Consider the following 144,179-nt stretch of genomic DNA (forward strand, 5'->3'; position numbering starts at 1 on the left):
TGAAGAGAATATTGCAGACTGTAATTGATACTTCACAAGATGTCCCTTCCGATATCTTTGATTTGAACAAAGATGTCTTGATTTGTGCCAACCTTATCAACCTTAAAGACCAACCTTATAAGCCAATAAAGTTCAGTTTGCATTTCACGTATTAAAATGAGAATATCCCTAGATGGATTAGTCGACTGGATGTTAACATGACATTGCATATGGATTCTACTGTGCAACCAATATATTCTGTACATGGATTATATAATGCGCAAAATACATAGGACTAGATTACAAATGAAGCGCTAATTTACCTTGCACCCGTAAAGATGCAAATCTGTCAGTTTATGGGCTCACGTTGAATAACCAGCCATTAAAAGTGACTGGTCAATGCTCCCACGAGCTTGCGGTAGCGAACTTAACCAGAAGTCAGATCTCTGGTTAATTTAATAAATGTCCCCCAATTGCCCAGCAAATAAAGTGTACAGTTCATAAAATAAAAAATAGTATCATCTTTATTTTTTTAATAAAATAACTGCACAAAGCAGTTATAAGCGGTTAAAGTGAGGGGATGTGTGTTGTTAGAAAAAAAAAGGCATTGAAAAGTGCCTTTACATTGCGCTCTGTGAGGACTGTGTTTATACTGTTAATATATATATATATATATATATATATATGTATATGCTTATATCCAGTACATATATATTTATGTGTTATATATATTTTAAATTTGCTACCCAACGCTGCGTGACTTAGCCCAATGGGCTGCGCTACGTTCTTTGCCATGTCTCATGAGTGCAATGCTTCCAAACAATTTGAACGTGAGGTTGTGCTCGCATTTTGCTTAACGTGTGATACCAGCATACATTTGTGTGCGCTGGTACTACTGAGTGGAGCCCAAAAATGCCACTAGCGAAAACGCAATTTTGCGCTCCACTCATAATCTAGCCCATAACTGGTTCATCACCATTTAAACTCAAAGTCATGTTTGCAAATAATCAACTAAATTTAATTTAAATATTAAAATGTATTTAAAAACATAAATCATCAAAAATTGGAGGAGATGGTTTTAACTTTATGTTAATGCTGTTATGTTAATTTTGTGTGTGGAGCTGGGCTAATCAAAACATTTCAATACTTTGTAGCTGTAGCGGATCATGTCCGCTGCACATCGATAAATGCAGACAGTGTTACTCCTATTATCAATTTTTCTTCAGTCTCTTGGTATCTTTATTTGAAAAATCAGGAATATAAACTTAGAAACAGACCCATTTTGGTTCAGCCCCTGGGTAGTGTTTGCTAATTGGTAACTACATTTGGCCACCAATCAGCAAGCCGCTATACAGGTGCTGAACCAAAAATGTGCTGGCTCCTAAGTTTACATTCCTACTTTTTCAAATAAAGATAACAAGAGAACAAAGAAAATTTGATCATAGGAGTAAATTAGAAAGTTGCTTAAAATTGCATACTCTATCCGAATCATGAAAGACAAAATGTGGGTTTCATATCCCTTTAAGGTCTAATGGTTTCTGTATTCATTCATTTCCATTAGTTAAAATGCTTGCCTTCAGAGTGTCGGAGAGCCTAGTTAACCCACTCCTCTTCTTCACAGAGCCCGGCTGCACTAATATGAGGATTTGCACGGAAACTCCCCGGACCTGTACTAAAGAAGAAAGGTTTTCTTTTTGCAGCCCCTGGGATCCAGCATGCTGAAGGTAAGTATAAAGCTACAGGTGAACTGTTTCACCTGTAGCTTTGAAACATTTACATTTGTTTAACGAAAACAAATGTAAATGTTCCAATAATGGTCAGTATTCATTTCATTTTAAAATAGACAAAAAACAAATACGAATATTCAAAGTACAAAGTTTTTTAAATATGCACATGTCTAGTATTAACCCTAACAGTGACCTCCTTTATACTGCAAACAAAACTGTATTTTTATGTCCCTAATACAACCTGTACTGTGACATACCACTTTGTACATATCCTCAACTGATCTGACCAAATCTTTCCTCCGACTGCAAACAAACTAACCGCTCCCAGCTTTACAAAAATAGAAAATGCCTTACTGAAAAGAACAAACTCATTTATCTTGTATTTTATGTAGTTGAAGAGCTATCAGTATTTTTAGATGTGCTAAAAACATGATCTTTTGTGCATCAGAATATTCACAATAGTCTAGATTACAAGTGTAATACAAAATGTGCTAGTGTGTGCTAGTACCACTCAAGTTAAATTAATAGCACTTTTATTTTTGCACTCATTTTGTAATTTAAACGTTATATATAAGTGCGCAAGCAAAAGTCCATGGCTCGCTAACATATGGATGTCAGATAGTGTAAGTGTGCTGAATCCCTCAAGTAATAGACGTCTATAGGGCGGCTCTTAGAAATTCATGTTGGCTATTGCTCAAGCACTAACGCAAAGATGCTCTAAAACAAAGGTGGTCAAATAGTGTATAGCTCTTCACTAACCTTTCTACTAGGATTTTCTATTGAGATATGAGTTTAAATCACAGCACACATACATACTTACACATACATATGTACACACACATATATATATATATATATATATATATATATATATATATATATATATATATATATATATATATATATATATATATATATATAAACAACGTGTGTATGCACTCCCACTAACTCGGCTGTCAGGGTGCTCTCGTAGAGTAATAATCAAAAATTAGAAGTAAGCACTCACTGGTCTTCAGACAACAAAGTCACAAAAAAAATAATTCTTTATTGGGTGCTGTGACGTTTCGAGACTAAGCACAGTCCCTTCCTCTGACAGTGTTACAGTGAAAAAAGCAGCCTTATATAGGCCCCAAACACACTGCCTAAAACCTCAAAACCAATCAAAAGTCCTGTTACATACACACTTACATTGATGTACAAAAATTTGGACGAAATCTGCACCTCAAAGAGTTTTTTAAATCCAATGAAGATACAATGAATGACTTTAGGATTCAGGGGACTTTTGATCCTACATCTACGAATCATACCATCAACACCGTGATTAATTACCACTCTCATCAAATCACAAAGAGACCTAAGGGAAGACGCAGAGACAATCTCACTAAGGAAGAACGGATAGCTTTAGAAGCATTAAAGGAGGATACTTCAATAAAGATCCGTCCTGCGGATAAGGGGGGAGCTGTGGTCATATTGGATGTGGGATACTACAAAATGGAAATCATGAGCCAATTATCCGATCAGTGTACCTACCTCCCCCTCGGTGGTGATCCCACCCTCAAGGTGAAAAAGAGAATAGATATGCATCTTTCCAATTGGACGGAGAAGGGTCTGATGACTCAACAAGATTTTAAGTTCTTGACAATAGAGCATCCGGTGGTACCACTCCTTTACACATTCCCAAAAATTCATAAGAATCTACAGGCACCACCTGGGAGACCCATAGTCTCGGCAAGAGGCTCTTTATTACAACCCCTTGCCCAATTTGTAGACTTTTACCTAAAGCCATTAGTAAAGTCGATGGGTTCCTATATTCAGGACTCAAATGACTTCCTTAAGCGGATTACTAAATTGGAGAACATCGGTACCTCTGATCTGGTAGTGACACTCGACGTATAGAGCCTCTATACAGTTATTCCCCAAGCAACTGTCATCACAGCAGTAATGAACACCCTACAGAGAGCAGCCTATATAGGACCATCAGAAGAAGTCCTGATCACACTTCTCACTATTTGCTTGACTGAAAATTTCTTCCTTATTGACAGCACATTTTATCAACAGATCTCTGGAACGGCAATGGGGTCTAATGTGGCCCCATCGCTAGCCAATTTATACATGGCGGAATATGAAAACACACAGATGGAGGTTTATTACAACGAGAATATGAAATTCTTCTCTCGTTACATTGATGATCTGTTTCTGATCTGGGTTGATGAAGAAGCAACCCTGAACAAGTGGATAGAAGATCTCAATAAATTGGAGAGCACCATTCAGTTTACCCACACGACAGATGCCAATACAGTTGACTATTTGTACGTCAGGGTTTTCAAAACTGATGGAGGCCTAGGGACAACTGTGTTTCGTAAAAACACGAATCGGAATTCACTTCTACATGCTCAAAGTTGTCATCAACCCTCTTAGATCAATAACATTCCAAAAGCACAATATCAAAGAGTCATATGCAGCAACAGGAATGGTGAATTGTGTTCAAAACAACTAGATGAAATGACAGGACGCTTCCTTGACAGAGGGTATAAGAAGAAACTTCTAACGGACATGAGGAACAAAGCCACTATATCCTCAGTTACTGAGGGATCACCTATGCCAAAGATGGACAAGCAACTCACTTTTGTCACCACTTTCTCCCCCAAGAGCTATCATATATCTCAAGCAGTGAAGAATGAATGGAAACTACTAGAGATGGATGCAGCTTAAAGGATGAACTGATGAAAACTGAAATTTGTTCCAACTCAGCTCAACACTCTTGGCTGAAATCTAACAAGAAGGGATGTTATCGCTGTCCTAGCTGCGTAACTTGTAATGGGATGCTGATTGCATTGATCATGTTCCACGCCTGAGAAGAGGAGGTGATAGAGCAAAACTCTTGCTGCAGAAGGAATCCAGGTGGATTTATGAACTGGGGACACTGAGTCCTAGAGGCCTGAATGTACACACTGGCTGGCAGTGTTATCTATAATTATCTATAATTTTATGAGGATCTATTTTCCATCCGTATATATTTGGCACAATGGGGGGGTGTCCCCCCATGGCATATCCACTTTTAAAAATAAAAAATTGATTAAATTGATTATCTGATCAGATAGTTTTGATCAGTCTCTTTGAGAGTCCATGATCTATTGATGTGTGATTGTTTACTCTAACGGTCTCCTAGACGGTATCTGACCCATAAAATATGATCAATTGTTATGTGTTTCCTCTTTCTATGGCTCTGTCTAACATATTGTGTTGTGATTTGTTTTTATCCCTTTTTTAATGTTTTTATGTCACTTTATTCTTGTCTTCAGGGTTCAGGGTCCAGAGTTACACCTAAAGATGGTTCCAATATTATGTATAGAATTTAGGGTGTTTGTTTTTTGTATGAGGTATTTGGTTTTTAAACCCTGTAGGGTTGTTGGTTTGTCAGTGGATTGACATATTCCATCTACTAGAGGGTGTCTGGCATATGGGTATGCAATCCCAATAAAGATTTGGTCTTAATGAATGCAGACCTCATTCGTGTGGTCCAGGGACACTCCAGTAGAGTGGCGTGTGGTACACAGGGGATGCTTGCAGGTCTCAGGTCGGTTCCACCTGGACATTATGTAAAATTATACTGTCCACGAACCCAGGGGGGTTTCACCTATTTAGTTATTCAATTTTGGGTTATATTATTTTTATTTTTTTGATTATCTGTATTTATTTTTCGGAACATAGTTCTGTTGGTTAATGATCTATTGAAGGTTATAATTCGCCTTTCGTAGAGTAGTGATAAATTGGTATCTCACATATCTATATTGTTGGAATATATATATGCTCCAATATGTGGTGTGCTGTTTAGGAAATCCCGGAGCATCTACTGTGATGTCTAATAATCTGCGAGATAGTTGTTAACATATGACAAGTGATGATGGTTTGGTTTCTCTTTGATTGATCTTAGGTAATCGTGATGACCTTTTGTTTTATGCGTGCCTGTGGGCTTAGTAATTTGCGGTGTATGGTGGGATTGAGAAAAGGGTTGAGCATGTAGTGGAGTTTGTCCCATTGTGGTACATAGTGGGTGGCTCTCCCCTGTACTTGCTAGTGTAGCGTGTTCTTTGTTTATTTATTTTTCATTGACAGGTGTGGGTGTTAAGGTACCGCCCCGCAGTGGGTGTGATTTGGTAAAAATAAACAGATGCGATTATGAGTATGTGCGAATATAACACCCGGATAGCGGTAGGTCTAGTCTTCACATATGGGGCTGTTTACTCAACTGGATTTATAACCGGGTATGTGAGAGATTCAAACAGAATGTTTTATTTTCCTGATGTTGTTACTTAGCGATTCACTGTTGACAACTAGCGACTAATGGGCGGAATATGTCTACATCATACCTTGGAGTGATTGCTATTGGACAATCATGTGGCTATTGTGTTTGGACCACAGAAATTGTTTTTAGTGTGTTGGTTTACTTTGTTATTTTGGTTTCACTTTATGTTGCATTTGGAACATTGTTTGGTTTTCCAGCTGGGATTGGGGACCCTGTCAATAAGAAGAATATATTTTATACTTTATCATGAAGCTTTCATGAAACACGTTATTTTCACTTAACCATGTGTTGGCTATCTACCTATCAGATTTTGGTATTTGGGGGTGTGTATGTAACAGGACCTTTGATTGGTTTTGAGGTTTTTGGGAATGTGTTTGGGGCCTATATAAGGCTGCTTTTTTTCACTGTTACACTGTCAGAGGAAAGGAATGTGCTTGGTCCCGAAACATCACAGCACGCAATAAAGAACATTTCTTTTTTGTGACTTTGTTGTCTGAAGACCAGTGAGTGCTTACTTCTAATTTTTTATTTTATATATATATATATATATATATATATATATATATATATATATATATATATATATATATATATATATATATATATATATATACATTTATATCTACACACATACAAATGCGCGCAAATACATCTTTTAGCCCTTCCCAGATCAACACCTTGTCATAAAACAGTGTACTGGTTAGGTCTGGAATAACTGTTCACATGTGATTTCTGTTACTTTAAAGCTGCCTAGATTAGCTATACACTAGTACAAGCTAAAATTAGAATTTAAACAGTGGGGCATTGTGAAATAAATTTGCATATCCTTACCAAGGATCAATTGCTTCAGTGCAAACACTGTTAGTGAAACCTCTCTGTGGAGAAATGTGCATTTATGCTATTGAATGATGTATTATTGCTATACTTGCTTTGGGGTATCTTGTTATTCATCATAATTTTTATTTTATTTTATCTAGTAGTTCCTGATATGTACTAATAGGATTTAAGGTTAATGTTGTAGATAGAAGTCTCTACATCACTCAAGTTGATTTAATGCTTCTTTTAGGTAATATTCTGTATGTATAAAGACTAAAGATCCACCTTTGGCAAAATCAGCAATCACTATAGTCAAAGTCAGCAATCACTGTTGTCAAAATCAGTAATCAGTGTATTTGAATACTTCTGAAGTGCAAATCTTCTCACATAATGTATTTAAATGCACATAGAGCCCTAAAGGATACCATTTGAGAACATTTCTTTTTGATTAAATCTCTAATACTCAATGTAGCAAGGCATTTTGTAAGACATGGTGATGATTGGGAATATATTTTTTCTTTTCAGGGTATAGAATATGTCCTTTATTCCATAAACGAAAGGGATAGGTCAGCACAATAAGACAAAAGATAGATCTGTTGTATTACTTATTTTAGAACATGATGTCCATTGGTTATTAGTTAAATAAATTATAAAAAGAGTTATACTGATTAAAAATATTATGTGTATATTTAATAATGCCATCTCAATTACTTTAAATATATTAGCCAGGTTAAATATATATAATTGGATTTATCTATAGTTAATTTGATTGATTAGCAGCCTTGACTAAATGCCTGTAGCAGCATTAAATGCATTAGTTGATGTGCTGTAACACTTTGTTTCTGCTTGTTAGTTCTAAATAAATTATTGTACTTTTTAAATGTAAAGCCCATCATTTTCATAAAGGGCTTACTACTCAGGTTTTTGGATTACATATCAGGATGGAGTGAGGTACCTGGGAGTAGTATAGTAGCTGCTTGTAGGTCAGTAAATGGCTGGGATCCAATTGTATCCCTGCAGCAGAGGAAGGTCGGTATTATGTTTAAAATGTATATACTGAGTTTTATACGTATGGTATTACATGGTTATATAGATGGTATTATATAGTTATATATTATGTTTGTATATGTGTTATTACATGGTTATATGTTATATATTACTTGGTTATATACCTGGTATTACATGTTTATATATTACATGGTTATATATGTGGTATTACATTTTTATATATTACATGGTTTTATAAATGGTATTACATGGTTATATGTTACATATTACATGGTTATATACGTGGTATTACATTTTTATATATTACATGGTTATGTACATGGTATTACATGGTTATATATTACATGGTTATATACAGTGCCCTCCACTAATATTGGCACCCTTGGTAAATATGAGCAAAGAAGGCTGTGAAAAATTGTCTTTATGTTTAATCTTTTGATCTTTTGTTCAGAAAATACACAAACATACTCTGCTTTTATGGATATCAAACAATTGCAAACACAACACAGGTTTTTCCCCAAAAACATCTTTCTTAAATATACGTGTGGCACAATTGTTGGCACCCTTTTAGTCAATACTTGCTACCTCCTTTTGCTAAGATAACAGCTACATGGCAAGGAATCTTAAACCATTCCTCCATAAAGAATCTCTCCAGATTCTACAAATTTTAAGGTAGATGGTGGTAGACTCCTCAGTTCACCCCACAGGTTTTCTATAGGGTTCAAGTCAAGGGACTGGGATGTCCATGGCAGAACCTTGATTCTTTGGTGAGTAAACACTTTTTGTGTTGATTTTGATGTATGTTTTGGATCAATGGCCTGCTGGAAGATCCAACCACGGCCCATTTTAAACTTTTTTGCAGTCAGGTGTTCATTTAATATCTGTTGATATTTAATAGAGTCCATGATGCCATGTATTCTAACAAAATGCTCAGGTCCTCTGACTGAAAAACAGCCCAAATCATTAAAGAGCCACCACCATATTTAACGGTGGGCATGAGGTACTTTTTCATATGGCTACCTCTCTGTGTGCATAAGGAGATTTGTATAGGCTATTTAAGGTTGTTCATTGTGAATTTTTATGTACATGATTAAGAATCGTTTGATCTGAAATGTATACTCTTTCACAGACTGCAATAAATTGCATATGACTACAGTGCTGCTGTACTCTATTTCTTTGCTACCTCTCTTTGTGCACCAAACCCATCTCTGGTGTTTATTGCCAAAAAGCTATATTTTGGTTTCATTTGACCATAGAACCCGATCCAGTTTGAAGTTCCAGTAGTGTCTGGCAAACTGAAAACGCTTTAGTTTGTTTTTGGATGAGAGTAGAGGCTTTTTTCTTGAAACCCTTGCAAGCAACTTGTGGTGATGTAGGTGACATCAGATTGTAGTTTTGGAGACTTTCTGACCCCAAGACACAACTAACTTCTACAATTCTCCAGCTTTGATCCTTGAAGATTTGGAGATATTTTGGCCACTCACTCAAAGCATTGTCTTCACAGTGCGTTGAGACAATATAGACATATTTCCTCTTCCAAGATGAATCATAAAAATTCCAGTTGTCTGGAACATCTTAATTATTGCCATAATGGTGGAAATGGGCATTTTCAATGCTTTTGATATTTTCTTATAGCCACTTCCCATTTTGTGAAGCTCAACAACCTTTTGCCAAAATTTCACATTTTTTGAAAGGGCTTTATATGTAAGCTCTGTACTTTTGCCAATAACTCAACTAGTCAATAAATCAACTATGTCCTGAAATTCTATTTGGAGTTATTTGCTGATTTTTAAAATCACCAATGATCCAGAAAGCCACTGATTTGTTGTGATGGACAGTCTAAAAGTGTTGCATTCTATGCAATTTTTATTTAAAATTCCCAAAATACAGAAAATAAAAACTTCAAAACCAGCATCTGCTTTTTAGCTTGGCGTTTAATTAAAAGTTTAGCTAATTGCTGTGTAGGGTCTGCCATATGATAATTAAAAGAAGAAGAGTAATATGTAAAGCTACATTACTCATAATCTATGTAGCATTATTCCATTTCATAATGATCACCCACATAAAATAGACATTTGGGGCTCCATGCACAAAACAGCATAAGCTGCTCCGGAGTCCTTGCAGGGCAGGTTCGTACATGTAATCCTGCTTCCTGAAATGTAAGAAGCAGCAGTCATTAGACCATTGCTTCTCACACTCTTTGCCACCTCTGAGGTGGGGAAGAGAAATCACAGAGAGGTCGATCACTCAGAGTGATTGATAGTCCCTTCTCTGACGGGATTTGTCAAAGAAGGGACAGGATTTACACTCTCACTTGAGCATGTAATGATACATACGGACATTGGATCCTGTTCATCTGCGGCCTGTATGCAGTAAAGGTGAGCAGACAACTTCTCAAGTTGAGAAGCTTGTCTGCTTGCCTTTTAGTACATGGAGCCCTTAGTCCATACTATACACATGTGAAATGTGTTCACAAACAAGATCTATATTCAGCTGATCTTCCCTTTATACCGTGCGCAATAAATAAGAGATGTTTTATTAGAATTAAATTATACCCTAGATTCTACCTTTAGCTGCAGTACTGCTGGTTTACTTAGAAAAAAAGTTATAAAAAGTCAATCATTTTAAATGTTAAATGTTAAAGTAATCATATACGTTAAATATAATTTACTATCTTAGATCACCATGGTTCCAAAATTATCAAATGAGTAAAATCAAGTTTGCTATCCCACATAAGTCTAACCTCTAAAGTCATCAAAATGTTAGATACATTTTGTAATCTAAGAAAAATAAAACTCCGAAGGGATAAGTAAAATGTATTTTTTTTTCCCTAAAGGGATACTGAACCCAAAATTTTTCATTCGTGATTCAGATAGAGCATGCAATTTTAAGCAACTTTCTAATTTACTCCTAATAGCAAATTGTCTTTATTCTCTTGGTATCTTTATTTGAAATGCAAGAATGTAAGTTTAGATGCTGGCCCATTTTTGGTGAACAACCTGGGTTGTTCTTGCTGATTGGTGGATAAATTCATCCACCAATAAAAAAGTGCTAAATGACATGACAGTTCTGCTGCATTTACACTGTGGGGCATATTTATAACCTTCAGACTCACCAGAAACACAAGTTATGAAGCAGCGGTCTAAAGATCGCTGCTCCATAACCTGTCCGCCTGCTCTGAGGCGGCGGACAGACATTGCCGCGTTGCACCAGTAGTTCACAATGATAATGCGGCGGACATGACCTGCAATATCAGATCATGTCCACTCGCCACTTGCACATTATTAAATAGGCCCCTGTGTGTTTTCTATTTTATATCACTTTACACTTCTGATTAAAAAGTATTACTTTTAAACTTTGCACTTACTACAGGGTAAGTTACTGGTCATTAAAGGGTTAAAATGATTAGAAAATTTCACAAGACTTGTGAGAGAGCTTCAGGCACCCTGTGAACTCCCCTGTTCATCCCAGGGAGCTGTCTTCTCCCTCCAACATTCGGAAAGTGTCAGTTTTATTTTACAATGCAGCAAATTTAAAGTGCAATGTAATTTGTATATATAAAGAGAAATAACATAATTTATGTAAGAACTTACCTGATAAATTCATTTCTTTCATATTAGCAAGAGTCCATGAGCTAGTGACGTATGGGATATACATTCCTACCAGGAGGGGCAAAGTTTCCCAAACCTTAAAATGCCTATAAATACACCCCTCACCACACCCACAATTCAGTTTAACGAATAGCCAAGAAGTGGGGTGATAAGAAAAAAGTGCGAAAGCATATAAAATAAGGAATTGGAATAATTGTGCTTTATACAAAAAAATCAAAACCACCACAAAAAAGGGCGGGCCTCATGGACTCTTGCTAATATGAAAGAAATGAATTTATCAGGTAAGTTCTTACATAAATTAGGTTTTCTTTCATGTAATTAGCAAGAGTCCATGAGCTAGTGACGTATGGGATAATGATTACCCAAGATGTGGATCTTTCCACACAAGAGTCACTAGAGAGGGAGGGATAAAATAAAGACAGCCAATTCCTGCTGAAAATAATCCACACCCAGAATAAAATTTTAATGAAAAAACATAAGCAGAAGATTCAAACTGAAACCACTGCCTGAAGTACGTTTCTACCAAAAACTGCTTCAGAAGAAGAAAACACATCAAAATGGTAGAATTTAGTAAAAGTATGCAAAGAGGACCAAGTTGCTGTTTTGCAAATCTGATCAACCGAAGCTTCATTCTTAAACGCCCAGGAAGTAGAAACTAACCTAGTAGAATGAGCTGTAATCTTTTGAGGCGGAGTGTTACCCGACTCAACATAGGCATGATGAAATAAAGATTTCAACCAAGATGCCAAAGAAATGGCAGAAGCTTTCTAGTCATTTCTAGAACCGGAAAAGATGACAAATAGACTAGAAGTCTTTCGGAAAGACTTAATAGCTTCAACATAATATTACAAAGCTCTAACAGCATCCAAAGAATGCAATGATTTCTCCTTAGAATTCATAGGATTAGGACATAATGAAGGAACCACAATTTCTCTACTAATGTTGTTAGAATTCACAACCTTAGGTAAAAAATTCAAAAGAAGTTCGCAGCACCGCCTTATCCTGATGCAAAAATCAGAAAAGGAGACTCACAAGAAAGAGCAGATAATTCAGAGACTCTTCTGGCAGAAGAGATGGCCAAAAGAAACAAAACTTTCCAAGAAAGTAATATAACGACTAAAGAATGCATGGGTTCAAAAGGAGGAGCTTGAAGAGCCCCCAGAACCAAATTCAAACTCCAAGGAGGAGAAATTGACTTAATGACAGGTTTTATACGAACCAAAGCTTGTACAAAACAATGAATATCAGGAAGATTAGCAATCCTTCTGTGAAAAAGAACAGAAAGAGCAGAGATTTGTCTTTCAAGAAACTTGCGGACAAACCTTTATCTAAACCATCCTGAAGAAATATAAGTCTTCCAGACTCTATAATATATCTCTCTAGATACAGATTTACGAGCCTGTCACATAGTATCAATCACAGAGTCAGAGAAACCTCTTTGACCAAGAATCAAGAGTTCAAACTCCACACCTTAAAATTAAGGTTTTGAGATCCTGATGGAAAAAAGAACCTTGAGACAGAAAGACTGGTCTTAACGGAAGAGTCCACAGCTGGCAAGAGACCATCCGGACAAGATCTGCATACCAAAACCTGTGAGGCCATGCTGGAGCTACCAGCAGGACAAACGAGCATTCCTTTAGAATATTGGAGAATACCCTTGGAAGAAGAACTAGAGGCGGAAAGATATAGGCAGGATGACACTTGTAAGAAGAGATAATGCATCCACTGCCTCCGCCCGAGGATCCCTGGATCCGGACAGATACCAGGGAAGTTTCTTGTTTAGATGAGAAGCCATCAGATCTATTTCTGGGAGTTCCCACATTTGAACAATCTGAGGAAATACCTCTGGGTGAAGACCATTCGCCCAGGTGCAACGTTTGGCGACTGAGATAATCCGCTTTCCAATTGTCCATACCTGGGATATGAACCGCAGAGATTAGACAGGAGCTGGATTCCGCCCAAACCAAAATTCGAGATACTTCTTTCATAGCCAGAGGACTGTGAGTCCCTCCTTGATGATTGATGTATGCCACAGTTGTGACATTGTCTATCTGAAAACAAATTAACAACTCTCTCTTCAGAAGAGGCCAAGACTGAAAAGCTCTGAAAATTGCACGGAGTTTCAAAATATTGATCGGAAATCTCACCTCCTGAGATTCCCAAACCCCTTGTGCCGTCAGATACCCCCACACAGCTCCCCAACCTGTAAGACTTGCATCTGTTGAGATTATAGTCCAGGTCGGAAGAACAAAGAAGCCCCCTGAACTAAACGATGGTGATCTGTCCACCATGTCAGAGAGTGTCATATAATCGGTTTAAAGATATTAATTGAGATATCTTTGAGTAATCCCTGCACCATTGGTTCAGCATACAGAGCTGAAGAGGTCGCATGTGAAAACGAGCAAAGGAGATCGCATCTGATGCGGCAGTCCTAAGACCTAAAATTTCCATGCATAAAGCTACCAAAGGGAATGATTGTGACTGAAGGTTTTGACAAGCTGAAATCAATGTTAAACTTCTCTTGTCTGACAAGGACAGAGTCATAGACACTGAATCTATTCTAGAAACCTAAAAAGGTTACCCTTGTCTGAGGAATCAATGAACTGATTGGTAAATTGATCCTCCAACCATGAACTTGAAGAAACAACACAAGTCGATTCGTATGAGATTCTTCGAAAATGAGAAGACTGAGCAAGTACCCAGATATCGTCCAATAAGGAAATACCAAAACCCTGTTCTCTGATTACAGAAAGAAGGGCACCGAGAACCTTTGAAAAAAATTCTTGGAACTGAGGCTAGGCCAAACGGTAGAGCCACAAAACTGGTAATGCTTGTCTAAAAAGAGAATCTCAGACACTAAAAGTGATCTGGATGAATCGGAATATGCAGATACACATCCTGTAAATCTATTGTAGACATATAATGCCCTTGCTAAACAAAAGGCAGGACAGTCCTACAGTAACCATCTTGAATGTTGGTATCCTTACATAACGATTCAATATTGATAGATCCGGAACTGGTCTGAAGGAATTGACCTTCTTTGGTACAATGAAGAGATAAAATAAAACCCCAGCCCCTGTTCCAGAACTGGAACTGGCATAATTACTCCAGCCAACTCTAGATCTGAAACACATTTCAGAAATGCTGAGCCTTTGCTGTGTTAACTGGGACACGGGAAAGAAAAAAATCTCTTAGCAGGAGGCCTTAACTGAAGCCAATTCTGTACCTTTCTGAAACAATGTTCTGAAACCAGAAATTGAGAACGGAATTGATCAAAATTTCTTTGAAGAAAACGTAATCTGCCCCATACCAGCTGAGCTGGAATAAGGTCCGCACCTTCATGGGTACTTAGGAGCTGGCTATAGGTTTTCTATAAGGCTTGGATATATTCCAAACTGGAAATAGTTTCCAAACTGATACCGCTCCTGAGGATGAAGGATCAGGCTTTTGTTCCTTATTGTGAGGAAAGGAACGAAAATGATTATTAGACCTAAATTTACCTTAGATTTTTTATCCTTTGGCAAAAAAGTTCCCTTCCTTCCAGAAACAGTTGAAATAATAATTTATTACCCTGGAAAGAAAAGGAAAGCAAAGTTGACTTAGAAGACATATCAGCATTCCAAGTTTAATCCATAAAGCTTTTCTAGCTAAAATAGCTAGAGACATATACCTGACATCAACTCTAATGATATCAAAAGATGGTATCACCAATAAAATTATTAGCATGTTATAGAATAATAATAATGCTATAAAATTATGATCTGTTACTTGTTGCGCTAAAGCTTCTAACCAAAAAGTTGAAGCTGCGGCAACATCCGCTAAAAATATAGCAGGTCTAAGAAGATTACCTGAACATAAGTAAGCTTTTCTTAGAAAGGATTCAATTTTCCTATCTAAAGGATCCTTAAATGAATTACTATCTGCCGTAGGAATAGTAGCACATTTAGCAGGAATAGAGACAGCCCCATAATCTTAGGGATTTTGTCCCAAAAAAACTCTAATCTGTCAGATGGCACAGGATATAATTGCTTAAACGTTTAGAAGGAGTAAAAGAATTACCCAAATTATTCCATTCCCTGGAAATTACTTCAGAAATAGCATCAGGGAGATTAAACACTTCTGGAATAACTACAGGAGATTTAAAAACCTTATTTAAACGTTTAGATTTAGTATCAAGAGGACCAGAATCCTCTATTTCTAATGCAATTAATACTTCTTTAAATAAAGAACGAATAAATTCCATCTTGAACAAATACAAAGATTTATCAGCATCAACCTCTGCGACAGAAACCTCTGAACCGGAAGAACCATTATCAGTATCAGAATGATGATGTTCATTTAAAAATTCATCTGAAAAAAGAGAGGTTTTAAAAGACTTTTATGTAAACTAGAAGGAGAAATAACAGACATAGCCTTCTTAATGGATTTAAAAAATAAATCTCATATGTTTATCAGGAACACTCTGAAAATTAGATGTTGACGGAACAGCAACAGGTAATGTAACAGTACTAAAGGAAATTTTATCTGCATTAATAAGTTTGTCATGACATGCAATACAAACAACAGGTGGAGAAACAGATATCAAAAATTATAGCAGATACACTTAGCTTGGTAGCTCCAGCACTAGACAGCGATTTTCCTGTAGTATCTTCTGACTCAGATGCAACGTGAGACATCTTGCAATATGTAAGAGAAAAAACAACATATAAAGCAAAATTGATCAAATTCCTTAAATGACAGTTTCAGGAATGGGAAAAAAATGCCAAAGAACAAGCTTCTAGCAACCAGAAGCAATGAAAAAATAAGACTTAAATAATGTGGAGACAAAAGCGACGCCCTTATTTTTTAGCGCCAAATAAGACGCCCACATTATATGGCGCCTAAATGCTTTTGGCGCCAAAAATGACGCCACATCCGGAACGCCGACATTTTTGGCGCAAAATAACGTCAAAAAAATGACGCAACTTCCGGCGACACATATGACGCCGGAAACGGAAAAGAATTTTTGCGCCAAAAAAGTCCGCGCCAAGAATGACGCAATAAAATGAAGCATTTTCAGCCCCCGCGAGCCTAACAGCCCACAGGAAAAAAAGAATAAAATTTTTGAAGGTAAGAAAAAATGATTAATTCAAATGCATTATCCCAAATATGAAACTGACTGTCTGAAAAATAAGGAAAGTTGAACATTCTGAGTCAAGGCAAATAAATGTTTGAATACATATATTTAGAACTTTATAAACAAAGTGCCCAACCATAGCTTAGAGTGTCACAGAAAATAAGATTTACTTACCCCAGGACACTCATCTACATGTTTGTAGAAAGCCAAACCAGTACTGAAACGAGAATCAGCAGAGGTAATGGTATATATAAGAGTATATCGTCGATCTGAAAAGGGAGGTAAGAGATGAATCTCTACGACCGATAACAGAGAACCTATGAAATAGACCCCGTAGAAGGAGATCACTGCATTCAAATAGGCAATACTCTCCTCACATCCCTCTGACATTCACTGCACGCTGAGAGGAAAACCGGGCTCCAACTTGCTGCGGAGCGCATATCAACGTAGAATCTAGCACAAACTTACTTCACCACCTCCATCGGAGGCAAAGTTTGTAAAACTGAATTGTGGGTGTGGTGAGGGGTGTATTTATAGGCATTTTAAGGTTTGGGAAACTTTGCCCCTCCTGGTAGGAATGTATATCCCATACGTCACTAGCTCATGGACTCTTGCTAATTACATGAAAGAAATACAAAATTAGAAAGAGAAAGGGGCGCCCCTTTCTCTTTAGGATTTAAATCCTCAAGGTGAATTGAGATCGTTCTCCACAAGTGGAGCTGCCTTATACCTTTCCAAAATTGGTTTTCACCTTTGAATCACATCTTCATAATTGAACTTTGATCACAAATATATGGACTTTATTCACAAATAATTTTTACATTGTAATAAAAATGATGTGTATTGAAACCACATTTGTCTTTTTTTGTTCATTTTTTAACACTGACCCATTTTTTATTAACTTTTTTCATTAATTTCTTTCAATATTTTATTATCTGCAATACATTTCACCAGTGCGCCACCTTCCTAGGTTAGTTTTTAGAAATATACAAAGTATGATCCTAATTTGTTAAAGTAACACAGAAGTGTAACAACATTCTCATATCACACAGTGCTGCATTGCACTGGGTTTGTCTCTCCTTCATGGATAGAAATGAGAGATCTCGCAATGCTGGAGTTCCGCTCTTTTTCTTTTGAAAATTCAGCGAGTTCAGCCTTTGAATATCAGGGCCTAAGTACTATTGCATTGTCTTTTTTCATGCATTTGTTGATTGTGCAAATCTGCTGGTCCTTTAAAACAATCATGGAACTCCTATTGAACGCCTATATATTTGCTAGGTGTTTGATCTCCATTGTTAATTAAATAAAAAAAACAAAAAAAAAACTTAATAACAAACCTATATGAGCTGGGGGATTGTGGGTATATTGTACATGTAGGGATAGATTTCAAGTGGCACAAAACTTTTTTTTTTGTGCAGGGCTAGATTCCAAGTGGCACAAAACTTTTTTTTTTTTTGCAGTTAAGCTTTTAACACTAGTCAGGTTGCGTTCGTATTACAAGTTCCAAAAAAATTTATTTTGTGCTAGCGGTAACCCGAATAGTGCGAAAATCCTAACTTAAGTTTACACGTTCAATGGAGAAAAAAAAGTAGAAAAGAAAACTAACACTCAAGATCGCGCAAACACAATCACATTTTTGCATTCCCCATGGAAGTCAATAAAGACATATATATACATATATATTAATGTTTTTATATGTGTATATATGACTGTAAATACATATATACACATATAAATACATTGATATATATATGTACACATATATAAACATATATATATATATATATATATATATATATATATACTGTATATATATATATATATATATATATATATATATATATATATATATATATATATATATATATATAAGTTTATTAAGGTAATAATTACCTTAATAAAGTCATTGAAACAGAAAGTGCCTTCTTTGCAACTTGGAGTATTATTTTTATTAGAAGTGCACCCCGGGGGATGTTATATATGGAGTGCAGGTTCCCCTTTTATATATATATATATATATATATATATATATACAAATACATATATAGGAATGTATTTGTATGTGTCTAAATGTTAAAACCATTTGTCTGCAATTTTTTTAACACCGAGATCTCATATTTTTGAGCCCTTATAACTTTTTTGTGCAATTTTAAAAAAAAAATTGTTTTATTAGACAGTGTTAATATGAGTGTAAGTGTACTTTGTAATGTATTTTTTTATTGTTTTGTGCAACTTTTTTATTTTGGAAAACAGTTAACCCCAGCTCTGAGATCACAATAATGATTGAAACGCAAAAGTCGATTTCACTCAACTTGTTATATCAGCGCGATGAAAACGGCTTGTGAAAAGACGATATCGCTTGCTCAAAACCATTTGCGCCTCACTTGTAAACTAGCCCGTAGTGTCTTATTTGTCTTTATTTTACTGTATAATATTATATTATGTATTTACAGTAAGTTTGTTTATAAATAAACGTGTTTCTAGCTTTTGCCGTGTTCTTTTTTTCTTGTACGGGAAATTAATATCCCACAGAAGTCAATAGCCACAGCCTTTTCATTTTATCAAAGAGTGCTTTTTTTAGCTTTGCACTGTGTGAAAAGTTTTTTGGAATTAATGGCTTTTTTCAATTTTTATTTGTATAGCCACTGTCCTGCACACATTTTAGCACTGTAACAAAATATTCTAGATTAATAATAGATTTGTCACAGTGTGGCCGCATTAGAAGTAAACCCGTTAAAGGGATACTTTCTTTCATGATTCAGATAGAGCATGCAATTTTAAGCAACTTTCTAATTTACTCCTATTGTCAATGTTTCTTTGTTCTCTTGCTATCTTTATTTTAAAAGCAGGAATTTAAATCTTAGCAGCCAGCCCATTTTAGGTTCAGTACCATGGATAGCACTTGCTTATTGGAGGCTTACATTTACACACCAATAAGCAAGCATAACCCAGGTTCTCAACCAAAAATGGTCCGGTTCCTATGCATCGCATTCCTGCTTTTTAAATAAAGATAACAAGAGAACAAAGAAAAATTGATAATAGGAGTAAATTAGAAAGTTGCTTAAAATTGCATGCTCTATCTGAATCATGAACAAAAAATATTTGGGTTTAGTGTCCCTTTAACTACTGTGTAAACTTACTTTGATACTTGTCTATTACAACCACACTATACCAAATGTGATTTTAAAATAGAACGTTTGGTAAAGTGCAATTGTAATAGAAAAGTATCAAAGTAACTGAACCTTCAGAGCAATTCAGAGTACATTAGGTAACAAGCATTAAAGTTTTAAACATATACACACATACAATGTTTACCTGCATAAATGACAATAAAATAATGCTTTAATGTCAATTATTAGTGTAAAAATTTAGTGTGCACATTTATTTACAATTAGACAATAACTACAAAATCATTTTCTTCATTTCATAATCCCTATTTATCAAAACTTTCAAGAAAACTTGATAGAAATTGAATAATGCAGTTCATTCAAATAATGCCAGATAGCCGTAATAGACGTTTGTGCCAAGTTTTAAATAGCAGGCAGAATAATGTTGTGTAATGTGCATCAGCTTATGAATTAAACTATGTCAATAGAGATATTGCACAATTTATATGCATATAACTAAGTCTACTTCTTTGTGCAGCATTAGTATTAGTAGGAAAAAATGTACCAAAGTATAGAAAGCTGCAGAGAACAATTAATAACTTAACACCCCCTTTTGCTTCTTAATATTTAGTCATTTTTACCTACTTACCTGCAGAAATATACTAAATCTTGTCTGTGACGTCTACTTTTCATCAACAAAGTATTTACATGCAGGTGCAAATAGATTCTCCTGACATATACTAAATGGCCAAAAGTAAGTGAACATTCCCACTAATTAATCAGAGCTCAGGTGTTTAGTTTACCCCCATTGCTACCAGGTGGATAAAATCCAGCACATAGCAATGAAATCGCCATAGACAAACATTTTCAGTACAATAAGTCATACTGAAGTATTCAGTGACTTCAAACATGGCACTCTCGAGCGTAAACTTTGTTGAAAGTAAGCTTTTTGCGAGCATTGGCTAGTGCACATATTACAAGTTAAAAGTAAAAAGTTTGTGCACAAGTGAAACCCGACACGCGTTATTTTATTTCACCATAGACTTCAAAGGAGAGAGCAGAAGCAAAAAACTAACACTATTGCTTGCGCGCTAACCCGACAGGAGTAAATTAGAAAGTTGAATGTCAGTTTTGCATTGCCTGAGGAAACGACCAGTCTATCCAGTCGAAAAACACGTTGCAGTAATACAGACAATAAAAGCTTCTTTTAATTAAAAATTTTGGAAGTTGTCGTTACATATACATTTTTAGAGCTGGGACCGAGCTCAAGAGATTTGGAGATCCAGCTGACTAACGAGTCTGACCTGTATACTGGTCACTGCTGAGCACTAGTCTGCCCGCTGGCATCTGTCAAGAGTACAGTGCAATACATCCTGAGCCGGGACTGAGCTAAAGGGATTGGAGATCCAGCCGACTAACGAATTCGACCAGTATACTAGCCACTGTTGAGTGCTAGCCTGCCCGCTGGCACCGGTCATTAGTGCGGTGCAATACATTCTGGTAAGCCTTTTCACTTCTCCTCTCAAGCGGTTTTATCCAGACTTATTCACACTATGAGGCGCCCTCTTTTTTGTCTTTGATTAAATCGGATAGGTACCTTGAACACAGGCTTAGAGAGAGGATTATGGTCCACTCCATCCCAACTCTCCAGAAAATGGATGGAACCCAGACTTCTAATCCTCAAGATATAGCGGACATCTTTGCTACATTTTATGATAGACTTTATGACAGTAAAAAAGTTATGGAGACAGACCAGACTACACAACTGCTGACCCAATTCTTACAGAGAGCCAAACTTAACCGTATTAGTGCAGCAGATAAAGCAACATTTAATGCTGAAGTCTCCACACATGAGATTCTTAATGTCATAAAAGATCTAAATGTAGTCAAGGAGGCGGGGCTGGATGGTCTGACAGGAGAGTATTATAAACTATTTAAGGTAGAACTGATACCACATATAAAGAAATTCTGTGACAACATTATGCAGGGGACTGAGATACCAACAGATATATTGAGAGCGAAAACAGAGGTAATTCCAAAACCTGGTAAGAATCCAAAACTCTGCCAGAGTTACAGACCAATCTCCCTGATCAATTAGGATATTCAAATCCTAACAAAAATACTGGCGAATAGACTCAAAAAAATAATATCAAAATTAGTTCACTCTGATCAGGTGGGATTTGTCACAGATAGGGAAGCCCCTGACAATGTAAGGAGGACAGTGGTACTGACGGACTATCTGGTGGAGACCGGGACGCCTTCTCTGCTTCTCTCATTGGACGTGGAGAAGGCGTTTGACAGAGTGGACTGGACATACATGTTTAGAGTATTGACTGAAATGGGTTTTGAGGGGACGTTTATGAGAGCGATCAGGGGAATATATTCGACACCGACAGCTACAATTGGGGCGGCGGGCTTTCAATCTAGACCTATAGACATCCTAAACGGCACCTGACAAGGATGCCCGCTACCCCCATTGTTATTTGCCCTATGTATAGGACCTTTAGCCTCCTGTATTAGAGCATCACCAGACATTGCAGGAGTTAAAATAAAAGAATCACAGTACAAATTATCATTATTTGTGGACAATGTAATTCTGACACTTACCAAGCCCCTGATCTCCCTTCCTAACATATAAGATTTGACAAGAGTTTTCAGATATATCGGGATACAAGATCAATCATGATAAATGTGAAGCCTTACCCCTGGCCATTCCTCCACATACTAAAAATCTTATAGAAGCTAATTTTGATTTCACTTGGGCGAAACAGTCCCTAACATATTTAGGAGTTAAACTGGCAGACTCTTTTACAAAGCTCTCCCAGTTAAAGTGCCTCTTTCAGACTTACAAAAATTACAATCAGGCTTACACTCTTTTTTAAGCAAGGATAGCTTTCCACATATTAACCCAACACAGACAAATAGGAGGAGTAGGAGTTCCCAATCTCACAGGTTACTACCAGGCAGCTAGACTAGCCCAGGCAACATTTCTAACTAAACCAACACAATACGTGGTTTGGGTGAAAATAGAGGCTGACTTTTTGCAATGTGACATCCCAGAAGACATTCTTTGGATGCAGAAACCCAGGAGGGATGACACTCCCTATAGCTCTCCTGTCACCTTTACCCTTATTTTCGTGGCGGGTGAAATGCCAGGTAGAGCGTCTTCGCTCCTTTACGGAGTAACTTGTGTGATGGATAATGCGTGATCGGCAGCGTCTGATGTCACAGCTCCGTTTCAATGTAGCATCCAGGTGCTATTTGCTCCATACAATTAAGTGCAGATGAACACTATCCGCTATATTGGGCATTATTAATTGTATGGAGCAAATAGCACCTGGATGCTACATTGAAACGGAGCTGTGACGTCAGACGCTGCTGATCACGCATTATCCATCACACAAGCTACTCCATGAAGGAGCGAAGACGCTCTACCTGGCATTTCACCCGCCACGAAAATAAGGGTAAAGAATTCCCCCACAGAGTAACGAACGCCACAGACAACCAGGTACCAACTCTGACTTTGTCCCTTTGAGTGATATATATCTGCTGAAATTTCACATCTGTTTAACATTACTTTATAGACTGTGGAACAAAGGAAAATTTTACTTTTATCATTGTTTTTTACCGGAACTACAACAGTAACCCATTTTACTTGTGACATATGTTTGCTGCTACTAACATCGGACATTTATTTACTGCTTAAACATTCGCTATTCTTTTTAGTTCAATCAGTTCTCTTTTATAACATTAACATTGCTACCACTTACTAATTTGCTACATCCATATGGTTTGAAGTGTAGATCTAATATTATGTTCCTTCTGAAGCTGGAAACTATATGCTAAGAGCAGGCTTTATTTTTTATTTGCTTTTAACACTTCATTTGTTTGGGGAGACGTCCCTTATACATAAATTCATTCTTTTATGAGAATTTTATATTGTAATAATCAGTTTGAATTTTATATTTTAATAAATATTTGTAAAATTGTTTAATACTGAAAGTTTTGATATTTTGTAGCTGTAGGCGCCCTCTCTATACCCCACTCTTCTTCCATATGCTATTTGTTTAGACAATTGTTAGGGATATTGTCTCTTAGAGAGGAGTTTAATATCATAATACCTTAGCGCATACACTCCTCCACTATTCGAATGTACCCCGAGTCTAACACCCCTAATCTGCCACCCCCGACACCACCTCCACCTACATTATACTTATTAACCCCTAATCTGCCACCCCCGACACCGCCGACACCTACATTATACTTATTAACCCCTAATCTGCCACCCACGACACCGCCACCACCTACATTATACTAATTAACCCCTAATCTGCCGCCTGACAAAGCCGCCACCTACATAAAGTTATTAACCCCTATCCCGCCACTCCCGGGGCCCACCACAACTAAATAAATGTATTAACCCCTAAACCCCTGGCCTCCCACATCACTAGCACTTACTAAACCTATTAACCCCTAAACTGCCAGCCCCCCACATCGCCATAAACTAAATTAAACTATTAACCTCTAAACCTAACAACCCGCTAACTTTATATTAAATATTAACTCATCCCTATCTTATAATAAATTTAAACTTACCTTTAGATTTAAATTAAACTATATTAAACTATTAATTAATCTACCCTAACTGTTATACTAAAATTATATTAAATTAGCTGGGTCAATGTTTGGATTATTGTATACTCTAATATATATTAAGGGGCCCATACGAACAGTATGCTAAGGAATTATTTGGGGATGTGAATTTAACTCTTTAAGTGACATGCCCCGTACGTAGATTTTATTACTTTTAGCTAACCTTACAGCCAACTATTATGTGAAACTAGCCATCTGCTAGATTGAATGCCCCTAGAGTCCATAATTGAGTGCCTTTTGAAGCTCCCGGCTACACACAAGGTTAAATGAGAATGTCCCCTGGACATTATTGTAGTCCCCCCCATAAAATACATATTCGCTAGGCATATAAGAGAGCGCATTTATGGAATGAGTATCTTAACTGTACAATCTATCTGATGACGGGAAAATCATTATCAGGCCTGGATCCGCCCCCCACACATTAGTGTGGCAAGGGATAAATAATTTGTCCCTCATACTCCCTTTTAGCAGAGTGAAGTAGTCTCTGCTCTGTCCGTATAGTCTGGGTCTTAGTTTGTATTTAAAGTAGTGTGAAGATGGCTCACCGGATCTTATTACTGATAGTTCCAGTATAACCATTTTTACGTGTCTTAACACCAGAAGTTAGCCTATCCCTTCAACTTTCAACATAACTTGTACCCTATATATTTATACACTAAAGTTTGTGAATTGAGACAGTGATGGTCAAGATTTGAGTGTATTCAGATGCGACAAATGCAGGTGTTCTCAATGTGAAAACTCTTTACTTGTGTTACTCTGTGCCTGTCACTGTAACAGTAAAGTGAACAACTCTATTGTCATTTATTTTAGCGCTTAGACCAATCCACGACCACTCATATAGGATCAACTTGTATCAGTATATTACTTATAGATCACACATGTCACTATGTTATATAATGTAATGTCTAAATTATTATTGTAGAAGTTTAGTTGGGATCAGTTTGAGTCTGCAGTTATTCCTGACTTTTTATACGGTGTTATTGTATTAATAATGTGCCTTCAACTATATTCTAGAATTCAGATCCCTTGAGTGGATCTCTGTTCCATTGAGGACGCTACGCAGATTTATCAATAAAATGAGGTGAAATGTTGTAGGGTAACATTTGGAACCGATTAGGCGAGATGTAACCTCCTAGTTAATAGTGATATTTGATTTTGTACTCAGTGTCTCTTGCATAACTGTACTTGTGTTGCTGCCCTTCAACTTGTAACTGTTCTGTGTATGTTTTCATCGCCTCAATAAAAATATAAAATAAAATAAAAAATAAATTATATTAAACAATGTTAAACTAATTAATTTAATCTACCCTAACTATTATAATAAAATTACATTAAACTATATTAAACTACTAATTAACCTACCCTAACTTTTATAATAAAATTACATTAAACTATATTAAACTAATAATTAACCTACCCTAACTATTATACTAAAATTACAATAAACTACAAATTAAATTAACTATATTATATATTTAAACACCTAACCCTACTCAAATAATTTTAATCTACACTAAAAAAATTTAAAGTTACAAAAAACTAACAACCAAGTTACAAAAAATAACAAACAGTAAGTTACACAAAAAAATAAACAAAAAATAAAAAAGAAATTATCAAAGATTTAAACTAATTACACCTAATCTAAGGGCCCTATGAAAATACAAAAAGCCCCCCCAAAATAAAAAAAACCTAACCTACAATAAACTACAAATAGCCCTTAAAAGGGCCTTTTGTGGGGCATTGCCCCAAAGAAATCAGCTCTTTTACCTGTAAATAAAAAATACAAACAACCCCCCAACAGTAAAACCCACCACCCACACAACCAACCCCCCAAATAAAATCCTAATCTAAAAAAACCTAAGGTCCCCATTGCCCTGAAAAGGGCATTTGAATGGGCATTGCCCTTAAAAGGGCATTTAGCTCTATTGCAGCCAAAACCCTAATCTAAAACTAAAACCCACCCAATAAAACCTTAAAAAATCCTAACACTAACCTCAGAAGATTCACTTACAGTTTTGAAGATCCTACATCCATCCTCCAAGAAGCCGGCAGAAGTCTTCATCCAAGCGGCCAAAGTCTTCATCCAAGCCCTCAGAAGTCTTCACCCAGACAGCATCTTCTATCTTCATCCATCCGGCGCGGAGCAGCTGCATCTTCAAGACATCCGACACGGAGCAGATTACAAGTGGAGTGCTAATGATAGTGCACAACGTGATATTACAAGTCGATGGTAAATCCCAATTACCAGAGAAGTGTTAGTGAGGCCTACAGTACATTTCTTTAATGCAACCTATACTTTCAACGGATATTGCAAACGCGCTAAATAGTGCTCATATTACAAGTTAAAAGTTATAGGTTGTGCTCAAGATAAAATATTTATCTCAACTTGATACCTGGGGGTAAATTTATCATGGTGAGGACAGACATGATCCGCTATAGCGCATCATGTCCGCCGCACATCGATAAATGCCGACAGGCCGCTAGCAGGGACAATCAACCCGATTGTATTTAATCTGGCTGACTGCTGTTCGTCACCTCAGAGCCGGTGGCAGATGAGTTAAGGAGCAGCAGTCTTAGGACCGCTGCTTCTTAACTTCCGCTTCAGGCGGAACTGAAGCGGAGTGGGTCAGAGGCAGCATCCACTGCTTCATAAATCGACCCCTTAAAGTAAAGTGTAATATTGATAAAAGAGGATTTAAAAAGGGATGTGTGTATGTCTCTCTCTCTCTATATATATATCCAAAGGAAAAAAAGTAGATGGCTCCAGCACTGTTTCATAATGAAACAGTGCTGGAGCCATCTACTTTTTTTCCTTTGGATTTATATATTGGAGGTGAGCAGGACCCTCTGGCTACCTTGCACTCTGTTACCTATTCCTGAACTGTTGACTGGTGCTGGACCTATTGCTTTTTCTTGTATATATATATATATATATATATATATATATATATATATATATATATATATATATATATATATATATATATACATATATATATATATATATATATATATATATATATATATATATACATACTGTATGTGTGTGTGTGTGCATACATGTGTATTTATGTGTTTATAAGTGGAAATATTTATGTACACACATATATACATATATACTGTATATACACACACACACACACACAAACTTTTGAGTTCTTACCACTCAAATACCTTGCAACATGCAACAACATTTTTAATATGTTTTAAGGCGTTTTGAACAGAAATACTTTAAATTCCTATGTTCTTCACTTAGAAAAAGTCTTCTGTCATATAGTCAAGCCAGACTTAAAATAGTGGACAAGCTGCATTTCTGGATCTTCAATTTTATGAAAGTATCCTTGTCTTTTTGTATTTTATTATAAATTATCACAGTTTTTACATATTATGGGCTAGATTACGAGTGGAGCTCTGTTGTTAGCGTGAGGAGCATAAAATTAATCACAAGATTTTATGCTCAAATCCATAATACAAGTGGCGCAGTGTTTAAATTACTGCAAAATCATCTATGCAAACTTGCAGTAAATTATGCTCCCAATATTTTCAATGGGCATCAAGTGGCAATGTCCGCTTGTATTGCAAGTTGAAAGTATATGTGATTGCTCAAACACAGTCGCATTTAAAGCTCAAACTTTTCACGAAACTTAAAGGGACACTGTACCCAAATTTTTTCTTGTGTAATTCAGAAAGAGCATGCAATTTTAAGCAACTTTCTAATTTACTCCTATTATCAATTTTTCTTCGTTCTCTTGCTATCATTATTTGAAAAAGAAGGCATCCAAGCTTTTTTTTGGTTTCAGTACTCTGGACAGCACTTTTTTATTGGTGGATGAATTTATCAACCAATCAGCAAGGACAACCCAGGTTGTTCACCAAAAATGGGCCGGCATCTAAACTTACATTCTTGCATTTCAAATAAAGATACCAAGAGAATGAAGAAAATATGATAATTGGAGTAAATTAGAAAGTTGCTTAAAATTTCATGCTCAATCTGAATCACGAAATAATTTTTTTGGGTACAGTGTCCCTTTAAGTGTTTGTATAAAGAGTTTTGCTGGAGGAAACAGTTGCACTAAACTACACTATTATCCCCTACCACATAGGGCACTGCAAAGTATCCCACTACACTATTATCCCCTAAAACCACAACATAGCTCACCTTAAAGTACCCCACTAAACAATTAACCCCTAAACCACCACAGAGTACACCACTACACTATTATCCCCTAAAACCACAACATAGCTCACCTTAAAGTACCCCACTAAACAATTAACCCCTAAACCACCACAGAGTACACCACTACACTATTAACCCCTAGACTGCCACATAGCCCACCGCAAAGTACCCTACTACACTATTAATCCCTTAACTGCCACAACCTCCCAAAACACCCACTAACATCTAAACCCCCTTACAAGCTAACAACCCTAACCTAACACCCCCTAACTTACCCCCCAAAAAAAACTAACATTACATGGGAAAAATACTACCATTACAGAAAATAAAAAACCTACCATTACAGAAAAAAAATAACAAAAAAGGGCTTTTTGTAGAGCATTGCCCTAAAGTGATTAAGCTTTTTTCACAAAACAAAAAATACTACCACATTCTACAATACAAGTAACCCCCACCCCCAAAATACTACTGAAAATGGCATTTTGTTGGGCATTGCTCTTAGGGCATTTAGCTTTTTTGCTGCCCAAAAAGAAAAGAAAAGAAAAAGAAAACGCTAGTCTAAAAACAAAAAGCATAAAAAACTACCCAATAAAAAAGGCGATCACAATTGTTTGTCATGGTAGATTTTTTTCATGTAAGGTTAGGTTTTTTTTTTAATGTCATTTTTTTTCAGGGGTTTTATGGGGGGGTTAGCTGGATAGGGGGTTTATATTTTAGTGGGTATTTTGCAATGAGGTTGTAGCATTTTAGGAGTTAATAGTGTAGAGGGGTATTTTGCTATGGGGCTTGTGCAATGGTTTAGAGGTTAATAGTGAAAAGGGGTATGCTGTGGTGGGCTATGTGGTGGTTTAGGGGTTATTAGTGTAGTGGGGCACATCACAGTGGGCTTTAGGGTGGTTTAGGGGTTATTAAACTAGGGGGCTTATGGTTATTTGGGTTAGCGTGCGAGTATGGATGTTAGATTTTTTCTGCTTTTCTCGCTCCATTGAAGTTAACACGGTCGATTTTCTAACTTTAGCTCTTTGCACGAGTCAGGTTGCAGAGTGAAAAAACTTTACTTTTAAGTTGTAACACACGTGCTACCTGATGTGCGCAAACAGCTAAAGTCAAGTAGATTTAGCATGCAAGCGGGAGCGATTTATAGTGCTCCACTCGTGATCTAGTCCTATATGTTTCAATAAATATATTCTGTTTCTTAACAATAGTGTTTGAGTGCTATTATTTCTAATGAGTAATACAAGATTAAAAAAAAATATATAAAAAAATTATGTCTATCATAATTTTTTTTTTTTTTGCTATTACCTTGGCAACATATATTAATTTGTGGAAACTCTATCTGCCCTGTGTCATAAACTCCAAGTAGATATGTTAATCATACAAAAGGTGACATCTCTGCACATTCGTTTTGAGCTATTTATATAACATAAAGAAAATGCTCCAGGTAATTTAAAAACCACAGAAATCATTTATATTAAACTAATCTAGAATACATAATGTGGTAAGACATGATTTAGATATAGAATATCACAGTCAACATTCTTATTAGATATTAACGTCCTCTTTGGACAAGTAATAAATAACCATGTAGCAAGACGCTCATTTTGATTCAAGCTTTCATTTTTCAATTTGACAAAAGCTGTATAGCATTGGTGTTGATTACAATTCATTGGCCAATTTTTTTCCAGTCACCAAAGGGTACTTTCAGAGGCGTAACTAGAAACCACAGGGCCTAGGTGCAAGAATCTAAGAAGGACCCCCCTACCCCCCCCCCCAAAAAAAAAAGTGAATTTGATACATATATTTTTAATTTTTTTACATTTAACACTGGGGGAAAAATGAGAATCAGATAACATGTCTGCAAAAGGAGGTACCCTGTGCCCACAGGCTGTTAGATGGTCTGACCCCCTATTACTGTATATAGTGACACTGTTTAACCCACCAGTACTGTATATAGTGAGTTAGTGACACAGTCTGTAAGATGGTTGGCCTGACCCTACCAGCTCCAGTACTTTATAAAGTGACCACAGTAGTCTGTGACATGGTCCAGCCCCCCCCGTACTGTATATAGTGGTACTGTATAGTGACACTGTTTATTCCCCGCACCCCATGCTGTAGTAACAAGGTCTGTAATTTGCTGGTTCCACAAACATACACACACACATACATACATGCATAAATACACACACAGTTACATACATACATACACACATACACATACATAAACACCAATGGGTAAAACAGAAACACTAACCCCTGTAGTCAGAGATACTAGTGAAGCATCATGTCACACTCACATTATATCAGTGCAGGTAGTGGAAGGTCAATGTTTATTATTGGAAAAAAAAGAAAAAAAATATATATATATTTTTTTTTAAGATGGGCCCCCACCCTCAGGGACCCAGTTGCAATTGCGACCTCTGCACCCCCTGTAGTTCCGTTCCTGCGTTCTTTTAAAATAAATAACTAAAAATAAAATATTGCAAATGTTTTATCGTCTTACTGAATGAAAAAAGCCCTATTTTTTACATGAAGCTAAAAAATTCTTTGGGATTATAATCCATTTTCTTGATACTTTTCAAGAGGTTTTCAAGACCAATTTACACTTACTAAATTCAAATTCAAAAAAACACTTGATAAAGTCACAAACTTTACATATTTAGAAGTATTCCAAGAACATTTGGAATAATTATATCATGTTGCACAAGTGCAAGACATTATGGAATGCCCACCCACAGATGGCATTTTAGAGGTGTTTTTGAATATATAGTTTAGATTCACTAAAGCTAAATGTATCACTACTAAATAGTCTGTCTGCAGTGGACAGGACACACATTTACATATAAACAATGCAAAAGAGTCTCTTTATATTACTCAAGGTAATCCTGTCGCTCGTAGTTGATACCTAAAGGTGCTTATATAGTAGTCACTGTGTTGCAATGTAGACTACTATTAGGTGTAAATAACACAATGGGCATATACAAATGCAACATCACCCATTACACTTAATTCCCCACTTGTACCTTCTGTGTCAAATGTTGGGATAACATTTCTCATGCCGATCTCTCACCCCTTGGAGCTGTCCGATCTGACTCGGGCTCCAGGTTTTCATTTTGTCTCAGTGTCCCACGTGATCCTCTGTGTACTTGTTTTACTCACGGGGCATGTTCTATTTTTTAAAAGTGCACCAAATGCCCTCAAAATAGAGGGAATTATAGTTTGTTTTTTTAAATTCTTTTTATTAGGGATCACATGGTTACACAATATCAAAACAATTACCCCTTGAACAATAGGCATATATAAAGTCAGACATGATACATATGGAAAGTAGTCCATATTATTTTTATTTTTTTTGACAGTCAGGTCGCACATAACCAGTTTTAAAGGAGATATACAGTTGTAGACATAATACAGTAGGAATGTTGAACAATAAGCACATATAGAATCATTCATGATGCATAAAGAAAATTGGATTCTTATGATAGTCCATGAATGAGTAACCAGTTCCAAAACTGATTTTTTTTTTTATTTTTTTTTTTTGATACACTGTAGTTGGATCTTGAACTGTAAGCTCATATACAATCAATCGTAAAACATAAAGATAAGATGTGAACAATTTATGCCAATTCTATGAATATTGGACCAATTACCAAGTTGGGATAAAGTGCACTAGAGGTTTCATGTATATTGGGTCCATGCGATCACCTAAACCAACCCTTTCTTTTTCTCATTTTCTAATTTAACATCAAATAACAAATAACCAATAACAACATAACCTAACACAAAAGAACTAACAAAATAAATTATGTAGATGTGAACCATGTCTCAGTGTTTTGCTTATTTATGTTTCCTATCTGACATATTTGTAATCTTCAGTAGTAGAGCCCAGGTTTGTGACATTGGGATGTTCTGTCTCCATAAAGGAAGGGGATCTCTCTCCGCTCCTCCTTAAGCCTCAATGTATGAAGGATTAGCCTTCATTCAGAATCTCCTTCCAGCCAGTGAATTGTGAAGTATTATTATGCTCAAGTTCAGGGACACTCCAATCCCCCCTAAGAGAGGTCTGTAGCATTACCTCATGGTGCAAGAAAGGTTTCAGTCCATGTTGTTGTAGAGTGGGGGAGAGTGTGATGATAAAATACCACCATTTATTAAGAAATATTCTTAAAGGGCCACTGAACCCACATTTTTTCTTTCGTGATTTACATAGAGCATGCAACTTTCTAATTTACTCCTATTATCAATTTTTCTTCATTCTCTTGCTATCTTTATTTGAAAAAGAAGGCATCTAAGCTATGTTTTTTTGTTTAGTACCCTGGACAGCACATGTTTATTGGTGGGGGACTTTATCCACCAATCAGCAAGAACAACCCAGTTTGTTAACCAAAAATGGTCCGGCAGCTAAACTTACATTTTTGCTTTTCAAATAAAGATACCAAGAGAATGAAGAAAATTTGATAATAGGAGTAAATTGCTTTATCTGAATCATGAAAGAAAAAATTTGGGTTCAGTGTCCCTTTAATCTACGATTTACATCCAGTTTTGTATCTAGCTGTTCCTCAAAGAGTTGCTTAAGTAGTCTCTGTTTAAACTGAGCTAAGGAGGGCGATCTGCTAGAGATCCAGAGGGCCAAAATATATTGATGGGCTATTAAAGTACAGAGGGTGAGCATAGGGTGGATGGCAGTGCTCTGTCCATCCCACATAAACAGGTATATTGTCTGTAAGTCAAAAGTGATGTCAACCTTGAATGTAATTTTGATCAAATACTGTAATTGGCACCAGAAACGTTTAACATAAGGACACTCAAAGAAGCAGTGGGTGATAGAGGGTTTGGGCAGGCAACAGTTAATGCATTTGTTAGGACATGTGTGATTCCAGTGTGCTAGTCGCGCAGGGGTAATATAGTCACCAGTATTCTAGTCTACATCTCTATGGGAGTTCGCTAAGCTAGCCCTCTTGGTTTAAACTAAACTATTTTTAATATCTTTGATAGTGATTTTATCCATGCCCTCACCACGTAACCTAGTTAGAAGGTTGCCCAAAGTGTCATCTGAGTAAAGTAGTCTTTGGTAGATTGGGGATATAGAGAAACAACCCAATCTGAAGGCCATATGTGCAATAGCAAAGGGAGATAGTTCCCAGAAGTGTGGATTTTGAGAGATTAGTGTGTTTATGTAGTGCCTGCTTTGTAGATACGCATAAAAGTGTGTGTTGGGCAGGCCAAATCTGTTTTATAAATCTTGAAATGTCCGGACTGTGTGTGACAGTGGATCTAGGAGCACCCCCCACAGAGTCAATACCTGCAGAATTCCAAACTTGAAAAGGAGCTGTTTCATTCCCAGCAGGGAAGTCTTTATTCCCTACTAGTGGTATAAACTTTGGGAGGGAGATTCTCTTCCCAAATATTTGAGGGTCAACCACTACGCCTTCAATACATCTCTGTACAATAAATTGTCTGTAATTTCTGGTTGTAGTTTCCGAAGTGGGATATAGGGAAGGTAGTCCAAAGAATGAGGCACTATCAGTGCCTCCTCCAGCAGAGGGATTGTGAAGTGTGCAGTGCGAAGTTGTCAGTCCAGAGCTACGCGAGTTAAGTCTGCCCAATTATACAATTTTAGGTGTGGAAGTGCTAGACCTCCTTTGAGACAAGGTTGTTGTAATTTTAAAATAGCTATACGGGTTTTCCTCTCTCTCCAGATGAAGAACTGAATGGCCTTGTTTATAAGTGATAGATCTATTCTGGAAAAAAGAAAGGGTAGCATTAATAGTGGATACAATAATTTGGGCAGAATTGACATTTTCACAAGATTAATGCGTCCGGACAGACCGAGGTGGAGTTTTGTTCAGGCTTTTAACTGTGTTTGTAACTGAATGCACTGTTTTGTGATATTGAGCTCATATAATTTGTAAGGGTTTCAGTGTAATTCAATTTCCAGATATGTCAAGGTGTTGGGTTGGACAACAAAGGGGTAGTGAGATTTATCATGCTTGTGATCTGTTAACCATAGTATTTCGGATTTGTTCATGTTTATTTTGTATCCCGAGAAATCCCCAAAAATATTTAGTACATCAATAATCTTTGGAATGTATAATGAGGGATTAGTTATAAAAAGGAGCATGTCATTGGCATACAAAGCCATGTGTATTGTGTAGTCATTAAGGGGCATCCCTTGGTAAGTTTGTTTCAATTTGAGGACAAGTGGCTCTAAGGCCAAGTCAAACAGAAGGGTAGACAGTGGGCATCTCTGCCGAGTGCCTCTTTGAAGTGTAAAGGTAGGGGAGAGAAGGTCATTAACCAAGATATTTGCAGTTGGAGAGGAGTATATTTTGCCTAGAACATTAAAGAATGGGCATTCGAATTGAAATTGCCTAAGGGTATGAAATAGGTGTAGCCATTCTACTCTATTGAAGGTCTTTTCTGCATCAAGAGATTGCAGGAAGGCCTCCTGAACCCCTCCAAGCTGTAGGTTTCCAATTTTTTTGACCAGTAGTGATTGATGACATGAAGGGCCTTACGTAGATTAGCCATGGAAGTTCTACCAAACACAAACCCAGTTTGATCCAGTTTGTAGCAGGGAGGGAATGATTTTTTTAAGTCTGTTGACTAGGATTTTCATGAGAATCTTGTAGTCATTGTTTAAAAGGAATATGGGGCGGTAGGAATCTGGGAGGGTGTGATCTTTCCCAGGCTTAGGAATTAGGGTAATATGAGCTGATACAAATGATTTAGAGGGGGTCTTATTGGAGAAGTGCGTTATATACTCTGGAGAGGATAGGAGATATTTGAGGGGAAAGGAGCCTAAAGAATTTTGTTGGCAGTCCATCCAGACCTGGGGTTTTACCCACTGACAGGGATTTAATGGTGAATTGGATCTCCTCATTGTATATTGGGGCATTTAAAGCATCTCTTTGATCTGTGGTAAGATGTGATATTGCGAGGTAGTGCCAGAAATTAAGATGGGAGTCTGGTAAAATTGGTTATTGTTTAGAATATAAGTGTGTATAATAGCTTGTTAAACTATTTGCTAACTTCGAGGAAGTTTTGTAAGTTTTTCCATCTTATCTAAGTGTTGCTATGTCTTTTTTGGTAGACTGAACTTTCACTAGAGTGGCCAGGGGGCAGGGCTTACCTGATTTACTGCCAAAATGGTAGAATTTACTTGCAGACTTGAGCAGGCCGGCCGCCATTTTTTGTCTAACAAAGGCATCTAATTCAGTTTTAGCCAGGATATAAGTATCATATGAGGACCATGATTTGTGGGTTCAATAATCTAAATAAGCTTTGCATAGTGAAGTTTGTAAGGCATTATGTTTGTGTTGGGTTTTACATTTGAGGTAAGCTAGGTATGAGATTATATGACCTGTGAGGACCGCTTTGGCAGCTTCCCAAAACAGCTGTGGGTTGGTTATATGTGCAGCATTATTAGTTTAATAGTCGTTCCAGACATGTATATGAAAGATATATCACCCTCCCCACCCAGTCACCCCAAAGTTTTTTGTGTTCCTCATCCCCCAGATGCGTCTCCTGGAGAAAATCCACATCAGTATGCAATTTACATAAGTGTTTTAGGATTGATTTGCGTTTTATAGGGGAATTGATACCCCCAACGTTCCATGTAAGAAATTTAAGTGACATGGTCAACTATCAGTTGGGCCAGGCTGGATAGATCCAATGTTATCAGATCATTGGAGGAGAGGAGAGAGAGGGTAGGGGAGGATGGAAAGAAGAAAAACAAATATCTACCCTTTTCAACAAATAGGGTGAGTTTATGCTTAACCTTTTAATGCCGTTATGCCGTTCTATTCCGTCATAATTACACTGGGCTTTAGAGCCGTTATGACGGAATAGAACATCATAGCCAACGGCTGTCCTGAAGCCTTCTGTGCTTCTAGGATTTGATCGCGGTCTGGAGGGCATTCATAGGTTTGTTGGGACGCCCCCCAGACGCTATCCAATAATTGAAATTTCACGATCGTGCGCACAGTTGTTCCGATGTAGACACTTTAACCCAGTCACGAAAGGGTTAAACTATTAAAGGGCCACAGAGATATCAGAAATAATTTTGATGATCATCTAGGGTTTGGGAGATCAAATGGTGGGTAGGGTTGCAGTATGTCAATATAAAGGCATTTAGTCATGATGAAACCTTGGGGCTCCACAGAAGAACTAAGTTGCATTTTATGGTAAAACATCTCATATAATAACAGTAAAAATAAAAGCTAATTTGAAAAAAAACTTCCATTAGTTGAAAGCATAATGCCACTGGTACATAAATACCCCAGAATAGTAAATGTGCCTGTTGCTAAAAGATTGAGGAATTCCAGGTATAATATCAATAATGCAAAGTTGAGAGGCGGATTGATATGAGGACATTCAGTGGTCAATGTGTACCTGATTAGCAACTGTTCTTGAAAAAACAAAGACATGTGAAGCATATAATATGTAGACATAATTAAACTAAGAAAAGTAAAAAACAAAATAAGAACTATAACTAGAAACGTTCTGGAGTGAAGGCCTGTAGGCCTTAACCATTTTTTGGGTTGAGGTTCTTTATTAAAAAACCTTCACCTAGATTACGAGTTTTGCGTTAGGCTTAAAAAGCAGTGTTGCCCGGGCCCAACACTGCTTTTTAATGCTCGCTGGTATTACGAGTCTTGCAGGTACAGGTGTACTGCTCACTTTTCTGGCCAGACTTGGAAATACCGCAAATCCACTTACGTAAATTGCGAATCCTCTTTTTTCAATGGGACTTGCATAGCGCCGGTATTACGAGTCTGCCAAAAAGTGAGCGGTACACCCTCTCCTGTCAAGACTGGTACCGCATTTTAAAGTCAGTAGTTAAGAGTTTTACACTACAACGCCGTAGCATAAAACTCTTAACTAAAGTGCTAAAAAGTACACTAACACCCATAAACTACCTATTAACCCCTAAACCGAGACCCTACCACATCGCAAACACTAAAAGAAAATTTTTAACCCCTAATCTGCCGAACCAGACATCTATATTAAATATATTAACCCCTAAACCGCCGCACTCCCGCCTCGCAAACATTAGTTAAATATTATTAACCCCTAATCTGCTGTCCCTAACATCGCCGACACCTACCTACATTTATTAACCCCTAACCCTAACCCTAGCCTCCCCTAACTTAAATATAATTTAAATAAATCTAAATAAAATTACTATAAATAACTAAATTATTCCTATTTAAAACTAAATACTTACCTGTAAAATAAACCCTAAACTAGCTACAATATAACTAATAGTTACATTGTACCTAGCTTAGGGTTTATTTTAATTTTACAGGCAAGTTTATATTTATTTTAACTAGTTAGAATAGTTATTAAATAGTTATTAACTATTTAATAACTACCTAGCTAAAATAAATACAAATTTACCTGTAAAATAAAACCTAACCTAAGTTACACTAACACCTAACACTACACTATAATTAAATTAATTCCCTAAACTAAATACAATAAATACAATTAAATAAAATTAGCTAAAGTACAAAAAAAAACAACTAAATTACAGAAAATAATAAACAAATTACAAGATTTTTAAAATAATTACACCTAATCTAATCTCCCTAACAAAATAAAAAGCCCCCCAAAATAAAAAAAAGCCATTCCCTACACTAAATTACAAATAGCCCTTAAAAGGGCCTTTTGTGGGGCATTGCCCCAAAGTAATCAGCTCTTTGACCTGTAAAATAATTACAAATCAACCCCAACATTAAAACCCACCACCCACACAACCAACCCTACTCTAAAACCCACCCAATACCCCCTTAAGAAACCTAACACTAACCCCTTGAAGATCACCTTACCGGGAGAAGTCTTCATCCAACCGGGCCGAAGTCCTCAACGAATCCATCAGAAGTGGTCCTCTAGAAGGGCAGAAGTGGTCCTCCAGACGGGCAGAAGTCTTCATCCAGGTGGCATCTTCTATCTTCATCCATCCGGCGTGGAGCGGGTTCATCTTCAAGACATCCGACGTGGAGCATCCTCTTCTTTCCACGGCGACTGAAGAATAAAAGTTCCTTTAAGTGACGTCATCCAAAAAGGCGTCCCTTAGATTCTGATTGGCTGATAGAATTCTATCAGCCAATCGGAATTAAGGTAGGAAAAATCCTATTGGCTGATGCAATCATCTAATAGGATTGAACTTCAATCCTATTGGCTGATCCAATCAGCCAATAGGATTGAGCTGGCATTCTATTGGCTGTTCCAATCAGCCTATAGAATGCCAGCTCAATCCTATTGGCTGATTCTATCAGCCAATCGGAATTGAAGGGACGCCATCTTGGATGACGTCACTTAAAGGAACCTTCATTCTTCAGTCGCCGTGGAAAGAAGAGGATGCTCAGTGTCGGATGTCTTGAAGATAGACCCGCTCCGCGCCGGATGGATGAAGATAGAAAATGCCGTCTGGATGAAGACTTCTGCCCATCTGGAGGACCACTTCTGCCCGTCTGGAGGACCACTTCTGCCAGATTCGTTGAGGACTTTGGCCCGGTTGGATGAAGACTTCTCCCGGTAAGGTGATCTTAAAGGGGTTAGTGTTAGGTTTTTTAAGGGGGTATTGGGTGGGTTTTAGAGTAGGGTTGGTTGTGTGGGTGGTGGGTTTTAATGTTGGGGGGGATTAAATTGTAATTATTTTACAGGTAAAAGAGCTGATTACTTTGGGGCAATGCCCCGCAAAAGGCCCTTTTAAGGGCTATTTGTAATTTAGTGTAGGGTAGGGCTTTTTTTATTTTGGGGGGGGCTTTTTTATTTTGTTAGGGAGATTAGATTAGGTGTAATTAGTTTAAAAATCTTGTAATTTGTTTATTATTTTCTGTAATTTAGTTTTTTTTTGTACTTTAGCTAATTTTATTTAATTGTATTTAATTGTATTTAGTTTAGGGAATTAATTTAATTATAGTGCAGTGTTATGTGTTAACTTAGGTTAGGTTTTATTTTACAGGTAAATTTGTATTTATTTTAGCTAGGTAGTTTATTAAATAGTTAATAACTATTTAGTAACTATTCTACCTAGTTAAAATAAATACAAACTTGCCTGTAAAATAAAAATAAACCATAAGCTAAATACAATGTAGCTATTAGTTATATTGTAGCTAGCTTAGGGTTTATTTTATAGGTAAGTATTTAGTTTTAAATAGGAATAATTTAGTTAATTATAGTACTTTTGTTTAGATTTATTTAAATTATATTTAATTTAGGGGGGGTTAGGGTTAGGGTTAGACTTAGGATTAGGGGTTAATATGTTTATTATAGTGTCATCGATGTTGGGGGCAGCAGATTAGAGGTTAATAATATAATGCAGGTGTCAACGATGTCGGGGGCGGCAGATTAGGGGTTAATAAGTGTAAGATTAGGGGTGTTTAGACTCAGGGTTCATGTTAGGGTGTTAGGTGTAGACATAAATTTATTTCCCCATAGGAATCAATGGGGCTGCGTTAGGAGCTAAACGCTGCTTTTTTGCAGGTGTTAGATTTTTTTTCAGCCGGCTCTCCCCATTGATTCCTATGGGGAAATAGTGCACAAGCACGTTACACCAGCTCACCGCTGACTTAAGCAGCGCTGGTATTGGAGTGTGGTAATGAGCAAAATTTTGCTTGACGCTCACTTCTTGTCTTTTAACGACGGGTTTGTAAAAACCGTAATACCAGCGCTGTCTGTAAGTGAGCGGTGAGCATAAACTGCCGCGTTAGCACCGCATAGCCTCTAATGCAAAACTCGTAATCTAGCCGCTTGTTTCTAAACCAGTTATAATGGATCTTGAAAATGAAAAAGTATCATACAGTAAGGTTCATTTCCTCATTAATGGTAGATAAGTGTTTGTTTGTTGTAGGGTCTCAAAACCAACTAGAATTTGCAGAATGGTATTAATAATTTTTTGAGTAAACCATGGTATATGGGCACTCACCAATTCTGTAAGATAAGTGTTAGTGGATAACAGGTGTCTATTTGATAGGGTAAAGTGATAGGGATGTGGCAGGTGTATAATATGTAAGCAGGAATAATTCTACAAAGACTCTCAATATAACAAGTGTCACGGCTATTACATTTGGAGGAAATCTATACTGCCCAAATTGAGGCCAGTTGTCCAGATCAAACTAGAATAACAAAAATAGATTCAACATCTGCATATTCCAGATTATAATAAAAAACTTAGCCATTAGTACTAATCATCAAAGACATATTTACGTGATAGGCAGTATGAAAGTCCTTTAACCACTTTAACCAGGTCCATGCTGTCTTTCTGTTGCTAGGAAGCTTTCCACAGCCTGAGGGGAATGGAAGAATTTGGGACCATGGACAGTTTGTAAGTGAAGCTTTGCAGGGAATATTAATGCCACCTGTTGCCCCTGTTCATACAAGCATGAGCATATTGGGGTGAAATCTTTGCGCTTTCTAGAAACTTCAGAAGAAAAGTCCTGAAATAACAAGCGTTTACTGCCTTCATATAGCACTTCTTTCTGCAACCTGTAAGCTCTAAGAATCTTCAGCATCTCCTGAAAATTAAGGCACTTGAAAATGACTTGTCTCGGCTTTTCTTTGTTGGTCTCCATGTTGCATTTAGTGCCTACTCTGTCGGCCCTCTCTACATCTATAGGCAGGATGTCTTGGGGGATACCCAAAAGCTTTGGGAAAACTAGGGCAGCGAATGCCAGAAGATCTCTTCTGGTAGACCCACTATGCGCAGTTTGTTTTGATGACTGCCATTCTCAAGATCCTCCATACATTCTTGTAAGATTGTATTATGTCGCAACAACTGCTGCAGTGAGTTATTAGCTTCCGTCTGCCTGACCTCCACTTCTGAAATTCTGTTTTATGCGGTAGAAATGCGGGTCAAATATTGCCTAACCTCACTTGTTAGAGTATATAGGCCAGACTGTAAGGTCTCCATTTTAGGCAAGAAAAAGGATTTAAAGTCTTTCATAAGTTGATTTTGATCTACATTTTGATTGACAGTTTCCTCAGGGTGTGGAGATATTTTTGCAAGTACTTCAATCTGATGCTTTGATTTTTTGTCATGTGCTTTGTTTCTTTAGCTCATGTTGTCCTTCTGTGGAAGTGAGAGTTTCTGAAAATATTTATCCACTTTCATGAGTTGAAGGTATCAGATAGTTACTAATAATAACATACAATATTGTACTGCAGATTTCTCAGGTATATGAGGTATTGAGTCCACACACTCAATTGATCCTTGAAGTATGAAAGATAATTTTTTTTTAGCTATACAAACTGTAAGGGCTTCAATTGAGGCCAGTGCAAGGCTTCAAGTGGATGTAGGAAATTCGCTCTTCCGTAGGTAGAAAACACAAGTGAAAATTGAAGTTTGTACACTTAATTGCTATTCTAGCTATTAGAGTTTAATATTTCAAAGGGTTGGTGTGTATGGTCAGAGCCCTTTCCCAGAGTATCAGGCATTGCTTGTAAGAATGTCTTCCGTAGTGGGCGTAAGGTTCAACAATCTTTTATAAGTGATTCCTCAACCACAGTCCAAAGATGGCCCATTCACCCTCTTCAAGGTTAAATAAAGTTGAGTGTGGAAACCCTCTCTCCCTCCATCTCTATCTCACCACCTCAGGCCCCAAATTGCTGCCAGTGTTATTGCGAGCTGGAGAAAGCTAGGGTTTCACAAGGCCTTGTCGCAATGTCTGTGCGAGTATGCCCCCTTCACATGGGCTCTGTTAGGGAGAGGGATGCGGGAGCAGGAGCGACAGGCAAAGAGCCCACACAAAAAACAATGGCAGGGAAGACGAGGATGTAGCGTAATACTGCTAGAGTGTAGAGGTAAGTATCTTGATTGCCCTCAGACAGGGTCGATATAATATATACAAAGAACTAAGATGGCGCTCTATTGCACTTCGTTGCGGTCGTCACCCAGGTAATGCCCGGCCGCTTGGGTCACTCACACAGAGGGGTGTTTTGATATACAGGATATTTCCACTGTGCCTTACGCATGGTCCCAGGGTGGGTTATTTAGATGCAGCAATGTGTCTTTATTGCTGTCCATCTTTATACATTAGGTCTTATTGTTCCAGCAAGATGGCTCCGACGGAGTGGAGCAGTTAGCTTTATATTCGGCTTCCAGAGGCAAAGACCGATGGTAATGCCCTTCACAGTAAGATGAGCAGTTAGCTCGTTGTAAGAATTACAGTGCCCAACAAGCTCGGATTGTGGGGAAGAGATGGGGTAGTTTTTTAAGGCTTTATTCCTCCTTAGTGGTGTGGAGCTCTTCACAGCACCTCCATCTTCTACTCCCGCCTCTATAGTTTTTTTTTAAATTACATTTTTAAATTGGAGAATATGGAAGAGCACTCTCATGAGTGCAATGCTTCCGTGCAATGCGAGCACGAGTTTGTGGTTTGCATTGCACCTAACTTGTAATACCAGCTCACTTTAGCATGCGCTGGTATTACAGCTTCAGCGAAAGTGATATATTGCACCCCACTTATAATCTGGCCCTTAATATGTTATATACTGTACAGCTAAGGGGATATTCTAGAAAAGTGAGAAAATGAAAATCAGAACCCCAAATTCCAGAAATTGTGTGCATCAATCACTTTCTTTAAATGTTTGTTTATAATTTATATAATCAATGGGACTTCTGCACCTTCATGACCAAGCTTTCAAAAACTATTGCTTATTTCACGGGTAAGTTTTTAGTTATTTGAAGGTATTTATATTGTAAGTTTAATTTAAAGTTAGGGGGGTGTTAGGTTTAGGGGTTAATAGCTTAATTTAGGTAGTCACGATGTGGGTGTTTGGCGGTTTAGGGGTTAATAGGTTTAGTTAAGTATTTATGATGTGGGTTTTTGGTTGGTTTAGGGGTTATTAGGTTTAGGTTAGTATTTGCTATACGGATGGGGGAGTGGCAGACTAGGGGTTTATAGGTTTATTATAGTATTTGTGATGCGGGGGATGGTGGTTTAGGGGTTAATAGGTAGTTTATGGGTGTTAGTTTACTTTGTAACATTTTTGTTATGAGTTTTGTGAAACATTTTTGTTTCACAAAATCCATAACTACTGGCCTTTGATAGCCGAATGGATTGTGGTGGTATAAGCTACAACGCTAGCGGAATAGCCGAACCGCAGAACCTGTAATACGGGTGAGCTGAATATTCCACAATAAAAATAATTTTTTTGAATGCGGAATGGATTATTGCGGTATAGGCTAAAACGCTAGCGGTATAGCCATACTGCCGTGACTTGTAATATGAGTGAGCTGACTATTCCACTCACAAAGGCCAATTTTTCAGCGGTATAGCCGTACTGCACAACTTGTAATCTAGGTGGTAATAGTAATGCAATATTTATTTAATTAAAAAAATGTCATAAATCCAAATATTTTTTCAGCAGCCCAGTTTATGAATGTAAGGGGAAAAATGTTACATCTGCTTAGATTTACATTACAAATATTAATTGACAATATATTAGAAAACCACTATGCTTCTGGTGATTTTTTTTTTTTTTGAGAAATCGTGCTGATTTTGTATTTATTACAGGACAAGACATTCTAAGTATAATATTTCTTTTACGCTTATTCATGTGGTTTCTATTTTAAAAACACAATAGCACACATTAATAAATAGCATTGTAAGCACACATTGCTTTTTTTGTCTGGTCAAGCAGAAAATATTAAGTTAATACAAGGAATATTAGCAGGTGATGCAGAATATGTTTGTAGTGTATTTTCTCTAATCACTAATAAAGCAATTTTCAGTTATTATTTACATTTAATAAAATAACAAAGTGTATGCATATGATTTGATGTACAGTACATGGTGCTATCTATTAAAGGCAAAATTAAAAAATAACAACATTTAAACAAAGACTCACATTTTCATTGCCTAAATAAATGTGAAGCAAATTCAGTTGAAATTTAAGACTGAGGATGGATGGACCATTTATCCAGATACAGAAGAGGGCAGCTAATGTAATTTGTTTATAGATTATTTACTCAATGGATATGGACACACTTAGAACAAAAAAATGGCTTCTGGCCCAGTTTGGGGCAAATGCTATTTACATTTAGGACTGAGGGATATGTGGACCATTCATCCATATATGTAACAGGGTGAGGTCTGTGAATCGTGTTATGTATATTTTGAATTCTTGAAACTGAAAAACTTGATATTCAGAATTAAAGGGCCATTATAGTTGAAAAATGACACACTCTAATCCTTTAGAGCATGTAATTATACAACTATCAACCCTGCTCTACTGTGTGTTTAACCTCACAAAGGGGAGGGACACTGCAAGTCCCAAGTAGAGGCTACTGCTGATCCAAACATCAGCCCTTGTGCAAATCTGAGTATAATCTGTGCTGCACTAGTAGTATACCCTGGATCCTGAGCAGCACTTCAACAATGTGTTTAAGTTAGAAAAGTAGTTTTGCGACTATCAACCCTGCTCTACTTTGAGTTTGGCCCCACAAATGGGTTAAACAGTTTAACCCATTTGTGGGGCCAAACTCAAAGTAGAGCAGGGTTGATAGTCGCAAAACTACTTTTCTAACAACTATAATGGCCCTTAAAATAACAAAAAACTGCACACAAAAAATTATAATCATATTCCGCTATGTGAAGAACATTGGAATGTGAATTATTTCCAGTACATACATAGTTAAACACTTAACTATAGTCTACTGCATACTGCAGCAAAGTGGCAAGCAAATGGATTTATACAAGTAGACAACAATTTAATTAAGTTATCAATCTCTAATGTAGGTAAGGACATATCTTCTGTAAACAGTAAATAATCCCATTTATAAGTAATTCATAGGATATACCTGACACTAATGCATAAAAATAAATGGAGTGAGTCTTCAATGCTATGGTGTCATAATGTACCAGTATATATATATATATATATATATATATATATATATATATATATATATATATATATATATATATATATATATATATATATATATATATCTTCAGGATTATTAAAATATATTAAAATATTTTTTTTTTCAGGACTATTCTTTTTTGGACTATATTTTTAAACCATTTCATTAAGTGCAGCACTTTAATCCAAATTTGTTTTGTGCTGTTTTGTTTTATTTAAATTGTTTTTCATTCTTATTTCTATTGTATTATGATATCCGTTTTTGTTATTATTACACATTTGTATAATCATTCCAATACCTATTGTTAAAATAAATGCATTAATTACTATAGACTTGTTTTTTTTATTTTTAAATAAAAATTTTATTGAGGCAAATATTAAGATAACAAAACAACACCATCATAATTTACATGGTATATTCGTTAGTAGGTGGAGACATAATGCATGTTATTATACGAAGAGTATATAACAAGTTGATACAAGTGCAGAATGATATGTACAAAGAAAGGCAACATATATATATAATGATGGTGGAGATGAGGTCTCATTTTCGGGTGTGGTATAGAATGTGAATATATCGGATAGTTATATCTATTGTGGGTATAAGTATGAGTAGTTTTATCAAAGGACCTGAACTGTGAAGAAGAAGGGATAACCCATGGAATAAAAGAGAGAAGAAAAAAAAAAAAAGGAGGGGGGTTTCTAAGAAGGAAGTTTGGGATTGGGAGTTAAATCCCAGCTTGGCAATTCAGAAAGCCAGGGAGACCAGATCTCATGGAAGGAATCAACCCTGTCCAGAACTTTGTAAGAGTACTGTTCCATTTGTCCTATGTAGTGTACTATGGAAATTACCTGTGAGAGGAGTGGCGATTTCTCCTCTTTCCAAGATCTAGCTAGAGCTAGTTTTGTGGCCATGAAGATATAGATTGTAAGGGCTTCATTGGGAGGGTTGAGATTGAGCATCTGCCTGTGGAGAAGGACTACTTCTGGGGTGTATTGTGGAGTGATTCCAAATGAGTGTAGAAGTGTATATATTTTCCTCCACAGTGGCTGAATAACCGGGCAGGACCACCAAATGTGTAGTGACATACCGCTAGCTCTACAATTCCTCCAGCATTCAGGGGATTGTGTGTGGAAAATCTTGTGTAGTACAATTGGTACAAGATGCCATCGAACTAGAACTTTATAGTGAAGTTCCCATAAGGTGGCGCAGTGTAGTAGTTTTTTAGTTATCATAATCCTGGTATGCCAAATATCTGGGTCAGCGGTAAAACCAATATCTCTCTCCCATGCATGGTGTTGTGGTATTTTGTAAGAGGAGTGTGAGTTAATGAGAAGGCTATAGTGAAAGGAAAGAAGATATTTGATATTGTGAGCTCTTTGCCATGCCGTCTTCCAGGTTGTCAAAGGTCTTATTGACTGTTTAGGATAACCCCATGTGCGCAGACGTGTGCTTAAGCGATATGCTTCAAAGGTAAGTCTAGAGGGGAGCTGGAATTTTGTGCATAGAGCAGGATGGGAAAGCCATATGTGATTTTCATAGAAATCTATCACCCGCAATATTTGTTGTTGGGACCATAAGTCGGGGTGGGAGTCAGGAAGACAAAAGAGCATGCCAGAAATAGTGAGTGCAGGAGATGGATAAGGAGATATGGCTGGATAATGTCTTATCTGGTCCCAAAACTGGAGGGCGTGTTTGAATATCGGGTGTATACTATCTAGGTCCTGTCTATGATGATCTAGGTCGTGTCTATGATGATTTGGGATCCAAAGAAGGTCAGAGAGGTTAATACCAGGAAGTAATAGTGACGATTCTACGAGGAACCATCCTAGCTGTTGTTCCGAATCATTCCATCTTAATATATGTGAAAGCCTAGCAGCATTATAATATGAGATTAGATTTGGCAGGGCAAGGCCTCCTTGTGCAACAGGTTTTTCTAGGGTATGACCGGAGGTTCTGGGTCTCTTATCCCTCCACACATAAGTGGTGATCATACTCTGTAATCTGTTTAGAACAGTTCTGGGAACGTTGTATGAGATAGCTCTAAGCAGATATGTGATCTTGGGGAGAAAGGACATCTTGATAGCAGAAATACGTCTTGTCCAAGAATTCTCTTGAAACTCCCATGACTCAAGCAGTTTCTTGAATCCTGAGAATCTGTCTACATAATTCTGAGCTACTGTGATGGAGGGTTCTGGACTAAGACAAACTCCCAAGATCTTAAGAGAGGTTATTTTCCACTGGAAGTTGTATGTTTTCTGCAGTAGATTGAGGTCATTGGGGGAAATATTTATAGGGAGGGCCTCTGTTTTAGAGATATTAAGTTTGCAAAAACTCAAATCACCAAAATGCTTTAATATCATGAAAATTGTGGGAAGGGACTCTCTGGGAGACGTCTGGAAAAGTGGGATATCATCTGCATATAGGGAAATTTTGTGGGTGTAGGTTCCAATAGAGAGGCCTTTGGTTTGTGGGTCTTGTCTAATACATTGAGCAAAGGGTTCTATGACCAAAGCGAACAAGAGGGTTGATAGTGGGCATCCCTGCCTGGTGCCATTTGTTATATTGAACTTAGAGGACTGAAAACCAACACCTCGGACTTTGGCCGAAGGATATTCATAGAGGGCTCTCACAGCAAGAATAAAAGCGCTGGGAAACCCGAAAGTTCTCATGGTCTTCCATAGATAATCCCACTGGACCCTGTCAAATGCTTTTTCGGCATCTAGAGACAGGGCCAGGAAGGGAGCATTTCTACTAGATGCGAGATGAAGAATATCGAGTATTCGCCTGGTCGCATCAGAACCCTTCCTATATGGGATAAAACCTACCTAGTCATTCACTATGAGGGATGAAATAATTCTTGAGGTTCTATTAGCTAGAAGTTTGGCGTAAATCTTGGTGTCGAGGTTAATTAATGAAATGGGGCGATAGCTGATGCAAAGGTCAGGGGGTTTGCCTCGTTTTAGAATTGTGACTATCTCAGCTTCCAAAAATTCTGCCTTAAAAGATCCTCCCGAGATTATCTCCTGAAAGAATCTGCAGAGGATGGGGGTTATAAGGTGATGGAAAGTTTTATAGAACCTAGCTGTGAAACCATCAGGGCCAGGTGACTTCCCTAGTTTCATGGCTTGAATAATTTTCAATATTTCTTCTGTTGTTATCAGGGCTGTTAGGAAGGAGGCGTTTTCTATGGTCAGTGAGGGGAGAGAGAGTTAAGAAAAGAGGAAATTCCCTCCAAGGTATAAGGAGGAGATTCCAACCCTGCTTCAATGTTGTATAGGGTATGGTAATATTGCATAAAGGTGTTCCCAATCTCTGCAGGGGCGGAAACATTTGTTCCTGCTGGATTTTGTATGGACATTATTCGAGATTGGGCAGTTTGATGTTTAAGTTTTGATGCTAAAAGGGAGGAAGCTTTATTGCCTTGGTGATAGTAAATCCTTTTGAATTTTTCTAACATATTATGTACCTTTTTGATTTCTAAAGCTTGAATTTGCTTCGATATTTCAGCTATTTCATCATTTACTGTGGAAGAGTATGAACGGGAAAGTTCAGTTCTTAATTTTCGTAATTGGATAACTAGAGAAGATAAAGTGGTTTCGCTTTTTGAGCGGACTTCTGCTTCAATCTGCATAAGGTGTTCCATCATTAGTGCTTTCAAGGTGGCCCACAGATTTTGTGTCGTGGTCTGGCTATCATCGTTTAGGTTGAGAAAGTCAGTAATCTTAGTTTGGAGAGCTACCTTAAGGAGAGGGTCTGTTATAGTCCAATCTTGCATGCGCCATAAAGGAGGGGAGAAGGGTGTTAAATGTGGACCTAATCGTAAGTGTAGGGAGTCATGGTCAGACCAGGAGACAGGGATGATTATGACGGAAGAAACGTTATCTAAGCATTTAGCACTGGTAAAGAAATAGTCAATGCGGGTATGTGACTTGTGTGGTGAGGATTAAAATGTATAATCCCTCTCTTGTGGATGTAGGGCCCGCCACACATCATATAGTTCATATTCATGTTGGGCAATCAATAATTGGAATGAGTGAGTGAGTGGCTCTGTCACCGTGAGAGAGTGGGGGTCCTGTTCTGTTGAGTTTTGTGTCCCATATTAGGTTACAGTCTCCTCCCAGAATTAGTTCCCCCTGTTTCACTACCAAAACCGACGTGAGAAATGTCCTGAGGATTTTAATCTGTTTGGTATTAGGTGCATAGATATTGAGCAGTGTGACTAGATGTTTATTTAGTTTACAAACAACAATGAGAAACCTGGCTTGGGGGTCAGATTCAACATAGATCGGGTCATAAGAGATATTTTTGCCTATATATGGCTACGTCTCTGGACTTGGAGGGAAACGTGGCTTCTATAAGTGTGGGGAACTGTCTAGAAGTGCGTGTAGTCCTAGGGGCTGGTGTCCAGTGGGTCTCCTGGACAAACGCTATGTCAGTTTGGTTTTTGCGTAAGTAAGGGAAGAGTAGACTACGTTTGGTAGGGGAGTTAAGTCCCTGGACATTTAGTGTGAGTAGGCGAAGTCCCTCCATGATTATATATGGTTAGGTAATTATAGGGGCGAGATTTAAAAAAAAAAAAAAAAAAAAAAAGGATTAAAGGAGGAGAAGAGAGGAAACCAAAGAGAGAGTTGTGCAGAGGGGTGTTTTCCTAGGTTGATACCTTAAAAGGAATTGTGGTCCAGCGAGGTTTTATGAAGTGGGGTTTACAAGAATAGTTAGATATAGCTAAGTCATAGTTATTTTTTCAGGGGGATTTGGGGATTCAGCAGTCCAGAGCCGCTTTGGTTAAAAAAGAAAGGGGAGGGGGAGATGAGATGAGGGGGCAGATTTGGATGTGTCTAACCTGTATTAGGTTAGTTATTGAAGTAGATGTGTGAGCTGTCTAGTATAAAGAAGTTTGGGAAGGTTAGTTTATAGAGTAAAATTATGCGAATATGTAAGGAAGAGCTGGGAAATGAAGATATTAGGCGTGTGGAAAAGGGGAGAGGTGCCTAGACATGAAGCCCCCCCCCCCCAGTTTGTGAGTGATGGGGTAAACAGACAAGGAAGATTGGTTTTAGACCTGTATATGTTCGTTCAGTTGGGAGTGAGAGATAGTCTAAGAGAAATTCAGTCAAGAGACTTGTTGACCTATGGACTGTGTAGAAAACATAGTGAGGGGGAGTATATAAAAAATGTGTATAAAAACCAGTCAACATCATAACAACTGAATAATATATATTAAATATTTCTCTAACTAAAACGTAACACTCTAAAATATATAAATGTAGTCCTGACTACATAATCAAGTCGAGAAATGTTGCCAATCTAGATCTTAGTCAAGTTCGTTAAATGTCTTTCATAATGTTCATACATCTTGTAACATATCTCAGCCTAATGTCACTATCCCTTTAAGACTGCCTTCCCTGATTCTGACACTCATGCTGGTTTTGGGCAGTATTTGCATTAAGCTTGCCTGCCTGATTAATCATTCATGCACCTGATTCCCTCAGCCTCTTTTTAAGCCTCCTCAGGTCTAATGTGCTTTGCATTAACTTTGAAGTTGTGCTCCTGAAAACAACTGAGGTCTGTGGCTGATCCTGCATGAATTCTACCAACATATTGAAGCTTCAGTTTTCCCAATTTCCTCTGCTTAAAATCATCAAATCGCAAGTATTCAAATAATTCCATTTTGTTACCTGGACACTGCTACTTAACAAACTCTGAACTTTATTATAAATCAAGCATACTTTTGGTTATCATCACTCTCTAATTATTACAACAGCATCTTACTCAGAACTTTATAACTATTCTCTGCAACAAGTTGTCATAGCTGAAATATCCTTCTACAAATATGTTAACATATTCAGAACTCTGCATCTATGTGTTCAGTTAAAAGCTTTCATGTGGTTCTCCTATATATGCCCAAACAGTAATTTATGCCTTAAACTTGCAACTGGACTATCACCTGTGCTCCTCTGCTTATTACTGACATACAGCTCTATATAATATTATGTACTGTGAACCTTTAACAAACCTTAGTTTGCATATATATGTACAAACAGTAATTAATGCCTAAAACTTGCAACTTGTCTTTCACCTGTGCTGCTCTGCTTAATTCTGACATACAGCTTTATATAATATTATGTACTGTGAACCTGCAAAAAACCTTAGTTTGCATCTAAATGTCAATCTTCTACCAGTTTACTCTGAAGCCTGAACATTCCACATTGCTATACATTTCTCTCATTGAATCCTGCAGCTACTCCTATTAACTAACTATAAGTCACAGTGAAGCCAGATTATATATTATACAAATTTTGCACTCTCCATTAATTCTTCAATAACTTCTAGGAACTATGAATCACAGAATATCATCTATCCATGTCCAGGATACTCTTCCCCGGGTCAGGGGTCGGTGTCTTCAAATCCCTACCACTGTCCTGAGGGTCTGTGTCCTGAGCGAATGTACACCGGAACATGACACATCTCCTCTAATTAGGGAGACAGGAACATTTCTCTGGAATAGTGTAATGGACAAAAGTAGAAAGTAGGAAAAATATATAAGGTATGGGAAAGAGGGTAATAGAAAAGAAAGGAGAGCCATGAGCTAAAGAGGGTAAGGCAGGTACCCATATGTGAGCTCTAGGCTTACCTGAATGAGGGGCTTCCAATGGAGGATTCTTCGTTAAAGGGACCAATAGTTAGGGAGTGATAAGTGAGTAAGGTATGTACCCGTTTGTACACTCCATTTTTTTTTCTTTCAAAGTTTCAGTCATAAGGATGAGTAGATCAGGTAATGGTAGATTCTATAAACATCTGGATCCTGATCTCTATTATTCTTTCTCTTGGCGGGAGGATGTAGGGTTCAGTGGTCGCCACTCCGGGGCTGACATGTTAAGTCCCTTCGCTTTTCCTTGCCTCTTGGTAGAAGAATCGGAGGGGTCAGTGAGTCCCAGAGTGCTGAGTAGTTTCAGACCCTGATCTATAGATGAGATTACATAGGAATGGTCCTGGTGTTATACAAAGAGCTTCACAGGGAATCCCCATCTATATTTTATCTTGTGATGCCTCAATGCCAATGTAAATTGATGAAAAGTTCTCCTTTTGGGTAGAGTGTGTGGAGACAGATCTGGGAAGACTTGTAAATTTTGGTAGGATTCCTTGAGTGGTTTGTTGTTAAAAGAGGCTCTCAGAACTCTCTCTTTGGTGATGTAGTAATGTAGAAGGAGGATGACATCTCTTGGAGTGTCAGCGGTGGAATTGCGGGGGCGTGAAACCCTATATACCCTGTCGATCAGTAGGTCTTGTTCTGTCGTTGTACCAAGGAGTTCCTTGAAGTGGGTAGTCAGATAATTATGAAGTTCAGTTGAGGAGATATCTTCAGAGATGCCTCTAATCCGGAGATTATTTCAGTGGGATCTGTCCTCTAGATCCGCCAGCTTGGTCTCCAAGTCCGAAATTTGTTCCGCAAGGTTTTGTGAGTAGGAGAGGAGATTGGAGTGATCAGTTACTAAGTCTCCATGTTTTATTTCCAGTATCTTTGTCCTTTCCCCCAGTGAGGAAATGTCTCGTTTGAGTTCGCTAACAGATTGGCGGAGATCTTGTCTCAGAGATGCATAGTGGATGTCCATCTTATCAGTTAATAGTTTGATGGATTCTAGAAAGGTGGATTGTGAGAGTGTAGTTTTGTTCTTATGGGGGTTGTCTGTCTTAGTGTTCTCAGAACTGAAAGCTGTAGAGTCTCTAGAGTCCTCTTCTGAAAGTTCTGGATCAGATAGATTCTTACTATGGAAGTGGTCAGTCAGGGTCCTTTTAGGATTATCCTGATGTTTTGGTTTTCTCTTTACTGATTGTGCCATGGCTAGGAGGATTAACTTTGAGATCTCTAAGGTTTATCAGAATATGTTGCTTCCTTGTTAGGATTGAATACTGGGGGAGGGGTGTCAGGCCGGCACCTCTATACCATGGGGCTTTAGCCCTCCATCACTCCCCTAAGCTCTTATGAGAAATTATTCAGGGTTTTCAGGACCCAGTTGATGATGCGGGAGTGGCTTATCTGAACTGTCAGAAGTTTAGGGATGGTCCCTCTCCTGGGAAAGTGCCACCACTGGGCGAGTCTGGAAAAAGGAATGTGGATATGACCCGCAGAGTCAAATGGCTCTGGGAAAGGGGGGAGAGGGATCTCTGTGCAATGGGTATGGGAATCCATATGTGAATTTCTCAATATCCTGGTTGGGGGACTAGAACAGTAGTTGACCCCCTGTAACAAAGTGGGTGGTGCCTATTGTATGAAGTTGTTTATCTCTGATAGGATGATTGATAGGGTGATGTAATATAGCCTGTTTTTATGGGATAAGGAGAGTGATGATGACTCTTGATGTTTTTGTAGAGCCTTATCCGTTTGTACCTTTTAAGGCCATACACTACAATTTATTGCAGTCTATAGCATTGAGAAGCACAGAGATTGCCGTTGTGAGATGGCTTTGTGGGAAGCCCAAAAAAGAAGAAAAAGGCTAGTCCGGACTAGTGCCCTGTTTGAGTTTATAGTGGGCTCCCTGACTACCCCTGAGTCCCTGGGATTAGTGCTCTGCCTCATGGGGGTTGGTTGTGGTGCTGGAGGGGGCCCGTGGGAATCTGTCTTCTCTCTCAGTATACAGGGGCTGAATATGTCAGCAAGTGTTAAATCCTGTCAGATTAGTTGGCGGACTTAAAATTGGATTACTGAGGCTTCTTAATTCTGACTGTCTGGGAGTGATGCAGGGTAGGGGTTGTGCGGGATGATACTGCGTGTCTTGCTAAAACCCCAGACCCTAGAAGTAATAAATGTACTCACTCAGACCGGCTTTTGAGACACTACCCGCCGTCCACCTTAAATCTTAGGAGTGGGTACTTTCAGTTCAGGGATCTCAGTAGGTGGAATGCTAAGCGGCTAAGCCGATCTCTACAGCCACAATGTATAACTTCCGGAGAGGAGATGTCCTGAATTGGTCTGGAAGGTGTCCGGACTGTATTGCAGTGAAGACTCGTGCTGAAGAGAGATCCAGGGCCTTGAGAGACTGTCCAGAGTTTGCGCTATGTTCCGTGTTCAACGCGGCAGTGAAGACCAAAATGGCGGCTCTTCACTGGCTTTTCCACCATACTGCTGTGACCACTCGGCTCTAGGAGAAAGAGAGCGTACAGGCCTGTGTTAGCCACTCACTGGTTCTCAGTGCATCCAGAGAGGTAGATGCTGTCGGTAGGGAGCGTAAAGGATGCCGAACCCACCGCCCAGCAGCCTGAGACAGTTCCTCCAGCAGGGTAGTGCGTTATATGGGTCTATTAATTTGGCTTGCAGTCAGGAATGGGTAGAAAAATATATTAGGGTAGGGAAGATATAGGGGATATTTGGTCTAATTTGGGTGTTTTTTCTGGTCTTTAGGGGATTATTTGGAGAATAGTTGGCTAATTTGGGATGAGAGCTCCAGTACTCTGAGACCTGTCAGCTCTGTAGTTGGCTCCACCCCCCCCCCCCCCCACTATAGACTTGTTTTAAGAAACCCATTTCAGCTTTTAATTTCCTGGCTGTATTTGCAACTCACTGCAGTGACAAGGGCGTGTTCAAATCTTTAAGAATTGCACTTTCAGTAGTGATGTCTTGGTGAGTTTGTTTTCTGAGAGAATTGTTTCAGGTACATGTTTTATTTATTATAGACTATTTTGTGCTAGATTACAAGTGGAGTGCAAACATTTGCGCCCGAGAAATAAGGGGTTTGCACTCATCAGGCTTACCCATCGTATTTTGAGTTGAAAGTAAATTCTATCGCATGAGTGCAATCGCGATTTACGGTAAAATGATTACTGCGACTTCAGAGCTCTGGTTAGCTGTTTCATGAAACATAAAAGTTGCACAAAACACATCAGAAAAATATAACAAAGCACACTTACACTCACAATAACACCATCTAATAAAAAAAATATATTTTTTTAAATATTGCATAATAAAGTTATAAGGGCTCAAAGATATAAGATCTCAGGTGTTAGAAAAAAGAGGTAGGCAAAGGGCTTTAATAATGAGACACATACATATACAAGTATACATTTTAATATGTATATATATATATATATATATATATATATATATATATATATATATATATACAGTATCTCACACAAGTGAGTACACCCCTCACTTTTTTGTAAATATTTTATTATATCTTTTCTTGTGACAACACTGAAGAAATGACACTTTGCTACAATGTAAAGTAGTGAGTGTACAGCCTGTATAACAGTGTACATTTGCAGTCCCCTCAAAATAACTCAACACACAGCCATTAATGTCTAAACCGTTGGCAACAAAAGTGAGTACACCCCTAAGTGGAGATGTCCAAATTAGGTCCAAAGTGTCAATATTTTGTGTGGCCACCATTATTTTCCAGCACTGCCTTAACCCTCTTGGGCATGGAGTTCACCATAGCTTCACAGGTTTTCACTGAAGTCCTCTTCCACTCCTCCATGACGACATCACAGAGCTGGTGGATATTAGTAACCTTGCACTCCCCCACCTTTCGTTTGAGGATGCCCCACAGGTGCCCAATAGGGTTTAGGTCTGGAGACATGCTTGGCGAGTCCATCACCTTTACCCTCAGCTTTTTTAGTAAGGCAGTGGTCATCTTGGAGGTGTGTTTGGGGTCATTATCATGTTGGAATACTGCTCAGCGGCTCAGTCTCCAAAGTGAGGGTGTCATGATCTGCTTCAGTATGTCACAGTACATACCTCTTGAAAAAGTCTGGGTGTCACCAGATGAAATGCGTTGAGGAAACATGTAACCATCACAATGCCAGCCGGACTGTACATCTGAACTAGCCCTGTGACAGACCTCCTCACCGGACCGGTGATCATATTAGGAGAAAAGCAGGAGCATTTCAAGGTTCAACAAGAATACTAACCAGCTGAGGAGTATATACGGTGATATTATCACTAACTGCAATTGTGATTTCTAATCTTCACACAGAGAGTGGAGGTGATAAAGTCACCTCCACGAAAGAATGCGGTTCTAGCACTCACTGTCTTAACCTCTTATGCGGCGTTAACTTCCAGAGTGTAAAACTTAACTTTTATTTATTTAACTAAAATAATTGGAGAAGGGGGGAAGACAGGGGGGAAAAAAACATAAACAGTTAAAAACCTAGGATAGAGTAGTCCTGTATAGATTTTGTTATATGCAATAATGTGTCTGAATAGGCCTTTGGGGTATGATAGCCCAGATAATAATATTACAGTATAATCTATACAGAAATCAATGTGGCACACCGGCTCAATTAAATAAAGCTGTGTTGATGTAGTGTAGATTGTTATAACGATACCCAGTGTGGGATTATTTCAGATCAACTAAGTTAAAGATTCTAAATTTTAAGCCGTAGCCACTTTTTGGAACACCACAACTCCAGACAAGAAGATTTGGTTTGCTGGGGCATAGAAAAAGTGAGCCTAGGGATAAGAGGAGGAGATCTTGAAACTGCTCTATTAAGAGCAGAGAGCAGATGGATATACTTACTCAACTCAGTATATCCAACAGGCCTTAATGAACAAAATAATTATTTCACATTTTTATAGATATGAAGAGATGAATCAATTTTTTATTGCCAAAAACTATCTTAGGCAAATATCTTCTAAAAACTCCAATCTAATCAACAATGGTGGAATATCCATAAAACAAATCACACCAAAATGATAAAAAGTTATCATTTTCCTAAAACAAACCACAACCATGTCGAGATTACAAGATACATTAATATAAATAAACAAACTATCTGGAAGGAAACTAAAATGAGAGTTATCACGCTAGAAGGATTCAATAAAAATTTATACAAGACATTCTATGAGAATAAAAACCTTTTCACTACAATGACAAGAAACTGAGTATTGTCACATTGTGCACTAAACCACCACTAACACCTAACCGTTAATTTCCTTATAAGTAACCACCAATAAGGGAACATTGTGTATATTAATTCATTATCACTTTTACTTATGCTACACAAGTATAGGATTTTCACCTTCTCTCTTCTCAAAACAAGAACTGGAGAATAATATAAAAATCTTTTTAGCACTTTATATCACTATATCATTCACTTACCACAGGATATATACATGTATCACAACACGTCGAAACACGCTACACTTCACAAGTATAAATCAAAAAAACATATTTTTTTGAATAATAAAAGAAAATAACTCTCAATAGAATATTTTCACTTACCTCACTTTTCACTTAGCAAGTGCTTTTTGTTATTTTGAGGGTTTTCTTTGTTGGCACATGGGACCTAAGTTTTCTTTTTGTGACTTTTTATTGTTTAAGACACATTACACTGTTCACAATTTACACCTAACCACATAACATCATGTTATTAATAGCACGCATAGTTACTACACCCCCTACAATGTATTATGTTTCATTAAATCAGCAGTTAAATGTCCTCATAGAATAATGGAAATAAATAAAAAATAAAAAACAAAAAAATACAACAATAAAACAACATAAAACATCATTGATTCTCCTACTCTAACATAGTTTCTCTTGTCACTTGCTTTTACTCCATTTTATTAATTAGTTTCCTGATATAAATCTTTCAGAATACCGGAGGCAAGTATGAGAATACCACAAGTTCGAACAGTTGACTTTAAAGTTAAAATCATCATTTGACTAGCCACTCAAGATCTCTATACCTATATACTTAGTTTTAGGAGAATCCTGTGGACTCACAAATAGGTAAACAATCAATACAGATACGATCATTTTAGGACATGATTCATGATGGTATATCACTAAAAGAGTCATCTTTTGAACTGGTACCCTCATCAAGATACTATAAACATGGGAAATGATATACGATCCGAAGACCTTATCTCAAACTTAGTACATATAGCTCAACAAAGAGAGATATATATATATATTATTACATTGCAATAATATAAGTAATTAAAATCATCCAAAATATAACTAAATAAATTTACCATGGATGGCACTATACTGGAATGTAATGTTAAATCTATGTATACACATAATAATAAATAGACACTTAATAGACTCTATTTACATACATTCCACCTTAAGTGAATAAGTTAAAATCCTCCTTAACAACATCCGGGACCCACAACATGAAAACATGGGAACCTAGATTGACATATAGATTTGCCCAACCAGAAAATTTCTAAGGCGGAACTTCCGGTTCATACCGGGTTTAAATTTCTCAGAGACGGGCGGCCCGCCGCCTTTGATAAAGCCCTATACGGGCGAAACGCGTTAGGTGTAGAGATAGAGCATTGTTAAGCTCTTTTTTAAAAATTAGGAGAAAGTAGTCGGTTACGTTAAACTATGGCTCACCGGCATCAATAGGGTGTCAGCGTGGTACACTATTTAGGAAACTCCTTAGAGGGACACCCACTGACTAATATCGCCCATACCAGAAACCTATATTTATAACTCCTGTATGGCATAATCAGTAATAAGTTTATGATTAACCATTACAACAAGGCTATAACGGGTATGGGATATTTACATGGGTAACTAAGCTAACTTAGAGTATAAGCTAAACCAGTTACAGCGCAAATTACTGCCAATCCAGACAAACAATCAAGAGTTAGATTCACAACAGCATAGTAATATAACAAACTGCATACTGGCAGCTTGATATTTTTTTGTGTATAAGAAAATAGTATTCACAATAAGAATCTTACTATACTACACAAGCGTGCCAAAGGGCAAACACTAAGAGGTTATCGAGTTACATGTAGCGATCTCCCTGCAGGCACACTATTGTTGTTCAAAAAATCAAAAAGAACTATATTACGGTTTACTTGTGGAACACAATTTTACATTTGAAATAGTAACCGAGATTGCATTAAAGTGATACTACCCTTGCTCAGTGAAATCGAACTCAACAATCATAACTCACTATAATACTCATTATAGGTGCTGCATAACTGGTGCACAAACTAGTACCCAAATACTTAATACTGTGAAGTGGCACTACTGCACCAGAATACTCTGATTTAATCAGACTAATAATCAGTAATATTATTTAACATTTTACCGGGACTCACATAAGAACAATACAGTAATAAAACCACTGCTGCACTAAAATAAAGTTACCTTTGTATATTTAATACCACACTACTATTACTACATGGGAATGCAGAATATCTAGGGTTTTTCCAATGCATACTAAGCTATTATGAAACACAATTAGAATACAGATTGAACAAGTTACACTTAAACTTGAAATAATAATAGCTTGACTACATTATACCCTAGCTGATTCTTAACATAAAACCATCCCAGACCAGAGGATCAAACGCAATTATATAAGTGGTATTGGGATAGTATAATGCATACAAACCAATTTACTTAACATTAACCCTACGATAAGTGAATATAATAGTGAGTGAATGGAAAGACAACAGCAGTAACAATACTATCACTATCAAGTTATTTATATTGATACAACAGTGAATAACTGAAAGACAAAATTGGCAGCTGTCTTATCTCATATACCTTAGAGAATAGAATTAGCCCAGCACTTTAATATAAGTTCAGTTTTCCCCACTGGACAACCAATACAATTCCAGCATCTTTTGTGTAGATTATCCTATATGTAAAAGATCACTGTAAAGGAATAACAGCCTTAGAGTATGGATGACAGCAATATGTATACATAAACATATTATATCAGCATTAAACTGACTACTTATTGCATAAGACATCCTGGCTACGGCTTAAAATTTAGAATCATTAACTTAGTTGATCTGAAATAATCCCACAATGGGTATCGTTATAACAATCTACACTACATCAACACAGCTTTATTTAATTGAGCCGGTGTGCCACATTGATTTCTGTATAGATTATACTGTAATATTATTATCTGGGCTATCATACCCCAAAGGCCTATTCAGACACATTATTGCATATAACAAAATCTATACAGGACTACTCTATCCTAGGTTTTTAACTGCTTATGTTTTTTTCCCCCCTGTCTTCCCCCCTTCTCCAATTATTTTAGTTAAATAAATAAAAGTTAAGTTTTACACTCTGGAAGTTAACGCCGCATAAGAGGTTAAGACAGTGAGTGCTAGAACCGCATTCTTTCGTGGAGGTGACTTTATCACCTCCACTCTCTGTGTGAATGCTATTGTTGTGCGGTAGCACCCCTCCCTTTAACAGCATAGATTGATTACACAATAACCAACTAACATTGACCACTATAGAGATATTGGGGAGCGTGTCTAAGTGTAGTGCCATTCGTTTCTAGTGATTTCTAATCTTGTACGTGCATTTTTAATTTTGCGCTATTTTACTTGTTAATTAAAACTTTTACCCTTAGAGGTCCATTTGAGCGCTTGTGTTTTTTCTTCTATTTTTCCAGTATCGCTTTGGGAGACGTACTACAGGAAACCTCAACCTACACAAAGCTTCAGCCCTACACATAAAGGAATGAGCGTTTTGTGGAATTTGAGAAATTCATTGTGAGGACCAAGCAGTCATATTATCATTTGACACATATTTTGTCAACAGACAGTTGTGCTTTCATCTTAATGTCAGTCTTCCACTATAAGGTCTGTGTTATAGGATTATATCCCCTTGTACTGGACATCAAGTCTCAGATATAAGACTATGGACAATATATATAGTGGTTTTAGACACATAGATCATTATATATTGAGAGTCCTTAATACATTCCTTATGACATTGTTCTCAATATCTGTATTTCGATCACATACTACTAATGTTATGGTGATATGCATACATCTATGTGATACATATGGTAATCATATAACATTGGAAAAGGATAGTGCAACAGTTTATATCATTTCTATGTCACAGTACATGTTAGCATTCATGGTTCACTCAATGAACTGTAGCTCCCCAGTGCCGGCAGCACTCATGCAGGCCCAGACCATGACACTCCCACCACCATGCTTGACTGTAGGCAAGACACACTTGTCTTTGTACTCCTTACCTGGTTGCCGCGACACACGCTTGACACCATCTGAACCAAATAAGTTCATCTTGGTCTAATTGGACCACAGGACATTATTCCAGTAATCCATGTCCTTAGTCTGCTTGTCTTCAGCAAACTGTTTGCGGGCTTTTATGTGCATCATCTTTAGAAGAGGCTTCCTTCTGGGACGACAGCCATACAGACCAATTTGATGCAGTGGGCGGTGTATGGTCTGAGCACTGATAGGCTGACCCCCCACCCCTTAATCCTCTGCAGCAATGCGGGCAGCACTCATACATCTATTTCCCAAAGAAAACCTCTGGATATGACGCTGAGCATGTGCACTCAACTTCTTTGTTCAACCATGGCGAGGCCTGTTCTGAGTATAACCTGTCCTATTAAACCTCTGTATGGTCTTGCCCACTGTGCTGCAGCTCAGTTCCAGGGTCTTGGCAATCTTCTAATAGTCTAGGCCATCTTTATGTAGAGCAACAATTCTTTTTTTCAGATCCTCAGAGAGTTCTTTGCCATGAGGTGCCATGTTGAACTTCCAGTGACCAGTATGAGAGAATTTGAGAGGGATAACACCAAATTTAACACACCTGCTACCCATTCACACCTGAGACCTTGTAACACTAACGGGTCACATGACACCAGGGAATGAAAATGGCTAATTGGGCCCAATTTGGACATTTCCACTTAGGGGTGTACTCACTTTGTTGCCAACGGTTTAGACATTAATGGCTGTGTGTTGAGTTATTTTGAAGGGACAGCAAATTGACACTGTTATACAGGCTGTACACTCACTAGTTTAAATTGTAGCAAAGTGTAATTTCTTTAGTGTTGTCACATGAAAAGGTATAATAAAATATTTACAAAAATGTGAGTGGTGTACTCACTTTTGTGAGATACTGTATATATATATGTATATATGTATTAATATATATGTATATGTGCATGTATTTACAGACATATATATATATATATATATATATATATATACACATATAAATACATATATACACATAAATAGAAATGAATTGGAACCCTTTGCCATTAAGTAGATGAAAACATGTAAAAGCATATTAATGCAATATTCATATTTAATAAAGTGTTGCACTGTGTATTTAAGTTAGGGGTTAATAATTGTAGGTAGGTGGAGGCGACGTTGGGGGCAGCAGATTAGGGGTTAATAAATATAATATAGGGGTCGGAGGTGTTAGGGGCAGCAGATTAGGGGTACATAGGGATAACGTAGGTGGTGGCAGTGTATGGAGCGGCAGATTAGTGGTTAAAAAAAATATGCAGGTGTCAGCGATAGCGGGGGCGGCAGATTAGAGGTTAATAAGTGTAAGGTTAGGGGTGTTTAGACTCGGGGTTCATGTTAGGGTGTTAGGTGCAGACTTAGAAACTGTTTTCCCATAGGAAACAATGGGGCTGCGTTAGGAGCTGAACGCTGCTTTTTTGCAGGTGTTAGGTTTTTTTTCAGCTCAAACTGCCCCATTGTTTCCTATGGGGGAATCGTACACGAGCACGTTTTTGAAGCTGGCCGCGTCCGTAAGCACCACTGGTATTGAGAGTTGCAGTGGCGGTAAATTATGCTCTACGCTCCTTTTTTGGAGCCTAACGCAGCCATTCTGTGATCTCTCAATACCAGCGGAATTTAAAAGGTGCGGGGGAAAAAAAGCCAGCGTTAGCTACGCGGGTCGTTACCGACAAAAACTCTAAATCTAGTCGTTTGACTTTTAAATTAAGGCCACCTCTTATCTAAATGTATTTTGACAGTTTTTCACCACTAGAGGGCGTTAGTTCATGTGTGTCATATTGATAACATTGAGCTCACGCATGTGGAGTTACCTAGGAGTCAGCACTGAATGACTAAAATACAAGTCTGTCAAAAGAACTGAAATAAGGGGGCAGCTTGCAGAGGCTTAAAGGGACAGTCTACACCAGAATTTTTATTGTTTTAAAAGATAGATAAACCCTTTATTACCCATTTCCCAGTTTTGCATAACCAACACAGTTATAATAATATACTTTTAACCTCTGTGATTATCTTGTATCTAAGCCTCTGCAAACTGCCCCTTTTTTCAGTTCTTTTGACAGACTTGCAGTCTAGCCAATCAGTGTCTGCTCCCAGATAACTTCTCGTGAACAAGCACAGTGTTATCTATATGAAATACGTGAACTAACACCCTCTAGTGGTGAAAAACTGTTAAAATGCAATCTGAAAGAGGTGGGCTTCAAGGTCTAAGAAATTAGCATATGAACCTCCTAGGTTAAGCTTTCAACTAAGAATACCAAGAGAACAAAAAAATTGGTGATGAAAGTAAATTGGAAAATTGTTTAAAATGACATGCTCTATCTGAATCATGAAAGTTTTTTTTGGCCTAGACTGTCCCTTTAAATACAAGGGAATCAAAAAGGTAAAAAATGTATTAATATAACAGTGTTGTATATGCAAAACTGGAGAATGGGTAATACAGAGGTAATCTATCTTTTTAAACAACAAAAATTCTGGTGTTGACTGTCGCTTTAATAGTTAATTTGTGAATCCTATTTCCATAACTTTAAACAGAATTCCTTGCTGCCATTAATACACCACGTGCTGAGGAAATTTGTGAAACACTTGCCCATGGACGTTTCTGGGTACATAAATGTCTTCTGGAATCTATAACTTTATGCTTCCATTATAAGCATAGGTTGTACTATTTAAGCTTTGCAGTAATAGAAATAACGTTCACATAAAAACTCTAAGATATAAACACCATGAATATTTTTCATGCTTTCTTTGCTATTATTATTTTATTCCATATACAAACAACTTAAAGGGATAGTCTACTATAAAATTGTTATTGTTTACAAAGAAAGATAATCCCTTTATTATCCATTCCTCAGATTTGCATAACCAATACTGTTGCATCAATATATTTATTTATTTTACCTCTATGATTACCTGCACTTAAGGCTCTGCAGACTGCCCCTTATCTCAGTGTGCTTTTTTTAAGCTTTCTACAATCTTGCATTTTAGCCAAGTAATGCTGGTACTGGTAAACCCATTATCCTTCTCCACTGGAGTGAGCACAGTTATCTATATGGCACACATGAACTAGCACTATCTGGATCTAGTGCAAGATTGTAAAACACTAAAAAAAATGCTTTGAGATAAGGGGCGGTCTGCAGGGGATTATAAATAAGCAGTCTTGGATGTGCGAAGCTGGGGAATGGGTAGTAAAGTTGTTATCTTGTCTTTTTAAACAGTAAAAAAAAAATCAAGTAGACTGTCCCTTTAAATATTTAACCTTCATTTTAGGTATAATAATCAGTCCCATTATTAACAGCTGAGTTCTTCTTCATTCATAATGTAAGTAAATGAACTAATTTGTGACTAAAAACTGACAAAGGATATGAATAGTAACTAAAAGCACAGTAGCGGATCATCTCTTTAAATCTTTATAACTTGTGTTGTAGAAAACCTTCAGTTAGAAGCTTATGTCTGGGCAGATTAACATCTCAAACTCTCTTCCATACCGTTGAAAAATACAAACCCTGGAGAGTAACTTTAGCTGCTCCATAAAAGCATTGCAGATAATGTGCGAGCTACACGTCTCCGTATTGATCTGTGAGATAAAAGGAGTATTGAGGTTTTGTGATTGATACGCTGGCCTCCTTTCCTGTCTTTAGGCTTCTGAAACGATTACAAAAGTACTGGAAACAAAACTGACTTTTATAAAAGTAGCAAATCAATATCTTCTCCTTCAGCATAACCTGAACAATCAATTCATTGAAACGTGAATGTTCTCTTGACTAATTTCTCTGTAATGGAAACATCAGTATATATTTAGGGTGTAACTTCCATATCCCTAGCCTTTGGGTACTTAACTCATTTTTTTCCACATTAAAGAAATATAAAAACCCAATTTTTTTCTTTAATGATTCAGATAGAGCATGCAATTTTAAGCAACTTTCTAATTTACTTCTATTATATATTTTCCTTTGTTTTTTTTGCTATCTTTATTTAAAAAGCAGGAATGTAAAGCTTAGGAGCTGGACCATTTTAGGTTCAGCACCCTGGATAGTGCTTGCTGATTGGTGGCTACATTTAGCCACCAAAAAGCAAGAATAACCCAGGTTCTTAATAAAAAATGGGCCGCCTCCTAAACTTTACATTACTGCTTTTTAAATAAAGATAGTAAGAGAACGAAGAAAAATTGATAATAGGAGTAAATTAGAAAGTTGCTTAAAATTGCATGCTCTATCTGAATCATTAAAGAAAAAAATGTGTGTTTATTATCCCTTTAAGTACATTTATATACTAGAAGAACTTCTTTCAAGCCTGTTGTAATTTTCAGATTATCTAAAGATGGCTGATGCAGAGTGGGTGTCATCTGCGTAAAAGCTGATCTTTAGGATGATGCTAGAGAGTAATATTTCATGCTAAAATGTACTTCTGACAGTAAGTACCTTCTAAACACCGCAATAGATGGTGTGACATGTTAACATCCAGACGAAAAATGCAATAAAATGTGATGTCAGCCAAAAGTTTAATCTTAAAGGGACATGGAACCCAATTTTTTTTCTTTCAGGATTCAGATAAAACATAGAATTTTAAACAACTTTTAAATTTACTTTTATTATCAAATGTGTCCATTGATATCCGTTGCAGAAGGAGCAGCGATTCACTAGTGAGAGCTAGCTGAAAACATCTAGTCAGTCAATGACAAGAGACAAATGTGCACAGGCACAAATCATCAGCTAGCTCCCACTGTTGTACTCTAGGTACATTTTCTTTTAAAACAATGGATACTGAGAGCACAGAGTACGTTTGAAAATAGAAGTGATTTTATCCCCTTAAGGACAGGGAGTTTCAGAGGAAAACTTGCTCAAAGGACACAGAGAATGTTTAAAAAATTTTAATGTTTAAAATTTTTTTTTTTTATATTTTTATATCACTCTATATTTAAACAGAAATGGAGCCTTGTTTTTTTATTTACCTATCAAAACTATATATATATATTTTAGTAGACAACCAAAGATATTGATCTAAGCCCTTTTTGGTATATGTTATGCCACCATTTTGCCTCCAAATGCGATCATATTAAAAAAATTGTTCACTTTTTCACAAACTTTGGGTTTCTCAAAGAAATTATTTACACACAACTACTGCAGTCATAAGACAAATGGTTATAAAATCTTCTCTGGGATCCCATTTGTTCAGAAATAGCAGACATACATGGCTTTACCATTCCTTTTTGGTAATTAGAAGCCTCTAATTGCAACACACTTCTGAAATTTCTGGCGGTGAATGGTGTTAATAAAGATGCTTGTAAGGTTAATTTTATCTGTAATGTATAGATTATCCTCCCACCTGACATCTCCCACCCACTGATCCCTACCTGAATTCTCCTAAACAGCTCTCTACTCTCTCACCCCCCAGATAATATAATATGCCAGTATATTTTTTTTTACTTTATTATTTTTTTACATATATAATAATTTCTGGATTGTAGGAAACCCTCCTCACACACCCACCTCCCTAATCCCCTTGCAAACAGTTCTATCACAACCTATGATATTTTTCAAAATGTTAAAGGGATCTGAAACCCAAAAATATTATTTTGTGATTCAGACAGAGCATATAATTTAAAAAAAAAAATGATTTGTTCTTATGTTATTCTTTGTTGAAGAGATATCTAGATATGTGTCTTGAGCACTGCATGTGCTGCCATCTAGTGCTCTTGGAAATGGATAACATTCTGCCATATACTGCTCAAGACATGTGCACACTCATGAGCTTATATCCCTGCTTTTCAAAAAAGATACCAAGAGAAGCAAGAAAAAAATATAAAAGAAGTAAATTATAAAGTTGCTTAAAATTGCATGCTCTATCTGATTCATGAAAGAAAAGAATCTGGGTTTTATGTCCCTTTAATGAATGTCGATTAGACATTTTTTATGTTGATGCATCCATGGTTTATGGCACACCTTTTTCATTATCATTTATGTTAAAAAAAACATAATTTTTGCTTACCAGATAAATGAATTTCTTTCATGGGGGTGACAGGCCACAATCCATTACTCCTGGGGATTGCTCTTCCCTGCCACTAGGAGGAGGCAAAGATTCCCAAATCCCAAGAGCTCTTTAAAACCACCTCACAGGTACCTCAGTTTAACGTATAGACAAGCAAAATGAGGTAGGAAGAATTAATAAGAGCCATAAAAGGATCAGAAAAAAGATGTATTAAAAAAAAAAAAAATTAGCGAGCCAATCCCGACTTGCACTAGACAGTGGACATATGTGCACAATCCAAGAAGACGAAGCATGAAAAATGTCTACGATATTAGGGGGAAGGATTACCAAAAGGTCCCTAGCCATACTAATATGGGCCCTTATTTTACTCATCCACATAACAGAAGGAAATATATCAACACAAATACTGTATGACCTGCACTACTACTTACGTGGTATACTTGTTCCACTGTACTTGCGGATTATTCTACATGGGCAAGACCACGGACGACCTCCGTACGAGGATGGCTAATCATAGGTCATCTATAAGAACGGCCATTGAAAAGGCAACCACAGATCAACTGATGGCACAAAATTTTGTCCAAGCTGGCCATACGGTTAAAGACTTGAAATATACCCTTATTGACCATGTCCCCATGATGCCCAGAGGCAGAGATCGGGGTAAACATCTTCTACAATTGGAAGAAAGATGGACATTTGAATTAGGAACACTTATGCCAAAGGGACTTAACCCCCACTTGGACTGGCATAGTTACCTATGACTTTCATGTGATACCAGATCCTCAGTCTAAACCCCTGTTGCACCAATATTATATAGTATAACCAATATAATAGTATATATACCTCCTAAGTATATGATATATATTTTACATTCCATCATATATAAAATACTATACAGGGAGTGCAGAATTATTAGGCAAGTTGTATTTTTGAGGATTAATTTTATTATTGAACAACAACCATGTTCTCAATGAACCCAAAAAACTCATTAATATCAAAGCTGAATATTTTTGGAAGTAGTTTTTAGTTTGTTTTTAGTTTTAGCTATTTTAGGGGGATATCTGTGTGTGCAGGTGACTATTACTGTGCATAATTATTAGGCAACTTAACAAAAAACAAATATATACCCATTTCAATTATTTATTTTTACCAGTGAAACCAATATAGCATCTCAACATTCACAAATATACATTTCTGACATTCAAAAACAAAACAAAAACAAATCAGTGACCAATATAGCCACCTTTCTTTGCAAGGACACTCAAAAGCCTGCCATCCATGGATTATGTCAGTGTTTTGATCTGTTCACCATCAACATTGCGTGCAGCAGCAACCACAGCCTCCCAGACACTGTTCAGAGAGGTGTACTGTTTTCCCTCCTTGTAAATCTCACATTTGATGATGGACCACAGGTTCTCAATGGGGTTCAGATCAGGTGAACAAGGAGGCCATGTCATTAGATTTTCTTCTTTTATACCCTTTCTTGCCAGCCACGCTGTGGAGTACTTGGACGCGTGTGATGGAGCATTGTCCTGCATGAAAATCATGTTTTTCTTGAAGGATGCAGACTTCTTCCTGTACCACTGCTTGAAGAAGGTGTCTTCCAGAAACTGGCAGTAGGACTGGGAGTTGAGCTTGACTCCATCCTCAACCCGAAAAGGCCCCACAAGCTCATCTTTGATGATACCAGCCCAAACCAGTACTCCACCTCCACCTTGCTGGCGTCTGAGTCGGACGGGAGCTCTCTGCCCTTTACCAATCCAGCCATGGGCCCATCCATCTGGCCCATCAAGATTCACTCTCATTTCATCAGTCTATAAAACCTTAGAAAAATCAGTCTTGAGATATTTCTTGGCCCAGTCTTGACGTTTCAGCTTGTGTGTCTTGTTCAGTGGTGGTCTTTCAGCCTTTCTTACCTTGGCCATGTCTCTGAGTATTGCACACCTTGTGCTTTTGGGCACTCCAGTGATGTTGCAGCTCTGAAATATGGCCAAACTGGTGGCAAGTGGCATCTTGGCAGCTGCACGCTTGACTTTTCTCAGTTCATGGGCAGTTTTTTGCGCCTTGGTTTTTCCACACGCTTTTTGCGACCCTGTTGACTATTTTGAATGAAACGCTTAATTGTTCGATGATCACGCTTCAGAAGTTTTGCAATTTTAAGAGTGCTGCATCCCTCTGCAAGATATCTCACTATTTTTGACTTTTCTGAGCCTGTCAAGTCCTTCTTTTGACCCATTTTGCCAAAGGAAAGGAAGTTGCCTAATAATTATGCACACCTGATATAGGGTGTTGATGTCATTAGACCACACCCCTTCTCATTACAGAGATGCACATCACCTAATATGCTTAATTGGTAGTAGGCTTTTGAGCCTATACAGCTTGGAGTAAGACAACATGCATAAAGAGGATGATGTGGTCAAAATACTCATTTGCCTAATAATTCTGCACTCCCTGTAGTCTCCTACAGTAAATAGAGGTGACTTACCTGCCTACAAAAGGATATGGTCCCTAGCTATACTAATATGGGACCACTATCCCTAACCTCTATATTGGCCCAATATTAATCTTTTATGTATATATGGCCGTTTGTTATATAGACATCATATTATTGTTCATATTATTGTTCATATTGTTGATCATATTATTGTTCAAATTTGCCCACCTCCATATAATGTCCTACTATTTGAGTACTATTCTTCTTTTTGGTAATCCTTCCCCCTAATATTGTAGACATTATTGTTTTTAATCACACTTTATTTTGTTAAGTAACACTCACAGTATCATGCGCTGTCACTTTGCACTTGCACTTATTAATCTTTTATGTATATATGGCCGTTTGTTATATAGACATCATATTATTGCTCATATTATTGTTCACATTATTGTTCATATTGTTGATCATATTATTGTTCAAATTTGCCCACCTCCATATAATGTCCTACTATTTGAGTACTATTCTTCTTTTTGGTAATCCTTCCCCCTAATATTGTAGACATTATTGTTTTTAATCACACTTTATTTTGTTAAGTAACACTCACAGTATCATGCGCTGTCACTTTGCACTTGCTATCACACACATCCCACTATACACTTTGACATGCTACAACTATTGGCAAGCACTGGCCAACACTTTCTATAATAAGTCTGATTTTGGCACATATAGCTATTAAGGTACACAATTAGTAGCATGAAGTAGTTGCACTTATGATTTATCCAAACTGATACTGCACTTGCGCACTTAGCTCTAACATTTTTTTTGACACACAAAGGTGGTTCTTACGCCGCCGCCGGTTGCAGAGTGACGTCACGAGTCCAACTTCCGGTTCCGGCTCCGGCGCTGCATCGTGCAAACCGACGGAGTCTTCACATCTTGACACAAACTTATAAGCACTTGCACGGGTAAGTCACTTTTCACTTATTTGCTCTCACAGGGGTCTGAGGACGGGGGTTACACCCCGAAAACGTTCACCTTTATAACAATAAACATCACTTTTTGAAAAAATGGCGAGTGCTTCTTTTGGCTAACTATTTTATGCAATATTGGATGGTACCCCGCAGTTGAGGATTGAGAACAGAGAGTGCTATAACTTTGAAACTTATATATATAAACTATAACTGCCCGTATTAAAACTATAGAGTGTCTAAATTAAAAAATAGTGATACTTACCAAGACACTCATCTACCAGCAAACAACCAGTAGAAAGCCAAACCAGTATTGAAACATATCAGCAGAAGTTTATGGAATAGGAGTTTATTGTAGATTCATAGAAGAAGATAAAAGTCCCTGCGACTAATTATGGAGGGTCTGTGACAGATCTCCCATCAGGCAAACAAAGAGTCACAAACCATACCCCATATACATCCCTCTGACAAGCACTGTACTATGAGGGGAAACCGGCCTCAATATAGACTGAGAACCCCTCTCTCTGAAGAATCAAATGCATATCTTCATTTTTCGACCACCTCCAGTGGAAGCAAAGTTAAGACTGAGGTACCCATGAGGTGGGAGGGGTTTTATAGAGCTCTTGGAGTTTGTGAAACGTTGCCTCTTCCTAGTGGCAGGCAAGAGTAATTGCCAGGAGTAATGGATCCTGGACTCTCACCACCTGTATGAAAGAAATAGTCCTATACTTAACATGTGCCAGATCTGTTTTTCTGATCAAAAACAGAATTCTTTAAACTTAATGACACATTTACAGAGCCATTTTCCACATATCAAAAAACAGAAAGGACTTTTTTAAACCCCAGACAGCACTTATTGACTTATTACCAAGACTTTAATATTAGTTTTGTGCATGGCAAAACAAACTGAAATTACTCACCACCATCATGAATAACATTAGGGAGTAGCATCACCAAACAGATACAAACCCTATCTGCTCAATCAATTAACAATAAAAATGAATAATAAGCACATTTAAAAAGACAGTCTACACCAGAATTTGTATTGTTTTAAAATATAGATAATCCCTTTATTAACCATTCCCTAGTTTTGCATAACAACACGGTTATATTAATATACGTTTTACCTCTGTGATTACCTTGTATTTAAGCCTCTGCAAACTGCCCCCTTATTTCAGTTCTTTTGACAGACTTGCATTTTAGCAAATCAATGCTGACTCCTAGTTAACTCCACGTGCGTGAGCACAATTTTATCTATTTGACACACATGAACTAACACCCTTTAGTGGTGAAAACTGTCAAAATGCATTCAAATAAGGTGGCCTTCAAGATCTAAGAAATAAGCATATGAACCTACTAGGTTTAGCGTTCAACTAAGTATACCAAGATTACAAAGCAAAATTGGTGATAAAAGTAAATTGGAAAGTTGTTTAAAATGACATGCCCTATCTGAATCATGAAAATTTATTTTGGACTAGACTGTCCCTTTACCAAGCACTAAGAAAGTTTAGGTATGAATCATTATCTATCAAAAGCAAGAAAAACTAGTATCATCCCTGTAGTTAGAAGCAGCACACAAAAAGCTACCCTCCAATGCATATTTTTGGCACTCTACTTCTTAACTAATATTCGCCTAGATTTAGAGTTCTGCATTAGCCGTCCAAACCAGCGTTAGGGGGTCCTAACACTGGTTTTGGCCGCCCGCTGGTATTTAGAGTCAGTCAGGAAAGGGTCTAACGCTCACTTTCCAGCCGCGACTTTTCCATACCGCAGATCCCCTTACGACAATTGTGTATCCTATCTTTTCAATGGGATCTTTTTAACGCTGGTATTTAGAGTCTTGGCTGAAGTGAGCGTTAGAACTCTAACGACAAAACTCCAGCCGCAGAAAAAAGTCAGGAGTTAAGAGCTTTATGGGCTAACGCCGGTTTATAAAGCTCCTAACTACTGTGCTCTAAAGTACACTAACGCCCATAAACTACCTATGTACCCCTAAACCGAGGTCCCCCCACATCGCCGCCACTCTAATAAAACTTTTTAACCCCTAATCTGCCTACCGCACACCGCCGCAACCTACATTATCCCTATGTACCCCTAATCTGCTGCCCCTAACATGGCCAACCCCTATATTATATTTATTACCCCCTAATCTGCCCCACCCCAATGTCGTCGCTACCTACCTACAGTTATTAAAACCTAATCTGCCGACCGGACCTCGTTGCCACTATAATAAATGTAATAACCCCTAAACCGCCTCACTCTCGCCTCAAAAACCCTGTAATAAATAGTATTAACCCCTAATCTGCCCTCCCTAACATCGCCGACACCTAACTTCAAGTATTAACCCCTAATCTGCTGACCGGACCTCGCCGCTACTCTAATAAATGTATTAACCCCTAAAGCTAAGTCTAACCCTAACACTAACACCCCCCTAAGTTAAATATATTTTAAATCTAACGAAATAAAATAAATCTTATTAAATAAATTAATCCTATTTAAAGCTAAATACTTACCTGTAAAATAAACCCTAATACAGCTATTTTGCATTTAAATAAACATACAATACCCCCCCAACATTGCAACCCACCACCCACATACCCCTAATCTAACCCAAACACCCCTTAAAAAACCTAACACTAAGCCCCTGAAGATCTCCCTACCTTATCTTCACCACATAACCGATCCGTCCAGAAGAGGGTCTGAAGTCTTCATCCTATCCGGCAAGAAGAGGTCCAGAAGAGGGTCCGAAGTCTTCATCCTATCCGGCAAGAAGAGGTCCTTAAGAGGGTCCGAAGTCTTCATCCTATCCGGCAAGAAGAGGACATCCGGACCGGTAGACATGTTCATCCAGGTGGCGTCTTCTATCTTCATCCATCCAGGGCGGAGCGGGACCATCTTGAAGCAGCCAACGCGGATCCATCCTCTTCTTCCGGCGACTCCCGATGAATGAAGGTTCCTTTAAGTGACATCATCCAAGATGGCATCCCTCGAATACCGATTGGTTGATAGGATGCTATCAGCCAATCGGAATTAAGGTAGGAAAAATCTGATTGGCTGATTGAATCAGCCAATCAGATTCAAGTTCAATCCAATTGGCTGATCCAATCAGCCAATCAGATTGAGCTTGCATTCTATTGGCTGATCGGAACAGCCAATAGAATGCGAGCTCAATCTGATTGGCTGATTGGATCAGCCAAACGGATTGAACTTGAATCTGAGGGACGCCATCTTGGATGACGTCACTTAAAGGAACCTTCATTTGTCGGGAGTCGCCAGAAGAAGAGGATGGATCCGCGTCGGCTGCTTCAAGATGGTCCCGCTCCGCGCCGGATGGATGAAGATAGAAGACGTCGCCTGGATGAACATGTCTACCGGTCCAGATGTCCTCTTCTTGCCGGATAGGATGAAGACTTCGGACCCTCTTCTGGACCTCTTCTTGCCGTATAAGATGAAGACTTCGGACCCTCTTCTGGACAGATCGGTGATACCCGGCGTGGTGAACATAAGGTAGGGAGATCTTCAGGGGCTTAGTGTTAGGTTTTTTAAGGGGTGTTTGGGTTAGATTAGGGGTATGTGGGTGGTGGATTGTAATGTTTGGGGGGGTATTGTATGTTTATTTAAATGCAAAAGAGCTGTTTTCTTTGGGGCATGCCCCGCAAAAGGCCCTTTTAAGGGCTGGTAAGGTAAAAGAGCTGTTAAATTTTTATTTTAGAATAGGGTAGGGCATTTTTTTATTTTGGGGGGCTTTGTTATTTTTTAGGAGGCTTAGAGTAGGTGTAATTAGTTTAAAATTCTTGTAATCTTTTTTTATTTTTTGTAATTTAGTGTTTGTTTGTTTTTTTAATTTAGTTTAGTTGATTTGATTGTAGATAATTGTAGATAGTTTAGTTAATTAATTTATTGATAGTGTAGTGTTTAATTGTAACTTAGGTTAGGATTTATTTTACAGGTAATTCTGTAATTATTTTAACTAGGTAGCTATTAAATAGTTATTAACTATTTAATAGCTATTGTACCTAGTTAAAATAAATACAAAGTTGCCTGTAAAATAAATATAAATCCTAAAATAGCTACAATATAATTATTTGTTATATTGTAGCTATATTAGGGCTTATTTTACAGGTAAGTATTTAGCTTTAAATAGGATTAATTTATTTAATAAGATTTATTTTATTTCGATAGATTTAAATTATATTTAACTTAGGGGGTGTTAGGGTTAGGGTTAGACTTAGCTTTAGGGGTTAATACATTTATTAGAGTAGCGGCGAGGTCGGATCGGCAGATTAGGGGTTAATACTTGAAGTTAGGTGTCGGCGATGTTAGGGAGGGCAGATTAGGGGTTAATACTATTTATTATAGGGTTTTTGAGGCGGGAGTGAGGCGGTTTAGGGGTTAATACATTTATTATAGTGGCGGCGAGGTCCGGTCGGCAGATTAGGGGTTAATAAGTGTATGTAGGTAGCAGTGACGTTGGGGGGGGGCAGATTAGGGGGTAATAAATATAAAAAGGGGTTGGCGATGTTAGGGGCAGCAGATTAGGGGTACATAGGGATAATGTAGGTTGCGGCAGTGTACGGAGCGGCAGATTAGGGGTTAATAGAAAATGCAGGGGTCAGCGATAGCGGGGGCAGCAGATTAGGGGTTAATAAGTGTAAGGTTAGGGGTGTTTAGACTCGGGGTTCATGTTAGGGTGTTAGGTGCAGACTTAGGAAGTGTTTCCCCATTGGAAACAATGGGGCTGTGTTAGGAGCTGAACGCTGCTTTTTTTTTTTTTTTTTCAGCTCAAACTGCCCCACTGTTTCCTATGGGGATATCGTGCACAAGCACGTTTTTGAAGCTGGCCGCATCCGTAAGCAACGCTGGTATTGAGAGTTGAAGTGGCGGTAAATATGCCTGTACGCCCCCTTTTTGGAGCCTTACGCAGCCCTTCAGAGAACTCTACATACCAGCGTTGTTTAAAAGGTGCGGGGGGAAAAACACGCGTAGCTAACGCACCCCTTCTAATGCAAAACTCGAAATCTAGGTGATTGTGTTTGTCTGAAGTTTTGTATTTCTCTGTTTTTATAAAAGAATATTTCCTCTTTAAACAGTGAACTGATGAAGGACTGATATAATAAATAACATATTGGAAATTATCCTGTAAGTGTGTGTCTGTCTTGATCTTTAGTAGAACACAAACTGCATCATGTTGTCAGGCAGAAATTAGTTCACAATAAAACGCAACGTAAAAAAGAATGGCAGATATTAAGCATGCTCATTTGAAGCTTAGCTATGTATAGGTATGAAATACATTTTTCATAAATGGCATTTAGAAAATGTAATTGCTTGTGCGCATATGTGTGCATGTGTGAGTGCATGTGCATATGTGTGTAAGCGTTTGAGTGCATATGGGTTTGTGTGTACATGCATATAGGGCTAAATTACGAGTAGCGCACTATTTTTTGCCTGTGAGTTATATTAGATTTTTTTCAGCTGTGTTACAAGTTAAAAGTAAATGCAAACACTTGTGCGCTTTTGTGATTTACACTAAAATGATTACCACAACCTAAGAGCTCCGGGTAACTGTTACACTCGACAAAAAAGTGTCACAAAACCCATTAAAATACATTTAAAAGTACAGTTACACTCATAGTAACACTATCTAATAAAAAAAATATTGCAATTAAAAGTTATAAGGGCTCAAAGATATGACGTGCAAGGTGTCATGAGATGCAGGACGCAGCAGAGGGTTCAACACTATTTTATTGCAGAGCATGGAAATATACATCTGGTACCATTCATCTCGTACCATTCATCTCACTTAGTAACTGTGACATAGACAATAACGAACCTAAGCCCCGCACCCATCCGGTGACGTCACTTCCCACTCTCATCACATCTTCCCCCTTTTCAAAGGACAAAGCATACTTTTTTTTTCATTTGAATACAACAAATAACAAGGTATACAAGAAGCATACAACAACATTTTGGTAAAGTATACAACAAATAACAGGTTAAAGAAAATATTGGTATAAACAACATGAATTGCATCCTGACTTGAACATCGGGGTAGACTACCCTAGTCCACAGTGACCATGGGATTATTCTGCCCATACTTCCGGTCACTGCTCTAATTAGTGCTAATCCCGATAACGGGCCGAAAGTTTCACCACTCTTCCACTTGATGTAACTCTACTTGAACTGTCCTCTGATACAGAAGAAGGTGATTGAGAGTCTGCTGGAGGCAAAGACATATCCCCACTGTGATCTTGCTGAGGGGAAGGCACCCCTCTTAAAACAGGGGATCCCACGGGCGGTGGTACTGAGGCATCCAGTTCCAAACTCTCAGGTACAGGCTGAAGATGTTTTCGGTTACAGCATGTAACTGTCCCTCCATCAGTAAGGACTACATAAGACCTTGGTTCTGGAGAGCATCCAATTACCGTAGCAGACGTCTTCCGTTTCATCTCATCATCCAGTTTAATTCTGACACTTTGCCCCTTTCAGCTCCAGCAAGGGCTTCACAGAGTGTCTCCTGTCGTAGAAGAATCGATAGCTCCTTTTTGCCTCTACATCCCTCCTAAGGACCTCGTCCTAAAGGAATAGAGCTAGCTGGCTGGAAGACTCCTACAGAGGGTAAGGTGGTGTGAATCTGATGTCCTAGCATCAGCTGTGCCGGGGTAAAACCCGTGGCTTGAATGGGAGTCGCCCTATGGGACAAGAGGGCCAGGTACAGCTCAGATTGCTTCAAAATGAACTTTGTTGTTTGAACTGCCCTTTCAGCCATTCTATTGGCCTGTGGGTAATGTGGACTTGACGTGGAATGTACAAATCATATTCTCTGCTGAAAGAGCTGAACTCCGGCGTTCCCGGCAAAAGGCACATTTTAACACATGACTTGCAATGTCGGAACTGATCCCAGGCCACCATACTGCCGTAGCTGCCCTTTCCCTGCACTTTGTAATGCCTAAGTTGCCATCATGAATCCTGTTTAACATCTCCTGCCACATGCTAACAGGAATAACAATGCAGTCCTGGAACAGCACCAACCCATCCAGCTCCGTGAGCTGCAACCTTTCTGACTGATAAGAACTTAAAGGCATCCAGGCTGCCCGACTCTCGGGCCAACCTTCTTTTATGTACTTTATAACTTCTTGAAGGTCTGTATCTAAATATGTCTCTTTTCTTATTTGTTCTAGTTTCCCTGAAGAAATGGATTTGGAGGCCAAAACTGAATCTACATACCCCTTCACATCTGATTCCGTTGAAGATTCTTCAGCAGCAGCCAGCGGGAGCCTGGAAAGTGTATCTGCCACAACCAGTTGCTTCCCCGGCACATGCACTGCCTGAACGTTAAACCTAAGCAGCCTCATTAGAAGTCTCTGACATCTTAGGGATGTTTTGACAATATCATAGGAGTTGATTAGAGGGACTAGTGGTTTATGGTTAGTCTCCAGACTAAATTTCTCTAAACCCACTAGGTAACGCTGAAAGCGCTCACAGGCCCAAACTGCAGCCAGACACTCTTTCTCAATTTGGGCGTAATTCGACTCAGCAGCCGTCAGTGTACGGGAACAATAGGCGATGGGCTGTAGTTTGTTCTCATTCGACTGCAGGAGGGCGGCCCCTAACCCATAACTGCTCGCATCAGCACTAACCACAGTCTTTTTGGAAGGGTCGTAGAACCCCAACATTGGGGCAGACCCCAGCAGGGACTTGACCTGCATAAAAGATTCTTCATGTGAAGGTTCCCAGACCCAGGCAACATCTTTCTTTAGCAACTCTGTGATAGTATATTGGATAAATCTTGAAGGAACCTGCCCACATAATTTACAAGGCCCAATATTTGTCTCAGCTCCTGTACATCAGAAGGATTTTTGATCTGTTCAATAGCACAAATTTTCTCGGGGTTTGGCTTGATGCCAATCCCATTGATGATATGCCCAAAGTAACATAACTCAGCTATCCTAAAATGGCATTTCTCTTTATTTAACTTCAGCCCGGACTCTCTAATAGTCTGCAGCACACCGCTCAGTCGCTGATCATGTTCCTCCAATGTAGACCCATACACCAAGATGTCGTCCATGACGACAGCCGTGTCCACGGCAGTGACGTCACTTCCCACTCTCATCACACAAGGTACTAGGAAAAAAAAGGACTGCAAAGGGCTTTAACATTGAGATACATACATATGCATGTTTTAATATGTATATATACTGTATATATGTATATACCGTGTATATATATATATATATATATATATATATATATATATATACAGTATATATATATATATATATATGTGCATATGTATTTATGTATTTATTTGTATATATATGTATTTACAGACATATATACAGATATAAACACATATATACATATGCATACATTTATAGACCTATCTATACTATAATTGCGTTTGTAACGTCCATCGCCGTTGGCAGTTGCGCACGCATCCTCAAAGGAATGTTGGCAGCGCGAGGCCATGGATTCTTTCACCACCCTGCCATTTTCGGAATCCACCGGGATGCAGCGAAGGCAAACGGAGCATTAAAAAAAAAAAACTGCCCGCAATAAGTATGAAAAAATCACCTAACCACACGCAATAAGTATTAAAAAAAAAATTACCATCCGCAATAAGTATTAAAAAAAAACCTAAGCGCCCGCAATAAGTATTTAAAAAAAAAACCTAACCGTCCGTACAAAGTATTAAGAAAAAAAAACAACTACCTAATAAAATTATTAACCCCTAAATCCGCAAACCCCATCATTGCAAACTACCTAATACATCTATTAACCACTAAACCAACCCCCCACAATGCATTAAACCTAAGTTACCAATAAACTCCTACACCACAAATGCCCACAACGCAAAAAACTAATTTAATGATTAAGTCCCCTAACCTAACCTAACACCCCCTAAATTAACTCCTAATTACAATAAAAATAAACTACATTACAATAAAAAATACAAAAAAAGTACTTTACATTAATCTAATTACAAAAAATAAAAAAGGCTAACATTACAAAAAAAATAAACACATTATCCAAAATAAAAAAATTAAACCTAATCCCTATAAAAATAAAAAAGCCCCCCCAAAATAAAAACACCCCCTAATCTAATGCTAAACTACCGATAGCCCTTAAAAGGGTTTTTTTGTAAGGCATTGCCTTAAGTTAAACAGCTCTTTTACATTAAAAATAAACAAAGTCCCCCCTAACAGTAAAACCCTCGACCCACCAAACCCCCCAAAATAAAAAAAAACTAGCACTAAAAAAAGGGCATTTGTATGGGCATTGCACTTAAAAGGGCATTTAGCTCTTTTTCACTGCCCTTAAACGGGCATTTAGTTCTTTTTAGAAGTGCCCAAAAAAAACCTAAGTTAAAAAATAAAAAAAAAATTAAATAAAAAATAACTAACACTAAAGCCCCAAATCACGGTTTCAGAAGTCAGGCGGAGAAGGTCTTCTTCCAGGCGGGTCCATCATTTTCATCCACAGCAAAGGCGGCACGGAGTTTTGGTCCAGAGCGGTCTTCCCAGATGTGGCGATCCTCAGCGGCAGTCATTGGCGGCGGCGGTCCTCAGCGAAGGCGTGGAGGTTCCTCTTCATGCAATCGTCCGCCACACACTGAAGAAAGAATTCAAGGTACCCCATATTTATTGGGGTACCTTGATTTCCTATTGGCTGAAATTTTCAAAATCAGCCAATAGGATGAGCGCTACTTAAATCTTATTGGCTGATTTGAACAACCAATAGGATTTTAGTAGCTCTAATCCTATTGACTGTTTTGAAAATTCAGCCAATAATCGTCCGTGGTATACTGAAGAAAGAATGCAAGGTACTGCAATCAATTTGGGGTACCTTGCATTCTTTCTTCAGTATACCATGGACGATCGGATGAAGAGGAGCTTCCATGTCGCCGAGGACCACCTTCGCTAAGGACTGCCGCCGCCACCAAGGATCGCCACATCTGGGAAGACCGCTCCGGACCTCCGCTCCATGCCACCTTTGCTATGGATGAAGATGATGGACCCCCCTGGAAGAAGACCTTCTCCGCTGGACTTCCTAAACCTTGAGTACCAATTTGAGACTTTAGTGTTAGGTTTTTTTTTAAATGTGTTTTTTTTTATTATTTTTTAATTTAGGATTTTTGGGGCACTTTGAAAAAGAGCTAAATGACCTTTTAAGGGCAATGCCCATACAAATGCTCTTTTCAGGGCAATGGGTAGATTTGGTTTATTAGTGTTAGTTTTTTTTTTTTGGGGGGGGGGTTTACTGTTAGTGGGGATTTTGTTTATTTTTAATGTAAAAGAACTGTTTAACTTAGGGCAATGCCCTACAAAAAGCCCTTTTAAGGGCTATTGGTAGTTTAGCATTAGACTAGGGGGTGTTTTCATCCATGTTTAATAAAGTGCTATTTTGTGTTCGCAACTCCTCAAAGTCTATTTGTTACTGTAATGTTACGAACGTGACTTTTAATATGAGCATGAATCTCTTTTACTTCTATCGGTTTTAATGCTCGAACGCGAGGGCAAACTACTGCTCCACTCATAATATAGCCCATAATGAGCATTGATGTTTGCTTCTAAACATGTTTTAAATGTGTTTACATATCTTATGTGAATCTAAATATCTTCCTTTGTTCCAAGCATTTATATGTTTGTAAGTTGAGCATGTTACATTTTTCACTTTCTGTAAAAACAAATGTGGACTTTTATCACGTGGAGCATACATTTCTACACAACAGAATATTCAAAATAAACTAAAGCAGTAGGGAATTATAGTGGTCAAATCCACCTATGGGATTTCTTGAGTACCTTGAGTGATAGTTTTCTGTTTCTCTAAGATATTCTTAGTTGCTTGGATTTAGTATTCAGCCTTCATGTAAGACAAAACATGACTTCTTGTTTCAAAAGCATATAACGATATTTCCTTTGTTTTTAGTCTGCTTATATTTGAGTGGTAACGTCAAGGTTGCTTTGGCTCAGCAAAATTCGTCCATCCCAAACTTTGGTTCCCACAACACAGGCCAACAGTAAATTGTATCCTATCCTACAATCCTACTTCAGTTCCACTTCCAATTAACCCTCTCCCAAACGTGCACCAGAGTGGCACTGTCATGATGAATATTGATGATAGATTTCCCTAGAGAAATCAACACTCACTGGGCTTTTTAAGTTAAAAGTACAGTCTAATCAAAATTAAACTTTCATGATACAGATAGGACATGTAATTTAAAAAAAAAAAACTTTCCAGTTTACTTTTATCACCAAATTTGTTTATTCACTTGGTATTCCTTGTTGAAATCTAAACCTAGGTAGGCTCATATGCTAATTTGTAAGCCCTTGAAGGCCGCCTCTTAGTGCATTTTGACAGTTTTTTACAGCTAGACAGCATTAGTTCATGTGTGCCATTTAGATAACAGTGTGCTCACTCCTATTATTTATGAGTCAGCATTGATTGGCTAAAATGTTAGTCTGCCAAAATAACTGAAATAAAGGGCAGTATGCAAAGGCTTAGATACAAGGTAATCACAGAGGTAAAAAGTATAATAATATAAGAGTTAATAGGTAGTAAAGGGAATAGGTTATAAAGGGATTATCTATCTTTTTAAACAATACAAATTCTGGAGTAAACTGTACCTTTAAAGGGACAGTCTAGTCAAAAATAAACATTTGTGATTAAGATAGGTCATGTAATTTAAACAACTTTCCAATGTGCTTTTATCATCAATTTTGCTTTGTTTTCTTGGTATTCTTAGTTGAAAGCTAAACCTAGGAGGCTCATATGTTAATTTTGTAGCCCTTGAAGGCCGCCTCTTATCTGAATGCATTTTTTTTTAATTTTTTTTCACAACTAGAGGGCATTAGTTCATGAGTGCCATATAGATAACATTGTGCTCACACCAAAGGACTTACCTAGGAGTTAGCACAGATTGGCTAACATGCAAGTTTGTAAAATGAACTGAAATAAAGCGGCAGTCTGCAGAGGCTTAGATACTAGGGGCGAGATTACATATGCGGCATTGCCCGCAAAAGCCGGCGTCTCCAGTTTTTAATCGGGTATTGATATCACTTATACGGTGCCATATATAAATGTGGCGCGTATATTTCACCCGTCGCTCACTAATTTTACTCTTATAAACTAACGTAGAACTGCGTCGCAAATCGGTATCACATATTCAGCACAAGGAGTTAAGCTGCAAAAATGGAAACATTTTACTCCTATTAGGGGTTAATAGTTTAATTAGGTATATTGCGTTGTGGGGGATTGGTGGTTTGGGGGTTAATACTTTTATTATTAGTTGCAATTGGGGGGATTGCGGATACAGGGGTTTTGACGTGTCAGGTTTATTTTTGGGAGGCGGGTTAGACGTTTACAGAGATTTAACTTGTTTTTTAATTTTCTTAGGTGCCGGCAGTTTCTAAACTGCCGTAAATCACTGGCAACTGCAGACGTGTATTTCCGCACATTACTGGACATCGCTAGTTTATCCAACTTATGGCAGTTTACGAACTGTCGCCGGGGTTTATGTGATTTACCAATGTGCAGGGTGAAATTATGGGCAAAGCGTGTTTCAGCAGTTGCGCTGAAGCCTGCCCCGTATATGTAATCTCGCCCAAGGTAATCACAGAGGTAAAAAGTATATTAATATAACTGTGTTGGTGATGCAAAACTAGGAAATGGGTAATAAAGGGATTATCTATATTTTTAAACAATAACATACATATCTGGTGAAGAATGTCCCTTTAAGTATCTTTATATAGTAATGTTTTGGGGCTCATTAATCAACAATTGTAGCACCAAAGAGATATAATAATATACAGCTAGATTACGAGTTTTGCGTTATGAGTAAAAAAGCATCGTTATGCTTCATAACGCAGCTTTTTCCCTAATGCCGCTATTACAAGTCTTGTAGGTATAGGTGTACCGCACACCTTTTTGGCCGTCACGCAACGTCAGTACCGCACTTTTAAAAAAAGTCCTTTTTTCAATGGGACTTCCATAGCGCCGGTATTACGAGTTTGCCCGGGAGGCCAAAAAGTTAGCGGTACACCCTATACTGACAAGATCCGTACCGCCATCTAAAGTCAGTAGTTATGAGTTTTACGTTACAAATCTGTAAGATAGAATTCATAACTAAAGTGTTAAAAAGTACACTAACACCCATAAACTACATTTTAACCCCTAAACTGAGGCCCTCCCGCATCACAAATACTAAAATAAAATTATTAACCCCTAAACTTACCTGTAACATAAAACCTAAGCTAGCTACAAAATAACTAATAGCTATATTGTAGCTATCTTAGGTTTAATTTTTATTTCACAGCTAAGTTTGTATTTATTTTAACTAGGTAGACTAGTTAGTAAATAGTTATTAACTATTTACTAGCTACCTAGTAAAAATAAATACAAAGTTACCTGTAAAATAAAACCTAACCTGCCTTAGACTAAAAACTAACATTACAATAAAATAAATTAAATTAAATTAATAAAATACAATTTACTAAATTACAAAAAAATAAACATTAAATTACAAAAAATAAAAAACAAAATGATCAAAAATAAAAACGAATTACTCCTAATCTATTAGCCCTATCAAAATAAAAAAGCCCCCCCCCCCAAATAAAAAAAAACCCTAGCCTACACTAAACTGCCAATGGCCCTTAAAAGGGCCATTGCGGGGTATTGCCCCAAATAAATCAGCTCTTTTACCTGTAAAAAAAATACAAACACCCCCCAACAGTAAAACCCACGACCCAACCAACCAATTCCCCCAAATAAAAACCTATCTAAATAAACCTAAGCTAACCATTACCCTAATAGGCATTGCCCTTAAAAGGGCATTTAGCTCTTTTACATTGCCCAAACCCTAAGCAAAAAAAAAAACCACCCAAAAAAAAAACCTTAAAAAAACATAACACTAACCCCAGACGATCCACTTACAGTTATCGAAGTCTGGACATCAATCCTTATCCAGCTGGCGAAGTCCTCATCCAAGCGGAAAGAAGTCTTCATCTAGGAGGCCTTTTCAATCTTCATCCAGCTGGCGAAGTCCTCATCCAAGCGAGAAGAAGTCTTCATCCAGACGACATCTTCTATCTTCATCTATCCGGCACGGAGCGGGTACATCTTCAAGACATCCGGCACGGAGCATCCTATTCTTACGGTCGTCGCTGGAAAATGAAGGTTCCCTTTAAGTGATGTCATCCAAGATGGCGTCCCTTACATTCCTATTGGCTGAAAGATTTCTATCTGCCAATAGGAAATACAGGGGAAAAAATCCCATTGGCTGTTGCAATCAGCCAATAGGATTGAGCTTTCATCCTATTGGCTGAATGAGAATGAGTTATATTTTAATTATATTTAAGTTAGGGTTAGGGTTATGCATAGGGTTAGGGGTTAATTTATTTATTTAGTGTTAGTGATGTTGGAGGCCAGAGGTTTAGGGGTTAATAACTTTAGTATAGTGGCGGCGACATTGGGGGCGGCAGATTAGGGGTTAATAACTGTAATGTAGGTGGTGGCGATGTTAGGGGCGGCAGATTAGGGGTTAATAAGTGTATTTAGGTAGCGGCGATGTTAGGGGCAGCAGATTAGGGGTTAATAATTTATGTAGGTGGCGGCGATATCGGGAGCGGCAGATTAGGGGTTAATAACATTATGTAGGTGGCAGCGATGTTGGGGGTGGCAGATTAGGGGTGTTTAGACATTGTTTTTATGTTAGGGTGTTAGGTTTAGACATAACTTTTTATTTCCCCATAGACATCAATGGGGCTGTGCTACGGAGCTTTTGTTTCCGCGATCGCAGGTGTAAGGCTTCTTTTTTGCGGACTCTCCCCATTGATGTCTATGGGGAAATCGTGCACGAGCACGTCAAAGCAGCGCTTGTATTTCGGTGAGGTATGGAGCTCAACGCCACCATATCGCCCGCACAAGCCTGCGTTTTCAAAATCTGTAATAGCAGCGCTATAGGAAGGTGAAATAACGCCGCTTTTGTGGTGGTCTTAAATTTCCCTATTGTGCTGAAAACTCGTAATCTAGCTGAATGTTATTTGAAGTGTTTGGAGGAGAACACATACTGTATATGTTTAATACAATATATATTTATATTTATATATATTTATATTCAGTCATAATCAGTTTTACTAATCAAGTGCACAGTAATTTTGATTGCTATATAAATTTCAATTAGATTTCAACTTAGAAAGCCTGTGGCCCAACATAATTTGTATAGCATTATGCTAAAAATAGTTCATTGTGACATTTGATAATAGAACAGTGGTAATAATTTAATAAAATCTGGAGCTGTTTCCTTTTATTGTATTATCAATGCCAGTATCTGCAGCATATATAGTGTTGAGGTGTCAAATCTAGCATTTCAAAATTGTCACATAATAAAGATAAACACGGAATATAATATCTGTGAATGCCTAATTTTGAGAGATTTTTAACCTTTCAAACAATCCTGTTACTACTGTGGATCCAAAAAAAGATAAAAATCAGATTTCTCTTAGGATCAAAAAGTTACAAAGCAACCGATAGTGTTACATACCTGTATATGCTGCTTTGCATAAATTAAGAAGAAGAGGAAGAAGAAAAAAAAAGACCTTTTAAAAAACAAACAAACAAATAAAAAAAAATCTACTGAATTTGCTAAAACCAACCTCATTAGGCAGAGAATTGCACACCCTTATTGTTTTTACTAGAAATAACTCCTTATGCTGCTGTAGATGTCTCAGTGGATGACCTCCTCTCCTTTATAATGAATATAAATGAAGATAAATGTTGTGTGCAAGCTCGGGTTTTCTTTTGCTTAGCACATGCATAAGTAGATGACACTGACAAACTTCACATAAACATTAACACCCATTCTAAAAGATTCATTATTAGCATAAACACTCTCTCATTCTAACCAAACTCTAGTCGACTGGTGGTATAAACGGTTCTGGGGGTGCTATGTGCCCCTACTCATTCTTATAGTACCCCAGTGCTCAAAAGGTTAATAGGTATAAAATGTTAGGGATTTTATTTTTTTTGGTAAATGTCCTTTGCTCTGTCCAGGACAAAAATGAGAGATCTCTGAAGATAAGGGATTTGAATATGAAAATGTTTAAAAAGTAGTAGAAAATGATGACCTCCCCCCTTAGTACCACCTTCCACACTTCATTCTGAGCATCACAACATTTTTTAAAGGGACATTAAACACTAAAAGCATAGTATTAAAGGGACAGTCTACAATAGAATTGTTATTGTTTTAAAAGATAGACAATCCCTTTATTACCCATTCCCCAGTTTTGCATAACCAACACAGTTATATTAATACTAGGCGATAAGCCTGCCCAGCAAGCAGTCTATGCTTAAAAACTGCAATCCCCCCAAGCTAAAGTTAAAAAAAAATACAGAAAAAAATGAACAAAGGTATCCAAAATAAAAAAATACCCCTATAAAAATAAAAAATCCCCTCCAAAATAAAAACACCCCCGAATCTAATACTAAACTACCAATAGCCCTTAAAAGGGCCTTTTATATGGCATTGCCGTAAGTTAAACAGCTCTTTTACCTCTAAAAAATACTAAATCCCCGCTTAACAGTAAACCCCCCCCACCCACAAAACCCCCAAAATAAAAAAAATTGAATGGGCATTGCCCTTAAAAGGACATTCAGCTCTTTTACTGCCCTTAAAAGGGCAAACAGCTCTTTTTCAAGCCCCAAAAAACCCTAATCTAAAAAAAAACACCCCAGAAATTAAACCTAAGCCCCAAATAGGTACTCACTGTTCCTGAAGTCCGGCCAAGAAGGTCTTCTTCCAGACGGATGCATCATCTTCTATCTTCATCCGGAGTGATGGCGGCGCAGTGCGGAGGTGCAGAGCTGTGTTCCTGATGCCTGGATCCTCAGCGGCGGTGGCAGAGGCATTCCTCGATGGCATGGAGTCTCCACTTCACCCGATGTCCGTCGTAGACTGAAGATTGACTGCAAGGTACCGCAATCAATTTGGGGTACCTTGCATTCCTACTGGCTAAAATTTTGAAATCAGCCAATAGGATTAGATCTACTGAAATCCTATTTGCTGTTTAAATCAGCCAATAAGATTTCATTAGCTCTCACCCTATTGGCTGATTTAAAATATCAGCCAATAGGAATGCAAGATACCCCAATAAATATGGGGTACCTTGAATTCAATCTTCAGTGTGCAGTGCACGATCGCATAAAGAGGAGCTTCCACGCTGTTGTGGAGTGCAACCGCCAAGGACCACCGCCGAGGATCGCCACATCTGGGAAGACTGCTCCACACCTCCACTCTGCGCTGCCTTCGCTGTGGATGAAGATAGAAAATGATGGACCCACCTGGAAGAAGACATTCTCCGCTGGACTTCAGGAACCATGAGTACCTATTTTGGGGCTTAGTGTTATTTTTTTTTGGGGGGGGGATTTTATTTTTATGAATAGGGATTTGGACACTGTAAAAGAGCTGAATGCCCTTTTAAGGGCAATGCCCATACAAATGCCCCTTTTGAGGCAATGGGTAGTTTAGGTTTTTTTAGTGTTAGTTTTTTTTATTTTGGGGGGTTTGGTGGGTGAGGGGTTTTATTGTTAGAGGGATTTGGTTTATTTTTAATGAAAAAGTGCTGATTTCTTTAGGGCAATGCTCTACAAAAGCCCTTTTAAGGGCTAAAGGTAGTTTATTCTTAGATTAGGGGGCGTTTTTATTTTGGGGGGGCTTTTTTATTTTCATACGGCTAGATTTAGAGTTTTGTCGGTAACGACCCGCGTAGCTAACGCTGGCTTTTTTCTGGCCGCACCTTTTAAATAACTCTGGTATTGAGAGTCCACAGAATGGCTGCGTTAGGCTCCAAAAAAGGAGCGTAGAGCATATTTAATGCCACTGCAACTCTCGATACCAGAGTTGCTTACGGACGCGGCCAGCTTCAAAAATGTGCTTGTGCACGATTCCCCCATAGAAAACAATGGGGCTGTTTGAGCTGAAAAAAAACCTAACACCTGCAAAAAAGCAGCGTTCAGCTCCTAACGCAGCCCCATTGTTTGCTATGGGGAAACACTTCCTACGTCTGCACCTAACACTCTAACATGTACCCCTAGTCTAAACACCCCTAACCTTACACTTATTAACCCCTATTCTGCCGCCCCCGCTATCGCTGACCCCTGCATTTTATTATTAACCCCTAATCTGCCGCTCCGTAAACCGCCGCTACTTACATTATCCCTATGTACACCTAATCTGCTGTCCCTAACACCGCCGACCCCTATATTATATTTATTAACCCCTAATCTGCTGCCCACAACGTCGCCTCCACCTGCCTACACTTATTAACCCCTAATCTGCCGACCGGACCGCACCGCTATTATAATAAAGTTATTAACCCCTAATCCGCCTCACTAACCCTATAATAAATAGTATTAACCCCTAATCTGCCCTCCCTAACATCGCCGACACCTAACTTCAAACATTAACCCCTAATCTGCCGACTGGAGCTCACCGCTATTCTAATAAATGTATTAACCCCTAAAGCTAATTCTAACCCTAACACTAACACCCCCCTAAGTTAAATATAATTTAAATCTAACGAAATTAATTAACTCTTATTAAATAAATTATTCCTATTTAAAGCTAAATACTTACCTGTAAAATAAATCCTAATATAGCTACAATATAAATTATAATTATATTATAGCTATTTTAGGATTAACCCCTTAATGACCACAATGTACCCTGTATGTCACTGGTCGTTAAGGTTTTTTTCAGGACATAATAGCACAAGTCTAACAAAAACACGCTATTAATGCACTCCCTCCAGTAGGCTTTGTGGAATAGAGCAGTCGCAACGCTGGTGGCAAGACCTCGCTATAAAACAATCAAGTCCAAAAAAATGGCCAGTGACATACAGGGTACGTCGCTGGTCCTTAAGGGGTTAATATTTATTTTACAGGTAACTTTGTATTTATTTTAACCAGGTACAATAGCTATTAAATAGTTAAGAACTATTTAATAGCTAAAATAGTTAAAATAATTACAAAATGAACTGTAAAATAAATCCTAACCTAAGTTACAATTAAACCTAACACTACACTATCAATAAATTAATTAAATAAAATACCTACAATTACCTACAATGAAATAAACTTACTAAAATACAAAAAATGAAAAAGAACTAAGTTACAAAAAATAAAAAAATATTTACAAACATAAGAAAAATATTACAACAATTTTAAACTAATTACACCTACTCTAAGTCCCCTAATAAAATAACAAAGCCCCCCAAAATAAAAAATGCCCTACCCTATTCTAAATTACAAAAGTTCAAAGCTCTTTTACCTTACCAGCCCTGAACAGGGCCCTTTGCGGGGCATGCCCCAAGAAATTCAGCTCTTTTTCCTGTAAAAAAAACACATACAATACCCCCCCCAACATTACAACCCACCACCCACATACCCCTAATCTAACCCAAACCCCCCTTAAATAAACCTAACACTAAGCCCCTGAAGATCTTCCTACCTTGTCTTCACCTCACCGGGTATCACACCGATCCGTCCTGGCTCCGATATCTTCATCTAAGCCCAAGCGGGGGCTATACATCCATCATCCGACGGCTGAAGAAGTCCAGAAGAGGCTCCAAAGTCTTCATCCTATCCGGGAAGAAGATTTGATCCGGACCGGCAACCATCTTCTTCCAAGCGGCATCTTCTATCTTCATCCGATGAGGACCGGCTCCATCTTGAAGACCTCCACCGCGGACCCATCTTCTTCCGACGACGACTTCCCGATGAATGACGGTTCCTTTAAGGGATGTCATCCAAGATGGCATCCCTCGAATTCCGATTGGCTGATAGGATTCTATCAGCCAATCGGAATTAAGGTAGGAAAATTCTGATTGGCTGATGGAATCAGCCAATCAGAATCAAGTTCAATCCGATTGGCTGATCCGATCAGCCAATCAGATTGAGCTCGCATTCTATTGGCTGTTGGAGGTCTTCAAGATGGAGCCGGTCCTCATCGGATGAAGATAGAAGATGCCGCTTGGAAGAAAATGGTTGCCGTCCGGATCTACTCTTCTTCCCGGATAGGATGAAGACTTTGGAGCCTCTTCTGGACTTCTTCAGCCGTTGGATGATGGATGTCTAGCCCCCGCTTGGGCTTAGATGAAGATATCGGAGCCAGGACGGATCGGTGTGATACCCGGTGAGGTGAAGACAAGGTAGGAAGATCTTCAGGGGCTTAGTGTTAGGTTTATTTAAGGGGGGTTTGGGTTAGATTAGGGGTATGTGGGTGGTGGGTTGTAATGTTCGGGGGGGGTATTGTATGTGTTTTTTTACAGGAAAAAGAGCTGAATTTCTTGGGGCATGCCCCGCAAAGGGCCCTGTTCAGGGCTGGTAAGGTAAAAGAGCTTTGAACTTTTGTAATTTAGAATAGGGTAGGGCATTTTTTATTTTGGGGGACTTTGTTATTTTATTAGGGGGCTTAGAGTAGGTGTAATTTGTTTAAAATTGTTGTAATATTTTTCTTATGTTTGTAAATATTTTTTTATTTTTTGTAACTTAGTTCTTTTTCATTTTTTGTACTTTAGTTAGTTTATTTCATTGTAGTTATTTGTAGGTATTGTATTTAATTAATTTATTGATAGTGTAGTGTTAGGTTTAATTGTAGGTAATTGTAGGTATTTTATTTAATTTATTTATTGATAGTGTAGTGTTAGGTTTAATTGTAACTTAGGTTAGGATTTATTTTACAGGTAATTTTGTAATTATTTTAACTAGGTAGATATTAAATAGTTCTTAACTATTTAATAGCTATTGTACCTGGTTAAAATAAATGCAAAGTTACCTGTAAAATAAATATAAATCCTAAAATAGCTATAATATAATTATAATTTATATTGTAGCTATATTAGGGTTTATTTTACAGGTAAGTATTTAGTTTTAAATAGGAATAATTTATTTAATAAGAGTTAATTTATTTCGTTAGATTTAAATTATATTTAACTTAGGGGGGTGTTAGTGTTAGGGTTAGACTTAGCTTTAGGGGTTAATACATTTATTAGAATAGCGGCGAGATTCGGTCGGCAGATAAGGGGTTAATAATTGAAGTTAGGTGTCGGCGATGTTAGGGAGGGCAGATTAGGGGTTAATACTATTTATTATAGGGTTATTGAGGCGGGAGTGAGGCGGATTAGGGGTTAATAACTTTATTATAGTAGCAGTGAGATCCGCTCGGCAGATTAGGGGTTAATAAGTGTAGGCAGGTGGAGGCGACGTTGAGGGGGGCAGGTTAGGGGTTAATAAATATAATATAGGGGTCGGCGGTGTTAGGGGCAGCAGATTAGGGGTACATAGCTATAATGTAGCTGGCGGCGGCGTGCGGACGGCAGATTAGGGGTTAATAAGTGTAGATAGCTGGCGGCGACATTGTGGGGGCAGATTAGGGGTTAATAAATATAATATAGGGGTCGGCGGTGTTAGGGGCAGCAGATTAGGGGTACATAAGTATAACGTAGGTGGCGGTCGGCAGATTAGGGGTTAAAAAAATTTAATCGAGTGGCGGCGATGTGGGGGGACCTCGGTTTAGGGGTGCATAGGTAGTTTATGGGTGTTAGTGTACTTTAGAGCACAGTAGTTAAGAGCTTTATAAACCGGCGTTAGCCCAGAAAGCTCTTAACTACTGACTTTTTTCTGCGGCTGGAGTTTTGTCATTAGAATTCTAACGCTCACTTCAGCCACGACTCTAAATACCGGAGTTAGAAAGATCCCATTGAAAAGATAGGATACGCAATTGACGTAAGGGGATCTGCGATATGGAAAAGTCGCGGCTGAAAAGTGAGCGTTAGACCCTTTCCTGACTGACTCCAAATACCGGCGGTAGCCTAAAACCAGCGTTAGGAGCCTCTAACGCTGGTTTTCACGGCTACCACCAAACTCCAAATCTAGGCCATAGGGATTAGGTTTATTTTTTTTATTTTCGATAATGTGGTTTATTCTTTTGTGTAATATTAGACTTCTTTATTTTCTGTAATGTTAGAGTGGTTTTTTTTCTGTAATTTTAGATTAGTTTAAATTTAGTTTTCTTTATTTTTAAAGTAATGTTAGGTTTTTTTATTTTAATTTATGTAATGTGGTTAATTTAGGGGGTGTTAGGTTAGGGGGCTTAGTGATTAGTTATTTGCATTGTGGGTTTGGCTGTTTAGGGGTTAATAGAGTTATTATGTTAATTGCGATGTGGATTAAAAGCGGTTTAGGGGTTAATAGATTTATTAGGTTAATTAGCGATGTGGGTTAATGGTGGTTTAGGAGTTAATAGATGTATTAGGTCGTTTGCGATGTGGGCTTTGGCGTATTTAGGGGTTTATAATTTTATTAGTTAGTTGGTTGTTTTTTTTTTCAATACTTATTGCGGGCGGTTAGGTTTTTTCTTAATACTTATTGCAGGCGGTTAAGTTTTTTTTAATCCTAATTGCTGTCGGTTAGTTGGTTTTTTTTATGCTTACTGCGGGCGGATAGGTTTTTTTTAATGCTTATTGCGGGCGGTTAGGTTTTTTTTTAATACTTATTGCGGGCGGTGAGGTTTTTTTTTTAACACTTATTGCGGGCGGTTAGTTTTTTTTTTTTTTAGAATGCTCCGTTTGTCTTTGCTGCATCCCATTGGATTCCGAAAATGACAGCCTGCCCTTTTCGGAATCCACCAGGATGGATGGTGGATTCTTTCACCACCCTGCCATTTTCGGAATTCACCTGTATGCAGCTTCACTGCATTCAGGTGAATTATTTTGGCTGCACGCCAAAATAATAAAAAAGAATCGCTTCCAGCTGCTTTCCACACCGAGGACGTGCAGGGTACGTTCTCAGGCGTTAACTGCCTTTTTTTTGAGGACGTACCCTGCACGTCCTTGGTCGTTAAGGGGTTAAGGTTATTCCCCACCTCCCTTTAGTCATGGGTGCCATCATGTTTAGCTATTAGCGTTCACTGTATTCCAGTGCTGATGTGTTTGCACATGTGCAGTAAATCTCCTTCAGATACCCGCAGTGTCACCTAGGTTCTAAAATGTTAGAACCCGTAAGAAGTGCATGAAATATATTTAGGGCTAGATTAAAAGTGGTGCGATATTTAACGCTCATGTTTAATCGCTAATACCGCTGAAAGTAAACTTGCAACATGAGTGGGTTAGTGTTTATATTACAAGTTGAAAGTAAAATGCTTGTACGCAAGCAAAACCCGAGACACACTGACCACTGGACTTTGGATACCACAACTGCGTTAACTTCTCCCCATAGACTTCAATGGAGCACATAGAAAAAGAAAAAAACAACTTACGCCTATCACTCTCATGCTAACCTGACCGTGTTTGACCAAGTGCACTCACTCTGACGCCATTAATGAATATTTTATATTCCAAAATTCTTCATAAAGAAGTAAATGTTAGGGTAAGGGTAAGTTTAGCACACTTTTTTATTAACTGATGAGTTATTTTTTTAGTGATGGTAAATCCTAGTGTTTTTTAAATGCTCGGATTTACCATCACTTTAAGCTTTGCACTGTAAAGCTTATTACAGCAAGCAATATGAGGATCACATTTCAGAGAGATGTATAATGCACGAATGCATCTATCCATGTTATATGCAAAAATGTTATTAGTACTGACATCTCAAAAAGTATATATGCTGTATATATCTTAGCAAATACCTACAAACCACACTTACCTATTTTACCTACAAAAAACACATTCCTTCAGTTGTTTTTCATTTATTATTGACCTGTGTGAGAATAATAAGTAACTACTTGCCAACACACATAAACATACATGGGCAAGAACGTTTGATTTTAACCATTTTGTGGAGTAACAACAAATTGCGTTACCAGGTAGTTATTTTGAAGCATCAAAATATATATATATATATATATATATATATATATATATATATATATATATATATATATATATATATATATTTAATATATGTATATATATTATTATTTTTTTTGTATGAGACACCCAATAGATTTTTAGATATTTATATAAATTGCTAAAATATGTGTAGTTAAACATAACTCTATAGTAGCCCTGTAGATTGTAGACTTTCTCATTCCCAGTGGGGGAAATGCATACTGCAGACGTCTACAGGCTAACCTTGCTGCAAATCTTTCCCTTACTGGTTTTAGCAGCTAACTAGAAAATGATAAAATGATGTGCTTTATACCAACATAATGGCTGTGGCTACCCTTGTTGTCTACAGGATCAAGCCTAGATTGGCAAGTGATTGGTGCAGTCTGGATAGTGAAAAATAATTACAGCAAACAAGTTAATTTGTTTTAATAATATTTAGACTTGGCTGATATGTTTATTCTGTAGAAGCACAACAGAAATGTCTCATAATTACAGGGTGTATCATGTACCTTTAATTAAAGAGAGATGTCTGATATTTTTCATTTATGGATTACTCATAATTTAGTAAGAATCTGTTGAAAGCTTTTTCATGCATACTAAAATATACATAATATCATTGTTTTGCTTAAAAATGTAATTATGATTTATGTGTACACATTTATTTCTTCAAGGGTTACCAATATATTGCACAATGTCAAAATTCATCTGGTGATATGGTTGCACATGTTTTACCATATGTGAATTGATAGTGTTTCCCTTAGATCATTTCACAGCTTAAGTTAACTAATTTCCTTACAATCAGGCAAGCTTCTTTAGCAGCAAATGAGTTTATTAGCATGGATCATTTATGAAGTCTCTCGCTAACAGGAGCATATGGGAAGATGAGTAATGACTGCGTAACAAACAGTTTGTTAGTATAGTATTGTAATATCAAATAGACAAAGCATGGTAATTATAACCCTACAAGTACCGTAATGATCATATTCTCACAGCAACATCCTCACATTAAAAAAAGAGGATATTTTACCTCAAAATTTCCTCTCTAGCCACATTCCACTGTAATGGGATGCTAGTCCTGTGACTTGCAAGCAAAGCCGGACTGGGCATTTTTAGGCAAAGAAGTCCACTCCACCCCCCCCCCCCAAACACACACTCACACACCATTTCTTAGTAGCATATACATGACAACTATAATGTACTTGTTTAAATAACAGAACATTTCATGTTTCTAACACTTTAGAATCACTGTATACAAACAGACACTAACTCACACACATACATACAGACAGACACATGTGCACAGACATGCACTCTCTCACACACATGTACAGACTTACACACAAACATATATACACAGACTTACACACACACACACACAAATATATGCACAGACTTACACACACATATATGCACATACACACACACAAAGAAATATATGCACAGACTTACACACACATATATATATAAATATGCACAGACTTTTACACACACACAGACTTGCACACACACATATATGCACAGACCTACACACACATATATACAGTATATATACAGTATATATACAGTATATATATATATATATATATATATATATATATATATATATACATACAGTATATATATGCACAGACTTTCACACACATACACACACACACATATGCACAGACGTACACACACACACACACACACACACATATATATATATATATATATATATATATATATATATATATATATATATATAAAATCCCCAAAGAAGGATAAGCACAGTCTTACAATATCATACAGTTGCCAGGGTGCACTTAATCCATAAATCCAAATCCCATCAAAAAAGGCACTCGCTGGTCTTCATAAAAAATAACTTTTATTTTAGATCATCAGTAAAATGGCATAACAATCGGGTGTAATTTAACACCTTTGTCAACTGTCATGCAAAATGAGCTTCCCAAAAAACGAAACCTCAAACAAACATACATCATGTATGTTTGTTTGAACTTCTTGTTTGGAACTTCTTGTTGAACATTACATAAAAAAGGTCAACTAATCACCTTTTTTGGTTTACTCTAACATACAGTAATTTGGCTGTACTGGTAGCTGAGGAGTTACTGTGCCAATGGCCTCTAGTTATGAAAGTCTGGCGGACCTGATCTGCTAGTGCGGATCAGGTCCGCCAGACCTCGCTGAATACGACGAGCAATACGCTCACCGTATTCATCATTGCACCAGCAGCTCACAAGAGCTGCTGGTGCAACGCCGCCCCCTGCAGACTCGCGGCCAATAGGCTGTATTGTTGAGATGTCTGTCCGCCTGCTCAGAGCAGGCGGACAGGTTATGGAGCATGGTCTTTGTGATCGCTGCTTCATAACTGCTGTTTCTGGCGAGTCTGATGACTCGCCAGAAACATGGGGCATCAAGCTCCTTACGGAGCTTGAAACATATGCCCCAAAGTCTCTACTTACCCTCTCTCTCAGTCTGACACTCAATCATTCAGGCTGTCAGACGTCCCTCAGCCGCAGAATGAAAACTTAACAAAACTCTGCACCTCTCTGACTCTTCATCTTCCTGACTACCTCACATGGTGCTGGTGGCCCTTCCAAGGATATACTGTAGCGATAATAACAGTTACAGTCTTGTGTGTGATGTGATTGTGTTTATAATCACTTTGACTTACCTATTTCCATGTCAGCCGCTTCTCACTATTTCTTCCCCATGCCACGATAACTAAGCCTGCTTGTACCACATGACATGGCACATGCGACGTCCCGCCCAGCCTATGGCTGCTGCTTCACCAGATAAGGGCCGCTCCCTGTGTCATCATATGTACACTGTAGTGTACACCTGACTGCACTGTCACTCCTGGCCTGTGTGTGTCTTGCTCAAGAGTCACTAAAATAAAGTTTTGGGGGCAAGAGGTCTTACATGTAGAATACTGTACATTCTGTTTGCCTGGCTAACCTATCTTCCATGTCGGCTGCTTCTCACTATTTCTTCCCCACTCCAGGATAAGCCTGCTTGCACCTGCACCACATGACATGGCAAATGATGGCACATGTGACGTCCTGCCCAGCCTACGGCCGGCTGCTGCTTCACCAGATCCTGTCATCATATGTACATGTCACTGTACACCTGACCGCACCGCTGGCCTGTGTGTTTCTTGCTCATGATTAACTAAAATAAAGTTTTGGGGGCAAGAGGTCTTACATGTACAGTAGTGTACATGTTGTGTGTCTGGCTAACTACAATAAACATTTTTCGGACAAACTAAGATAAAGCCACACAGCAGTCGGTGTGCAGTAATGGTGGGTGGGGCAAAGGCAAACGGCCTACCGGCATTTGCCCGGTATGCCCAATGTTTAGTCTGGGCCTGCTTGCAAGGGTGCAATCTGGGATCTGGCATGTACAGGCACAATTATGTTATTTTGCTCCTCAGTTTAACGAAGATTATGAAATCTCATGAGATCTGAGTGAAATCTCATGAGATCACAGTAAAGCAAATTTTGACATCAGTACCGAGAAAGCTGATTGGATGCTGTATTTTTTTTTCTCAACATGCAGCTGACAATAGCTGAAGGATAACTGTTTTCAGAGAACTTACTATTTTTTACATAGAGATGTTCAGGTGATTTTTTTTTTGTCAACTTTTTTTTACAGTTATGCTACATCACTTTCAATTGTATGTCCCTTTAAATAGAATTCTGCTCTGAAATATTTTCTGTTCTGTAGAATTTACATAGAATTAGTGTGGTATGACTTTATCCTGATCAGATACCATTGTATTTAAAGTGACAGTAAAGTAAATATGTAAATGTTGTTATCCAGATAGAGATTCCGTTATAAACATCTTACCAGATTATTTCTAGTATTAAATTTGCTTTGTTCTTTTGATATCTTTGTTGAAGACATGTGTCTTTAGCAATCTATGGTAGCAGTGTTTGAAACAACATAACAATGACATAACATAGCAATGAAGCATTTTGATAACAGAAGTAAATTAGAAATTTACTTAAAATGACATGCTCTATCAAAACTGTGAATGTTTAATTGTATCTTAAAGGGCCACTAAACCCAAAATCTTTCTTTCATGATTCAGATAGAGAATAGAAATTTAAACAACATTACAATTTACTTCTATTATTTATTTTGCTTCATTTTTTAGATATCCTTAGTTGAAGAAAAAGTAATGCACATGGTGAGCCAATCACACAAGGCTTCTATGTGCAGCAACCAATCAGCAGCTACTGAGCATATCTAGATATGCTTTTCAGCAAAGAATATCAAGAGAATAAAACAAATGAGATAACAGAAGTAAATTAGAAAGATGTTTAAACTTGCATTCTCTTTCTAAATCATGAAAGAAAAAATGTGGGTTTCATGTCCCTTTAACTGCCCTTTAAAATTTACAAGACACAAACATCTGTAATTATTTGGCTCCTGGGATTACAATGAACTAATTCACTTCCAGAGATATTAATGCCAAAACTATATTCAAGATGATAGTTTGATTTATGAAGTTTTTTTTTTTTTTTTTTACAAAGTATTATCTTAGCTAAAAGCTTCTGTTTGCTGAAACTCCTAATGGCCCAGCATAATACGTGTTTCATAGAGGTTGGCGAATAATAAATGTAACAGTCTGGTGGTTTCTACAGGAGTTCTACTTAAAGAACACTTAAAGAATAAACTGACAAAGTCTAGAGCGTGCTACATTATTGTTTTTCTTCAGGAGTCAGGACTAAACCACATTGACAGATTTATCAAACTGTGAACAGAGAATTGCACTTGTAAATCATGTAAAAATGTACAAGTGAATAGCTTTATAAGAAAGCGACTCCCATAAAAATATAAACTATCATCTTTACACTAAACATGGGACTCAATTCTCATTCCCAACCAATTTGTTTTACCCTAGCGTCAAGTGTTAGTAGGCTTGTGCTCCAGCAAATTTGCCTTTTTCAAGATTTATGAATAAATGAAATAATTTATTTGCTATTTAAATGATGCTTTGGAAAATGATTTTCATTTGACACTTTTCCATTTGCACAATCCTTAGGAGGCACCTCAGTGGCATATTTAGCTTTTGGGCTGTCTTATGAGTGTGGAGTGCCCAGATAGGCCGGAAGCACAGTAAATAAAAAGAGAGAAGCGCTCAACCTGGAAACGAACAATAGCATAATAGCTTGTTCTATGGCTAGTTACCACCCAAGAAGCAGCCTCTTTTTGCTCAACATGTGCCTTTCACAGAGAAAAACTTTCCTGAAGCATATCAGTCTGATCCTGACTTCACAGTACAGTCCAACCCCGAAATACCAGGCAATTCTTCTCTGAACGAGAGAAACAGCAAAACCCCAGACATACGTTTCGGCCTATTGTGGGCCTCGTCAGTGAGGTGCAGCCATATCCCTCTAGGCACACTGAGCAACGGGTCCACGTCTGGATTCCCGCATAACACTTAGGGAGACTTCCCAAAATGTCATAACTTGCATAAATAAAAAGAGAGAAGCGCTCAACCTGGAAACAAACAATAGCATAATAGCTTGTTCTATGGCTAGTTACCACTCAAGAAACAGCCTCTTTTTGCTCAACATGTGCCTTTCACAGAGAAAAACTTTCCTGAAGCATATCAGTCTGATCCTGACTTCACAGTACAGTCCAACCCCGAAATACCAGGCAATTCTTCTCTGAACGAGAGAAACAGCAAAACCCCAGACGTACGTTTCAGCCTATTGTGGGCCTCGTCAGTGAGGTGCAGCCATATCCCTCTAGACACACTGAGCAACGGGTCCACGTCTGGATTCCCGCATCACACTTAGGGAGACTTCCCAAAATGTCATAACTTGCATAAATAAAAAGAGAGAAGCGCTCAACCTGGAAACGAACAATAGCATAATAGCTTGTTCTATGGCTAGTTACCACCCAAGAAGCAGCCTCTTTTTGCTCAACATGTGCCTTTCACAGAGAAAAACTTTCCTGAAGCATATCAGTCTGATCCTGACTTCACAGTACAGTCCAGCCCCGAAATACCAGGCAATTCTTCTCTGAACGAGAGAAACAGCAAAACCCCAGACGTACGTTTCGGCCTATTGTGGGCCTCGTCAGTGAGGTGCAGCCATATCCCTTTAGGCACACTGAGCAACGGGTCCACGTCTGGATTCCCGCATCACACTTAGGGAGACTTCCCAAAATGTCATAACTTGCATAAATAAAAAGAGAGAAGCGCTCAACCTGGAAACGAACAATAGCATAATAGCTTGTTCTATGGCTAGTTACCACCCAAGAAGCAGCCTCTTTTTGCTCAACATGTGCCTTTTACAGAGAAAAACTTTCCTGAAGCATATCAGTCTGATCCTAACTTCACAGTACAGTCCAGCCCCGAAATACCAGGCAATTCTTCTCTGAACGAGAGAAACAGCAAAACCCCAGACGTACGTTTCAGCCTATTGTGGGCCTCGTCAGTGAGGTGCAGCCATATCCCTCTAGGCACACTGAGCAACGTGTCCACGTCTGGATTCCCGCATCACACTTAGGGAGACTTCCCAAAATGTCATAACTTGCATAAATAAAAAGAGAGAAGCGCTCAACCTGGAAATGAACAATAGCATAATAGCTTGTTCTTTTGCTAGTTACCACCTAAGAAGCAGCCTCTTTTTGCTCAACATGTGCCTTTCACAGAGAAAAACTTTCCTGAAGCATATCAGTCTGATCCTGACTTCACAGTACAGTCCAGCCCCGAAATACCAGGCAATTCTTCTCTGAACGAGAGAAACAGCAAAACCCCAGACGTACGTTTCGGCCTATTGTGGGCCTCGTCAGTGAGGTGCAGCCATATCCCTCTAGGCACACTGAGCAACAGCTCCACGTCTGGATTCCCGCATCACACTTAGGGAAACTTCCCAAAATGTCATAACTTGCAAAAATAAAAAGAGAGAAGCGCTCAACCTGGAAACGAACAATAGCATAATAGCTTGTTCTATGGCTAGTTACCACCCAAGAAGCAGCCTCTTTTTGCTCAACATGTGCCTTTCACAGAGAAAGAGGAAGCACAGTAAGTGGGTGGGACAATGGGGAAGCACAAGAAGCCGGCAGTTCCCCCCTCCATACAAAGTTGCAGGGTGGAGGGAGGGGGGAGCTGCAGGCAAACAAAAGAAGTAGGCAGAGATAGGGGGAGAAATAGGGATAGGACTAGGAGAGGGAATAGAAAATGAGATAGGTATACTAGGGACTAACCAGGGCAGCAGGATCAGTTCACAGCTTGTATTCTTTCTACACAGGTTGCAGGATCATGGAGACTGCAGGACAGTGTTGTCAACATACAACATACAACGTCCTAGGAGGAGTGAAAGGGTAATTCGTGAGTATGATCCCCCTAAATCCCCTCCCTCTATTCCTGCTTCCTTCCACCTTCTTCCCCTATCTCTTTATCTTAGGATAAAGAGTCGCAATGTTTTTACCTCCCGCTGGTGGCTTATCCCCAGTCAAGGTCCCCTTCCCCTGAGTCTTTCTTAGTCCCCACCGGTCATCTGTCACCTTCAGATACAAATAGAGGTGGGGTTAGAGGGGGCCCTGAAATCACAATTCTCCCCCTGCTTCTCTGCTTCTTTTCAAGCCGCCTTAGCCGCCCAACGCTCATTCCGCATCATTGAAGATAGTGGCCAAGTCCTCCTACCCACCCCCTTCCCTCATGAGCCCTAACCAGAAGTGCACCTCAAACCAGAAGCACTCAACGTTATTTCCAGTTGCGGATAAAAGTTGATCACAGGCAAAGGTCGGTATGGGAACGGAGGAAGGTGGTGCTTCCTTTGTTCTCTTCCCTAGGCAATGCGCAGAATGGGGAATGGAGGAGAGGCACTGCTCCTCCAGTCACACCCCTAGTAAATGAGCGGCAGGATATAGTATAAATATCCCTTTCACCTCCCTCTCCCCCTCGTGCTCTGCTGCAAAAGCTGCTGCCTTGCCTCCACCTAAAACTCAGAGGGGGTTGCTGAAACATATAATCTGGGTGAGTAATGAGGATGGGACAGGGCAGGCAGCAGTAGTAAGGGGTTGTTTGTCAGTAATGACAATAGGGTAGAAGAGCCCCATAGGGACAGAGAGCCCCACAGAGATTCCCATAGGGTCAGAGACCCATCAAATAAACCTTACAGTAGGAAGACAGACTATGTCAGTAATGACAATTACGGGCGGTTTAGTTAGGGGACTCATTGCCGTTACATATGGATATGATTTAAATAAAGTGACCTTGTTAAATTTGCCACTACACCGGTGTTGTGTCTTTATTGGGGAGCAGTAAAAGAGGGAAGGTGAAGTAAGAACAAATTCTGGTGCAGGGACAAGTAACTATTATTTGGGGTTAAGGCAAGCACCCCTATGGGCGACGGTAATTGGTGGCCACTGTTGGTGCACGTTTTGACCGAGTAATGCACAGGACATAAGTGGAAATATAGGTCTACGACCCCAAAGGGCGAGCCAGTAATGTTTCCACATGCGCAATGCAGCGTTTGGGGAGGTGTAAGTTAAGCACCTGGTAGGCTGGCTGGGGGAGCATGGGCTCCCTACCCCCCTTTTTAATTGTTGGTTTCCGGTTAAGGCAAGTTCAGCCGCAGTTATGGGCGGTTTAGTTAGGGGATTCATTGCCGTTACATATGGATATGATTTAAATAAAGTGACCTTATTAAATTTGCCACTACACTGGTGCTGTGTCTTTATTGGGGAGCAGTAAAAGTGGGAAGCTGAAGTAAGAACAAATTCTGGTGCAGGAACAAGTTGGCCCTACAACACTTACATACTGGGAAATCTTTTGAGTGCCAGAAGTCAGGGACAAACAGAGGGGCCATACACCCTACTATACAAACAGTGATCATTGACTTGTAATAAATAAAACATTTGGTGAGCAAAGAAGTGGCAAGCATTGTGCCAAAGAACTGCCCCTCAAGGCTTGCTGTTTCACCGAAATCCTGTTGCATTAAGTACAGGCCTAGTTGGCCTAAATCTAACTAGTCCCCAAAGACACTACCATTTTTTAACAGAGTAAAGGATTTAATGCAAATTGAAAACAATAATACGGCTAAATTATGATTTTTGCGTTAAGGTAAAAAGCAGCGTTATCAGGTCCTAACGCTGCTCTTTTTAAGCCCGCTAGTATTACGAGTCTTGCAGGTTTAGGGGCACCGCACACTTTTTTGGCCTAACCGCATATCAACTTCCTAAATTTCGTAAAGGTCTTTTTCAATGGGACTTGCATAGCGCTGGAGTTAGTCCCGGGAGGCCAAAAAGTGAGCGGTACACCCTCTACCGCCAAGATTCCTAACGCATTTTAAAGTAAGTAGCTATGAGTTTTACGCTACAAAGCTGTAGCATAAAACTCATAACTAAAGTGCTAAAAAGTACACTAACACCCATAAACTACCTATTAACCCCTAAACCGAGGCCCTCCCACATCACAAACACTAAAATAAAATTATTAACCCCTAATCTGCTGCTCCGTACATCGCCGCCACTAGAATAAACATATTAACCCCTGAAATGCCGCACTCCTGCCTCGCCACCTACATTATACCTATTAACCCTTTATCTTCTGCCCCAACATCCCCGCCACCTACCTAAATTTATTAATCTCCCATCCCCAATGTCATCGCCACTATTCTAAATTTATTAACCCTTTAAACCTAAGTCTAACCCTAACACCCCCTAACTTAAATATAATTTAAATAAATCTAAATAAAATTACTATCATTAACTAAATTATTCCTATTTAAAACTAAATACATACCTATAAAATAAACCCTAAGCTAGCTACAATATAACTAATAGTTACATTGTAGCTAGCTTAGGGTTTATTTTTATTTTACAGACAAGTTTGTATTTATTTTAACTAGGTAGAATAGTTACTAAATAGTTATTAACTATTTACTAACTACCTAACTAAAATAAATACAAATTTACCTGTAAAATAAAACCTAACCTAAGTTACAAATAACACCTAACACTACACTACAATTAAATAACTTACCTAAATGAAATACAATTAAATAAATTAAATACAATTAGCTAAATTACAAAATCTAAGAGCCCTATCAAAATAAAAAAAATCTCCCCCAAAATAAAAAAAGCCTAGCCTAAAATAACTATCAATAGCCCTTAAAAGGGCCTTTTGCGGGGCATTGCCCCAAAGAAATCAGCTCTTTTACCTGAAAAAGAAATACAAACATCCCCCCAACAGTAAAACCCACCACCCACACAACCAACCCTCCCCAAATAAAACCCTAACTAAAAAAACCTAAGCTCCCCATTGCCCTGAAAAGGGCATTTGGATGGGCATTGCCCTTAACAGGGCATTTAGCTCTATTGCTGTCCAAAGCCCTAACCTAAAAATAAAACCCACCCAATACACCCTTAAAAAATCCTAACACTAACCCCCAAAGAGCCACTTACCGGGAGAAGTCTTCATCCAAGCAGCAAGATGTCCTCAACGAAGCCGGCAGAAGCAAATAGGATTGAGCTTGCATTCTATTGGCTGATTGGAACAGCCAATAGAATGCGACCTCAATCCTATTGGCTGATTGGATCAGACAATAGGATTGAAATTCAATCCTATTGGCAGATTGCATCAGCCTATAGGATTTTTTCAACCTTAATTCCGATTGGCTGATAGAATTCTATCAGCCAATCGGAATCTAAGGGACGCCATCTTGGATGATGTCATTTAAAGGTACCTTCATTCAGCAAGAAGACGTCGATTGAAGAGGATGCTCCACGCCGGATGTCTTGAAGATGGAGCGGAACCGCGTCGGAAGGATGAAAATAGAAGATGCCGTCTGGGTGAAGACTTCTGCCCGTCTGGAGGACCACTTCTGCCCGTCTGGAGGACCACTTCTGCCGGCTTCATTGAGGACATCTTTCCGCTTAGATGAAGACTTCTCCCGGTAAGTGGATCTTCGGGGGTTAGTGTTAGGATTTTTTAAGGGTGTATTGGGTGGGTTTTATTTTTAGGTTAGAGCTTTGCCCATCCAAATGCACTTTTCAGGGCAATGGGAAGCTTAGGTTTTTTAGTTAGGGTTTTATTTGGGGGTTGGTTGTTTGGGTGGTGGGTTTTACTGTTGGGGGGTTGTTTGTATTTCTTTTTCAGGTAAAAGAGCTGATTTCTTTGGGGCAATGCCCAGCAAAAGGCCCTTTTAAGGGCTATTGATGGTTTAGTTTAGGCTAGGGGGGCTTTATTTTTGGGGGGACTTTTTTATTTTGATAGGGCTCTTAGATTAGATGTAATTAGTTTAAATATCTTGTAATTTGTTTTTTATTTTCTGTAATTTAGCTAATTGTATTTATTTTATTTAATTGTATTTAATTTAGGTAAGTTATTTAATTGTAGTGTAGTTTTAGGTGTAACTTAGGTTAGGTTTTATTTTACAGGTAAATTTGTATTTATTTTAGCTAGGTAGTTAGTAAATAGTTAATAACTATTTAGTAACTATTCTACCTAGTTGAAATAAATACAAACTTGCCTGTAAAATAAAAATAAATTTGTATTTATTTTAGCTAGGTAGTTATTAAATAGGTAATAACTATTTAATAACTATTCTACCTAGTTAAAATAAATACAAACTTGCCTGTAAAATAAATATAAACCCTAAGCTAGATACAATGTAACTATTAGTTATATTGTAGCTAGCTTAGGGCTTATTTTATAGGTAAGTATTTAGTTTTAAATAGGAATAATTTAGGTAAGGATAGGAATTTTATTTAGATTTATTTAAATTATATTTAAATTAGGGTGTGTTAAACTTAGGTTTAGGCATTAATAAATTTAGAATAGTGGCGGCGACGTTGGGGATGACAGATTAGGGGTTAATAAAATAAATGTAGGTAGGTGGCGGCGATGTTAGGGGCGGCAGATTAGGGGTTAATAAATATTATGTAGGTGTCGGCGATGTCGGAGGTGGCAGATTAGGGGTTAATAAGTATAAGATTAGGGGTGTTTTGACTCTGGGTTCATGTTAGGGTGTTAGGTGTAAACATAAAATGTGTTTTCCCCATAGGAATCAATGGGGCTGCGTTACTGAGTTTTATGCTGCTTTTTTGCAGGTGTTAGACTTTTTCTCAGTCGGCTCTTCCTATTGATGTCTATGGGGAAATCGTGCTCAAGCACGTAAAACCAGCTCACCGCTGACTTAAGCAGTGCTAGTATTGGAGTGCAGTGTGGAGCTCAATTTTGCTCTACGCTCACTTCTTGCCTGTTAACGGCGGGTTGATAAAAACCCGCAATACCAGCGCTGCAGGTAAGTTAGCGGTGAGAATAAACTGCAAGTTAGCACCGCACCCCTCATAACGCAAAACTCGTAATCTAGCCGATAGTTTGGTGTTCATTGCTGACCAGTGTAAACTGGTTTAAAGGGAAATTTCAGTCAAAAGTGCATTTCAGTTTTGAATAGAAGCATTTTTGCAATAAATATGTATTAGTGAGGTGGACTTTTGTAATCAAAACAAATCTGAGAGAGGGGCTGTAGGTATGCAGTTGACGGATTGAGGCTAATCATGAGTGGAGTTGGGCAGAGTTGTGTGCAGGTATAGGCAAGGTGTCCGTACACAGACTAGTCCTTGCAGTGTCCACCACAACCTTAGTATATCTTTTCTTTCTGATTAAATAATAGGAATAAAAAAAATATGTAGTGTGAATAAAGTTAGTGGCTTGTCAAAAGATTGCTAGCGATATTGGGTGATAAGTTATTGAATAAATAAAGCCTGAGTGAAATACTGGATGTGTATCTGCATCTGTATAATAACACCCAGCTCTATACAAAGACACAGTAGTGACACTGGCACATGCGTATAGCCAGACGAGGTCTGGTTATAGGGTCAGTGGTATCTGCATCAGTATAATAACACCCAGCGCTATATAATGACACAGTAGTGACACTGGCACATGGGTACAGCCAGAGGAAGGCATGTTATAGAATCAGTGGTATCTGCATCAGTATAATAACACCCAGCACTATATAATGACACAGTAGTGACACTGGAACATGGGTATAGCCAGAGGAGGGCTGGTTATAGGATCAGTGGTATTTGCATCAGTATAATAACACCCAGCACTATACAAAGACACAGTAGTGACACTGGTTAATGGGTATAGCCAGAGGAGGGCTGGTTATAGGATCAGTGGTGTAATAGTATAATATAGTATAATACATCAGTATAATAACACCAAGCACTATAAAATTTTGAGTGGCGGTATTTAACATCCCTATAGCGCTACTATTAAAGGTTTTGTAAAACCCGGCTTGTGCGGGCGATATGGTTGCATTGAGCTCCATACCTTACCCAAATACAAGCAGTGTTTTGACGTGCTTGTGCACGATTTCCCCATAGACATCAATGGGGAGAATAGGCTAAAAAAAAAGCCTAACACCTGCGATCGCGGAAACAAAAGCTCAGTAACGCAGCCCTATTGATGTCTATGGTGAAAGAAAAAGTTACATTTAAACCTAACACCCTAACATAAAAAACATGTCTAAACACCACTAATCTGCTGCCCCTAACATCGCCGCCACCTACATTACAGTTATTAACCCCTAATCTGCCGCCCCCAATGTCGCCGCCACTATACTAAAGTTATTACCCTAAACCTCTGGCCTTCCACATCACTAACACTAAATAAATATATTAACCCCTAAACCTAACCCTAACATAACCCTAAGCTTAAGTCTAACCCTAACCCCCCTAACAAATATAATTAAAATAAATCTAAATTAAACTTACAATTATTACCTAAATAATTCCTATTTAAAACGAAATACTTACCTGTAAAAAAAACTAAGCTAGCTACAATATAACTAATAGTTATATTGTAGCTAGCTTAGGTTTTATTTTATAGGTAAGTATTTAGTTTTAAATAGGAATTATTTAGGTAATAATTGCAAGTTTAATTTTGATTTATTTTAATTATATTTAAGTTAGGGGGTGTTAGGGTTAGATTTAGGCTTAGGGTTACGTTAGGGTTAGGGTTAGGCTTAGGGATTAATATATTTATGTAGTGATGTGGGAGGCAAGAGGTTTAGGGGTTAATAGTTTATTTTAGTATATTTCGTTGTGGGGGGCTTGCGCTTTAGTGGTTAATAGGTTTATTATTGCGGCGGTGTGGGCGGACGGCAGATTAGGGGTTAATAATCTTTAAATAGTGTTTTCGATGTGGGAGGGAGGTAGTTTAGGGGTTAATAGGTTTATTATAGTGGTGACAATGTCGGGGAGCGGCAGAATAGGGGTTAATACATTTTTTAAGTGGCGGCGATGTCCGGAGCGGCAGATTAGGGGTTTACAAATTTATTTTAGTATTTGCGATGCGGGAGGGCCTCGGTTTAGGGGTTAATAGGTAGTTTATGGGTGTTAGTGTACTTTTTAACACTTTAGTTATGAGTTTTATGCTACAGATTTGTAACGTAAATCTCATAACTACTGACTTTAGATGGCGGTACGGATCTTGTCAGTATAGGGTGTACAGCTCACTTTTTGGCCTCACAGCAAAACTTGTAATACCGGCGATATGAAAGTCCCATTTAAAACTGCGGTACTGAGGTTGCGTGACGGCCAAAAAGGTGTGCGGTACACCTATACCTACAAGACTCATAATAGCGGCGTTAGGGGAAAAGCATCGTTATGAAGCATAACTATGCTTTTTCACTCATAACGCAAAACTCGTAATCTAGCTGAATGTTTTTAATTTCAAATATACCTTGGTATCCTTCACTAAGGTCTGTACTTTGGAAAATGTCGGCCACATCCTTTGTCTGCGCCTATCCCTGGTTGTGTGTGCCCTATGAGGAGCCTGTGCAGTAACTGAAAACCAGGAAATTTGTCCTAACAAGACAAAGGCAGACACCCCCAACCTATGAAAATCCCAAATTGGGCTAGATTACGAGTGGCGTGCTAACTTGCTTGCAAGCGATAAGAGGTTTTACGTGCGTCAGAAGTAGCGCATGTATTACAGGTTGAAAGTAAATGCATTTGCTTGAGGGCAATTAAATGTAACACGCATCAGGATATCACAACTTCAGAGCTCTGGTTAAGTGTCATGCTCAACTAAAAAGTTGCACAAAACAAATCAAAAATTATATTTAAAAGTACAGTTACACTCATAATACCACTATATACTAAAATTATTTTAAAAGAAATTGCATTAAAAAGTTATAAAGGCTCAAAGATATGAGGTCTCTGGTATTAGAAAAAAAAGGTATGCAAAACACTAACATTGAGTTACGTACATACACATGCCTAAATATTTATATGTATATATTTATATATATATATATATATATATATATATATATATATATTTATATGTGTGTGTACATATGTATTCATGTATTTGTATGTGTATATATGTATTTACAGACATAAATACACATAAAAACACGTAAATACATATGTACTGTATACATATATAAGAAGATATATAAGTGCATTGGTGCCCTTTGCAGTCATGTAGCTGAAACTGGTAAAATCATATTTATGCAACATTCATATTTAATAAAAAGTTTAACTGTATATTTACTGTAAATATTTCACAATCCAATGTTCATTAGATAGGGAAATATGGTAAGTATTTTAAACATATATACAGTATATATATATATATATATATATATATATATATATATATATATATATTATATATATACTTATATAGTGGTAAAGATAATGAATAAACACCCTGCACTATACCCCTAGATATAGAATAAACTCGAATAAAATATTCAGACTTAAGGCATAAAAATACAAATACAGGAAAAATCAGAACACTAGTTAGCAGATATAGTCCCACAGATGGAGGCAGCCAAAGCCAGTGTAGAGGAATCCCAAGTCCTCAGGTGAAAAAATACAAACTCAGCGCAACAATCAGAGGACCAAGCCAAGAGCAATCGCAACGAAAAAATATAAAAAAAGCACAAAGAACCAGTAAAATTCGGGGCCGGAACCCCAAACACTGTACCAATCCATATGAGGTAAGAAGCCGCTAGAAGGGGATAGAGCAGTGCTCCGCAGGAAGTTCTGTGTCAGAGCGTTTGTTTCACAGGATCTCAGTGGAGTCTGTTCTCCATGTCACTCCATGCTCCCAGCCTCTTTTCTCTCCTGTGTTGTTGTACTATCTACAACCAAACCCGATCCGTGTCTACCCAGATATGTATGTATATACAGGGTCCGGCAGAATAATCTGACTATTTTGTGATGTCAGATCATCCCTTTCTATTGGTATAGGGTGGGTGGCAGTAATTTTAATATTTTATGCTGTCTTTAATATTTGTGTTGCCAGCATGTTGTGGACCGGAGTACACTGCTCTTTCGTGATAGAAATTTTTTTCTGGCATAATGACTCTGTGATTAAAACACAGCCGGCCAGATTACGAGTTTTGCGTTAGAGGCTATGCGGTGATAATGAGCAGTTTTCTCTCACCGCTCACTTACCTGCAGCGCTGGTATTACAGGTTTTTACAAACCTTGCGTTAAAAGGCAAGAAGTGTGCGTTGAGCAAAATTGTGCTCCTTACCGCACTCCAATAGCAGCGCTGCTTAAGTCAGCGGTGAGCTGGTTGTACGTGCTTGTGCACTATTTCCCCATAGGAATCAACGGGGAGAGTCGGCTGAGAAAAAGTCTAACACCTGCAAAAAAGCAGCGTAAAACTCAGTAACGCAGCCCCATTGATTCCTATGGGGAAACACATTTTATGTTTACACCTAACACCCTAACATGAACCCCGAGTCTAAAAACCCCTAATCTTACACTTATTAACCCCTAATCTGCTGCCCCCAACATCGCTGACACCTTTATTATTTTTATTAACCCCTAATCTGCCGCCCCCGACATCGTCGCCACCTACATTATACTTATTGACCCCTATTCTACCATTCCGGACATCGCTGCCACTATAATAAACATATTAACCCCTAAACCGCCGCACTCCCACCTCGCAAACATTAGTTAAATATTATTAACCCCTAATCTGCCGCCCCTAACATCGCTGCCACCTACCTACATTTATTAACCCCTAATCTGCCATCCCCAACGTCGCCGCCACTATACTAAATGTATTAACACCTAAACCTAAGTCTAACCCTAACACCCCCTAACTTAAATATAATTACAATAAATCTAAATAAAAATTTATATTATTACCTAAATAATTCCTATTTAAAACTAAATACTTACCTATAAAATAAAGCCAAAGCTAGCTACAATATAACTAATAGTTACTATGGCCTATATTTATCAAACTCAACAAAAAAACGTAAATGAGAGGGCGCTAAAAGCTAAGAGAAACCAGCACACTTAATCAGCATTAATTAGGCATTCATAATGAAGAAAACAATACACCAAGTAATTTAAAAGGTTTACTATCAAAGATAAATTGCACAATATGCGGGACGTCTCCCTGCAAAGGATAAATATTACAAATAAAATAAATCAAAAGAAAAGTACTATATGGAATACCACCCTAAAAATTAAAAAATGTAAAAATGAAAAAATATCAAAAATCAAAAAACATAAAAACAATATTGCTGGCTAAGAGAATATCCAATCAAAGGAAGCGTCAAATGTTCCTCTTTATTGCTGTGGGATCCAGTGTGTATCAGTGTTGGAAAGAAAATGTTGCTAGTTAGAAAGTGTCAATATAGTAGTTACTCCTTATGTTTGTATCAACTCTTCAAATGTTAACACATATTGCAATTATTTCCCATAATCTTATGTGTAGGCCAAAATACTGCTTCAGTATATGCAGAATGTGCAGTAGGTGAAACTTTGTTTATCAAAAAGGTATATTTGGATCACTTCAGATAAATGAGTATTGACTCCGTGAGCCTTGTTCGTCAGTCACTGATTATTAGTATTGTATACACTTCTCACCTTAACAGCCTGCTATATGTCAGTTTACTTAGCAAGACAACTTATACTTTTTACCGGAACTTTTCCTCGCCAAGCGCGATAACACTCTTGAACGGCTGTGTGCCAGATGATCACTTTTGACAGGCAGCTTGGGGTAATACCGGAATCTTTTCCTCGCCAAGTTCGATGACAATCTTGAACAGCTGTGTATCAGATGGCCACACTTGACAGGCAGCTGGGGTAATGCCGGAATCTTTTCTTCTCCGAAACCGTTACCTCTCCAGTCAGCGTCTTTCGAGATTTTCACCTCCGTTGGTTATATGCAGCTGTAGCAAAAGGGTAATCAGCTGAGCTGATATTGTGAAGCAACCTCCGCTCTTAGCGTATTTCACGCGCGGGTAATCTACTAGGTACCTGGTTGTAAGTTCTTGACAGGGTCAGCAACTCTCTTTCTCTACGCGTTTCACCCGTGTAGATGGGCTTTCTCAAGATGACAGTTGCTCCCGGAACTCATGTTTAAAAATCCGCTGCTGTGTTTCGATTGGATGATCATTTTCCTCAATTAGATCTTAAGGTGAGTTACTTGTTAAGGTGGTATGTAGAGTTACAGAGCAAAAAATTTTTTGCTGCAACATTTGGATATTAGTCATTAAAAGAGTTTCTGTAGGTTTTTACTGGCCCCAGGGAATTTCGATTATTTGACATGGGTTATATCCGTACATTAAAGTTTTTCTTCAAAATACTATTTGAAGTATAAAGTGCAAAATACATTACCAGAAAAACATTATTAGGGTGGTATATTCCATTAGGTGGTATTCCATAGTCTAAACAAATTATTCTAAATAAAAAGAGTTAGTAATCAGATTGTGCTCTGTATTCTTTACTAACTTCTAAATGTGATATCTTTTATGGACTTTATTTATTAGAATTTGTCCTCCTGGAGGCACATTTTAAGATATATAGCAGTACTATTAAAATGTCCATGCCTGGCTTTGTCATAAAATTGTGTTTTTTTGTTTTTTTCTCTGTAGTACATATTATTAGAAATTTGGGAGAATTAGTTGTATATAAAAAACAGTAGATGTGGATTGGTCACTTTGGGCTTATACTTCACATATAGTCTATAATTTTGGGGGGCCTCTCTTGCTTTTAGACTCCTAGAAATGGTGATAGGTCCATTTCTGAATTTAGACCTCTTGGATGGAGGGTGTCAAATTGATATATAAGCTCAGATTCCTTCTTTAATAACTTTTTTTCGAAATTGCCCCCTCTCCAGTCTCCTCTCACTATATGTATACCCCAAAATTTGAAGTGTTGCAGACTATTATTGTGGGTTTCCCTAAAATGCTTATAGAGATGGGTATCCAGATTACCCTTTTCGATGTTGCAGAGATGCTCTCTAATCCTATCTCGTTACATTCTAGTGGTTTCACCAATATAGAATAAATTACAAGAGCATTTAATAAGGTATATCACCCCTTTTTGTGAGCATCTAATAATGTCTTTAATGTTGTAATCTTCTCCTGTTCTTGCTATATGTACCTTGCTACTTTTATTGCTGTATCTGCAAGCCCTACATAGATGACAGGGGAAGAACCCTTTTAGGTTGTGGCCTTGCAAATCTCGATCAATTAAACTAGTGCCCTCTTTCTGTAGTTCACTAGGTGCCAAAATTTGTTTTAAGTTTTTTGCTTTCCTAAATATAATTTTCGGTTTATAAGCTACCATATCTCCTATTAGAGGATCTTTTTTGACTATGTGCCAATGTCTATTGATTGCTTTCCTTATTGCTTGATGGTTTTCACTATAGTCAGTAATGAATGCTACATTGTATTCATTATTATCAGTTTGGATATTGGACATATTTTTATCTTTATATTGTAGAAGAGTGCTTCTTTCTGTTGTTGCTGCTCTATTAATGGCTCCTTCCAGTTCAATTACTTTGAATTTAATGGGAAATGCTATCTCCAGCTCGAAGGTACCGCGATGGGCACGAGGTTCGCGCCAAGTTATGCTAATATCTTCATGGGTGATTGGGAAGACCATTTTCTCAACACACATGAATTTGGCGCGGACCTCGTGCTCTTCAAACGGTACATAGATGACATTCTAATTATATGGCGAGGATCCGAAGATAATTTAAAACTCTTCTTTCAAGCAATAAACATCAATGATAGAGGTCTACACTTTACCTATGAGTATAGTAGGACCTCTATCTCGTTTTTGGATCTAGAACTATTTATAGATGATGGCAATATTGCAACCAGAACATTTTTTAAAAAAGTTGATTGCAATAATTACGTGCATAAGAAAAGTTGCCATCATAAGAGATGGAAAGAAAATATACCAACAGGACAATTTCTTAGAATTAAGAAAAATTGCTCTAGACAAATTGATTTCCAGACACAGACTAATATCTTGCAACAAAGATTCCATGATAGGGGTTATTCAGAGCAAGAACTGGAAGGAGCCATTAATAGAGCAGCAACAACAGAAAGAAGCACTCTTCTACAATATAAAGATAAAAATATGTCCAATATCCAAACTGATAATAATGAATACAATGTAGCATTCATTACTGACTATAGTGAAAACCATCAAGCAATAAGGAAAGCAATCAATAGACATTGGCACATAGTCAAAAAAGATCCTCTAATAGGAGATATGGTAGCTTATAAACCGAAAATTATATTTAGGAAAGCAAAAAACTTAAAACAAATTTTTGCACCTAGTGAACTAAAGAAAGAGGGCACTAGTTTAATTGATCGAGATTTGCAAGGCCACAACCTAAAAGGGTTCTTCCCCTGTCATCTATGTAGGGCTTGCAGATACAGCAATAAAAGTAGCAAGGTACATATAGCAAGAACAGGAGAAGATTACAACATTAAAGACATTATTAGATGCTCACAAAAAGGGGTGATATACCTTATTAAATGCTCTTGTAATTTATTCTATATTGGTGAAACCACTAGAATGCTACGAGATAGGATTAGAGAGCATCTCTGCAACATCGAAAAGGGTAATCTGGATACCCATCTCTATAAGCATTTTAGGGAAACCCACAATAATAGTCTGCAACACTTCAAATTTTGGGGTATACATATAGTGAGAGGAGACTGGAGAGGGGGCAATTTCGAAAAAAAGTTATTAAAGAAGGAATCTGAGCTTATATATCAATTTGACACCCTCCATCCAAGAGGTCTAAATTCAGAAATGGACCTATCACCATTTCTAGGAGTCTAAAAGCAAGAGAGGCCCCCCAAAATTATAGACTATATGTGAAGTATAAGCCCAAAGTGACCAATCCACATCTACTGTTTTTTATATACAACTAATTCTCCCAAATTTCTAATAATATGTACTACAGAGAAAAAAACAAAAAAACACAATTTTATGACAAAGCCAGGCATGGACATTTTAATAGTACTGCTATATATCTTAAAATGTGCCTCCAGATGGACAAATTCTAATAAATAAAGTCCATAAAAGATATCACATTTAGAAGTTAGTAAAGAATACAGAGCACAATCTGATTACTAACTCTTTTTATTTAGAATAATTTGTTTAGACTATGGAATACCACCTAATGGAATATACCACCCTAATAATGTTTTTCTGGTAATGTATTTTGCACTTTATACTTCAAATAGTATTTTGAAGAAAAACTTTAATGTACGGATATAACCCATGTCAAATAATCGAAATTCCCTGGGGCCAGTAAAAACCTACAGAAACTCTTTTAATGACTAATATCCAAATGTTGCAGCAAAAAAATTTTTGCTCTGTAACTCTACATACCACCTTAACAAGTAACTCACCTTAAAGGGACATTACACACTTTGAGATAGTAATATAAAATGATAAATCACATATATAAAAAGAAGTCTGCAATATACTTTAATTACTTATTTTGTCCTCTTTGCCTGTAATTCCATTCTGAAATTGTGAGCTTTTCAGTTCCTGTTAGAAATGGAAGTGCAGAACACTGTTATATTCCACACAGCCATTGGCTGCACACTCTAATGACCAGTGTATAACTGTCTCTAATTGGCCACAGCAGAGAAGGTAACACAGGTTACAACATGGCAGCTCCCAGTGTTTTATAGACACTAAAACTTTACACTTATTTTGTCAGTATTTAAATAGCTAATGAAACTTTAAAAAATACATCTACTTGTTAGTCATGGACTAATCTTTTCTTTGAATGCATCATTCTATCTAGCATGTATTTAGTGTTTAATGTCCCTTTAAGATCTAATTGAGGAAAATGATCATCCAATCGAAACACAGCAGCGGATTTTTAAACATGAGTTCCGGGAGCAACTGTCATCTTGAGAAAGCCCATCTACACGGGTGAAACGCGTAGAGAAAGAGAGTTGCTGACCCTGTCAAGAACTTACAACTAGGTACCTAGTAGATTACCCGCGCGTGAAATACGCTAAGAGCGGAGGTTGCTTCACAATATCAGCTCAGCTGATTACCCTTTTGCTACAGCTGCATATAACCAACGGAGGTGAAAATCTCGAAAGACGCTGACTGGAGAGGTAATGGTTTCGGAGAAGAAAAGATTCCGGCATTACCCCAGCTGCCTGTCAAGTGTGGCCATCTGATACACAGCTGTTCAAGATTGTCATCGAACTTGGCGAGGAAAAGATTCCGGTATTACCCCAAGCTGCCTGTCAAAAGTGATCATCTGGCACACAGCCGTTCAAGAGTGTCATCGCGCTTGGCGAGGAAAAGTTCCGGTAAAAAGTATAAGTTGTCTTGCTAAGTAAACTGACATATAGCAGGCTGTTAAGGTGAGAAGTGTATACAATACTAATAATCAGTGACTGACGAACAAGGCTCACGGAGTCAATACTCATTTATCTGAAGTGATCCAAATATACCTTTTTGATAAACAAAGTTTCACCTACTGCACATTCTGCATATACTGAAGCAGTATTTTGGCCTACACATAAGATTATGGGAAATAATTGCAATATGTGTTAACATTTGAAGAGTTGATACAAACATAAGGAGTAACTACTATATTGACACTTTCTAACTAGCAACATTTGCTTTCCAACACTGATACACACTGGATCCCACAGCAATAAAGAGGAACATTTGACGCTTCCTTTGATTGGATATTCTCTTAGCCAGCAATATTGTTTTTATGTTTTTTGATTTTTGATATTTTTTCATTTTTACATTTTTTAATTTTTAGGGTGGTATTCCATATAGTACTTTTCTTTTGATTTATTTTATTTGTAATATTTATCCTTTGCAGGGAGACGTCCCGCATATTGTGCAATTTATCTTTGATAGTAAACCTTTTAAATTACTTGGTGTATTGTTTTCTTCATTATGAATGCCTAATTAATGCTGATTAAGTGTGCTGGTTTCTCTTAGCTTTTAGCGCCCTCTCATTTACGTTTTTTTGTTGAGTTTTATAATTTTGCCATCTAGGGGAGGTGGCAGGAGAGTGGCTTAGATAAACCTTTGGATTTTAGCGCTGTATTATTCTTTTCTATTCCTATATTTATCAAAGTCTGGCGGACCTGATCCGCCAGTGCGGATCAGGTCCGCCAGACCTCGCTGAATACGGAGAGCAATACGCCCCCAATGGCCCGCCATCAGGGGGGTGTCAATCAACCCGATCGTACTTGATCGGGTTGATTTCCTGCGATGTCTGTCCGCCTGCTCAGAGCAGGCGGACAGGTTATGGAGCAGCGGTCTTTGTGACCGCTGCTTCATAACTGTTGTTTCTGGCGAGCCTGCAGGCTCGCCAGAAACAAGGGGCATCAAGCTCCATTCAGAGCTTGATAGATAGGCCCCATTGTATCTAGCTTAGGGTTTATTTTTATTTTACAGGCAAGTTTGTATTTATTTTAACTAGGTAGAATAGTTATTAAATAGTTATTAACTATTTAATAACTACCTAGCTAAAATAAATACAAATTTACCTGTAAAATAAAACCTAACCTAAGTTAAAATAACACCTAACACTAGACTACAATTAAATAAGTTAACTAAATTAAAAACAATTAAATACATTAAATTAAATTAGCTAAATCACAAAAAAACACAATAAATTACAGAAAATAATAAACAAATTACAAGATCTTTAAACTAATTACACCTAATCTAATAGCCCTATTAAAATAAAAAAGCCCCCTTAAAATAAAAAAAACCCTAGCTTAAACTAAACTACAAATAGCCCTTAAAAGAGCCTTTTGCGGGGCATTGCCCCAAAGAAATCAGCTCTTTTACCGGAAAAAAAAATACAAACAACCCCCCAATAGTAAAACCCACCACCCACACAACCAACCCCCCAAATAAAACCCTAACTAAAAATAATCTAAGCTCCGCATTGCCCTGAAAAGGGCATTTGGATGGGCATTGCTCTTAAAAGGGCAGTTAGCTCTTTTGCGGCCCAAAGCCCTAACCTAAAAATAAAACCCACAAAATACACCCTTAAAAAAAACTTAACACTAAGCCCCTGAAGATCGACTTACTGTAGACCGGACATCCATCCTCAAGGAAGTGGCAGAAGTCTTCATCCAACCAGGCCGAAGTCCTCAACGAAGATGGGAGAAGTCTTCATCCAAGCCGGGTGAAGTGGTCCTCCAGACGGGCAGAAGTCTTCATCCAGACGGCATCTTCTATCTTCATCAAGACATCTGACACGGAGCATCCTCTTCATCCGGAGTCTTCTTACAGAATGATGGTTCCTTTAAGTGACGTCATCCTAGATGACGTCCCTTAGAATCCGATTTTCTGATAGAATTATATCAGCCAATCGGAATTAAAGGGACACTGAACCCAAAAATGTTGTTTTGTAATTCAGAAAGAGCATGCAATTTTAAGCAACTTTCTAATTTAATCCTATTATCATTTTTTCTTTGTTCTCTTGCTATCTTTATTTGAAAAAGAAGGCATCTATGCTTTTTTGGGTTCAGTACTCTGGACAGCAATTTTTTATTGGTGGATGAATTTATCCACCAATCAGCAAGGACAACCCAGGTTGTTCACCAAAAATCGGCCGGCATTTAAACTTACATTCTTGCATTTTAAATAAAGATACCAAGAGAATGAAGACATTTTTATAATAGGAGTAAATTAGAAAGTTGCTTAAAATGTCATGCTCAATCTGAATCATGAAAGAAAAATTTTGGGTACAGTGTCCCTTTAAGGTAGAAAAAATCCTATTGGTAGTTTAGTTTTATCCTATTGGTAGTTTAGTTTAGGCTAGGGTTTTTTTATTTGGGGGGGTTATTTTGATAGGGCTATTAGATTAGGTGTTATTAGTTTAAAGATCTTGTAATTTGTTTATTATTTTCTGTAATTTAGTGGGGGGGTTTGTGATTTAGCTAATTTAAATTAATTTATTTAATTGTTTTTAATTTAGTTAATTTATTTAATTGTAGTGTAGTGTTAGGTGTTGATGTAACTTAGGTTAGGTTTTATTTTACAGGTAAATTTGTATTTATTTTAGCTAGGTAGTTATTAAATAGTTAATAACTATTTAGTAACTATTCTACCTAGTTAAAATAAATACAAACTTGCATGCAAAATAAAAATAAACCCTAAGCTAGCTACATTGTAACTCTTAGTTATATTGTAGCTAGCTTAGGGTTTATTTTATAGGTAAGTATTTAGTTTTAAATAGGAATAATTTAGTTAATGATAGTAATTTTATTTAGATTTATTTAAATTATATTTAAGTTAGGGGGTGTTAGGGTTAGACTTAGGTTTAGGGGTTAATAAATTTAGAATAGTGGTGGCGACGTTGGGGGCTGCAGATTAGGGGTTAATAAGTATAATGTAGGTGGTGGCGATGTTAGGGACGGCAGATTAGGGGTTAATAATTTTTAACTAGTGTTTGCGAGGCGGGAGTGCAGCGGTTTAGGTGTTAATATGTTTATTCTAGTGGCGGCGATGTCCGGAGCAGCAGATTATGGGTTAAAAATTTTATTTCCGTGTTTGCTATGCGGGAGGACCTCGGTTTAGGGGTTAATAGGTATTTTATGGGTGTTAGTGTACTTTTTAGCACTTTAGTTATGAGTTTTATGTTACGGCGTTGTACCATAAAACTCTTAACTACTGACTTTAAAATGCGTTACCGATCTTGGAGGTAGAGGGTGTACCGCTCACTTTTTGGCCTCCCGGGACAGACTAGTAATACCGGCGCTATGGAAGTCCCATAGAAAAAAGACTTTACGAAGTTTACATAAGTCGTTTTGCAGTAAGGCCAAAAAAGTATGCGGTGCCTTTATACCTGCAAGACTCGTAATAGCAGCGGTAGCGAAAAAGCAGCATTAGGACCAGTTAACGCTGCTTTTTCAGCCTAATGCACAACTCGTAATCTAGCCGAGCGCCTTTTCAGAACACATTTTTACATTGATTGAAATGGAAGTGTTCCAAGCTGGAACACAATTATACTGTGGGTAAAACAATTCCACCAAACAGGATCTGCTGGAATATCAGATCACAGTTTAGGATGAATATTACACACCGATCTGAAATTCCATCCCTACAAAATGATGGTGGTCCCTGAGCTAAAAGACCTTGACCGTGCCAATCGCAAAGCCTCTTGTGAAGCCATCCTTAACAGTGTCACAGCTGACATCAGTGTGCAATCAAGTAATGAAGCACACTTTCACCTGTCAGGCTGTGTCAATAAACAAAACTTTCGGTACTGGTCTGAAAATAACCCTAGGAAGCTCCATGAAAGACCCCTCTACTGTGACCATGTCACTGTCTGGTGTGCTGTCTCTAACTTTGGGGTGATAGGACCATACTTTTTGAGGAGGATGCTTGTGTGGTCACTGTCACCTCCAATCGCTATGTGCAGATGCTGACAACCTTCCTGGGACCGAGACTTGCAGAGCTTGGCAAATCCTCCGGTCTAGTTCCAGCAAGATGGAGCTACAGCCCATACTGAAAGAGCATCAATGGAGGTGCTGAAGCAAATGTTCCTTGGGCACCTGATTTCTCTCCATGGGGATGTTCACCTGTCCTTGCGGTGTGTGATTTCTTCCTCTAGGGGTACCTGAAAGCAAGAGTCTTCAAGCATAGACCCCAGACCACCGTAAAGCTGAAAACTGCCATACAGGATGAAATCGCTGCAATACCCGAGGAAAATGATCTGAGAAGCTTCAGAGCACATCTACATGAATGTGTCCGAAATTACCGGAATCACCTGGACAATGTCATTTTTAAACATTACGTTTTTTTTCTTTTGCTTCTGGTATAGTTTAGCTGAGGTTTAGCTATAAAACTAAGATACCACTAAAAATGGTAGTTACTTCTCTTTCATGATGTTAAATAAACATTTTAAACAAGAAAACTGTTTCTGTGTGTTTATTGACAGAAAACTGTCAGGTTATTCTGCTGGACCATGTATAATTGTGTGTTTTAACTTTTTTACCAGTATAGGTGATGCCACCAGATAAATGTGTTAGTTTGATGTTGAAGAATGAGCAGGCGTTATATGTGAGAGAGAGGGGATCAGAGTTGGAGGAGGGAGTGTGCAAGGGAGAAAGAGGAAGAGAGGGTAAGCAAGTGACTGTGTTTGGTGTGTGATGGTTAGTTGGATTAAGAGGGTGAGCAGGATGTGAGGGAGATGTTGCTGAGAAGATGAGATAGAGGGAGTGAGATGAGATAGAGGGAGTGAGAGGTAAAAAAATGTATGCAGGGAAAATGAAGATAAGAGTGTGGAGAGGAGCTTGTGTATGAGGTGAGAGGATGAGGTGGTGGTTGCATTTGAGAGAGAATGAAAAGGTTACCAAGGGCCTAGGTAAGGGAGAATAATCTGAGAAAGTGCAGACTATAGTATGTATCATATGTTATTAGTGATGTCATAATGATGAGTGTGTGTATATATATATATATATATATATATACAGGGAGTGCAGAATTATTAGGCAAATTAGTATTTTGACCACATCATCCTCTTTATGCATGTTGTCTTACTCCAAGCTGTATAGGGTCGAAAGCCTACTACCAATTAAGCATATTAGGTGATGTGCATCTCTGTAATGAGAAGGGGTGTGGTCTAATGACATCAACACCCTATATCAGGTGTGCATAATTATTAGGCAACTTCCTTTCCTTTGGCAAAATGGGTCAAAAGAAGGACTTGACAAGCTCAGAAAAGTAAAAAATAGTGAGATATCTTGCAGAGGGATGCAGCACTGTTAAAATTGCAAAGCTTCTGAAGCGTGATCATCGAACAATCAAACGTTTCATTCAAAAGGGTCAACAGGGTCGCAAGAAGCGTGTGGAAAAACCAAGGCGCAAAATAACTGCCCATGAACTGAGAAAAGTCAAGCGTGCAGCTGCCAAGATGCCACTTGCCACCAGTTTGGCCATAATTCAGAGCTGCAACATCACTGGAGTGCCCAAAAGCACAAGGTGTGCAATACTCAGAGACATGGCCAAGGTAAGAAAGGCTGAAAGACGACCACCACTGAACAAGACACACAAGCTGAAACGTCAAGACTGGGCCAAGAAATATCTCAAGACTGATTTTTCTAAGGTTTTAAGGACTGATGAAATGAGAGTGAGTCTTGATGGGCCAGATGGATGGGCCCGTGGCTGGATTGGTAAAGGGCAGAGAGCTCCAGTCCGACTCAGACGCCAGCAAGGTGGAGGTGGAGTACTGGTTTGGGCTGGTATCATCAAAGATGAGCTTGTGGGGCCTTTTCGGGTTGAGGATGGAGTCAAGCTCAACTCCCAGTCCTACTGCCAGTTTCTGGAAGACACCTTCTTCAAGCAGTGGTACAGGAAGAAGTCTGCATCCTTCAAGAAAAACATGATTTTCATGCAGGACAATGCTCCATCACACGCGTCCAAGTACTCCACAGCGTGGCTGGCAAGAAAGGGTATAAAAGAAGAAAATCTAATGACATGGCCTCCTTGTTCACCTGATCTGAACCCCATTGATAACCTGTGGTCCATCATCAAATGTGAGATTTACAAGGAGGGAAAACAGTACACCTCTCTGAACAGTGTCTGGGAGGCTGTGGTTGCTGCTGCACGCAATGTTGATGGTGAACAGATCAAAACACTGACAGAATCCATGGATGGCAGGCTTTTGAGTGTCTTTGCAAAGATGAGATGTTATATTGGTTTCACTGGTAAAAATAAATAATTGAAATGGGTATATATTTGTTTTTTGTTAAGTTGCCTAATAATTATGCACAGTAATAGTCACCTGCACACACAGATATCCCCCTAAAATAGCTATAACTAAAAACAAACTAAAAACTACTTCCAAAACTATTCAGCTTTGATATTAATGAGTTTTTTGGGTTCATTGAGAACATGGTTGTTCAATAATAAAATTAATCCTCAAAAATACAACTTGCCTAATAATTCTGCACTCCCTGTATATATATATATATATATATATATATATATATATATTTATATATATATATATATATATATATATATATATACACACATAATTAACTATACACACAAAATGCTGACTTTTACATAATTTTTTGTCAGTCAAAAAACCCCACAAATATTTGGTACAGTGGTATCTGGCTGTTTACTAAGAATTTATTTTTAGATCTCAGCGAATGTCTCCCTCTGAAGATAAAACAATAAATTATTCATTTATTAGAAATGAGGTACAGAAATCTAAGAGCTTGAATAGAACACTGACCCTGAACATGATTTATTTTTAAAGGAAGATAGGAAAAGAAAGACCAGTTGTCATAAGAAAAACAATTTTATTTATTTTATGTAAAAAAACCATTTCATTGCAGTTCTGCACAAAAAGTCAGGACTTATCCTCTGTGTTGATAAAAAACTTTCTTAAACATTCTTGGTTTTCTTGTCTTAACACTTTTATCCTTATCAGGTCATGGGGAACGAAGTTATTAATTATACATTTCACTGTGTGATATCAATTATTTATTTAGAGCTGTTGTGAGGATCTATCGCTTGACACAATATTTTTCCCCCATCACCCATATGAACCTGTCATTTTTATGCCCGGACTTATCTTAGACCTCAATGCATTAACCCTTCAGAATGCAATTATATTTTGCAATGATGATATTATCAGTGAATATGTTTAACAATTTTAGAGGAACAATATCTACCTTGCTATCTATATTTTTAACAAATTAATTTTGCCTTGGTCATTCTTTTCTGTATTTTTGCAGACAGAATAATATTTAATTGCGGAACACACCAGCAAACTTGTTAAAGGGTGCAGCGAGTGAGTTAAATGAACAGTACAGTAAGGGTTAATTGAAACATGAATGTTGTTTTTTCAATTGAAAATGATAAATGATGCTTCAGTATTCAGTATAATGTCTCTCAGAATTAGCTGTGCACACTTATCTTCCATAACCCTAACTTTACTACATGTATTTTCTAATTACTCATTATTCTTAAGTGCAGGGTCCACCAAATCTCAACATACCTCATATATACTGGACAACCTCCCCCCCACACACACACACACACAAATACACACATACATACATAAACAAACACACATTGGGATTATTAAAGTAAGGGTCCAATGTAATAGGGTTAACATAGTGTCTATGAGATATAGGTTTAACAACTATAATACGGAAAATGACACAGTGTCATCCTCTTTTTTAATGAAAGTAAAGTAGAGGATGACAACATGTACAGTGGCATGTATGTATAATATATTATGTATAATATATATATATATATATATATATATATATATATATATATACTATAATTGCGTTTGTAATGTCTGTCGGCAGTTGGGCACGCATCCTCAATGGAGTGTTGGCAGTGCGAGGACAAAAGAATTCACCTGCATCCAGGTGAATTCCAAAAATGGCAGGGTGATGAAAGAATCCACCGAAGATCCACCCTGCCATTTTCGGAATCCACCGGGATGCAGCGAAGGCAAATACCGGGATGCAGCGAAGGCAAATGGAGCATTACAAAAGCAACAACTAATCGCCCATATTAAAGTATTTTTTTTTTTAAAAACTAACCACCCGCATGAAGTATTAAAAAAAGAGAGAGAAAAAACGCCCACATCAAGTATTTTTTTTAAAAAAAACACAGCCCACACAAAATATAACAAAAAAATTAAAAAATCCTACACAAAGTATTAACTCCTAAACAGCAAAAACCCCACATTGCTATATACCTAATTTCCCTATTAACCCCTAAACCGGAAAACTCCCACATCGCAATAAACCTAATTAACTTATTAACCCTTTAAACCGCCAAAAACCAAAATGCAAATAACTATCTAAATAACCGTACCCTAACCTAACATCCCCTAACCTAACACCCCATTAAATAAACCCAAATTACCTAAACTAATACATTTTAAAGTTACAAAAAAAAAAATAAGTTTACAAAAAATAAAAAAGGCTAACATTTCAGAAAATAAAAAAAATCAAATTACCAAATTTAACAAAATTAAACCTAATCCCTATGAAAATAAGAAAGACCCCCCAAAATAAAAACACCCCCTACTCTAAGAATAAACTACCAGTAGCCCTTAAAAGGGCTTTTTGCAAGGCATTGCCCCAAGATAATCAGATCTTTTACAAAAAATATACAAAGTCCCACCTAACATTAAACCCCCCCACCCCCCAAAATAAAAGAACCTAACACTAAAAAAACCTTAACTACCTATTGCCCTGAAAATCGCATTTGTTTGGGCATTGCCCTTAAAAGGGCATTTTAGCTCTTTTACTGCCCATCCCTAATCTAAATAAAACCAAACCCCCCAATAGGATGAAAGCTACTCAAATCCTATTGGCTTTTTAAACTAGCCGATAGTATGAGAGCAAGTGAAATTCTATTGGCTGATTTGAAGAGTCAATAAAATTTCACTTGCACTCATCCTATTGGCTGATTTGAACAGCCAATAGGATTTGAGTAGCTCTCATCCTATTGGATGATTTGAATTGGAAGAATCAAATCAGCCAATAGGAATTCAAGGGACGCCATCTTTAATCGTGTACCTTGAATTCACTATTCAGTGTACGGCGGAGATCGTATGAAGAGGATCCTCCACGCTCCATGGCTCTGCGGTCGCTGGTCTGCAGTTCCAGGGTCGCCGGTCTTCAGCTCCGCTGTCTTCAGTCTTCAGCACCGCTCCGCACAGGATGTTCCTGGAGGAAGAAGAGGTTGCGCTTGGAAGAAGACTTCACCGCCTGGAACAGGACCTTCTCCGCCGGAATTCAGGAACCGTGAGTACCAACCTGGGGGTTATATTTAGTATTTTTTAAGGTTTTTTTGGGGGGTTTGTTTTATTTAGATTAGCGATGGGCAGTAAAAGAGCTAAATGCCCTTTTAAGGGCAATGCCCAAACAAATGCCCTTTTCAGGGCAATGGGTAGTTTAGGTTTTTTAGTGTTAGGTTATTTTATTTTGGGGGTGAGGTGGTTTAATTTTCTGTAATGTTAGCCTTTTTTATTTTTTGTAAACTTAGTTTTTTTTTTAATTTTTTGTAACTTTAGAATGTATTAGTTTAGGTAAGTTGGGTTTATTTAATGGGGTGTTAGGTTAGGGGTTGTTAGATTAGGGGGTGTTAGGTTAGTGTACTGTACTTAGTTATTTAAATAGTTATTTGCGTTGTGGTTTTTGGGGGTGTAGGGGTTTTGCGGTTTAGGGGTTAATAGGGTAAATAGGTTTATTGCAATGTAGGGGTTTTGCGATTTAGGGGTTAATAGGGTAAATAGGTTTATTGCGATGTAGGGGTTTTGCGGTTTAGGGGTTAATAGGGTAAATAGGTTTATTGCGATGTGGGGGTTTTGCGGTTTAGTGGTTAATAGGGTAATTAGATTTATTTGATGTGGGGTTTTTTTGCGGTTTAGGGGTTAATAGGGTAATTAGATGTATTGCAATGTGGGTGGTTGACGGTTAAGTGGTTATTAATTTTAGTTTTAATTGCGATTTTTTGGGGGAAGGCGGAAATATAGGTTAAGAAATGTTAGGTTTATTTTTGGGAGGTGGCTCAGTCTAAACATTATTTATACAGTCACAATGCATATAGTGACTATAAATAATGTAGACACTGACATTTTTATTAATGCTTATTTTTTCTGTGTCAGTGTCTACATTATTGATACAATAACTATGCATTGATACAGTATAAATTATGTGTGGGCGAAGTTACGGAAATTGCCATTGGCAACTTCCGAAAATATTTTAAGGTCATAGGAATTAACATATACGTCAGTGTCAATCAAACACTGCACGTTTGTGGAAAGCCACGCCTCTCGCTCGTGGCAAAATCGTGTGTGTCCCTCGCGACTAACCACGGCCCTTCCTTGCGCTGGTTAGTCAATTTAAATAATATGTTAAAACAGTATTCGAAGCAGTTAGAAAAAAATAGTCTGTGAGGAGAGTTGTTGTAGAGAGAGATCAGTTAGATTAATAATCGGAACATCGTATTTAGTTTAATTGTTTAGCATTATTAGCTATTCTATCCAAAAGCTTTTTTAAAAGCTAAAGATAAGCCTGTTTTATTTTAAACAGCTTTTTTCAAAGCTTAAGTTATATAAAAAAGAAAAAACGATTGGAAATATTTTACCTCATAAGCTTTATAGAAAGCTTAATAACAGAATTATAAATATAATTATAAAGCTTTTTTTTAAAAGCTTAAGTAGTTTAAAAAAAAGTTGGTTGCTACACAAGTAGCTCAGTAGTATACAATATTTTAGAATAATTTATATATATAAAGTATACTCTTTATTCAAAAGGTATACTATTTTTTTATATAAAAAAAACAAAAACAAAAAAATTGGGGTTTAACCCCTTAATGACCGGACCATTTTTCAATTTTCTTACCCTTAATGACAATGGCTGCAGTGTTTGCGTTTAGCTGTAATTTTCCTCTTACTCGTTTACTGTACCCACACATATTATATACCGTTTTTCTCGCCATTAACCCCTTAATGACCACAATGTACCCTGTATGTCACTGGTCGTTAAGGGTTTTTTCAGGACATAATAGCACAAGTCTAGCAAGAACACGCTATTAATTCCCTCCCTCCAGCAGGCTTAGTAGAATAGAGCAGTCTCAACGCTGGTGGCAAGACCGTGCTATAAAACAATCAAGTCCCAAAAAAAGGCCAGCGACATACAGGGTACGTCGCTGGTCCTTAAGGGGTTAAATGGACTTTCTAAAGATACCATTATTTTCATCATATCTTATAATTTACTAAAAAAAAATGATAAAATATGAGGAAAAAATGGAAAAAAACACACTTTTTCTAACTTTGACCCCCAAAATCTGTTACACATCTACAATCACCAAAAAACACTGATGCTAAATAGTTTATAAATTTTGTCCTGAGTTTAGAAATACCCAATGTTTGCACGTTCTTTGCTTTTTTTGCAATTTATGGGGCAATAAATACAAGTAGCACTTTACTATTTCCAAACCACTTTTTTTCAAAATTAGCGCTAGTTACTTTGGAACCCTGATATCTGTCAGGAATACCTGAATATCCCTTGACATGTATATATTTTGTTTTAGAAGACATCCCAAAGTATTGATCTAGGCCCATTTTGGTATATTTCATGCCACCATTTCACCGCCAAATGCGATAAAAAAAAAAAAAAAAAGTTCACTTTTTCACAAATTTTGTCACAAACTTTAGGTTTCCCACTGAAATTATTTATAAACAGCTTCTGCAATTATGGCACAAATGGTTGTAAATTCTTCTCTGGGATCCCCTTTTTCAGAAATAACAGACTTATATGGCTTTGTGGTTGCGTTTTGGTAATTAGAAGGCCGCTAAATGCCGCTGCGCACCACACATGTTTTATGTCCAGGAGTGAAGGGGTTAATTAGGGAGCTTGTAGGGAGCTTGTAGTGTTAATTTTAGCTTTAGTGTAGTGTAGTAGACAACCCCAAGTATTGATCTAGGCCCATTTTGGTATATTTTATGCCACCATTTCACCGCCAAATGCGAGCAAATAAAAAAAAAACTTTACATTTTTCACAATTTTAGGTTTCTCACTGAAATTATTTACAAACAGCTTGTGTTATTATGGCAGAAATTGTTGTAAAAGCTTCTCTGGGATCCCCTTTGTTCAGAAATAGCAGACTTATATGGCTTTGGCGTTGCTTTTTGGTAATTAGAAGGCCGCTAAATGCTGCTGCGCACCACACGTGAATTATGCCCAGCAGTGAAGGGGTTAAATTAGGTAGCTTGTAAGGAGCTTGCAGGGTTAATTTTAGAGATCAGCCTCCCACCTGACACATCCCCCCCCCTGATCCCTCCCAAACAGCTCTCTTCCCTCCCCCACCCCACAATTGTTACCGCCATCTTAAGTACTGGCAGAAAGTCTGCCAGTACTAAATAAGAGAGTTTTTTTTTTTTTTTTAAATAAAAATAATAAAATATTTTAGTTGTGATGAACCCCTTCCTTAGCACCAACCTCCCTGATCCCCCCCTCCAGCTCTCTAACCCTCTCCCCTACCTAATTACCGCCATCTTGGGTACTGGCAGCTGTCTGCCAGTACCCAGTTTGGCCCCACAAACCAAAGTATTTTAATTTTATTTTTAACTTTTATTTTTATTTTTAATTATTTCTGTAGTGTAGCAGCCCCCCCACAATACCCCCACCCCCTCCCAGATCCTTTTATATGGAAAAAAACATTTTTTAACTTTTTTTCCCCCTTCCTAACTTCATTGGTGTCAGTGTGGCTAATGCGTGCACGTGCACACGCGTCCTCGTGCACGCGCGCACACGCTCCCTCCTCCCACCCGGTCAAACGGCACCATCGCTACCAGTGCAGAGAGGGCCACAGAGTGGCTCTCTCTGCATCGGAAGCTTGTAAAGGGGTATTGCAGGATGCCTCTATATCGAGGCATCACTGCAATACCCTCAGAGCTGCTGGAAGTGGTTGTGATCACTTCCAGCACTCTGTTAGACAACTGACGTACCAGGTACGTCTATTGTCATTAACTGCTTGTTAATGCATGACGTACCTGGTACGTCAGTTGTCATTAAGGGGTTAAAAGAAAAGTTGAACATTTAAGTATAGATTAGAATAATATAAGAACGATATTGCAAATAGGGGTTTGCAACATCTGTAAATTATTTAGGAAATCAGTTTCTCAAAAAAAAGTGTTACAACACCAGTAGAGTTTCTCCAATTAGAGTGTGTCTATATCTGTAATAGACATGTGTGTTTCGATTCGTTCCGAATCGAAATTCGTCTGAATTTGTTAAATTAGGAGATTCGGATCGATTTGAATTTCCGAGTTACGGTAGTACTGAATCTACCAAATAAATCTGAATTAGTTCGGATTTATTCGTTACATTTGGATGGCCATGTATTACAGTAGTATTGTACAGTATATTAGGTTATATCACTCTGCTATGTATTACACCTAATATACAGTACATAATACTAGTCTAATACACAGCACATCTCACTTAACACATACCGAAATTCCGAATTTCCGAATTGAACCGAATCTTGCCGAATTTATTTGAATCCGAATGAATGCGAAACAAATCCGAAGCGAATTCATTTGAATTTTTCCGAATTCGAATCGATCCGAACCGAAATTCGAAAACATCCGAATCGATCCGAACCGAAACAAATTTTTCGGCCGTGCACAAGTCTAATCTGTAGTTTATTATATAGAAAATATTTTTGATATATTTAAGATAGTAGTCCATTAAAATTATAGTATTGCTATACCTGTAGCTTAAATTTTTATATAAAAGAGTTACAAAATACGTTGTTTCTACATCTGTAGTTTAAAATATAATTAGACTGCCCTCTGGGCAGGCTTATCGATTAGTATATATATATATATATATATATATATATATACATACAGTATATACATATGTATATATTAAATCTTATTATATGATGTTTAGAGAGGGGGTACTTTTTTTGCTTTTCCTATAATGGCTTTCTCCAATGTGTGATTATTGATGCAAACTACAATTATAAAAATTTGTTATAAAGTGCCTGGTCTGCTAAAAAATAAACAAGGTATGATTTTGAATGGGGGCATCACAAAAATTGCATTAAAACTAATGTTTAAATGCAATAAATGCAAAAGAATGAAAAGAACTTTAGGGTGTGAAAGACTTAGGGCTCGATGATATAAACTTCGTCAGCTCAAACCATGTTTTTCTCGCCAACTCTCGCAGGGGCATCCCTGGTGGAATGATCGTAAAAAAGGGGCTGTCCCTGCAAATGGCGAGATGGCTCCTATTAAAAGTAATGGAGCTCGCTGGATAGGTACACTTCGCTCCTTAGAGCAAAGTTAGCAGGGAGCAGGGGGACGCACTTTAAAAATTACATTACATTACGCTGCTTTCTGCATATAGCATTTTACATTTGTCTATATTTTCGTACACGTGTCTTTTTCTATTAGGGTATTAAGTATTCATAGTGTTTTGAGAAAAGCTCGCCACCTTTAAGTTTGCGAGAAAAAACTGTGAAATCTGCAGTGCAAAAATCTTTATAGACATTTTTATATACGACCATAGAACGCCCATGTTCAGCCTATTTTACGAAGGAAAAAAAAAACAATTACACTTTGCATTTTGTATTTAAAAGTACAAATTTGTGTGTGTTTTTTGCACATTCAGTGTACTAAAATTACAGTTTACGCTGTGCATATTTAATACGATTTATTCCTGGGTAAATTACATACAAATTTTAAGTTTTTGTTAAAATACGATTTTTGGTAAAGAATTTTTTTACGATGCACCTTAACAAAACAATTTTCCCCTGCTTATTTTTGTGTGATTGGATCAAATATGTGTTTTGGATGATGTTTAAAATATAAATTTTATTGTGCACATTTCATATGAAAATGCAGTATACGCCCCTTAGTGAAACACCCTGTTATTTGGGAAAAAGGGACTTTAGATCATTCCACTAGGGAAATAGAAGGACTGGTGAGCGTTCTTTAATAACCTTGCCAGCTCAGAGAGCTTTCTATCATTGAGCCCTAAGAATAGAAAGAGTTAATAAAAAGTACTAACAGTAAAAAGGTTATTGCATCAAGGATCTGGGTGGCATAGGCATTATACCAGTGGAGGTCCCTGGTTCAGGGTACTAGATGTGAGAGGGTACATAGTTAAAGGGACAGTAAAGTCAAAATTAAACTTAAATTGATTGCATAGAGCATGAAATTTTAAACAATTTTCCAATTTACTTCTACTATTAATTTTGCTTAGTTATTTTGCTATCCTTTGTAAGAGAGTAATCCTAGGTGACCTCAGGAGCGTGCACATGTCTCTAGCCATCTGGCAGCATTGTTTGTAACTTTGTTTATAGAAATGTTATACATAGTTACAAACACTGCTGCCACAGACTACTATAGACACATGTTCACTCCTTAGCTCCTATCAGCCTATCATGGCTTAGTCTTCAGCAAAGAGTACCAAGAGAACAAATCAAATTTGATTATAGAAGTAAATTGCAAAGTTGTTTAAAATTGCATGCTCTATTTAAATCCTGGAAGTATAATTTTGTCTTTACTGTCCCTTTATGTTTAATTTGGTAGTAGGTTGTCTGTTTAAGCAAAGGGAATGACAAAATTATCTACATATATACTGTAGGTCCTAGTGCTTATTTATTGTATATAATATATATATATAAGTATATAATAAATTTGTGGCAGGAGTCTGATGTTCCTTGCCAAGTAGTTATTACCTCCATCCAGAATGTGATTGTTCTTAACAATAAAGCAAGGGTTGCATTGCAGCCTAAAGCCTTAATAGTTCTTTTTTAATGATGGGTCTAATTTTGTGAATCACTTGAGATCTAGCCCTGTGAATTTTGCCATTAAGAAACGAAACTGAGCTCTCTCTGATATGCATCACTGAACTGTATCAAAGACTAGTTTAATGGATCACTACATTATGTAAAACAAATCTTTGCTACTATATTATTATTTTAATCTTATTATAATTACCTTTCCAATTCAATATTTACAATACTGTATTGTATTCAGTGCAATAAAAATCTAGCAGTCTGATATGCATTTATAACTTTACAGAAATGCTAGCACTGTTGTGATTCTGGACTTGATTCTGTAAAGCTCTCTGAGCTTGTGAGATTCTTTAAGAAATCTTACCAGGACTATAAAGCCCCTGTTCTAATGCATTAAAGGCAATATTTACCTTGAGAGATGTGTGCCTCACAAATGGGTGTTCCCTGCTTTTAAAGGGACATGAAAACCAAAAGATTTGTGTGATTCAGATAGAGTATTCAATTTTAAATAACTTTCCAATTTACTTCTAGTATCTAATTTGCTTAATTCTTTCTGTATCTTTTGTTGAAAAGCATACCTAGGTATGCTCAGGAGCAGAGAGCTAGCTGCTGATTGATGGCTGACCATATGTGAATCTTGTCATTGGCTTAACAATGTTTTCAGCAACTTTCCAGTAGTGCATTGCACAAAGAGTATCAAGAAAAGTAAGCAAAATTGATAATATAAGTTGTTTAAAAATTAATGCTCTATCTGGATCATGAACAAAAATTTTGGGGTTTTATTTGTGTAGCTAAAATGTCTCTTTCACTTATTACCTGAATAGAAAAAAATCTGCATGAGAAAATAGGGGTGATTGTAAGATACTATACACTGAAAATAACGAAATATGATTCAGATTAGCTGCAGGATTTAATTTTTAAAGTGCACCAACTGCTACCTGATAACTTTGCTCTCCCCATTTCTTTCTATGATCCTGATGATCTAAAGCTCTCTGCTCTGGCGAGATTATTAAAGTTTGCTCACCAGTCCTATTTTCCTGGTGAAATGATCAAAAGCGACTTTTTACCCTGAAAACAGGGTGTCTCGCTAAGGGGCGTATACTACATTTTAATATTGTGAGGGAGGCGAACATTACAAAAGTGCACAATCAAATTTGTATTTTAAAAATTTTACAAAATCAATAATTGAACCATTCACACAAAAATATGCAGGAAAATTTGCATTGTAAAGGGGAATCAAAAATCATAACAAAATTCTTCACCAAGAATCATGTTTTAATAAAGCCTAAAATGTAATTGAAAATTACACAGGAATAAATAATATTAAATATGCACAGCGTAAGTCGTAATTTATGTACACTGGATGCGCAAAAAACACAAACAAATTCATACTTATAAGTACAAAATACAAAGCATAATTGTTGTTTTGTAAAATAACCTGAACATGGCTGTTTCATGGGCGTATATGAAATTGTCTCTCTAATCCAAATGTAATTCTCTAAACATTTTCACATAGTTTTTTCCCCCCCACAAACTAAAATGTGGTAAATTTTTCTCAAAACACTCAAAATGCTTATAAGTCTAATAGACAAACACATGCATACGAAAATGTAGACAATTATAAGATGCTATTCGCAGAAAGTAGCGTAATGTGATTTAAATTGGCTGCAGTGCGCTCCCTGCTCACTGCTAACTTCACTCTACAGAGCGAAGTTTCCCTTTCCAGCAAGCTCCATTACTTTTAATAGAAGACATCTCACTTGGCAGGGACTGCCCTTTTTTATGATAATTCCACTAGAGCAGCCCTTGTGAAGGACGGAGAGAAAAAAAACGTCAGATCTTGCAAAGTTTAGAACATCTGGCCCTAAGTGAGATATAGGGGCCTATTTAAAAAGGTGCAGACGGACATGATCTGATATTGCGGATCATGTCTGTCGCACATCAATAAATACAAACGTACGCTGTCTGCATTTATCATTGCACCAGCAGTTCTGGTGAACTGCTGGTGCAATGCCGCCCCCTGCAGATTTCCGGCCAATCGGCCGCTAGGAGGGGGTGTCAATAAACCCAATCATATTGGATCGGGTTGATTTCTTGCGAGTTCTGTCCACCTCCTCAGAGCAGGCGCACAGGTTATGGAGCAGCAGTCTTTAGACCGTTGCTTCGTAACTTGTGTTTCTGGTGAGCCTTTAGGTTCGCCAGAAACACGGGGCATCAAGCTCCGTACTGAGCTTGATAAATAGGCCCCATAATGGCAACTTTCAGGGACAGAAACTTTTTTTATTAAATTCCCTGAGGGCAACCCCTGCGACTATCAGTTTAGTTTTTCATATCTGAACCAGCAAAGTTTTTAGAATCAGGCCCACAGTGTGTATATATTAGGCACATTATTATTGTGTAAGTATAACATTACTAAATGTCTAAAGAAAAAACCCATTAATAACACACCGACAAATATATATAAGTTATCTGATACAGATAAACTGAAATGCTGAAATCAGCCTCTGTTAATGCCCCTAAATTGAAAATAAGTATATGCTGTCTGCTTTGTAGGAAGAAAGGGAAAGCAAAGGGAATGCATTACGTCCCTCTATAAATAGATCCTTAGGTCAGTTGCATTTTGCTGGGACATTGTGAAGGTCAAAGAACAGAATGTTATAGTCAGGAATTGAGCAAGCAAAGGGTTAGTTGCTGACAAAGTAGGTTGCCCTAGTGGGTCAGTAACTCATATGGTAAAGCAGTAGTATGATTTTGAATTGTAATAAAAATTCTATGTCCAGTTTTTGATGTTTAATAAAATGTAACTCACTAGGTCAAATCATTATTGTAATGTTAACAAATCAAGGCCTAGTTTGCAGAATTGAGTGTTAACATCAGTGGATCATAATTAGGGTGACCATATTGCCGCTTTAAAAAGGGACGCATATGAAAAATACATATGTCAGGGCTGTTTAAAGAAATGCTTTAAATAAGAACCCTGACATATGTATTTTTCATTTGCGTCCCTTTTTAAAGCGGCAATATGGTTAATCTAATCATAATATATGGAGCTTCAATACCAGTTGCAATTTTGTGCTTCTTTTACAAAGAGCTGTATTTGTTGAGCAAGTAGTAGTATGGTCTTTTCTACAGTACTCATGTCATATAGCTTAATTTCCCTCAGGTAACAGATTTCTCTGAGGAACCGCATTGAAATTATTCATGACAGATAACATGAACACAAGTGCAAAAATGTTGTTCAGGTAGAGTTTTTCATTTATATTTATAGAATTTTAAGTTGAATTTGAATGTACAAAAGCAAGTGATAAAATTTAATCTTAGGTTTTCTGCAGCACTAAATACTGCAAGTGCAAACATTATCCATCAACTTGCAATCAGCGCTACTACCGTTTAGCACTATATATTAAAAGTAGTATGTGGCATGCTACATATCTATTGTGCAATACAATGCATTGGTTAAACATTTAACCAACTTGTAATTCCCAATGAAGTGTTATTGATTGCACTTGTAACCTAGGCCCAATTATTTAGGATATTTAATGTAATTATTTGACTATTAATAAGTAAAATTAACAGTGTACCCAGCTTAACATCAATGGGCGGCTCTTGTATCAGAATGGTTACCATAGAAATAAATACCAGCATTACTTTTAAAAGAATCCCTTTTTTATGAATTAATTAAAACCACAGTAGTACACAAACAGTAATACAGCAAAGTTTCAAGGCTTACTGCACCTTTCTCAAGTCATATATATGACTAGCCAATATTTAACTATTTAAAACAAGACCCAAGACCCAGGAGAGTATGGCACACCTTCTGCTCTGCACAGAACTCCTCCCTGGTGGGACCCCCCTCTTGCTGCCAATGGGTCAGCTCAGGTAAGTCTCCCAGTTCAGCCACTTGCTCTCCGGTAGGTGCCGGGGCTTTCCCCTCAAGGTCAGCCTCCTCCCGGACCTTGGGAACCTCTGGGGCAGATTTCCTGCACCCCTTGCCCTTTCTCGTGGCAGTCACCTGGGCCACTGTTTCAGGCTCCAGGTCTGTCTGATCACCCTGATTGGCTGCCATGGACCGAGTGGTCATGCATGCCCACTCTGGCAACCTTAACATCCCCAAGTGTGACCTGAGCTCCACCTCCTTCCAGGCATAAGTCTCCAGGTCGTTGCCCAGCAGACAGTCAACTGGCATGGTGGGACTCACAGCTACCCTCAAGGAACCTGAGACCCCTCCCCACTCAAAGGGAACCTGCGCCACCTTACATTGGCCCTCCGAGCTGTCCACTGCAACTACTTGGTGGAATACACCAGGGACTATGTGCTCTTCAGACACCAGGTGACACTGGACCGTGGTCACACTGGCTCCAGTATCTCTAAGAGCCTCTACCCTCTGCCCATTGATGGTCACCCACTGTCTGTATTTTTTAGTGTTATCAGGCATTAGGTTTCTCTGGACCATCTCACCATCCCTAGTGAGACAAGGGTCATCTCTGTGGGATCCCCACACCCCCCTGGGACCACCTCCTCCCCAAGCGCTACACTGGCCAACTCCTTTGTCTGCCCACCCCTGGGTGGTGGTGTCCACTTGGGACACTTGGGATCTCCCTTCATGTGACCCTCCTGGTCACAAGCAAAGCACTTACAGTGCCCATGGTTTCTTATCTCCTGGGGGGTGGGATCTCCTTCCCGGGTTACTAGATTGGGGCCCTTTGGAAGACTCCGTTGGTTTACCATTTCCCCCCCCCCCCACTCTGCTGCTGGGAACCCTGCCCACCTTTGGCAGAATCAGACCATACCGAGTGAGAAGGGCCGTCTTCATGTCAGCGTAGGTAAGGTTGTATCCCTTGCCCAAAGCTAGCAAAGTGTCCCTAACATCCTCTGTGAAGTGGTTCCACAATCCTGCCCCCCAATTCTTCTCAGGGACCCCATTCATGTGGATGGATGCTTCATATCCCTGAAACCACCTCTGTATGTCATCTCCCTTCTTGTACTCTCTCCCTACATTTTTAGAAATGTGCACAATTCTGTCTGACTGCACTGAGGATTTGCTGCCACCATCCTGGCTGGACCTGCTCCTCACATCCAGCTCTTTTACTTTAAGCTCATGCTCCAATAGCATTTTCTTCTCCCCCATTTTCAATCTCTCCAACTCAATCTGGTGTCTCCTGGCTTCCCTCCTGTCCTCCAGCTCATCTGGAGTTAGGCTCTTAGAACCACCACTGCTGCCTGAACCAGGGGGTACCTCCCCCCCCCCTAGCAGCTCCTGCACCCTTAGTACATCTTCCCTAGGATTTGTGTCAGCAGACTCTCCATTTGGATCCTCAGTCTGTCCACTGGCAGCTCTGGCGGCTACCCAGGCCCTCAGCGCCTTTTGTAGCTCATCCTTCTTGGTGAGGCCTCTGACCTGAACTTTGAGGTTTTTGCAAACTGTCTTCAGTTCCTTCATGGTATAGGTTTCCAACCTATCCTCCTCAGAAGCCAAATCCTGGGATGCAACTGAAGATGCTCTCGATTGAAACATGATGTCGTTGGAGTTCACTTGAACTCAAGATCAAAAATAGGTCAAAGAGAAAAACAGAAATAGAAATCTGTATGTGGCACGTAATGGTCTGCAATATGGTAGTAGTGTACACCAATCACTGTAAGTCAAGTGCAAATGCAAGTCCTATCCTCACCGCTGGCACCAATGTTAGAAATGGCGTCTCCAGATGGCAGTCGGTTTGCACCTTGTCCAAGTAGGGACCCTCACTCTAGTTAGGATAAGGGAGATACCCGCTCAGATAACCCCTGGTAGCTTGGCACGAGCAGAAGGCTTATCTCAGAAGCAATGTGTAAAGCATTTGCACATAACAGACAGTAACACAGTGAAAACACTACAAAAGGGCACCACACAAGTTTTAGAAAAAAATAGCCAATATTTAACTATTTAAAACAAGACCAAATAGGATAAAAATCCAACATACAGTAATAAAAATATGAATGTTGCAAGATGTATTAAAAAACACAGTTCCTTGCAGTCGATAGCTCCACCTGGGGCTATCACGGCGTTGTGATACACAAAACCAACAGTTCAGGCCGGCCGCGGCATCGCGGGCCAGCTACGGCGTCAGGAAGACCCGCAAACAGTACCTTGGATTTGCAGGGTGTTGTGATCCTTGCGGTGAGCTCCGGAGAGCAGCGTCGCTTCCAGAGTCGGTGCAGAAATTGTCAGGGCCCTTGGTGTTCACACGCGTTGCGGATCGAACTCCAGGCTGATGACGTCAGGTGAGCTGGCGTCGGGGCTGTGGTGCGAAGCATGACAATGCGACGTGCGGTGCCCACAGGTTACGGTGCAGGCAGCAGCTCGGTGATGGCATCCAGCGGCGTCTGTGAGACCAGGGCTGCTGTGTGAAGTGGGGCGGAGCAATGTGCAGTGTCCACAGGTCACGGTGCAGGCAGGGATGCCGGGTGACGACACTTGAGTCAATGGTGCTGGCATCGGGGGGCCAGGGCTGCGGTGTGGGATGGGACGGTGCTTTGTGAACCTCATGAGCAGTGTCCACAGGCCATGGTGCCGGCAGCGGCGCCGGTGTCAGCAGGAGCGGCGGCGGGGATGCCCAGGCTGCGGTGTGAGCAGGCGATGCCGAAGTGCGGGGCCCACAGGTCACACTGCGAACGGCGTCAGTGAGACCAGGGTCGCGGTGCGAAGCGGGGAAATGCGGCTCCATGCGGCATCAACCAGTCACGGTGCAGGCCAGTGGTGTCGGTGGCGTCGTCGCAGTGACTTCTCCTCTTGAACAGCACAAAACACACAGTTCCCAGTGCTGCAGGTCGAGGAAACTGAATTATTTTGTGTCCCTGAGACTTCCAACAGGAGGCAAGCTCTACTCCAAGCCCTTGGAGAACTTTCTCAAGCAGGACACACAGCAAAGTTTACCCTTTGCACTCTTTTCAGGCAGAAGCAGCAACTGCAGGCCAGTCCAGCAAAGCAACACAGCAAAGGGACAGTACTCCTCCTCCAGCTCTTCAGCTCATCTCCTTGCAGAGGTTCCTCATGAGTCCAGCAAGATCCTAGAAAGATTCCAGAAAGATTCTAAAGTCTGTAGTTTTGGGTGCTCTTCTTATACCCATTTTGACCTTTGAAGTAGGTTTACTTCAAAGAAGATTCTCACTTGCTTGTGAAATCCTGCCTTGGGCACACACCAGGAGGTTGGAGTCTGCATTGTGTGAGGGCAGGCACAGTCCTTTCAGGTGTGAATGACCACTCCTCCCCTCCCTCCTCGCAGAGATGGCTCATCAGGAAATGCGGGCTACACCCCAGCTCCCTTTGTGTCACTGTCTAGTGAGAGGTGCAAACAGCCCAACTGTCAAACTGACCCAGACAGGGAATCCACAAACAAGGCAGAGTCACAGAATGGTTTAAGCAAGAAAATGCTCACTTTCTAAAAGTGGCATTTTCGAACACACAATCTTAAAACCAACTTTACTAAAAGATGTATTTTTAAATTGTGAGCTCAGGGACCCCAAACTCCACCTGTCCATCTGCTCTCAAAGGGAATCTACGCTTTAATCATTTATATAGGTAGCACCCATGTTAACCTATGAGAGAGATAGGTCTTGCAACAGTGAAAACTGAATTTTGGCAGTATTTCACTGTTAGGACCTATAAACCATATTAACCATACACTGCACCCTGCCCATGGGGCTACCTAGGGGTGTTTTACATGTAAGAAAAGGGAAGGTTTAGGCCTGGCAAGTGGGTACACTTGCCAAGTCGAATTGGCAGTTTAAAACTGCACACACAGACACTGTGGTGGCAGGTCTGAGACATGATTACAGGGCTACTTATGTGGGTGGCACAACCAGTGCTGCAGGCCCACTAGTAGCATTTGATTTACAGGCCCTGGGCACCTCTAGTGCACTTTACTAGGGACTTACCAGTAAATCAAATATGCTAATCATGGATAAACCAATTAACAGTACAATTTACCTAGGGGGCACTTGCAATTTAGCACTGATTAGCAGTGGTAAAGTGCGCAGAGACAATAAACCAGCAAAAACAGAGTCCAAAACCAGGAGGTCAGAAGGCAAAAAGACAGGGGAGACACGCCAAAAAGCTGCCAGGTCTAACAGAGGCCATCTGCAGAAGCTTAGATACAAGGTTATTAAAGAGGTAAAAAGTACATTAATATAACAGTGTTGATTATGCAAAACTGGGGAATGGGTAATAAAGGAAGTATCTATCTTTTTAAACTATAACATTTTTGGTATTTACTGTCCCTTTAAACTGTCATGATTTAGATAGAGCACACAATTTTAAACAACTTTCCAATTCACTTCTATTATCTAAATCTAAACAATAATTTTATATGCTCATTGTGTGAGGCACCAGCATGTGTCAGCTTCACAGGATATATGTATATGCATTTTGTGATTGGATGATGACTGTCACATGATGCATTCAGAAGGAAAATATAACTAGCTTTGACATTTGTCAAAAAAATCTACTACTCATTTGAAATTCAAACTAAGTGCTTTTGCATTGTCTCTTTATTATGTATTTATTTGTTATAAAAGTCTATTGTGTTTAGTCGTCCTATAACATAACTTTTCTTTATGCCAAAAAATATTTTTTGAGATTTTTTGCTATGTTGTTCTATTATATAAGTGAAACATTTTGGGTGCTCTATCCTTTAAGTAGTATACTAATCCCCCCCTAGGTAAACCACATGACCCATGTGACACCTACCAATCGTTATTCACCCAAAATAAAGCATTGTATTAGGTTTCAGAAACTGAAGAGAGTTTTTGATACTGTGCTTAATGTACTACTTCCAGAAGAAGTTGGTTAAGAAAGAAATGGAAATTTTACAATAATTATTAAAAGATTCTCTTATTAGTAAGAAGTTGCATATGATTTTATATTAAAGGAACAATAAACCTACATTTTATTTTTTATCAACTTTCTAATTTACTTCTATTATCTAATTTGCTTCATTCTCTTGATAATCTTTCCTGAAAAGCATATCTAGATAGGCTCAGTAGCTTCTGATTGGTGGCTACATATATTTGCCTTATGTGATTGGCTAACCCATGTGCATTGCTATTTCTTTAACAAAGGATATCTAGAGAATGAAGCAAATTAGATAATAGAAGTAAATTGGAATGTTGTTTAAAATTGTATTCTCTGTCTGAATCATGAAATAACATTTTTGGGTTTAATGTCCCTTTAAGGGATCTTATTATTCATGTGTTTTATATGTTACCAATACCATAAATATCTAATTAATTATCCTAGCCAGCCAATTGTGACCAGTATTAATTACATTTTCAGCCCAATAGCGACTATATTGGACAAAATTTTGTAACCATTAGCAATTAAAGGGAGGCCCTATATGAGGGATATTTTTGGTTTAAGATCAGATATTATATAACCATGGCAGCATGGGATGTGTCAAGCTTATATAACAATATTATTACCCACAATGCTGGACTCCACGATGTGTGGGAAATGCTTAAAAAGACATATAATAATATCAAATTAATTAATATGGTATTTTTTCAAATTTGTTTTCACTAACAATTTATTTACACTCAGGAATATATTTTTATGCAGAAATAAGGGACATTCATGGTGTCTAGAAAAATGTCCTATTATAAAAATGTATTTTATAATGCAATGTAAGAATGATTTAGTGTTTAGTTCATTCTTCAGTAAAAGTGTATTGTTTAAACAGCAATCTCCTTTCTACATCCTTAAAGGGACAGTATACTGTAAAATTGTTTTCCCTTAATGTGTTTCCAATTACTTTTTTTTACCAGCTGCAGAGTATAAAATGTATGAGATTTGCTTTTTTTAAGGCTTATTTGTGTATATGAATTAGCTGATTTTGTGCTTTAAAGCCATAACTTAATAAAATGGGTTGAGCTTGTAGCTATAATCAGATTTAATTACTTTATCACATTGGGTACATATCACCTGCTTCTTTATCTTATATCTGTCCATAAACCAATCCCCAATACTTGGAGAAAACAATGGAAAATTAATATTTTGTTACCTTATCTCTTCTATAACCCACTTGGAGTGTAATTTCTTCTACTGGCTGTGTTAACATATCTTGGCCTTGAGGCCAAAAACTTTCAGGATGGGTGGGGATACCATAGGCTAGATAAACTATTTCAAATGCCAATATAAGGGTAATGGAAATTCTTGTAAACAATTTAATACACTCCAGCAGGTAAAGTGGATCATTTGGAACAAATTAAAGGGGATACATTTTTTGAATAAACTATCCCTTTAACCTGCCTGTCATATTGTGGTCCCGCTCCTTCTGTAATGTCACCACGCCCATTCATGGTGCCATTACCAGCACTCCCATGTAGCTCTGGGAGTGCTGACCACTATGCTACCAGCAATCTAATGCAGGAGAATCGCCAATCCAGAGATTCCCCTTCATGACTAGAACGGGTTGTCATGCACTCACAGGCAGCAGTTTGCATGACAACCCATTCTCTTTATGTGCAGGAAAGTGGTTAAATAACAAAAAATACTGATACTGAAAATACTGATTCAACTTATATTTTAGTTATGAAGTGTACTACAACACCCATTTCTGTTTTCCACATTTTGTTTTGTAGATTATTTGCCCCTAAAAGGACCCTTAGTTATAAATTGTGAAATCTTCCTTCCTTTTTACAATATCATTATCATAAATTTTAAACAAAACTATGGACCAAATTCCCTAAAGCTTCTGGTATGGCGAAATGATCTACAAAGTTTTGTCAGTTCTCTCAAAGAATTTTAGAAAGAAAATGTTTAGCTTGAGAGGTGTTTAGCGGCCTAAACAGAATTCTGGGTTTGAAGGAACCATCCTGAACCAACCTGAACCATCCTGCATCCTGTGAGATAATGATTATCACAGATTGGGAGGTCAGACCCACTTCCTTCCAGCAGCTTTTCAGTGTC

This window comes from Bombina bombina, chromosome 3 (genome assembly GCF_027579735.1).
Source record: "Bombina bombina isolate aBomBom1 chromosome 3, aBomBom1.pri, whole genome shotgun sequence".
Taxonomy (NCBI): domain Eukaryota; kingdom Metazoa; phylum Chordata; class Amphibia; order Anura; family Bombinatoridae; genus Bombina; species Bombina bombina.